Below are 144,179 nucleotides of genomic sequence, written 5' to 3' on the forward strand. Positions count from 1 at the left end.
GGGATCTCATTTATATTTTGTAAGTCTCATATATAACTAGATACAGCGGCTGAAAGGTGATATTTTGTTAGTGTCATATATAACGAGAAACAGCGGCGAAAAGGTGAACTTTTTCTTAGTAAAATCTTCTAATTCCCCAGCTTTATTTTTTAATTTCATTATTTATGGCTATTCATTCCATATTTATAATAATTTTTTAACTCATTTCCATACCACCAAAAAGTAGAATAAATGGAGAATTTTCAAAATTATTGTCAGCCAAGGTCAAAAACTTGGATCTTTGTTCGGGGTCCCAACCTTTACAAAATAAAACTAAAATATCTTTTAGCCCACCTTATGCAAGGCAAAAACCCCTACCGACTGGACTTCGAAGAAGACTTCGAGAAGTCGAAAGGTCTTATGTAAATCGACAAAATCAACATTCCTCTTCCTCATCTATTTCGATCCATGCCCTTTCTTCAGCCTCACAACATGCACTGGGGATGCCATAGTCTCACTGGCTGTCAATGGTATCCGTATAAAAAAAAAGAATAAAGAAAAACGAACATTATCTGCATATTTAAAATACAATATTTTTATTTTGGCGCCCAACTTACATAAAGAAAGTATTATTCAGATCTAGTAAATTTCTTCATATATGTCCCGAATCATCTATCCTCACGTCTTCAAAGCCATCACCGACTTCTTCTTTTTTCAGCTTCCTGTCGAAGAGCTGCAGAATTTCTTCGAGTGATTTCCCCTTGGTCTCCGGCACCAGGAAGATGGTGAAAAAGGTGCCGAAGATGGCCACTGCCGAGAATCCCCAGAAGATGCCCTCATTCCCCACGGCATTCTCGGCGGAATTGTAAAACTGGGTCTGCACGAACTGGGTGACCCACATCCAAATTGATAAGATGGTGATAGCTATTCCGTGAGCCTGGAAGAATATGTTAGAAAGAAATGTTAACAGAAGTTAAAATAATAGGTAAAATCCTTGGATTCATTGGTCATGAGTTCGAAATCCAAATTTGTATAACCTAACCTAACCATTTTATAAAAAAACCTACTAAAATGATTATAAGCGGAAGATGATTCTTGTGCATTGACGGAGGACTTGAGCCCATGACACAACACCTGGATGAGAACCACACACCTTTAAAACAGAATTCTTGCCTGAACAGACTATGCAATAATTACAATAGCATATTATCCAAGGTTGATATTTTCAGTTGCGAACTTACCATAAGAGGTCCATAAAATAATATTTCTCTGATGGTTTGTGAATAATGTTAATGTCTCTATTGTTTATATCTCTACTATGATTTGATTTATATCTACAACCTCTTTCCATGACTATAAATGTATTGTTCTCTAAATTTTTCATTTTATATAATCTTTTGTTTTGTATAAATTTTTTAATTCATATTCATTTCTTACAAATTTATTATGCTGTCTCAGTAGAAGTAAAGTCACAAGGAGGAAATCCATAATTGGTTTTATTTTGGCCATATAATACTTATGTACAAACTGATTAAATATAAACTGTCGATTTCCCGAAAATTAATAAATAAATAAATAGATTTTAAAGTAAATTTGTAAGTTGCTCACCTGAACCATAAAGACTTCATTTGCAATCACAAATGGCACGGGACCCACCCCGGTCGCATCCATGAATATGCCAATCGACAAGGCGGTTACTGGGATCCAACCCACAGAGCTCATGTCGTATCCGCGGACCTTAAAGTAGAAGTAGGTGCCCAGGGTGAACATGCCAAGACCCAGAACAGCTGAAGAGGCAATGAAGAGCACCTGGTCAAACAAGTGTTGAGATTAATAGTTGGTATATGAAAAAATTGGTTCCACGACGAACTAGGTCATGAAAGTGAAGAAAAATAACAAACAATCAATTAATCCTAGACATAGCTGCTGCAGCAACCCAGCATACGTCATAATATTTATTATGAAATTAATTTATTAAAATTATAAATGTTAAATTAAGTTACCTGCAAACTTCAGTTAACCTAACCTAACATACCCTTATTTAACTTAACCTAACGAAAAATATTTTTTTTTAAATTTAATTTATTTAATATCAACGGTATAAATATACCATAAACAATGATAACATGTCACAGTTAAAATCGTAGAAATATTTAAAAAAAAGAATTACAAATATATTATGTGGCATTTGATTGTGAAATGACATTAGAGAGTAAGTAAGTAAGTAAACAAGAGATAAAAGTACATAAGTTTCTATAGTGCAAATAAGGTAGAATTAGATTAAATTAATATTGATTGAAAAGATTTGATAGCATAGCCCTCTTGTACCTACCTTGCGTGCAGTTAAATAGATCTGCCACATCTGCGTATCTATTACTAACTTCATGCAACCTAGGTACAAGCGAGTGTTTGGAATACTCAGTCCTGATATTGTTGCATTTAAACATAATTTTAGAACGAGTAGCTCTCGTGGGTATATGAAATTCAATGAGGTTAATTAAATCAGGACTGTCTATACTACCATTTACAATTTTGAACATAAATATTAAGTCGGGTATAATTAAAAGATAAAGACAAAAGGCTGCGATTTTTGCTTTGAATACACAAAGTTACTGACAAAATCTTCCAGATGGAATGAGAGAGGCTCTTCCGGATAGCTCTTACTCCACAAGCTCGATGGAAACTTGAGTGGTAATCGGCTGACGTGAGAAATACCCATCTCGTATATGGCCCTACTGAGGGACAGTCTGGGTTCTCACTGTCTTGTAAAATACTGATCCTCCATCAATATATGTTAAGGTAAGGTTTTAAAAATTCGGCGATGTATAAATGCGGTGCTTTGCAGACCAAAAACTATGTGGTCAATGAATGCCCGCTCGATTAAGCGGGATTGATGAGGTCACTAGACTGGCTCGCAGATCTAGATGTCCCCTTGACTCCTCGCGATCATAAGAAAGAAGCAAAACTGACAAAATTACCAGGATACCAAAGAAAAAGAGCATAGAGATTATCTTCGGTACCTCGACCAGGATTTAAAACAATGTAAGATCTGAAAACTAAAATTTATTTTAATACAGTTATCGATCGACCCCTAAAATATGATTATGAAAGCTTTTCATACCTTTCTTCCAAGTCGTTCCACCAGCAATATTGACATAAATGCTCCGGCCAGTTGCAAAGAACCAAATACTATTGAGGCACTGCTTGGAGACAGGGTGCTACCAGCAGCCAAGAAGATTTCACTAACGAAGGAGACAACTGCGAAGATTCCCACGTAACCCTGGACCGTCATCAGGATGAAGCACATTGCAAAGGCCTTCATAGTCACTTTAGAAGTCACTGGAACAACAAACGTCTACTTATTTCTAACATTGTAAGGTTTTGAAGCATCCAGAACGTTGATCTGCGGCCCTCAAAGCAACGCAGGATTGCGAGGAGTGGAGGAGCTTTTTTACCAGGTAAATTGCAATTAGAGTCATGATCTTCAGCAATGAAGAAACGACAGAATATGATAAGGTATTGACTAAAGAAAAAATACATACTAGATTTTATTACGAAACGGCAGACGAATATTTTTTGGTGAAATGCTTTTGGAAGAAACTTGTATTAATTGAAATACATTTATGTTTTTGAAAATTACGATACGCCAATCTGGACCTCACGGACACGTGTGTTAAGATTCAAGGAGATTATACGTATGGTTTATTTTGTGTCCTAGTCTATATGAATGCTTTATAAGTCACCGGAATATAATGATGTGCTAAAGCATTGAAAAGAGAAAAAAGTAAGAGTCTTCTAAGAAAATAGGAAAGAAGCGGTAATCGCTGGTAAGGGTTTTGAAAGGAACTTCGAAATTTTGGTCATTATTGAAGTAAATTTTATTCTTACGGGAAAAAATGCATACAACGGCAAAGAATATAATTTGACTTCGAGATTTTATTTCACAAAGTCCCGTAAAAAATATCATTAACAATCACGCAGCAGTATAAAAGGAAAGAATTATACAAATTTGTATATGCACCTAGATGTATATTCATTTGACGTAAAAACTAACTTACCAAAGAATTTCCAGTCAGGTACATTTTTCTTCGGCCGAATTGCTCCATATTTTTGGTAGCCATCTCCATGTCCATTGATAAGTTCTGCAAAACAAAAAAAGTGTAAGAAAACATTTGTGTGTCAGAAAGCGAATAATTTTCTGGTTCCAGGTACTCGTGCATTCACATTCTTTAGCCATTTATTGAAGAACTTCTATGTAAATTGACGACTTTATAAATCTGTGCAATATATTTTGAGGATGCATATTATGATGCATGGTAATAAGTTGAGCATTTAATCGATAGATGGCGCTAGTCAGAAAGCTTACTCCAGAGTCCGACAGATGTCGCTAGAGTGTAACAATTACTTGTGAGATGAGATTAACAGGGAACAAGCTTCTCCAGAGAATTACCAACCCTCGTTAATGAACAGTGTAGCTAAATCCAGACCTATTATTTGTAACGTAAATAAACACAATTATAAGTAGAACCTTTTACTTTTTAACAAAGAGTTCCCTATACTTAAATCTGCAAAGTAAGGCAGATATAACACATATTTAAAAGAGTCCGTTTCAATCTTCTCTTATGTTCTTCTGGTTTAGTTGTTCCGGATTACACACTAATTTTGAGTGAAAAGCACAAACAGTTTATCCTTTTTTATGATCACGTAGATTTAGTTGGGGTATCACAAATATCCGTAGTAATTCCATAGTTTTAGTTGTGGTCTCACCAATATCCTTTACAGAAGGTTCCTTGTCCTTAGAAGCCAGTTTGACTTCTTCTTTGAGGTTTGAGAGAATGCCCTCGGTCACAGGATCTTCCGTCGAAGTGTTTCTGAGCCAAGCGATGGCTTTGGCAGCTTCCTGGAAATCTCCCAAAAGAAAATACAATGTTAGTTTATCCCACAGCATCGGAAGTAAGGGACAATTCCAGCCAAAGCAATGTTCTCACCAGTGCAGTGTCGACAAGTGAATAAAATAGATTTTTTTCTGTTTTTACGGAAAGAAGTTGTCTTAGAGCAAAATCGTGTAAATCATTTTTAAATATTTGAATTTCACTTTGTTTTCTGCAAAGAATGAGTGTGCATCTTTGAAGCGGAAATTTAACCACTTCCCAACATCAGATCAAACTGAAACTTGGCAGATAAACTTATTATCAATGAAAATTTATTCTATCAAATTTTGATGGCAATCACTTACAAACACGCGGGCATACATTCATTTCTCTGAAATTCGATGATATTACAGCAGTCCATAGTGTACAAAAATCTTATAAAAACGAGCGGTTATGATTGAGCTACGAGACAATGTAGATAGATCTTAGAGGTTATATACGAGGGTGGTCTGAAAAGTTTCCAACCTCGACGCAAAGATGGCGGTACTCGTCAATAAAAGCTAGGAATATAGCTGTTCATCTTTTGACAATTACTCACCAAAGTTTCGGCCATTTTGGAGGCGCAGTTTTTAGATGACAGTCGTTAGAGTGAGTCGATGTGTATGTTTTTGAAAAGCAATACGCTTACGCGAATCAAAGATGAGTTGGACTCAGTGTATACGTATTTATCCTACAGACGTTGGTAGTATATAGAATTGAGAGCATAATAGAGAAGAAATTAGCTTCCAGGTCATCCTAGATGCTCGTTCATGATTCAATGAGTTTTTAGTTCAAATAAAGACATAGCGTTTCGTTGTGAAGAAAGAGTTATTAACTGGCAAACATAAAATAATTACCTCATATTTTCCCTTCTTCACCAAAAAAGTCGGCGTCTCTGGCATGAAGTACAGCCCAATGAAATACATAACTGGCAGTGAGAGATGGATCCAGAGTACCGTAGTGTAAGGCAGATATGACCCGATGATGAAGGAGAACAGGACTCCGGCGTTCAGAGACAGGATGGTAAGGGACCCCAATGCTCCCCGGACCCTGAGGCTGCCGATCTCCAAGGAGTACAGCGGAGCCAGGAGTATACTGCCTCCACCACCAGCTCCCGCGAATACTCTTGCAGCGTATAATACGTATACGGAACCAGCCGATAGTTTGAGGATCCAGCATATCTGGAAAAATATGTAAATTGAAAGATGTACAATTCAAGGTTATTAATTTATTAGTCTAGTCAACATAAGAGCACCTACTCAACACACTTCTAAAACTAATTTCATTCGATTCAATTTTGATCGCATCAAGACACACACAAATAATTTTTTCATGTCAAAAAATCAAATTGTTATCAAATGAATTGTAAGTAATTATTCTATGCAACTATTGCTTGTTATAAACTTGTATAAAAAATTGTAACCATTTCATGTACCCAGTGTAAATCTGTCCTCAGCCCATTGCTATTCATAATGGTCATGAATTACCTAACGAGTCAAGAAATGAACAGTATTCTCAAGACTATGCTTTTTGCAGATGATGTAGTACTGATAGAAGAAAATCATTGTGATCTACAAAATAGCCTGGAAAGGTGGAGAAAGATCCTGGAGGATAATGGACTAAAAATTAGCAGGAAAAAGACGGAATATTTGTATTTACCATTTGAAGACCCAAATGCTGTAACTCCTTCGATGCAATTGGATGGAGTAACATTAGCCAACTGTGACTCATTTAAGTATCTGGGCTCACTCATCCACAGAGACGGAGGATGTGCAGCGGATGTCAACCATAGGATAGGAGTGGGATGGATGAAATTTAGATCCGTAACAGGAATTTTGTGCGACACGAAAATGCCAATAAAACTTAAAGGAAAGACATACCAGACTATTGTTAGACCCGCGATAATGTATGGCTCCGAATGCTGGACTATGTACAACTCCTACTCTAGGCAACTCGAATCAGCAGAAATGCGAATGCTTAGATGGACGGCAGGAGTATCATTAAAAGATAAAATGAAAAGCTCACGCATTCGTGGTAGCCAGGGTGTCACTGACATAAACAGTAAGCTAGAGGAACGACAGTTAAGATGGTATGGGCACATAAGACGGAGACCACCAGACCACACAGTGAAGCAGGCAATGTCTATAGAGCTTCAAAGACAGTCATCCAGAGGTAGACCAAAGAACTCCTGGATGACCCAATGCTCCAAAATCCTACAAAGAAACGGCCTAGATGAAAGCGACACTCAGAACCGAAGAAGCTATAACCTGAGAACGAGAAGAGCCGACCCCAACAGCCTACCTAGGCAATGAGTTGGGATAGTGCTAGGAAGAAGAAGAAAGTGTAAAAGGAAATTTTTTTTTTAAAATCACCCCTTTTCTTTTGACTATAATACATCTATTTTAAAACTTAAAATATTTATTTATTTATTTACAAAGATAGGTAACACGTAATACACCTGTGTTAGGTACATAGTTAGCAATAAATAATAATTTATGATTAAATTACCTAAGGTAAATTAAAATTCATATGATTATGGAAAGCAAAATATGTATAAAGAAACATATTTTGCATAGAAATATAAAAATAAAATGTGTATTCACTACGAAGTCGTGATAAAGTGATTAAAAGGATTTCGTTTTATAACTAATACGGAATCTTTTAACATGTCAACAATATTCCCAAATTTATTGCCAAAATGATGTAGTCTATTTATAGGCGTATTATAATTTCAGATTCTAAGATTTGCGTTCATTCGTCAAGATTAAAAGACGACAAGATAAAAAAATGAGGAAATGAGAGTACACAAAAAGGGCTCGGCAGTAATAAGACGCACCCACCATTTTACATGGCTGTCGACTAAGACTCCCGAATCCAACGAGTTTGATAACAATGATAACATGTCCATAAGAAATGTGAGGAAGATTAAGATGAGAAGACGACAACATAACTTAATGTACTAATGTCCTCAAATAAAAAATAAGAAAATGAGAATACAGAAAACACGGCATGGCAGTAATAAGACGCGCCCACAATCTTACGTGGCTGTCGACTAAGACTCCCGAAGCCAGCGTGTTTGATAACATATCCTTGAGAAATGTGAGCAAGATTAAGATGTAAAGATGAAACAATAATAAGATAAGATAAGAAGATGAGAAGTTGAGAAGATGGGTGTAACGGACGTACTGCTCCAATATCAGCCGACGTCACCTCATATTAAAATCTGCCATTTGCCTTAACTTTGCCTGTCCTTTAATTGAATAAACTGCCCTCTATGTATGTGAAATTTGTAAAATTGCTATGTAAAATTGTTATGTAAAATGTAAAATTGTTACAATAAACGAAACGTCGGAGCTTGGCTAGAGGTATACGGGCAGAGAAGTATTGTGAGAGCTGGTACAATCATAATCATATTTTAATGCGGGCACGATTGTTAGAACCGTGCCAAAACGTAGTGGGAAGCCGTGCCGTGCGCCATGCGCCGTCATAGCGTCACAAATGACCGGTGGTACGCCGTCATTACGTCCCACGGGCACGGTTCTGAGGATCGTGCCCAAACAAACGAAGGCCGTGGTCACGTTCGGCCACGGCCCGAAACTACCGGCCGAGCGGCGGGGCGCCGCGATAGCGTCGCAAACACGGCTCACGGATTCCAGGAATCAAAGAGAAAGTGAGCCCGTGTGCGCGTCGTGCGCCCGCTGGCGGCTATAAAACGGGCAACAGGCCCTCAAAACGTCAGATCTCCAGAAACCACCACCAGCTCTACACCTCTCTCTCTGCTCTGCCCTCTACCTCGCTCCGACTTCTGACTCTGCTCGCCTTCTTTCACTCTGACCCCCGCCTCACCCTGGACCACGGACTGCCTACCCCTTCGGACCAGACTCGGAATCAGCTCAAGAACAAGCGACAAGCGAACGGATCAGCTCTACAGCGGCTTCAGAGACGGCCCCGTTCTACCCCTCCACGCCACTGAAGGAAGACGCCTCACGCCTCCACAGATTGGGATCACCGGCCCCTTACAGTCTTGTGTGTCACGATTACGTCTGATACAATGGGAAAACCCAATATCGATCAACAACTTGCGGTTTAGCAATAATCCGACCGCCAACATCTTCCAAGCCCGTCGAACAAGACGCCAGAAACTAGCGAGTTTGATGGCACGTCCATAAGAAATTAGAGGTAGATAAGAAGATGATTGTCAATGACTTACCGCATAGGGTATAGCAATAATCATCCCCGTCCACCACCTCCCAAGTCTGTCGACCAGGACGCCCGAAGCCAGGGAGCCAGCAAGCCCGCCCACGCAGAACAGCGAGGCTACAGCGGCCACTTGGGAGGCGGTGAGGGCGTCGCCCAGCGGGGAGCTCCTGCCCTGGAGCTGGTCCATCGAGGGGGATACCCAGCCGATAGCAGAGCCATAGCAGAAGACTCCCAAACTGACTGGAAGCATTTAGGTAAATGTACAGGGTTTTCCAATAAGAGGTGTTATTTTGAATAGCCTGCTATTTCGGTAGATGTTACTTTTGAAGCTGTCATTTTTTTTACATTTGACAAGTAGAAACTACGCTTTTAATAAAAATGGAACGATACACGCTTCAACAACGCATTGAAATTATTAATATTCACTTGAGTGAATCAAATGCAAATCATCTTGAGTGATGAGGCCCATTTCCACCTCGATGGCTTCGTCAACAATCAAAATTGTCGCATCTGGGGCTCGGAAAACCCAAGAGTTATTGTTGAATAGCCTCTCTTTCCTCAACGTGTGACTGTCTGGTGCGGTTTATGGTCCGGCGGAGTCCAGTGGTAACGCATTGGACTGCCATTCCGAAGGTCGCGGGTTCGAACCCGGCGTGCGCAAATAAATTTTATTTGATTAATTTGTGTTATTTCACAATTAATTAATTAAAATAATATATAGTATATTTGCGGCACGTTCCAGAGTGGAAGATACTACCAGTATCGCCCTGGTGTAAGACCACCATTCAGAATTGAAACGTTGCTCCAAATGGCTTTAGCCGTGTTTAGTGACTATATCTGAATAGCCAGGTACTTCCCCACCTTCCTCTTTCCCTTCCCCACTTACCTTCTGCCTCACAACATCCCCCAATTGGGGATGCCATAGTCTCACTGGCTCCAGACGGGAGCAGTTGGGACTCTTGTGAGGTATTCACTATAAAAAATATAAAAAAAAATTGGACCTTACTTTTTCGAAAATGAGGCTGGAGCAACAGTTACGGTGAATGGATTGCGCTATCGAGAGATGATTAGTATTTTTAATGGCCGGAATTGGATGGTATTAATCTGGACAACGTTTAATTTCAACAAGACGGCGCTACGTGCCACACAAGCAACGAAACCATTGATCTTTTAAGATTGAATATCAAAATAATACCTCTTATTGGTAAATCCTGTATTATGTAAATAAACTAGTGGGCTTGGGCAGACGTCGTCCTGCCACAGACCGACTTCTATGGAGACCGCATTTTATCTGTAGTCACTGTTGTCGTTGTCGATAATTTATGCATTTGACATAACACATAGAATACAAGCGCAAGTCACATCCATCGTAGATATTGTTTTGACGTTTCGTTTGAAATAGATAATTTCACACGACTTAAAAATTAATTACGAACCTTCTTTCATATAAAAAAACCTTTAAATCTCATTTTAAAAAAAAAAAAAAAAACTGAGGGGGGGGTGTAGAGATTTTTTTGTTTGTTTGTTTATACAGGGTGGGACAAAAGTAATCACCCGATGTTCTTTTGCTGTAATTATTTTTATGATAAACTTTGGTACCTACTGCTTGTGAAATTTGTTTATTTCATCCATTACCGATTCATGTCCTGTCGATTTGTATTCTACGTTTGTTTACTTCACAAATGTCAAAACCGAATTGAAATTTGGCGCCATTTGCAAAAGTTATAGCGTTTTCCGATAGAGTGATTACTTTTGCCCCACCCGGTATTTTTGGATGATAAAGATGAAAAAAATAATCGTTGAAAAAATTTAGACCACGACAAAAGCGCCACCTATCGGGTCCAAAACTATCCTATGTTTCAAGCTGGAAACAACCATACACATTCTCAAAATATTATTTAAATCGGTTCGGCGGTTTCGGAGATTAGCGTGTACGAACACAGTGACACGTGATTTTATATATTGATTAACTCCACCAAGAAGGTTTATGTTATCCTTGAAATAAGACGATACAAGTGTGTTGTGAGAGTGCCTAAAAAAAGTTTAATTTTTGTTTTTTTTTTGCATGATAGTACCTCTCCAAACTGCTATTTCCTTCGTACATGTGACTTACAAATAAGGAAATTTGCAGTCAAAAGAGCAAAATAAATTAGTGTATGAAATCAATACTTTTGACCATAATAATGAATTCGAGACTTATTTAACTCAGTTTCCTGTAATGATATATTATAGGAAACTGCGTAAATCACCAAATGTTATTTTGAGGACACTATTAATATTTCCCCTTTTCTCTCCAAGGCTCGCGGCTACCCGAAAAGTCTAAAATCAATCAATAGAATAGAAGTACTAATAAAGCTTTAGTTTTAATTCACAGATGGCAGTAGTGTGGAAGATTTTGAGTGCGCATGCGCGTTAAAATACAAATAACGAATAATTTCTCACAAAGCTGTCAAACACGAAAAACACACATAATTTGATACATATTTTGTGTGTTTTTTCCGCGGTTTGAGTGGTGTTTTTATGATTTAACCTAAAAAAACAGTCACAAAATTCAACTTGTGGCGTTTCAAAAGTATTTTAAGGTCGATTTCATTCACAATATGTTAAAATAACCATTAAAACTCAGCAGAATTACAAACTCCTTACCAATAATTGCAGCAATGTATTGATTTCGAACACTAGTTGAAACATCTTCTCTGTAGTATATTGCTCCAACCACTGCACCACTTGTTGATGGATGCATATTAACCAAACAAGTCACCTTTTAAAACACTTATAAATTGTAAAAATGTTATTTCAACATCACTTGACGTAATACACAAATATTATCATCATCTTAATTCATAAAACCGCATTTATCCGGCTGTTTTTTTCTACACTAAACTAAACAATACTGCTTTCATTGGTTTTTACTTTGCATGAGATCTTTTTCAGTATCTGTGGGTAAAAATATATTTGTAGAAGACCTTGACTTGTATTTATTGAACTGTTTGTGTACAGGAGAGATCATAAAAATAAACAAGTCACGTTTTATACTGATAACTGATGTTAAAATGTTTCATTTATCACGTAAAGCGTATGTAAAAATTTTCAACTGAGATTTATTGTATGTGATTTTAAATAGTTGGTTCAGTTTTACATTATGTTTTTAATGAATTTATGTTATTACGTTGTGGAGACGATTAACTTTCTTGGGTGGTGAATTCTTGAGACTGATGTCGATTTTAATTGAAGCATTTATTCAGCTGCTTTCGCAGGGCTGGCAAATTCCGATCCGCGGCCTGCAGGCTCATAAAAATACTCATTTCGTTGGGGGTTTGTCTGTGAGTGATCGTATAACTCTGGTTCCATAACTTGTGCTTGTGTCAAGAATTCAGACAGGCGATAGAGTGCAGTACTTATCATAATATTTTGATAGAAAAAGATTTTAATTATCGTCATTTTCAAAATTGGAACTGTCAAGAATTCAGACAGGCGATCAAGTACCTTACTTAGTTAATTATATTTTAACAGAAAATTTTCTTAAGGCGATGCACTACGTAGTAATGCAAAATCATGTGTTTTTGGTTTGAAAATTTGGTCGCCTAGAAATTTTTCAAGAGTAGAATAGAGTAGAATACATCTTGGCCTTTGAAATAATCGAGTATTTTTTAGTCTTTTTATAAGCCCAGAAGAAAAATTATGTAAAGGTCTATGAAAACTGCTTTAAAGTTCAAAATCTCCTACTTACGAACCTATTTTCGGGTATGATTTTATTGTATAATGTGGCAAATTAAGTTATTTATAAAATGACCGAAAAAAAAAATTTATGTCTGAACATCCACAAAATAAAATAAAAGGCACTTTTTGGCCATGTTTTTTTTCTTGCATAAATCAAAACAGGCGGATGGTGTTAAGCGGGAATTTAAACCTTATCGCCATCTACGTAAGGGTTGTTATTGATAGCGGCTCAATTTAAAATATTACATGACGTAGTGCATCGCCTTAATTGTTATTTTCAAAATTGTAACTGTCATTAGTATATTTTCGTAATTTTTTTTGTTTTGGTTTGATCGTTGTTCTGCAGGTGATAGATATTACAAAATATTATTGTTTTAAAAAAATCCGTGAATTACAATAAATTTCTGTAGAGCTAAGATAATATTTTTCCTTTCAATAGATCTACACGAATAATTGACATGCTTGACCGTAGAATTCTTTTGTTTTTTTGATGCGAAAAGTAACAATGTTCGCAAAATGACTATACATTTCACCAATATGCAATCTGATCAAATAATACTGTGTTACTAGACACGTGAAAATCATGGAGTATTATAATTGTAGGATTTCTGAAGCTGAAAGTTTATACGAAGAACACGTCAGAACGAGGACAATTGCTTCAGAATGATAAGGAAAAAATATTCGTAATATTTTATAATTTAGATTTAAGTGTTGGAAACTCTTTGTTAAAAAGTACAAGGTTCTACTTACAATTGTGTTTATTTACCTTACAAATAGTAGGTCTGGATTTAGCTACACTGTTCATTACCCGAGGGTTGGTAATTCTCTGGTTCGAGAAGCTTGTTCCCTGTCAATCTCATCTCACAAGTACCTGTTACACTCTAGCGACATCTGTCCGACTTTGGAGTAAGCTTTATGACTAGCGCCATCTATCGCTTAAATACTCAACTTTATTACCATACATCACATGTATACCATTGATTTGTTTATATTATTTAATTAATTAATACGAAAATTGACGAGCTGCATGCAATAACAACTAATGATGAAGATAGTGAAGATAAAAAAGCGATGGGAGCAAAACAGCTTATGCGTGTTTAAGTTGTGATTGCCTCTAATTCTTTTTACGTCTTACTTATAAATAATGTCTATTAAAAATCTAAAGTTACTATAACTGTACGACAAAAGATTAGTTTGATTATAATTTTTCGTTTTTAAAATAATGAGTTACCTTATTGACAGCCCTGCATTGATTTCATTGCAATTGATTTAATTTAAATCACCCGAACTAAAACTATCTTCACTGCAAGAATAAAGTCAATACCAATTCGTTTATAAACGCCCTTATACCCCACATAAACAGCTTAGTTAACTGTTTTAGGAAGCTTTGTAGATGGACGCACAGATGGAGCCAGTGGCCAGTAGTCGCCAGGGCCAGTGGGAAGGCTCTCAGAGAATCTCACTGGCCCAGATTCCAATTAGCCAGCTTATATTTAGGTCGAATATCGAGTCACCATTATAATACGTGGAGTATTAATAAATCCCTGATTAATATAAAAGAACCATTTCATTATTAAACTCTTTCCAAGACGAGTTGGAGACCTGTTTGTGCGAACACAAACAGGACTCCAACAAACTAGTTTGCAGAAGTATCAGATATCTTTAATAGCACTGAAAGAACTTATTTTTTGAAAATAGTTTAGTATTAGTTTTCATTTTGTTTTCTAGATGTAAAATTCAGTTATCATATTAACACGGAGAAAATTAGTGTTGCTAATTTATTAAGATAATCTCTTCAAATAATTGGCAATCCGGTTAAAAGCGGGATTACACGCCTTTAACGAATGAATTAATACGTTTCCCTATAAACTTTTAGTAAACCTATTAATTCATTCGTTAAAGACCTGCGATCCCGTTTTTAAACGGATTACCAATTATTTGAAAAGATTCTTACTAAACCAGCAATACTAATTTTTCTCTGTCCACAGTATAATTGTTTTTTAAACCTTTTTTTTTGCTAAAAATTGTTTTATTTTGAATTTAAAAGTACTCGTACCGTAAATAAATTGCCTTCATTCAATTCTCACTGACATCGCAATCAGATTCAAGTAAAATAAAAAAAATATATTTATTTTCTTTGGCGGCCCATTCTGAAATGTAAATATTCTAAGCGGCCTTCAGATGTTTGACCAGCCCTGCTCTAGCGTAGACCATGTGCTAAGACGGTTATTTTTTGTAACCAAGCTTTTTTGCTAGGCAACAACGGACAGTTTATCAAAGATATTAGATAACGCATACCAAAAAAAGAAGAAAAAACTTAAATCTTTGGTTCTATTTATTCTTCAAGGCGTTATTTAAAAGTTATGCTTTAAAATGATAACAGTTTTTTCACCATAATATTTTTAAAATATATTTTTTTTGAAAACTGTATAAAAATAACAAATTTCATCGGAGACGAAAATTTCGATTAGGTTTTTTAACCCATATAATATTACAAAACACTGGTTAACTCCTCAGGCCTCTGGCATATTCTGTCAGAAGGTCGGAGTATTTCCGAATTTGCAATAAAATCCAAATAAATGGAATATTTTCTGAACGTATCCGAAAATTAAAAACTGTTTTGAAAGGTGATGAAATAAGCTTTACAATTTTTTGTCAGAAATAAACAATAATTATTTTCGTAATATAAAAATTTTGGATGTTGAAATAAAAAAAAATACATAAATAACTTATGGATTAGTATATAAAGCATGGTGTTATATTTATCGCCATGACAAGAGAAACACAATGGTTTTTGTGAGAGGAGAAGCGAAGCTGGTGGTCAACAATAGAGTGCTGGGTAGGTAGGTACGTGTATGTATTATCTTACAATATTTTTTATAATATATATTTTTTATTATTTTTCGAATATTTTTCTGTTTTATAATTATTGAACTATTATACTTGTATTTCACTGGAGTTTTGTTTTCTGGAGTAAAATTAAAAGTTTAAAACTCGCTATATGCAAGTAATGCATCTGTGTAGGTACTGTGTTTGACACAATAGCTATAAAAATGCAACTGCGTTATTTAGAATTTTGGTGAATCTTCTGAAATTGAAACCAATCTGTGAAAAATGGGATGATAGTCACCCTACTCTCTTATTTGTCTAAGTAAGTGGCTGTTAAACCATAATGGACCTAATCAACTAAACCATTAGTAAATATGGAATCTGCCAACATAATAAAAGCGTAGTTAAATGGTGATTGAATAGGGTTGCCAGATGTCCGGTTTTGGACCGGACATTACGGATTTTTGAACGGCTGTCCGGTCTAGAAAATTTTGGAAAACCGGACAATAGAATGTCCGGTTTTTTGAAAATACGCACGAGATAATAAAAAAACAATAGGACAGTTCAACCATGAATATCTCGGAGTTAAATTTTTTAACTCATTACCAGAAAAAAATAGAAACATGAATGCAAATATAAACGAATTCAAAAGCCACCTTAAAAAGTATTCCGAACAGTTGAACTGAATCATATCAAATATAAACCAATATAACAACACCCCCATACACACAAGCCCTGCTTATTCATGGGGGTACATCAAATACTTATATTATATTATGTAATTAATAACTGTACTATATTGTGTAATGTAATTCGTGTATCTTGTTTTACTAATAAAAAAAATATATAAAAAAATAAGAATTTAAAGAGCAAAAGCCGTGAGCCATTCTGGCGGGTGGTAGCAAGACTTGCTCAAATCTGTTGAAGATGGTACAATATGTGTGCAGTGTTCCCGTCTCTAATGCCTTCGTACAAACAGTTTTAGTGTAGTGGGTAATCAGAGATGTGCTTTATTTCAAATAAATCCATTTAAAATGGAAATGCAAAATGCAAAATGGGTATTTTGCATTTTGCATTTTAAATGCTTTTCTAAAAACCATTTTGCATTTTGCATTTTAAATGCTTTTCTCAATGCATTTTCCATTTTAAATGCTTTTTTGCAACATTCTTCCTGTTATCTCCACTCATCTTTTTATCATAGGCCCCGTATGTCAATTACGTCAAAAGTACGTCAATTCTCAAAGAAAATCTCCTGCCATCCCTGATCATATGATTTACGGTGAAAAAACTGCTAATGACAGTAGAGGAGTAGCCAACTTATTTTCTGAGTATTTTGGATCTGTATTTTCGAATGCTCAACCTGCACATACAAGCAATGCCAGTCTTTGCTCTAATTCAAATAGCATAATCAACTCAATCGAGATCAATGAAGACATCACATTCAAATACCTTAAGTCCATTGATATCAAAAAGGGACCAGGGGATGATCAACTTCCAGGGATCTTCATAAATTATTGTAGTAAACAATTGACACCCCCCATTTTTGTTATTTTCAAACTATCGCTATCCGAAGGAACATTTCCCGACAAATGGAAAACAGCCCTGATTACCCCAATATATAAAAATGGCAGTAAAAATGATGTCTCGAACTATCGACCTATATCCAAATTACCGATACTAAGTAAAGTATTGGAAAAAATTGTTTACGATCAATTATATTCTATTATCTCACCCTCACTCTTAAATAATCAACACGGCTTCATGAAAAATCGCTCAACAACTTCAAATCTTGCATTTTTTACAAATTTTCTTCATGCTCAAATGGATATGCGATGCCAGGTAGATGCCATTTATACGGATTATTCTAAAGCATTTGACCGTGTTAATCATTATATTCTTTTACAAAAGTTATTAGGTCTAGGAATTCACGGTGACCTCTATAGATGGATCGCATCATACGTCAATAATCGGCACCAAATCACGGTTGTCAATGGTTTTGCATCTTGCTTAACGGAAATCATCTCAGGTGTGCCCCAGGGATCGCATCTTGGACCACTCTTATTTAATATTTATATAAATGACATTTCCGTATGCTTTAAAAATAGTTACTTTGTTTTATACGCGGATGACATGAAAATTTATAAAGCTATACAGTGTTTATCCGATTGTATGGAATTGCAAAGCGATCTCGATAATGTGTGCGTATATTGTGAATCAAATTTATTGTCCTTAAACATATCTAAGTGTCACTCGATTACATTTACTAGAAATAAAAACAAAATCATCTATCCATACAACTTGAATAACAAACCTTTACAACCTATGTCTACGTGTAAAGATCTAGGTGTTTACTTAGATAGCAAATTAATTTTTGACAAGCACATTGAACACATTATTTCTAAATCCTACAGAATGCTAGGTTTCTTATTAAGAATATGCAAAGTTTTCAAAAGTGCTAAGACTCTGAAAATTTTGTTTTGTTCATTGGTCAGAAGTCCACTGGAGTATGCTTCCACAATATGGAATCCTCAATATAAGGTATACATAGATTTAGTAGAAAGTATACAGAATAAATTTTCGAAACATTTACTCAAGAAATACAACAATACTACAAATAATATGTTAACTTTACAAAAAAGACGCACATTGTCAGACCTGTTGTTTCTACATAATCTGCTAAATAATAAAATAGATAGTCCCGAATTACTATCCGTCATTGGTTTAAATGTTCCAACGAGGCGTACCAGGCACACTACACTATTTCATATTGAAGCCAACAATACCAATGCAGCAAACAACTCAGTAATTACTCGCGCAATCACAACATACACCCATTACGAAAAATTACTACATTTAGACATCTTTCATGATTCCTTTCTAACATACAAAACTAACTTATTAAATTTCTTAGCATGACAAATTTCAAAAATATTTTCACATCATTTTTCAAAACTCCTATGTATTAACAGTCAATTACAATTCGTGAGCTTATTATAATTCTTATTTTCAATTCATTTATTATTATCTATCCACACACTTCCTTCCTTTTATAACAATCTCAGGCGAAATTACGTAATGACATTTTATGGACATACGTAATAGGTACTACAACTATGTAATAACTAAAAAATTTCTAACTGTATCTTATTGTACTGTGTATGTCTTAACAAATAAATAAATAAATAAATAAAAAAATAAATAAATATCAGTCGGTCCTCAACCTCGCTATGAAAGATAATTTACGTCTGTCAAGTTGCTCCCTGGTAGAAGCCCTGGAAAATGAGTGATACCATTAAAAAAATACAGATTCAAATAGTGAACACGGGGCCACGATGCTGTAATATTAAATTTTAGATAGCAGTTTCTATTTTTTACGTTGCCAATATTAGTCCCGAGCAAATTTTTTACTCTACTGTTAGACACATGTTCATCAAATGCAATACTTGTCTTCCGAGTTCAGCACCAGTTGAATGTCTCTTTTCAAATGGAGGTATAATCATGAGACCTCATAGAAGAAAGATGAGTGATGATGTTTTTGAGAAGCTCGTACTTCTAAAATCTAATAATGGCTAAGGCTACATAATATAGAATATATATTGGTTTTCTCAAAGTTGTATTATATTATCTGTGGGTTTTTAGTGCGCCTGCTTGGAGTTTTTTGTGACAATCTATGGTCAAATAATGGGTGCGGACTAGAAAACGACATTTTATATTGTCTGATTGTCTCACTATCCTGTATTTCTTTATTGTTCACTGGTGGATGTCCCCTCACTAGAGAGTTACTACACAAATGATGCGAATTTTGAGGATGTGTGATAATAAAAACACATCCTCAAAATTCGCAGAACATCTCTTGGTGAATAATCATACCCCACTTAACAACAAGGGTCCTAAACCATTGCATATAGAAAAAAAGGGCATTAGATTAAATTTACTTGAACAATTAGAAATCAATAAACGAACGAATGACCCAAATTTAACACTAATTAATAAAGTACGGAAAATAATTTACTCACCACTTCTCAGTATTTTCACAAAACCCAAGCAGTATAATGCACCCAAATAATTCATAGCAATAAAGTCATTAGTAAATAATTAAGAACTCATTACCATTTACTGAGGGGAAAACATAGATTGGTTTAACCAACAATATATCATGTCATCGGTTTAAACAGTAATAAATCAATGTATGCACCTTCAAAATTTACATTTGAAATAGTATAAATACGTCGTCTCAATGTGGACTAACCACAGTTTGAAAATGGCCTTGTAAGCCGAAACAGCTGTCACAATAATAAAAAACTAAAACACTTGCAGAACTTAATAATAATATTATCAAATTTAATCTAAATTAAATTTATAAAAAAAAATTAAATGGAGTTCTACGAATTAAACACAAAAACAATAAAAAAAAAAAAAAACAATTGTTTTTTACACAGGACATATCAGTATGTATGATTTGTTATTCCACAAGTAGTTCTACATTGATGTCCATTATTAAATGACAAAGTTGTTTAAAAATTCATTAATAATTTTGAACCTGAGAAACCATTTTGCTTTTTAAATGCATTTTGAAAATAGGTATTTTGCATTTTGCATTTGAAATGCTTTTCTAAAAACCATTTTGCATTTTGCATTTTCAAATGGAAAAGTTTTGACCCATTTCCATTTTGCATTTCAAATGGTTTTGGGTACCCATTTTGCACATCTCTGTGGGTAATGTATGGACTGACGAAAGAAATCTACTAGGTGTGAATACCGTAAAAAGCTAATCATGTGTTTTCTTCAATTTAAATGTCAGTTGCACTGGATTTAAAGATACAATTTCAAACAATAAACGATTATTTAAAGCAGTATCATCTTGTGGCAAATATGTTGAAAAGTGATTTTATGCTTACCAATGGCAAAATAATAAATATAAGTTTTAATGATTCCCAAGTGTTTCATTGACACTGAGAAATTTTCTCTGTTTGTTTTGGCCAAAATCAAAGGGGTTTATGATTATCAAAGGACCCTTTGATTTTCGACAAATTGTAACAAAAAAATCAAGGGGGGACCCTTTGATAAACAAATGTTCGGTTTTTTATCTGAACCTTCTGGCAACCCTATGTGTGAAGGAAGTTTAGATAGATGTTACTTACTTATGACATGTGACTGGTATGGGTACCAACGCCAGGAAAACATTCATTGGATAATAACACCTCTGTCATAGGTGATAATCTACGTTTGGTGACTTAGCAGCGGTGCCCGGGTTCATGGGTGAGAATTGTTTAGGTCTTGGCGGCGGATGCGTCTGCGCACCTACTGTGTACTACCGCTCCAGCAGGACTTTCTCGACCCATCGCCTTGCACCACAGTGGGAGGGATGAATTCAAATATTATGCGAATATATTGGAGGTTATTTTAATGTATTTTATTATTACATGTTTACATAAAATGTGTAAGTATTACCTACTCAATGGGTCTCATGTGTATATTAAAATGTGGGTATATCATTGTACCTATTTAATAGGTCTCGTCAATTTATTAAAATGTAGGTATATCATTATACCTATTTAATAGGTCTCATGAATATATTAAAATGCAGGTATATCATTATATCTATTCCATAGGTGTCATGAATATATTAAAATGTAGGTATATCATTATACCTATTCAATAGGTGTCGTGAATATATTAATAATAATAATAATTTTTATTCCAGGATGTGGGGAGGTTAGTGCAATCCCATACGTCCCATATATTTATACATATTTTTTGTACAGTAGGTATGTGAAATTGAAAAATATATGACAGAGAATAAATTAACAACAAAGTAATTAACAACTATGCAGGGCGTGGTCTTGAGTGAGCTTGGGCCCAGCGCTCACTCAATAGTGGCGCTTGGTGCTAGTAGGGTGCAGTCACCAACGTGTTGGTGGAGGCCATTAGCCGCATCCTGGCTCCAGTGACCCGGAGTCTCATCAGGCCGGCAAATCCATTCAGTCCTAGTTCCGTGAACATTGTTGACGCGCTGCTGTATCTTCGGTATCCAAATATTATTCTACAGGCGTCATTATATAAGGCAATTGCGTCTCTGTATGAGGGAAGCGTTGCATGTGTTAGGGTAAACGGTGGTTTTACGGGGTGGTTTGATATCACAAAAGGTGTTAAACAAGGCTGCGTAATGTCACCGTGGTTATTCAATCTATACATGGATAATTGTATGCAAGAATTGAAAGAGGTGGGATTGGGCGCGAATTTGTTTAATTTGAAAGTATGTTGCCTGTTGTATGCTGATGATGCGGTGCTGATTGCTAATAGTATAGATGATCTACAGTCTCTCGTGTCTAGGATGAACGAAGTATGCATGAAGAATGAGTTAATGATGAATGTAAGTAAGTCTAAAGTAATGGTGTTTGAAAGAGAGAGTGCGAAAACAGTGTGCAATATAATTGTGAATGGGGAATACTTGGAGCAGGTGGATGAGTTTGTGTATTTAGGAAGTATGTTTACGAGAGATGGGAAGGTTGACAGAGATATTGAAAGAAGGGTAAATGCAGGTAATTCCGTTAATGGAGGACTAAACGCCGTAGGCGCTAACAAAAAATTGTCTAAAGAAGCGAAGTTAGCAGTCCACAACGGAGTGCTGGTACCTACCTTGATGTATGGAAGTGAGGCATGGAACTGGCAAAGAAAGGATGAAAGTAGATTAAATGCTGTTGAAATGAGATCCCTGAGGCGTATGTGTGATAAAACCATGTTTGATCGTGTGAGGAATGTGGAGATCCGCAAAGAGTGCAAGGCTGATGTAAGCGTAATGAGTAAGATTAAGAAAGGGACGCTTAGATGGTTTGGGCATGTAGAACGAATGAGCGAAGATAGGAGTGTAAGGAGGATATATGATGCAAATGTGAATGGTAGCAGTCGGGGACGCCCGAGGAAGACATGGCACGATCAAGTGAATCAGATACTCGAGTCGGGCCATGTCAAGAGTCAGAATAATAGAAGAGTATGTATGAGACGATGTATGAATGTGAATGAGGCAAGGAGTGTGTGCCAAGACCGAGTTGTTTGGCGGTCCGTCCTCTCTGCCTACCCCTGCGGGGAAACGGCGTGATGGTTAGTTAGTTAGTTAGTTAGTCATTATATTGAATTCGGAGTCGTTCCATCGAGCAAATTCGGTAGTGACACCATGTCTCACACGTATACAGGCCAGTACAGAATGCGTTGAACAGTATTTTTTTAACTGTATTGCTGCATTTGAAAAATCTGCGGGCAATCATATTAGACACTATGCTTAGGCTTCTCCTTTGTCGTTCGATATCGCCATCGTCCGATAGGTCTTGATTAATAATGTGCCCCAAGTATTTCACGTTCGAACATGTATTTATTTTTGCCTCGTTAAGGTATACGGGGAGCATCTTACTTGTATCTTGACTTTCCGTGGTGGAACGCAATCAATTCCGTCTTCTTCGGGTTGTACATCATATTATGCTGTTTTCCATATTCTTCTCAAGTGTTTAGGAGTAATCTTAATCCCTTGATCGACGGAGCTAGGAGGATCATGTCGTCCGCGTAGCTTATATGATTCATACATATACTGTTAACACGACAGCCCGCTCTGATATCCAGGCGACTTGATAACTCGTCCATGTATACATTAAATAGAATGGGGGACATACACCCTCCTTGCCTTACTCCTGACCGCAAATATATCGGCTGGGAGTATGTACTTGCCCACCGTACAACATTTTCCTGCTGGGAGTGCCATCGGGATAGTATGTTTATAAATAAGGTAGGTATATTCCTAGCTTTCAATTTATCCCATAATGTTTTATGACAGACCCTGTCAAAGGCTTTACTTAGGTCTAAGAATCACCCGTATACGGTAGCTTTTCGTTTCTTGTAGAATTCTATTATTTGCTTTGCAGTATATATTGCCATATTAGTGGATAATCTACATTTAAATCCCATCTGGTTATCTTTAGACATTAGTTTATCATGTATCTCATTTAATATTACCTTTTCAAATAATCTTGCAGTTATAGTTGCTAAAGATATTGGCCGGTAATTGCTGGAGTTAGTCATGTCAAGCTGTCCCGATTTCAGGATTGAAGTTATAATCGTCATTGCACCCGGTATATGGTTGTGTTTAAGTATTGCGTTGAACAGTATGTTTAATAGTTTGGGTATGTATCTACCTCCGTATTTTATGTGTTCAATACTTAGATTATCATGTCACGGAGACTTACCAGCCTTGGTGCCTGTTATGGCCTTCATTATACTACTTTCAGAGAGGTAAACGTTTTGTCCATCATATTCCATAATATCAGGGACAGACGGTACTTCATTTCCGGAAATATCTGCAAAGGTTCTTCTAAAAGTATTAGCAATTTCCTCCGTGTTTGTGGATCCATCAATTCTGCTGGCGATTCGATTTTTTGGTTTGATCAGGTTGTTGCTTTTCTTCCAGAATTGGGCAAACTGCTTTGCGTCAAGTGATTTTACGATATCATCCATTTTTGTTTGTTCAGAAGAGCTTTGGCAGTGTTTAAAAGCTATTTTGAACTCCTTCCTTTTTCGTTTTCTTTCATCCGCAATGGGAGCATGTAATGGTGTCCCATTCTTAATCCACTCCATCAACGCCGATCTGGAATTTTCGTAGTGTTCCTTAACTTGTTGATTCCACCCAGCAATGTCACGATGTGTTTTTGGATTGCTTTGATCGCTCTCCCGATGAAATACAGTATTGGCAGCCCTACTTAAGACTTCAACGATGTCTGTTTATATATTTTCCATGTTTTTTATATGGTCGCATCTGTCACACATAGAATCCAAATTACAAATGGATTCGGAGTGTCTTTGATAGATCACACTAAGTAATGCTTCTGCTACAGACGTATATTCACTGATTTTCTTATTATTATTCCTTCTCCATATTATGTTATTAGGCTGTTGTGGAATATTAAAAATAGTTGCAGGTAATTTTTCAGCAGCGATTACGCAAGATGTCGGCCTGTGATCGGACCAGTCGGTATCATAGTGTATTTTTATACTATCTATTTTGTTCTTAAACTATTAGTGCATATACAGTGATCGAGCCAGGAAGTGGTATTGTGTGCATCGCTTATATATGTATATGACCTGGCTATTCAGATCTAGTCACTAAACACGGCTAAAGCCATCTGAAGCAACGTTTCAATTCTGAATGGTGGTCTTACACCAGGGCGATACTGGTAGTATCTTCCAAACTTTTGCAGTTTATTGAAATTATCTTAATTTTGTTCTTTTCCATTGTATTTTTTTTCAATAAATTTTCGGGAAACAGTACCAGTCGGCCAAAATTCTTTGTATGAACAATTTGTAGGTTTTGAAATCCGTATTCGGTATAGTCAACTTGAAAGATCCAAAGTGCGTGGGATTTCGTTGTATTATTTTTTCTATTTGGATATTACTTCCTTTTATTTTACAATTGATAAAGTTTCGAATATTGTCCTCAGTTACACTATTGTCGAACCTCGACACATAGAGCGTTGTTTTTAACTCAGCTATTTTGAGGGAGTTCTCCATCACTGTTCCAGTTGCAATAATATTTCTCGATCTCCTTAGTTTTCTTGTAACGGTTTTATAACCATCCGTATTAAAATTAGTTGTCTCTGGTTTAAATGTATTTTTGTGAGATTATGTGCGTGCAACTTTGGCTGATTCATCCATACCCGGTTGATGTACCTGTGATGTCTGTAGTATGACTTGTTGCTGTTGTGTGAGAGAGCTAGACGCCGCTACTTTATTCCATGATTGAGGAGAGTGCATGACAGGTGGGGCAGCTAATGCGAGGGGCGCGGGCGGGATTATCACATTACTGCAGTGCGCATTGTTGTCCAAATGTAATTCATTAGTTGGCGACCGTGAGTTTGAGCGATTCTTATCTATCGCTACCGGTATGGTGACCTTCAATGTATTCAAGGACGGCGATGTGTTTACGTCTTGATTTGGAATAAGGTTAGGTATGTTTATTTATTTTCAGTTCATTCCTTAGAAGAGCCATTTCAGAGCGCAATACTTCCAGATCGCTTCGTTTGGACATTTTAATGCCATGATATCTTTTAGGAGACAAGTGACATCTACATGATCGAAATTGACAAGCGGTAGTTTGTGTAGATTCTGAGCCACAAATGTCGGTAGAGCTTCATCCTCTGTTTCCTTCAGTATTTTAATGATATCATATAAATTCTTAGACTTCCTACCTTCGCCTTTCCTCATAATCCTGTGTTCAACTGTTTCACTGCACAGAATGTCTTTCGCAGCCTCCACTTCGTCTTTTGAGAAATGATTGGAGCATATTTGAACCGCGGTTAGTTCGTCTACTAAGACATCGATTTTGTTTTGAAGAAACGTTAGAAGTTCATTAATAATTAATTTATCACTTTTTTTCGTAATATTCATATTGTTTTCATAAGCGGCGGCAGCGTATGCAATTCGATCCTGCGCACGAGCAGACTGAAATTGTAGGTATATCATTATATCTATTCAATAGGTGTCGTGAATATATTAAAATGTAGGTATATCATTATACCTGTTCGATAGGTCTCGTGAATATATTAAAATGTAGGTATATCATTGTACCTATTCGATAGGTGTCGTGAATATATTAAAATGTAGGTATATCATTATACCTATTCAATAGGTCTCATGAATATATTAAAATGTAGGTATATCAATATACCTATTCAATAGGTCTCATGAATATATTAAAATCTAGGTGTATCATTATACCTATTCAATAGGTCTCATGAATATATTAAAATGTAGGTATATCATTATACCTATTCAATAGTTGTCATGAATATATTAAAATGTAGGTATATCATTATACCTATTCAATAGGTCTCATGAATGTATTAAAATGTAGGTATATCATTATACCTATTCAATAGGTTTCATGAATATATAAAAGTCTAGGTGTATCATTATACCTATTCAATAGGTCTCATGAATATATTAAAATGTAGGTATATCATTATACCTATTCAACAGGTCACATGAATATATTAAAATGTAGGTATATCATTATACCTATTCAATAGGTTTCATGAATATATAAAAGTCTAGGTGTATCATTATACCTATTCAATAGGTCTCATGAATATATTAAAATGTAGGTATATCATTATACCTATTCAATAGTTGTCATGAATATATTAAAATGTAGGTATATCATTATACCTATTCAACAGGTCACATGAATATATTAAAATGTAGGTATACCACTATATAAATATTATACTATGTTAACTGTAATAAATTATATTAAATACGTCAACTAAACCGTTTGTAACATTTATGTTTTAATTTTTTTTTAATGTGAAACCGCACAAGAGTCCCAACTGCTCCCAAACTTCTGAAACGTCATACTCAATTGAAGTATGTCGTGAGGCTGAGGGTAGTGGGGAGGGGAAGGAGATGAGGAGAAGGAAGATGGTGGAAGTACCTGGCTATTCAGATTCCCACGATCAAAATAACGTTTCAATTCTGAATGGTATCTTCCACTCTTATTATACATGCAATGTATCCGGGGTTAAAGGGCACTGACATCGGGAGGCGATTCTACATGATAGTACAAGTAAAAATGGAACATAATTTTTGTCGAAATTCTAATATTTTAAGAAAATTTTCGGGTAAAAAATATGTATTTATGGAATTTTTATTTCTTCTTTGGAAATATATTTCATTTATTTTTCTTTTTTTACCTACCATCATCTAGAATCACGCTCCGAAGCTGGTGCGCTATATTGATGCAGTTCAGTTATTGTTATAAATTGTAGGGTCCTTTTAAATTAAACACTGTTATTTGAGAGACAATCTGAATCACTTTATTTACACCATGAATAGACATAATTATTAATTAATAATTACTAATACATTGAAACTGTCGACATCAACCGGCAGCAATACAGGACACTGTTTTTACCGACGTGACTTAACAGCAAGTAACTAGCAAAGGCGAGAACCTTTATTAATTAATATGACCTAAGCTTCACAGGTGGCACTAATGGTATATAATCAATTCAATTACTGCGATCAAAATAATACAGTTATGTATCATAAATAATATATATTTTTATACTATTCATATGTACAAGCCCGAAAAAGGCATTAATAAATAAGATTTGTATTTATGTTATGTATGTAGTTATGTAATTATGTATATAATTACATGATATATTATTATATAATTTTTACAAACACTACATAATTTTTTTTCTAACGTACTGTATTTTAAATGTAATAAATAATTATTATGATTAATTAAGACAAAAGTTCCAGAGTTATCTACAAATGACCTGACAACATTTGAAAACTTCTACTACCATCATTATAAGCGGAAGATGTTACTTTTAATTATTTTTATTCATTTTTTTGGAAAATCAACAGTATTTTTTTTTTTTACTTACATATGCCAATGTTATAGATTTCCGCATTGTTTTAAGAAAATAACGGAATTATAGATTATTTATTAATTGCTCCGTAAATAATTTATAATATTATTTACTGAGCAATGTAAAAAAATAATATAAAATTTAATAAAACAAATTCAATTCTTAACATAATTATACAAAGAACAAGAGAAAAGTTACTCATAAAATTACTCCAGAAAAACACTATTTTATTGATTTTTGTGTTTATTCAGCTCGCAATTGAAAATTTCTATTTTGATATAGTAATTGTGATTATTGCATAGACTGTTAAAGAAATTTGCAGTTTATTTTGCATTAATCCAATTTAAATAGGGTAGAAGAGCGTGTGGAGCGCGCAGGTATGTTACAACGGATATTATTTACCAACTTCGGGCAATGAATATTATTGTTGACTAATAGGTATATACAGGGATAATGCATTAATGTGATGCCTTCGTACAGTGAATTAATTAATTTTAATGTATCTGCATAGTTTTTAAATGACTTATAACAAATATGTTTATTATTTTTGTTTTGAATTCCTGCGATTTTGCTAATGTGAAATTTATAAAATGGAGACCAAACACCTGATGCAAACTCCACGTAAGTGGGTTAAGTAAATTTGCTAATATTGATGCTTTAAAAAAATGTGTTTATTTAAAACTGCCCAAGAGTCCCAACAGCTTTCAACCGTATAGTGCCAGTGAGACTATGGAATCCCCAATAGTGGTATATTGTTAGGCTGAAGGTAGTGGGGATGGGAAGGAGATGAGGAAGAGGAAGGTGGGAAAGTACCTAAACACGGTCAAAGCTATTTCAAGCAACGTTTTAATTCTGAATTGTGGTCTTACACCAGGGCGATACTGAGAACATCTTTCACTCTGGAACGTGCCGCAAATATACTATATGTTATTTTAAATAAGTGCTTAGTGAAATACCACAAATTAATCACAATCATTTTACAAAAAAGTGTACATAGGTGAAGTAATAAGTCCCTACAAAAAAGAGTTGCTTTGGAAAGCAAAGCAACTAGCCAAAGAAAAAAATTATGAATTTGTTTGGATCAAAAATGGGAAAATAATGGTTCGTAAAGGTCATGATCAAAAAATTTTGTACGTAAATCATCTGGACGACCTCGATAAATTAATATAACAAATCACTTACTTGAACACACCAAACTGAAATACCTACTGAGAACATGGATAAGGAAACAATAACTACAAACAAACCAGATGAACTGCTAACTCTTAAAAACAATTTTAATATATTAAATAAAAATATACGAAGTATCAACAAAAACTTCGATGAACTTCAAATACTAATTAAGAATCTAAAAATTAATCTTGATATAATTATCCTCACTGAGTGCTGGATAAAGGATAAATATTCACCCTTACATATTAATAATTACACCTCATATGCAACCAATTTGAATTACACAAAAAATGATGGTGTGATAGTGTACATTAAAGATGACACTAAAACTGAAGTCAATGAAATAAAATTCCCAAATGCAAACTGTTTGAAAATCAAAGTGGGTGATGAAACCACTATATTAGCTCTGTATCGATCACCAGCTACAACTAATATTAATCAGTTTCTTGAAACGCTTTCTAATGAACTCAATCTTCTAAAAAACAAAAAAAATGTCTTCCTCATCGGAGATATAAATATTGACATACTAGAAAACGGTCATCCAAATAGAACTAATTATCTGCAAACACTGGCCGCCCACGGACTTGAAAGTTTGATAAATAAACCTACGCGTGTTACAAATGACAGCAAATCTTGCATCGACCACATATTCAGTAAGACTGTTAAACCAACCAACTCTATCATATTCACCTCTACTATAACCGACCACTATACAACAATTTTATCTATTACAAAAAAGAAAATACAAAGATCGCAGCCCTACCCAATTATCGTGCAGAAGACAGAAACCGTATGGAATGAAGTAAAACAACAATTACTAAATACAAACTGGATAAACCTACTGGAGAACCTTGATACAAATAGTGCCTGGAGTAAATTCATTGAATATATAACTCATACCATCATGTCAAATACCAAATCAATAGAAAAAAAGATTTCACATAAAAATCAACATCTTAAACCATGGATAACCCAAAGCGTTATAAATTGCATTAGAAAAAGAGATGAACTACACAGGAAAGTTAGTTTAAATCCTTGTGATATTTTTATACAACGATATTATAAAAGATACAGAAATATTTGCAAAAATGTTGTACGCAATGTCAAAGAAAATTATTATAAGAAAAAAATAGACGAATGTAACAATGACCCACGCAAATTATGGAAGATCATTAATGAAATTACAAGTGCAAAATCATCCCATAACAAAAGCATAGATGAACTAACAATTGAAAATACCCAAATCTCTTTCGAAAAACATCCGGACAAAATTCTCGAATACGTAAACGAATTTTTTACAAATATAGGGTCAAAATTGGCAAAGCAAATCAGACATCCAAAAACTAGCATTTTACCAGAAGAAAAGGAAAGTATGAACCAGATAGATAAATTAAAGTTAACTAATGTAACCAATACTGAAATCAGAAACGCAATTGTATCCCTCAATGTTAATAAATCATCGGGAAATGATATAATCTCAAATAAAACAATAAAACAACTCCAAAATGAACTGACCTTCCCTTTGACATACTTGGTCAATCTGTCTATATCTACAAATGTATTCCCCTCATGCCTTAAAAAAGCAACAGTTATACCTATACATAAAAGTGGTAACAAAAAGGATATATATAACTACCGACCCATAAGTCTCTTAAGCTCCTTTTCGAAAATCTTGGAAACTGTAATGAAGAAGCAAATTGTTCATTTTCTTGAACAAAACAAATTATTATCACCATCCCAATATGGTTTTAGGGAAAATCTAAGCACCAATGATGCCATAGAAAATCTAACAAGCATAGCCATAAAAAACATAGATGAAGGGAAAAAGTGTTTGGCTTTATTCATAGATCTTCAAAAAGCTTTTGACACAATAGATCATAAAATATTACTAACTAAGCTAAAAAAAATAGGAATGGCCGAAACAACAATGAACTTATTAGAGTCATATATAACAGGGCGAGAACAACAAGTACAAATTGGCAAACAAAAGAGCAAACTACTATCTTTAAACTATGGCGTCCCTCAAGGAAGTGTACTGGGACCGATCCTATTCATTATCTATATCAGTGCTCCGCAACCGGTGTGCCGTGGCACACTGGTGTGCCGTGAGCCGGACACAGGTGTGCCGCGGTCAAATTCAATGTATTCGACATTTTACAATATTTCATTATGTATTTAATACACAACAACAAAATATTTTTCATAATATTGTCTATTTTTCATTGTCTGCAGATTCTGTTAAAAGACGTATTCATAATTTATTAGAAACACTGATTAGAAAACTGTTATCGGCTGAAAAATTTTCACTTCAGATCAACGAAACAACCGATATTAAAAATAAAGCACAGTTGATAGCTATTGTACTTTTCGTTGACGAGGACTTTATTAAAGAACATTATTATTTTTTTAAGGAGGTTCCAGAGCGAACTACCGGTGAAGAATTTTTTAAAGTAACCGATGATTTCTTCAAAATTTATAATATTAAATGGAGCAATTTCATTGCTGTTTGCACGGATGGCGCTGCGGCAATGACGGGTAGTAAAAAGGGTTTTGTCTCTTGTGTAAAACAAAAAATCCAACGTTACAATTTACACACTGCTGCATACATCGAGAAGCATTGATGGTCAAAAATTTACCGGAGGAACTTTTGAACACGATGAATGACACATTAAAATCGTAAACTTAATTAAATCAAGAGCACTAAACTCGCGAATCTTTGGAATACTCTGCAGAAATGGGAGCCAAATACGAATCCTTATTGTTTTATACTGAAATTCGTTGGCTATCCCGAGGCAAAGTTTTGACTAGATTATTTGAGCTTCGTCACGAGGTGTGTGAGTTTCTTTTAAATCAAAATATGCCCAAACTATATCAGCACCTCGATGATAATTACTAGATAGCTAAACTTGCATAAATAGCTGATATATTCGAGCATTTGAATGAACTTAATAACGAACTTTGGCAGAAAGAGTTGCAAAAAGGATGTTTGGAAATGTACCAAAGGATCAACCATAGTACAATTGAAAACAAACAATTAACTGTGGATCTGGCCCAACAACATTTAAGTATGCTTCAGCAGAAATTTGGTCAGTATTTTTATTCCATTAATACGGAACAATACGATTGGATTCGAAATCCCTTTGCAACCAATGCAATAAATTCTACGAAAGCACTGCCTCTGCAAATTCGAGTGGAATTTACAGATTAAAATAATGACATGACATTAAAACTTCACTTCTCCGAAGATCAATTAGATGTTTTCTGGATTTACGTTAAAAAAGAATATCCTCACATTTCCGTCAAAGCATTCTTAACACTACTTCCATTTTCAACGACATATTTATGTGAGCAAAGTTTTTCAACGCTTGTATTAATTAAAAATGATAAGCGGTAATGCTTAAAAGGTCTTGACCAAGAACTTCGGGTTGCGCTGTCAAAAATCGAGCCTAATATAAAACTTTTGTGTTCATTGAAACAAGCGCAGGTTAATTTAACAATTAATCGGTCATTAATTTATTATTATTTTATAATAATTATTAAGATTGCGTAAAAATAAATATGTTATATTTATATGTATGTATGCATGTATGTATACATTGAAAATAAAAAAAAAAACAATAAATTATTGTAAAATTTGCGTATCGATTTAATATCTATATATTTTAGCTTTTGGTGTGCCGCGAAATTCTAGGAACAAATTTGGTGTGTCGTAGGTGAGAAAAGGTTGCGGAGCACTGATCTATATCAACGATTTAACTAACCTTACCATTAAAGGAAACATAATCAGTTTTGCTGATGATACTGTTTTATTATTTCAAGAAGAAAATTGGACGGATACATTTAATGAGGCTGAAAAGGGGCTTAGTGCACTTCAAAATTGGCTTAAAATCAACTCGCTTACCCTTAATATAAGCAAAACAAAATATATAACATTTTCAATAAACGCAAGGAGCCAACCAATAAAATCACTAGAACTAAAACTACACGAATGCCATGGAAATAATATACAATTTTACTGCCCCGTCATCGAAAAAACACAAAACATAAAATATCTTGGAGTAATAATCGACGAAAATCTTAGATGGGACCTACACATCAAAGGTATTACCGAAAAACTCACAAGCCTTATATATTTCTTTAAAAATCTAAGAAACGTATTAAATAAAAAGGATATGAAAAAGGTCTACTACGCATTATGTCATTCTCGAATTGAATATGGAATCATAGGATGGGGATCTGCTACACATACGTACCTACACAACCTGAATACGATTCAAAAAGGAATCATAAAGACCATATTGAAAGTACCAATTAGAACGCCTTCAATTGAAATATTCAATTCCTTTGACGTACCAAATGTACAGCAAATATATGCCAAAAATATATTATTGAAGCTCTTCAAAAATAACAAATCCTCTACTAGACTGTGTATGCATAACACTAGATCGAACAAAAATGATATAAAAAATATTCCAAGTTATAAAACCACATTCGGACAAAGAAACTATACATACTTTGCAACAAAACTCCATAACATCCTTCCCCAAGACATAAAACTAATAAAAAATCCTAATGAATACAAATCATTAATAAAAATATGGCTGAAAGAGGTCAATGAAAAAACCCTAATGAAAACACTAAAAACGATATAGAAGACACTTAAAACGACATAGAAGACACTAAAAACGACATAGAAGACAAATAAACCATATTTAAATAACTTTAGTCCGCCTCGGCACAGGACCCCCTAGTGAGGAGGACTAAGAAATACAATATTTTATACTTAATTTCACCATTATATTTTGTATGTAACAATTATTTTATATAGTCGCTAAAATAAAAAAAATAAAAAAAAAATAAAAATCAAATAAAATTTACTTGCGCACGCCGGGATTTGAACCAGTAACCTCCAGCTTGCTAGTCGAGAGCCTTACCCCTCGACCATGGAGGCCTTTGAAATGATGAAAACTAACAATTTAGCAGCTTTATTGTATTTGTAGGTTAATATTGTAGTTTACTGTCGATGGTTATTCCAAGATCACGAATATTGCAATGATGATATTTTTGTGCTTGGAGTTAGATCAGACGAAATAAACGCACGACGTCTGAGTGTGAACCAGACGCAATTGTCCACTCAGCAAGTAACCATCTAGCCATCTAAAAACATATGTTTATAACAATCCACCCACTTCCCCCTTCTGTCCTTCCTTCTTCAGGTTCTTATCAAAGTGCGGAAGGATCTCATCTAGTGACTTCCCTTTGGTCTCCGGCACCACGAAGAAGCAGAAGATGGACCCTGAGATGGCGATGATCGCAAATGCCCAGAAGATCCCGTCAGAGCCGATGGCGTCCTGCACAGAGGTGTAGAACTGGGCCACCACGAAGGCGGTCACCCACAACCAAAAGATGATGATGGTTGTTGCTATGCCACGAGCCTGAAAAAATAACATGAAGGCATAAGTCAGGAAGCTGATCCACCGGAATTAGATACCCGACAATTGACCCCCCGGACAGTTGATCCCTCAGCCAGTTGATCCCTCAGCCAGTTGATCCCTCAGCCAGTTGATCCCTGGGACGCTTAACCCCACGGAGGAAGGAAGAGAGTTCTTCCTCCGTGCTTAACCCCCAAAGGATTCTTCTATTGTACCTACTTTCTCCCTGGTAACGTATGCAGAGAGAATATACGGCCGTATAAAAAAGTACATAGATATATCTGCAGGCATCTTGAGGCGAAATCCAACAATAATTCCGTGTCCCCGTAGGAATAAACAGATAGGATATACCGCGGAATAACGATATACCTCCCTACGAATTATATTATTTATTTATTTTTATTTTATTTATTTATTCCTTTAGATTTACACACAGTAAAATATGATACAAGATATAATTAAAATATTTTTAGTGATTATAGATTATTGTACCTTATCAGGTCGAAATGATTGGTTCCTAACTAGGCAAATTGCCCGTTCCAAGGAACCAAAAATATGTGAAAGTAAGTGTGTGATTTGTCTATGTCTATAATATATCTCATTAATGTTTTAATTTGTGATTTTTAATCGTTACAATCTTATGATAGAGTCGAACTTGAGCTGTTGTGTATGTTTCAATTGTGTATGAGCAGTATGAGCAATAATTAGAATAATGGAAGATATATATTGTGTGATTACTGATTAGTCTATGTCTATTATTTATTTATTTATTATAATATTATTTATTATAATATTATTTATATAACCAAGTGTCCCCAAAAGGGAATGCGTAGAGAATAGTAGGCTGAATTATCAAAAGTCCAACAGCCTTACTAAAAAAGTGGTGTAAATATGCGAAGATCAGAATCGTCTTTACACGACATTAAATATACTTGTAAAGCATATTTCCACTCAAGACGCCTGCAGATATAGATATATCGACTTTGGTAAAACGGCCGTATATCCTCTTTATATACGTTGTAGGGAGGAAATGTCAATCCAGGGATCAAATGTCCCAGGGGTCAACTTTTTAGGGGGTCAACTGAATTAACATTGAAATATCATATTGGCACCTTGTCGAGCCCCCCTCCGGCGTTGGGGCCCTGTGAAAAAGTGCCATATTCTGTCTTAAAAGGAATTTATTTCCTATCGTGGCCTCCAGTATGGAGTTAATGTTACAAATAAGATAAAAATCGGTCCCTGGCCACTCCAAGGTTGAAACCCAAGGTTCAAAGCTCTGACCGAGTGTTACATATGTATTTGTATCCTATGCACCAGACGACTGGACAGTAGAGGCGCCCTCAATACAATGCAGCCTCGTATCTCTTCAGTGAATATTAGCACGATCGCGAAAAAATCTATGTTTACGATTTGTCACATGACTAAAGATTCTGTCCGGAATGAATAGGTGAAATATTTTCAGCATGTAATTTTATTTCGGTTCTACGATAACTCAATATATAATTCAACACACCTTTTAAAGGTGATGTAAAGTCATTTAACGTGCAACCTAGTAACAAATAATAATATAATAAACGAATTTAATATTTAATAAATTTTCTGGAAACTATAGAACATATTATATCGGGATGTTCTATATTAGCGCCATCCGAGTATACATTTAGGCATAATCAAGTTTTAAAAATAATTCAACATGTTTGGTAATTAAACATAACTTGATTGACTGCCGTAATATCGTACCATATTATGAATACGAACCAAATTCATTTTTAGAAAATGAATTTTTAAAATATATTACGATAAAACTATACTAACAGACCGAACGATTAGTCATAATAGACCCGATATAGTTTTACATGACAAAATTTAAAAAATAACTTATATCATTGATGTCGCTATTCCAAATTTCTGTAATATTCAAAAATCTATTTCTTGAAAATAAGAAAATACACAGATTTAGGAAATGAGATTAAAAGAATTTGGCATTCTCAGACTATAAAAATATTACCATTTATTATTTCGGCTACTGGCATTATACTTAGCTCTCTCATTAAAAATTAAGACGTATTAATTTAACAAAGAATTTATATATAAAAATGCGAAAATCAGTCATTTTAAATACATGTAGGATTACGAAAGATTTTTTAAATATTTATATTGAGGGATCAGTAGGATTTATAGGTCCAATTAGAAGTTCTACAGAGCCGAACCCTCTGATATGAAAATATCTGGAGTCGGTGAATTATTTTCCCATTTGATCTCTGGTGATTTGACGTGTTGTTCTTGTATTTAAAGCAGTTTTCATAGGCCTATACATTATTTTTTTCTGGGCTTATAAAAAGACTTAAAAAAATACTCGATTATTTCAAAGGACAAGATGTATTCTACTCGCCGTATTTAATATGTAAAAACACATGATTTTGCATTACTACGTATGGCATCGCCTTAAAAACAGTATGATTTGTTTAGTATAAATATCATAAACATTTCTGCAGTTATGAGTATTGTGGAAATCTGGCGTTTTGCGATGTTCTTATTATTGATTTACTACTCGTGATAAGAGCATCCGAGACTCAAACCAATTGGTGTAAGTGTTCTTGTGCACGACGCACAATGCATTGTCCCTTGGACAAAAATACAAAAATCGACATTCGAATTTATGAATTTTAATTTTGCTATTGTAAATATGATGAGTCATAACTGCCATGACATTAATCTTAATTACTTTGATGATGCCATTGGCTAGTTATACGCCCTCAACTTAGGGATTACCGACAGCGATGCTCTAATCACATTATCAGTTGCATTTTCGCACTTGAGTAAGACGCATCGGTTATACAAAAATACCACATTTTTATTGTCAAACCACAATGGAATCTACTGGCACAGGTACGTACAATGTAACTATTTTAAAATTATTTAATTTCTTTCTTTAGTTGTTCTGTATTGTGTCCTCAAAGTTGTCACATAAATTTCACGCCTGATTAATGCGTTACTCAACTTTGAAGGCATTTTAAAAAATAACACCAAATATCACCTCGTGGTTTTTACGATTTATTAATGGTCAACTAATAAATTTTCATGTCCCAGAAAATTGGCTGCGTCTGTCCGCGACTAAGGATTTTATGATTTTTTTTTCAGACGGAGGTAATTCTATCAAAAATTTCGAGCTCGCAGAAGTGTTCTTTGAAAGCGAAAAATCCGATAGACAACTGGCTGTTTTTCAGAAAATATGTTCGCTTATGAATTTTATTGACGTCGATGATGAAAATCGGGACAAGATAAGGACTTTCAGCAGACTTTTAGGTTTAAAATTCAACAATTTGCTAAACGACGTTTCACGCAATCGAGAGAAATTTGCACGCAATGAGACGTGGCTAAACCAACAAATACAGTTACCATTGGATTTAAAAGGTCTACAAGATATAACCAATCAGCCTAGACCAAGTCGTACCCGCGGAAGACCCCTCAAGCCATTCGAGGAAGCTTCGCTCAAGACCAAAAAAGGCGCGTATCGGAGCTGGTGTCTGGAAGAACATCAGACGAGCTGCAGTTTGCTGCGGATGTGGCTAGGGGTATACCAGAAAAGGATGGGACGTCTTCACTAACTTTTCATCAAGCACTAGCCCTGTATCTCGATCTAGATCTATCAGAAAGTAAATACAAAGTGTTAAGAGCTGCAGTAAGGAGGTTAGAAAAAATCGACTATCTCATACCCGTAAATGCTCGAGAGAGAGCTCCAACACAGACCTGATCAGAATATTGCTGTTGACTTCTGAACCTCTCTTATCATCCAAAAGGAATATAACTACAAATAAAGGCGTGAACATGGATGGAGAGGTTCAGAAGTATATTAAACAAGTAGACGAACCTTCCGCCACATCCAGTCTAAACCTACATCTAGATTTAGAATTTAGTAGCGACCAAGAATCTTCGGATTCAGATAAGTTTAAGATCCCATACATGAACTTATATCACACTTACCAATTATGTAATTTTTTTTCTACTTTCTCTCTGCAATGTACTTACTACAACATAATATAATACATGTAACTATCGTATTATTAATTACTCAATAACTACAATAATGTACTGTACACTCCTCTGCTAACCACAAGCTAATGCTTCCTTGGAAGAGTAGTATAAAAATATTTTAACATAGAAAACCAATGTAAATCGTATTTTATATGTAATAACTTTATTTTATGTAAAAAAATTATAAATAAAGAAATATATCAAAGTTTACAAAAATACTAATATTAATATTTATGAAATGTGTTAAATTGTGTATAAATATGTATATTTTTAATATGCGCGAACTAACTATGATGCTAATGACTCAGATTTAGAAAACGGCATTTTTTTTTTATTCTACGCGTAACCGGTTTTATGATTTTTGTCCTCTCCCCCATACACTTCAATGCACTGTGCGACGGGTTCATCGACCTTTCTGGTAAATAAAAGAAGAAAAAAATGTTGGAAGAACGATAACATAATTTTAATATGAGTTTAGTATTATTTTTCACGTGATACCGTTGGCATCGCGTCTGGTTCGGACCCAGGTGTCGCGGGATCAATAATGGCGCCTGTAATCTGTAATAATTTGTTTTTTTATAAAACAAATTATTAATATATAAATTAATTATTTCAAAATTAACCTCACACAGGATGCCCTAAGGAAAATAATTTTCCTCGGGGCCTATGTCATCTTCGGGATGCTGTGTGGAGGTCTTTTTTTACTTTCTTAGTTGTTAGTTGTGTAAATTACATTGAAGTCAAATCTGGGGTTGGAAATCGCGTGGCAGCCATCTTGTATGATAGACTTTTAAAATGATTTTTTTAAAATTAACCTCACAAAGGAGGCCCTGAGGAAATTCCCTTATAGGGCCTAAGTCATTGTTGGGAAGTAAAAGCTTCACATATGCACTCATAGAGGGCAGTGCATAGAGCTTGCGTTGAAGTCTGTAAGATAGCAGCTAGTGGCCAGTAGTCGCCAGGGCCAGTGAGAATGCTCCCAGACAAACTTAGGGGGTATTTCACTATGTCGGGCTAAATATCTGACTAGCTAGCCGTTGGCTGGCTTTAAAGATCAGAATAACTTCGTTATTCAACGGCGACCGTTTCACCATTGTTGCCGAGCTTCCGGATAGATAACACTCGAAATAGTCTGGCAACATCGCAAAATGTTTGCAGTTACCCAATCTACTACAACGGCTGTCATGTTTTGCCGCAATGTCTATGGAATGCTAGCCTCAACGCCAATTGACAAGTTTACCGCCACAGTCCGCACACCGCAAAGTGTGCATTTTTTTGGTTATGTTATGTTGATTATCAGGTCATTTTAGATAGATTCGTGTCGAATTAATACATTGTTTCTTATTTTGAACACAATCAAATAATTCAGGATGGATCATCCAAGCATTCAAATTCATTCGAGCTTTTAAAACTCGCGGCCTTCGCATCGCCGCCCTTTCAGCTGCTTCTGTAAATCAAAAACCTCGGTATCCATAATAATTCGCAACAAAATTCGACTCACTTCTCCGCTGTCAAACTCGGAATGTTTTGACGCCATCTTTGATTCGAGGAATAGCGCCTAACGTGAGGTTCGAGCACTGATTAGTCAAATCGAACTTTAACCCGAGCGTTAGCGTTATTCAGATATAGTGAACACGAAAAAATTACTAATCCGCGGATTAGTGCTTAGTCAGAACATAATCAGAGATAGTGAAATACCCCCTTAGTGTTTCAGATCCCATTTAACCAGCTTCTAGTTAGGTCGACTATCGAGTCACCATTAATCTCCTTCCACGACGAGTTGGACAACTGTTTGTGGGAACACAACTCAACTTTTGGGATGCTATGTGGAGGGTTGTTTTAAGAAAAGGAAGGAGAGGAAGTTCTGGGAAGGTAAAAGGTATGAGGGTTGGGTAGGAATCTAGGTATTAGTGTATCGAGGAGTGTCGGAGATATGAATATATCCCGGCCACTGCGGCGCAAGGCGATGGGTCGAGATACTAGTTGGAGGGGTGAAATGTTCTTCCCAAACCATCCTTTCTCGATCTGACACCCCACGCAGCTAGCGGGCAGGCGCATCCTGGACACACCTCACCCGGGCATCCCTGCTGAATCATCAAACCTAGCGAACCTCCCACCCAAACCCGCCTCCCGAATTGAAAATGAAATAATAAATTACTTTTATTGCTACTTGACTAGTTGGGAGCGGCTCGCGTGCGTTGTGCGGAGTTTCAGGACTATCAAGACGAAGTTATGAACTTCCAAAGAAAAAAACGCTGGTCGTTATATATTTTGAACAGACAGATTGAGAATCAGCTGACCTGAACCATGAAGACCTCGTTAGTGATGACGAAGGGAACAGGTCCAGCTCCCAGGGAGTAGATGGCCACTCCAACAGAGAGAGCCAGCACTGGTATCCAGCCCACGCCGGACACGTCGTAGTCCAAGTTCTTGAAGTGGAAGTAGGTACCCAGCGTGGCCATAGCCATGGAGACGAAGGTGGCTGAGGTGATGAACAGGATCTGAAAGTAAAATAAGGAAAGATTCTTTTCATCGTTATAGTATTGACTGTCATTTCAAAACATTGAAGCGATTCTTCAAAAAGCTGTACAGTTACAATTGGCAGCCAGCTCACCGGTTAGAAAAGATTATCTCCTCATGTACGCGCCTCTACCCACTTTAAAAGAGGAAGAAAAAAATCCTTGGTAATGTTACAATACGATAATTTATTTCACTGGGCAATAATTGATGGCATGTAGCGAGGCCGACAAAGGCCGTAGACATGCATTGCCATAGACATTCAAATTAATTATCATATGATATTGGTATCATTTCGACGAGCTCTTAGATTTAGGAGGCAAACCACGTGAAAATATTTTTGGCACCAGGATTGAATAAATTATGACATCAGTCATGCACTAACCACTGAAGAGCACACATTGAATTATTAACCAGACAGGCAGAAAATTAAGGCTCGCTAAAGTAAGGAAAAAGTTTGCAGCGCTGTCCGTTGTTAGACGTTTCTGCGCAGGATCTGAATGTTCGCTTGGCGTAATGACGCTAAAATTGAGTGAGATGGGTAAATTATAACACATTTGTAAAAGTGTCTAACCAAATAGTGTAACACAATATTTAATTTTGGAAACAAGCCAGAACTTTTGTTTACATGATTTGGGATACGCGGTAAAGTTTTATATGCAGCCAGAAATTTGCGCGCCATTGTAAAAGGACTAGTAATTTAGATTTTGCGAGTTGCCTGAATACTGCCAGATTCATTTATTGACAGATCACCGAAAGTGGGACGGTCAAGTCGCCTCTCGCGCTCCACGCATGTTGGCTTTTTTCCCATTCCCCGATTGGCTCGTCTATTAATTTGGAAGTCTATGGTATAAGTCTTGGCGTGTGAAAGATTTTGAAGAATCAGGTAATTAAGTCAGTGCCATCGAGCAATGACAGTTTTCAAATGGAGGCAATTGTTGCTTATACTTGTTGTTACAGCTGATTTGTTTGTTGTTTTACCGCAAACATTTTAAATAAATAAACAGGGTGATTAGACTATTTTAAACCGTAATGTTTACTTAGCCAGGCCTGTACTCTAGTCGGCCTTTATTGTAACCACCTATGCTTAAGGTTATGGATGTATGATTTCTAGAGATTTTGGTACCTTTAAAGGTGTCTAATCACTCATTTACACCCATCATAGATCATACCGATTAAGCCGATAAGTCAAAATTACTTCCGATGAGACCTACCACCTTTAAAATCTACCAGTTATTAGTTATAATTATACATTTTAAAGCAAAATATTGCCTGTTGAAAGATGGATCAATGATTCTCACTATGAACTCCACCAACTCTAATCTAATAATCGAAATAGAAGATGTTTCGATAGCTCTTGGAAACTGATTTTGACTGCGATGTTAATTTGGTGGAAGAAGGATATTTAGGAATGGAAAGAAAAGAATGGTCCGGCTAGGAGGATGCCACCAGATTATTGAAATAGGCCTACCTATGTGCCAGCTGTGATGTAGGTATATCATGTGCACTAAAACTCCCTGCCAATTTGGATTGCTTCTTTTGCGCGTTTCCCAAGAGAATAAGTACGAAGGACCCCATTAGCTGCCCATTATCTGAGAAGAAAATAAATTAACATTCAGCTTCTCACCTTCCTTCCCAACCTCTCCACCAAAAGAATAGACCCGTACGACCCCAGCAACTGTAGTGCGCCCACCACGATAGCGGCATTACCAGGAGACAGGGAACTTCCAGCATCCTTGAAGATGACCGCGGCGAAATTGTTGATGGCGAACATCCCGATGTAGCCTTGGATAGTAATCAGCACGAAGCAGACGCCGAAAGCTCTCAAGGTGACGCGAGAAGTGACTGGAATCAGAATAATTATGGTCTTTGAGCATTTCGAAGAATTCTCGCAATTAATAATTTCTTTAGTAAAGTTAAAGCTAGTGTTTTTGTACAAATAAAAAGGCGTCATATGCGCCTATCAATTTTTACCTCCTATGGGTTTACAGTGTCAGTGTCGGTGGGTGACATCGTAATATTCGTAATCACAGATACCTGTGGTTCGTGGTTTGAATATTTTTAGTTACACCTGATCGGTTTAACTACTATAAAATTCTTGGAAGATGGAAGAGGGGTTGTGCCTTATATGTAAACAGTATGCTGAATTGTGGCATCACAATGCATAAAGCATTGTAAGAAGATTTAGGCCAAGAGATCAACGCCGTCTTTACACCTAACTCTTGATCTTTTTTATTTTAGGTTTCGGGAGTCAAAACTGTCCCTAAATGTTTGAAAGGTTGGCTGTAAAAACATTGTTGAAAGACGTTGTAGGTATGTAACCTAATCAAATATTTGAATAAAACTGCCAAAAATCTGACCGAAAAACTTCCAAGGCGTCATTTCTGGAGTTTTCACTGGCAATCCTCCTTGTTCAGCGCCATCGACTCTGGGCTCTATAATGCAAAAAGGCAGTATTAATTTCTACTGCTAAGTGCGACATGTTTTACATGACTTTCAGAACAACAGGTGCATATCAAAATTACAATCTCTAAAGATTTTCAAAGGATTTGAAATGTTGACATCAAATTAATTTTATATCAAAATTGGGGTCATAACACATGACTTGGTGATACGGATACAAACCATTAAATAGGTTGTAGTTTTGATTTATTACAAGGTTATTTGAAAGATTACTTTCAACTTAGGAAATATCTTTGGCTGAGAAATTCATTGAAAGACCGTGCGAACAGCATAGAGGTCAAGACAAGAATTTCCAACGATAGGAAAATTGTGCAAGAAAAGGTTTTTTATTATTATGTTGGAGAATTTAGAAATTTAAGGGCTAGGTGGAAGAAGCAGGTTGGGAAAAACCTCGGCATTCAGATTTTATCACTAAGCTTAATGAAGTATGAGGGAGCAGGTATGACTACTATCCCTGGCTCAATCTTTTGACATTCTTCTGTGAATGGACTATCTACGGGTCAGAAGTGCTGCACATTTCTTCAGACTAATTCATGAATGGTTTGAAAGCTCGAAAGCATGAAAAGCATTCATATCTATGTTCCCGATTGTTATCTCCGTCACCGACAGCATAGACAGTTCTGATTGACCCAGCCGGAATGACCAATGCCAATGCTCATGAGAACAATATTGGCTGTTGGTCAGAATCGATTCGAATATCGACAGATTTAGCATTAATGTAGCTGCCTTTATAAAAGCAAGCAGTGCTGCTACTAGTATAGTTAACTTGATACCCACCGTTTATATGTATGTATTGAACTGAATTGAATTGGAGTAGGCAAATAAATAGTATATTTTACCGATATCCTTCAGCGTTGTCTCTTCAGTGGATGTTTTGGAGGCCAGAAGGTCTTCCTGCTTCAGGTTCGACAAAACTCCCAGAGTGACCGGGTCTTCTGCAGAGATATTCCTCAGCCAGGCTATAGCTTCTGCTGCTTCCTGAATATTAACATAATGTTATGAGATTGTTCAAATATAGTTAGTTTAAAGAATTCCTAAAATGCTGATAGTTTTACCAATTTCACGCCTTGGATTTGCAATGGAATTATTTATTGATCAATTTCACAAATTCTGTTATAAGTTAGTTCACTGTAATTTAATTATGTTGAATAAAAATTCTTTAAAGTTCACCATCTATAATAAAAAACTCCACTTTCGAGGTAACCATTTATTGAATTTGTTGACAGCCTCCGTGATGGAGGGGTAAGGCGCTCAACTGGCATCATCATTGGTAAGTTAGTTCTGTACCTGGAAAGAATCTAAAGCCTGCATTGGCGGCCTCGCGTGATATTATACGGGTCATAGAATCCTAGTTTTGCCAGAATCTCTATTATGATAATAAACAAATTATGGGTACCATTCACCAATGTCCAAAATTTCAAGACTTGTCAACTCAAGTCAGGACCTTGGATTATTTTGGTGTAAGCCTTAATGATTCTTGTCAGTCATTACGCAAGTAGTATTTTGTATTGATGGGTAGAAGTCGTGAACTCCATCAAAACCTTGTTCCTGTCTTGACTTGATTGATCTTTATTGTTTTTGTGCCTTATTTTTGTCATAGCTGTAATTTTTAATTTTTAATTTTCCGATATTCTAACATTTCTCTTTGCATTAACTTCGTGTAATATGTAATGTGTTGTAATTGGACATGGTCCGTTGGTAAATAAATGAATAAACCGTTAAGAAGCTTATAAGCCATCAGCAGTAATTTATTTATTTCTAAATTCACTCCCGGCTGGGCTTTTACATGTTATTTTTTTTACAAAGAACATCTAAATAAACACAAATCAAAAAACAAAATCAAAAAGAAAATAGAAGACATAATAAAACAACCTCTTAAACAAAAACAATGTCAAAACGAAATAAAGTGCAAACTTGACACTCCACCATGCAAGATGGGAAAATATAATACTAAGAAAATTACTTAAAACTTTGGTAAGATAAAATAATAGTTATAGTTAAAATTAATAGTTAAAATTATATTATATTTGTTATTCTTCTTCTGAAATAAATTGGGTAATGACTTGTTGAATATATCAACAACATCCTTAGGTATAGTCACTACCCAAATTTTGTATACGGCGAACGGGAGTATAGAATTGACATTCTGTGTTGGAGTTATCACAATAGAACGGTAGATAATGCCTCGATGTTGGTTTGCGAGGTATATGTAAAAAAAATCAAGTATAATAGTTCAGGGCTGTCAATTATTGAATTTATGATTTTATATAAACATTTTAGGTTATTAAATATTCCACGTTCAGATAATTTTAATAAATTGAGTTGACATAGTAGTGTAGCGTCGAGAAAAATCTACATTAAATAATTAATAATAAACCGCTCGACCTACTTAGTACCTACTCCCGAATTATGTACCTGCATCGCATCGTAAACAAAGTATGCAGGGACCTACTTATCTACTCGCGACAATACTATCGCGCACTCAGTCTGGGACATTACGAAAACTCGTCAGAAGGTTCGAGTCTTCCGCCTATGCATTATTGCCACGCTATCGAAGGTTCCCGAAACACACAGTCTGTGCGAGTGCCTAGAATTTAGTTGCCATCCATGTACCTACTGCTACCGTCGGCCGTGTAGTATAAATATGCCCGACGCAGCGAGTCAGTCAGTTATCTATCAGCCGTCAGTTTACGAGGCTCAACGAGTGATCACCCGCGCTCTTCTTACTAGCGCGAAGGACGTATACCCGGCTTCGCCCGTACCATCATGGACTCTATCGGGACATCATCTTAGCGCCTTGTCCAGATCGCCGTTCCTGGCAAGCACTACTCGGATTACAAGCGCCCTGGTTCCAGCGTCTCTGACCAGCGCTTCTTCCACGCCATCATGACCATCACGAGGACACGCAGCATCCTCACTGGTCACACCGTTCCCGTTCAACCGCCTACAAGGTCCGCCGCACCTTCGGCCGTCTCGTCAGCACTGGAGTGCCTGAAGACCTACGTTCTTCGCCAGTGCCTGACCTTCATCGAGTCCCGGTCACCAGCGCCCGGCGTGGACTCACCGACCCGCGCTTGACCTGCCATCACAGCCAGCATCCGGTGTATTCTTCTGTCCAGCGTCAACTCTCGTTACGGCTACACTGACTCATCAATAAACACAGTGAACTTCACGACACGCTTTTTATTTTCGTGCCTTCACCTGATCCCCAAAGTAGATAATCATAGTTGACGCATTCCCTTGTAATACCTATTCTGAAATTAATAAATCTTAAGAATTTTTTTAAAATTCTTTCTATCGTGAGTGAATGACTAGCGTAACTAGGTGCCCACACTGTCGAGTTGTACTCAATTTGACTCCTACATATACAAATTTGTAAAGGTTTGAATATTTTTAAATTGGCTGCAAATTCTTATAACAAACCCAACCATTTCAAAGCTTTATTTGATATAATTTCAATATGGTTTGTAAAATTCAGTTTTTGGTCAAAGTTTACACCTAAATCATTTAATCGGTAACAGCGGTTAGAATTACATCATTGATGGAGTAATCTTAAATAATTCGATTTTTTATTCTATAAAATCTCATACTTAGACATTTGTTTATATTTAGTTGTAGATAGTTCTCTTAGCACCAAACAAATAGTTTAAACAAGTTATTTGATAATGTTTGTATATTTTCATATCGTCTGCAAACATTGAAACTTTGACATCGTTGAATATAGTGTTCACAAATATTAAAAATAAAATTGGTCCCAAATGCGATATCCCTCCTGGAATTCTCGAAATATATGCTGTTGGAAACAGCCAGGGGTAAAAAACGTAGGGGTCTAGGAGTGGAAGGACAATGGAAAAAAATAATATGAAATTTTAATACATATTGATAAAGCGTAGTGAATATTATAAAAGTGCCAATGTATGTAATTAATTTGCTGGTACTCACCAATTCTGAAATCGGTAGTAAAAAAATGTTTAATTTAAGATTATTTATCTAATTATTTACAAATATAAATAAATCATATTTTTTTTCTTAAAAAAATATTTTCCTAATCAAATGTTTTTTAATTACTAACTCCAATGTTAGTCCAATGTTTATCAGACAAGTTAAAAAGTAAACAATGATAGCTTGAGTACCTATACGTTCATTTTATAGAACACGCAAATCCACTCAAAAAAAATAAAACTTTTCCTTTTAAAATATCGTTTTAACCTCGTTATTTTTATCTCCTGTAACAGAAGCTAATTGAAACTTCACTTGAATATGTTTGTGTTGATTCATTGAATTGTTTTCTTTCAATATTTACGATATCCACAGAATTTGACATTTTAAATGAATCCATTCTAATTACATCACCAAAAATAATTTCGCGAACTAATATTCAAGATGGCTACATTGAGATCAAATGGAAACTTTCGATTGACATTTTTTGTCATCTCCCTCCAATAACTTAATAATCTTAGGTCGCAGATTCTCTATCTCACCGCGGTCATGTCCGAAACCAGCTTTAAAATAAATTTTGTATGATACTAATTATACGTCAGACATGATAGTGTTTACCTCTTTTGTCTGTATGGCAAAGAGAAAGAAGGGATATAGTTCGGGGACAAAATTTAAAGTGACCCACGGTTGGTATATATAAGAACTTTGGACACTATATGGTACTGGAACCAGCTATTACTGTACGAATCTGCACGAATATTTTAAACTAAATTAATAATCGGGTATTTTGTTAAATCCATTTTTTTAAATTAATAATAATTGCAGCATATTTGGGGAGGTTATTGACCAAATGACCCACATAGAAGAGCCGCCACTGATAATAGGTAACATTGCAAACATGTGAATGCGGTCCGAGTAGAAAAAATGTTGGGAATGACTGCTTTGGAGTGAACCAATTATTCATATAATCTTATGCTACCATCTTAAAACGAGAAAAACGACATATTTTTTTTAAATAATAATTATTCAAGCCAAGAAAAACTCCATTCTGAATTTCGATCTCCCTTATCATATCACCAAAGAGATTACAGATCTCTCTCATTATGCAATCATTACGATAGTTACAAGCACTTTAGATTATCATCCCGATTCTAATTTCACATCTGAAGTTGATGGCTCGCCCATATTATTATAGAAAGTAAATATTAAAGATCTTTTTATCAAAGCACTCAATCAAAAACATGAAAATCAACTTATATAGGTATAATAATTATTGTAGGTTCCACTTGTGTGAATCATTGAATGGAGAGTAGTTCTATTTAAGTAGATATATTGTGAAACATTGTTGCTAAGCCTACAATATAAACTATAACATATAGGAATACAAATTATAACTGACTACCTTTAAGCATTTCTGAAAACTTATGTTTTTTTAATTTTTTAAATGAATTCTTTCAAAATACCTTGGCAGACGACTTTCGCATTCATTCTCATCGACATAAATACTTTCTGAAACCAGAATCTTAATTGCATTAACTATGGTAAGATCAAAGATATTAGAAGAACGAGATATGCTATGTTGGCCGCCGGACCGTAGCCGGAGTACTACCTAATTAGGGTACTTTGAACGGTATCGGGACGTGTACGCACAGAAATCTGTTCTATGTATTAGTGCGGATACCTTAGCGCAAGCGAAGGTGTGCAGTAGTATTGGTGAACAAAACCGGCGACACTCGGCAAAACAATTCCACTCAGTACGAACTGCGCATAGCACATCTCGTTCTTCTAATATCTTTGGGTAAGATTGTCTTCTTTTCTGGAAAGATTTCAGACGGTCAAAGTAACTTAGGTAATGTAAGTAAGTAAAGTGAAGTAAAATAAAACCAAGGACGAAATAATAAAATTAATCCCTATTTCGTCAAATTTAATTTTCAAATTTATAAAATAAAACAATGATAATTCTATCGGATGGCGAAACAGCTGTCACGCGCAGTGATAATTTATAAGTTAACAGAACAGTTTTTAAATTAACCTTTTTTTAATAATTAAATTTTAATATCATTAAACATTTAAAAAAAACTTTAAATAAAAGTGTAGTTCCACAAATTAAACTCGATAATAATTTTAACCGGTTTTTGGTTTTACAGGTGGAATCAAAAATGAATCTTGAGAAAGATGTTACCTAAATTGATGGGAAAAGATGAATATTTAGTTGTGGCAGTATACTAAAGAAGAGAAAATAAAAAGAAAAACAAAATATATGGAAAGTAAATTATCTACCATTTCAAATGATGGATTTAGTAAACGACTCGAATATTTCTATTATGAGAGAGGAACTCAAGAAAAATACTTACGTTATATTTCTTCTGTTTCACCAAGAATGTCGGAGTCTCCGGCATGAAGAAGAATCCAACTGCATACGCCACAGGGATGACGAGATTAATCCAAAGGAATGGATAGTAAGGAACCCAGGCTCCGATCGCAAAGTCCACAAGGATCCCAGCATTGATGGTCAGGACTGCGAGAGATCCCAGGGCTCCTCGTATCCTGGGACTTCCGATCTCGGAGCAGTACAGGGGGGCTATAAGAAGACTGCCTCCTCCACCGATGCCCACCAGAACCCTGGCTGCCAGGAGACCACCTACAGTTGGTACACTGACACCCGTATTCAGAGTCGATCCTTTAGTTCAAGAAACCTTCCTTTCCTTTAAAAAACACCGTTTTATATTCAGAGACACGCCTAAAGTCGGTGTGACGTCACTTAGTAAGGAAGCTACCTTTCTCAAGATTTCAAAAAATTTTGTATTCAGAGACGTCACTATGGAAGTCTCTACGACACTGCGCACGCGCATACTTGCTTACTTTGACTTTTAGCTGTCAAAACTCGAGGTTGGTGGGTAGGGTACCTTTGCCTTGCTAAGTCGGTGATTTGTTCCCAGTTGTTGCGGTTGTTGCTGTTGAAAACATAAAACAATGGAGATGCAGATTATGGAAATGGAGATCATGGAAATGGATAACGAGTTTTTGGATTACATCGTTGATCCATACAATACACGTGACGACGTTGGCACGGACAATATGGGCAGCGTGCGGCGTTATTTACGCGATTTTGAAAATCCCGTGGAGTTTTACAGTGACCGGCAATTTAAGGATCGTTATCGGTTGGAGAAAACAACTGTAATGCATATATTAATTCCTCTATTATTTCCGAATTACGCTTTAGTTAATAATAGAGGCTTGCCCATACCTCCTGTTATTCAGGTAGCTATCGCGCTGCGATTCTACGCTACTGGTAATTATCAGGTAAATGCGTCTTTTTTACTAGATATCTATTGTCAAATTATGTTCTACTTTTGTGAAACGAAAATATTACATTTTGTGATGCTGAAACTTGTTATTTACATTATGTCTGTACTGATTTGAAATCGACAAAGAATGAAAGAATGCATATATTATTTAATGAAAACATGATGTCAACCTAAAATTAACCAGATGCCCTTAGATGTACAAAATATCTAGATGGAGTGTTCATCTTGTATTATTTTCAATGTTCATTAACTACCTACATATTTTTATATGATTCCAGATTGTTGCGGGAGATCTACACAAACTGAGCCAACCAACCTCCAGCAGAGTAGTGCAAAAGATTTCCTCCAGATTGGCGCAACGGATAACTGAATTTATTCATTTTCCTCAACGGCCCCAGGACTACGCTGAAAATCGGAAACTCTTCTATTCAAGAGCCCAATTTCCAGGAGTCGTCGGATGTATTGACTGTACACACATTGCCATCAAGAGCCCAAGCCGAACAATAGGGGAATCTTTTCGCAACAGGAAAGGATGGTTCTCCTTGAATGTGCAAGCTGTGTCAGGTCCACGTTTGGAATTTTTGGACATAGTTGCCAGGTGGCCTGGTTCTACCCACGATTCCAGGATATTTCAAAACAGCGCGTGCCGCCTAAAGTTTGAGGAGAAAAGGATTACAGGCATTCTTCTCGGGGACAGCGGATATGGCCAGACAAATTATATGTTCACACCAGTATTAAATCCTGCAAATGAAGGGCAAGAAAAATATAATAAGGCGCAAATTTCCACACGGAATGTAGTCGAAAGATTATTTGGTGTATGGAAGAGGAGATTTCCTTGTCTGAGGAGGAAATTAGAAAATAAACTAAGTAATACTACAAACATTATCGTTGCGTGTGCCATTTTGCATAATTTATGTATATCGTCAAACGACCAGCATTTTGGGCGGTTTGAGGGTATAAATATACCTGTCAATTCGGTGGTGCAGTCTGCTTCAGGCAGAACGATAAGAGATGCATTTATCCAAAGACATTTTACGTGATGTGTAATGAACTGTGAAAGGACACCATATATGTAATGAATAGTGACGTCAGTAATTGTGCCGTGTAATGAACTGTGAAAGGACACCATATCTAATGTATAATAATTGTGCTGTGTAATTAACTGTGAAAGGACACCATATATAATGTATAGTAATTGTGCTGTGTATTGAACTGTGAAAGGACACCATATCTAATGTTATGACTAATGAAGTCATATTTTTTAATGCATAGTAATTGTGCTGTGTAATGTCATGCTGTGAAAGGACACCTTATCTAATGTAATGAGTAGTGAAGTCATATTTTTTATAATATGTTATAATTATGCTGTGTATTGAATTATGAAAGAGCACAAGGGTTTATCTTAAATATATACCTATGTATGTATTAATAATGTCCATTATCAAAAAAATTGAAACAGAATGGAAAATAAATAAAACATTTATTGGAGATTAATATATTTTTTATTCATATTTATTTATTGGCGAGCTCTTTTTCCAATTCTGCCTTCGCTCTTCTTATTTGTAGTTCTATAAGTTCGTTCTGCAGACGAGCTCCTTTCGACTGCTCCCGAGCAGTCTCGATCTGCTCCCGGGCAATCTGCTGGGCAGTCTCCCTCTGCTCCCGGGCAGTCTCGATCTGCTCCCGGGCAATCTCCTGGGCAGTCTCCCTCTGCTTCCGGGCAGTCTCCTTCTGCTCCCGGGCAGTCTCTCTCTGCTCCCGGGCAGTCTCCATCCTTACTACGTGCATTTCTTCATCGTACTTTGTTAGATTGGTGCTTCTGAGGCAACGCACTTGGCCCTCGTCCCGAACCACCTGCCCACTAGATGGTATCAAGTCTGAAACAACACAAAATTACAAGCTGATTAGTGAAACAACACAAAATTGCAAGCTGATTAGTCATCAATGTAAATAACAGGTTTATTTGTGTAAATAACACTCTGTGCCCCATGACATAGTGCACAGTCGGGAAACACGCCAAACACGCGCCCAACATATTTATTTATTTACACAGTAAAGTAAGTAAGTGTAAAGTAAATATAAAGTGCAAACTATAAATTACAAGTAAAAATTAAAATTTAAAGTAAGAAAAAAAACAGTAAAAATGTAGAAATATAAATTATCTCTAAAAGGTACCCACAAAGATTTAAATATAAAAAGTAAGAAATCCTGGATTATGTCATCCGATTTGATAAATTTTTCAAGTACCTATGATTTCTAGTACATTAAATAGTTTTGGAGTGCAGTACTGGTAGGCATATTATGTTTACATGATGTATTATCGTGGTACCTACTAGCAAACAAATTAAGTTTAATGCATCTTTTGTATGAGGCCAGATTACCGACGAAGTGATCGATATTAGCATATTCATTGCATGTACACGGATGACATTTGTCATCAACAGCTCGGCTGTGGAACGATTTGCTGGCCTCTGTTTTTCCTCCCTCCTACAACATTGGTCTCTTCAAGACCCATTTTCACTCCTTCCTCAAAAACATTCCCCACACAGCATCTTCAACAGGGCCCCTCTTTCTTTATGGTGGAAAACGAGAGGTTAAAGTAAAGCTCTCCGAACTCCGAGCATTATTTGAACCTTTGTACGAAAATGCAAGTAATCACAGCAAATAGAGAGGTAAATATAGTCACCTTTCTTGGCTATAATGCGACGTGTCTTCGTCTTGAGCTGGGGCGTTGAACTTTCCTCCGGTGTTTTTGTTATATCTGAAAATTAAAAACACTTTTGCAATATTTCTATCTCGAAAATTATTTAAGATTTAGCATGACAACTGATAAAATTATGTAATAAGTTCCTACAGAGAAATGCGAACACTACCATCTAACAACAAATCACATTTTGAATTGATAAGAATCAATTATATTATCAAAAATTGACTTACCAAACACCGGCACTTCCGTCGACTGGTCAGTCCATGGCATGCTGAATAAAGCAGACGTGCTGGTGCTGGGCACAGCGGTATCTGAAACTTAAACAATACTTTATAAGAAATAAGGTCAAAGTTAAATAAACAAGTAGCCAAAATATTTCACATAACTTTCTTAAACTAACCGCGATCGCTGTCGTTGCTAAAGCTCAGTTCAACGTTGGTGGCCAAGTCCAGCACGCTGTCAACGGGATGATGCTCATCAGAGACAGTTGGCGACAGCCTGCCCCCTCCCGTCTTCATCCTGCTCCTCTTTTCCTCGCAGAGCTCCATCTTCCTTTTTGACTTAATGTTGTCCCAGCATTTCTTAAGCTGCGCTTGGGTCCGCTAAGAAGGAATTCAATAATACAGTATTATAATAGTATTACGGAATCGGAACAATAGAAGAGTATGTATATGAATGAAAAAAGAGTATCCCTGTGGGGAAACGGCGTGATGGCTAGTTAGTATTTCAATTACAAAAGATACAAACCTTTTGATTGCCGGCGATTGAGTTGAAATCATCTGTCAACTTGGCCCACGCATTTTTCTTCTCGCCAAGTTGCAGATGATTAGTCGAAATGCTGGCAACGGCAGGATATGTGTTTATTAAATCTAATAAACATTGCCTTTCACTCGGCGTGATTATAATACGAGAATTCATTGTTTAAAAAGGAAACTTTCGAGACACTCAACTGAAGATGTAACAGAGACTTTTGACAGGCCGATGTTATTTACTTATTTACGACAGACGCTTGAACTAAATCCATAGACAACAGCATAGATAAACACACAGATTGTCCCAAAACGGGGCATGTTGTTTCCGTAGAAGCAGGACATCGACAAGTTTCGGATGACGTCACACCTTTCTTTCGGCGTAGACAAAAGGTCTCTACCTGAGGAAAGGAAGCTCAAAGTGTGGACTCTGTATAGAAGCGTTAAAGGTAAGGACGGTTCTTACCTTTGCTTAGGTAAGGCTGACACTTGACTTAGACAACTTTAAGGATCGACTCTGAATACGAGTGTGAGTTTCAAAATCCAGCAAAGCTGTAAACAAAATAAAGGATTTCTTTAAATGAACAAAGCTTACGAGCAAAGGTGCATTTGCATCATTTAAACTCCAATAGGGGTTTTAATATCGAAAATTACGTAATGCACACAGTAAAAGTACAGTGACTGCTTAACTTATAGCATAAGGCAAAGCTAAATAGCCCTTATTTACAGTGAAAGGCACACGACTAATGGCTTGTTGCTAATCTCTTAACTTACAATTGTGTAATAAACGCTATTTATCCTTAGACTGTATAAATAATCCCTTTACTTACAATGCAAAGCACAAGGAACAAATAACGTATTAAATTGATGTGTAAGACACGCTGTATAATATCTTTAAAATTTAAAAATAACTCCATTACTTACAATGCAACGCACAAGATAAAAATAACCTCGTTAATTACAGTGTAGGCACGCTATATTATGTCATTAGATTGTATAAATAACCCATTTATTAAAATGCAAAGCGCAAGATACAGATAACTTCTTTGGTTACATTATAAGGCACATTGATCACCCTTGCTTACAATCTGAGGCACACGGCTTAAGTAAACACATTTCACGATGCGAGGCGCACGGCCCAACTAACCTCTTTACTTGCTGTAATAACTCTTGCTTACAGTCTAAGGCAAATTTCAAAGAATCCATTTTACTTACAGTATAAGGCACGGCTATGAGCAGCCCGGCCCACCGCCGGCCCAGCCTGTCAGCCAGCAGACCAAAGACGGGCGTGCCGACCAGCGCGCCGATGCACAGCACGGAGGCGACCCAAGCCGACTCGGAGTCGGTCAGGGGGGCTCCCAGGGGAGAGTCGGGCGCCTGCAGGTAAAGCAGGGAAGGAGACACCCAACCCACCGCGCAGCCATAGCACAGGGTGCTGATGCTTGCTGGAATGGACAGAAAACATCCTATTAGTCTTTCAAATACTTATAGTGACGTATTGAAGCCATCCCTTAGCAAAACAAGGGGCATCCTACTAGACCTTTCAATCCTGGATTATCACACCAAATGTAGAATCCGCAATGTCTGGGTAGTAATAGTATTAAGGCACAATGATAATCAAACGAATGAAGACTAGGTACTATGCGTCAATACGAAAAGTAACCCCATCAAAGCCCATTTTCTAATGAGAATCGGGAATTCGCGCTTGTTTCCGCTGAAAATTTTCCGTTCCCTTTCACCTTTTGTAGAATAGGTACTCCCCGTTTTATAGTTTCTATGGCCTCAAAGTGGGAACTTTAAATCACATTCTTTTGTTGATCCTCTTTATACAAATAATATCTTTTCTACCAAGCCTTATCTAAGTTTGCCCACCCTCACCCTTTTATGGATAACTATTGAAAACATGAAGTACAGAGTAGCAGATAAGTAGCAGATATTTTATAACAAAGAAACTATAAAAAATTACCCAGCATTTTAATTATTATAGCATTATTATTATGTTTGCAAACTCGGCGATCTGGACAAATCGGCAATCGCCGAGCACAATTGAAAGCGGCCATTACTTTAGATTGGTGCCTGAAATACTGGAAAGACCCAAAGGTTAATAAAAAATAAATGACGAGAGGAATTGTGCTTGTTTAGTGTTGAAACAGATTTGTGATTATTCCAATTCCCAGTTCCCATTCAAATTGTATATTCCTTTCCTAAAATTCTTACCTCAGAATAAACGAGAATTGAAAATGTAATTTTTTATGATTTGTATTTTCATTGTCGTTGAGAGTGCAAGCTATTTCGCTTTAAATATCAATAATATCGTGAAAAGTCAATTAAAAAGTGCAAAAATTATCCTCAAGTTAAATAGTTTCACGTGGTGAATGTAAACAGAGTTTTAGATTTTATTATTCTTTTCTATTATTTCTTAAACAAATTTTACTTCTTTAATAATTTTCCACTAAATTATTATATTTACGCCTTGACGGCTTTTACATTGTTGTAGGTAAGTTGTTCAGGAATACAACATTAAGGACGGGTTGTTTCGGAGAATTTGAACAATTCATCAAATTTCAACGTTCATTTCCGGGTACTGTGAAAGTCCTATTCAAGTTCTGTTATTATATCATCACAGGCTAGTTGCATGACAACACTGAAATAATAACAGAACTTGAAAAAATCTTTCACAGAACTGGGAAATTAACTTTGGAATTTGAAGAATTGTTCAAATTCTCCGAAACAACCCGTCCTTAGTGTGTAGTACATAACATAATAAACTGAGTATGAATAATATAAGCAGGTAAAATACAAGATATCATATCAGATAGCTCTGTTTTACAAAGGAGTTCAATAATTATATTTAATAACAAGAGCACAAAATACGTAAATTAATCATTATCTAATACGTATATGTCGTATATATCACATGTTTGTAAAACCTCATATAGGCGTATAATACAAATAGATAAATAATATTGAAAATAGTGTTACATAAATTCTACTTGTAAAAAAGGCTTAAATCCATGCCTAGAAACATAACATAAAACAGCTAAACCCTTACGCATTTATTTTATAAAGCCTCTTTCATTTCGGGTGATAAATATCAAATTACGCGGCCTAATTGAAATAAAAAACGCCTTTTTAATACTTATTTGCAAGGAAATTTAAAAAAATAGTTAAATAGTTTCACGTGGTGAATATTAACAGAGTTCGTGTTGTGAAAATCTAACATTAATGGTGATTATAAAAGGTGTAAACCTAGAAATTATAAGTGACCCACGGAAACTTCAAGAAACCAGCAGGACTCTAAAAGAAACAAACATTATCAACAGGCAAAGGCTTCCTTGTGATGATAACACGATCAATTGATGTTTTATTTTCATTTAAATAAGTCCATTTTAAATACCAATCTGGTATCACACTATGACAGTATATATATATTTAAATAACCTTAGAACTTTTTGTACATCTATCTTCCCAATTGTTAAAAATGTCGAATAACAAATCTTGTACTGTATATTTTGTCTGAGAATATGTATTTTTAACAACGTATAAGTTGGCCTCTCAGAAGCTGGGCGTACTGTACAGGGCCCACAGATACTTTAATAGTACACAACTGCTGACCCTGTACAAATCGCAAGTGCGCCCTACTGTCGAATTTGGCAGCCATCTCTGGTCCGGAGCCCCTAAATACCTGAAAAAACCCTTGACTCTGTGCAGTAACGGGCGGTCCGTTTGATAGATTCCCTAATCTTAACAAACGGACTGCAATCTTTAGAGCACAGGGGTTAGGTAGGTATGCTGTCCTTGTTCTATCGGTATTACAATGGAAGATGCTCTGAGGAACTAGCGTCATTGATCCCTTCGGCACCGGTGCGTAGTCGGGATACACGCCAAACGCGCGCCCAACATTTGTACACGGTTGACATTTGTCACATGAGAACGGGTCGCTTCTACGATTCGTTCTTAAGTTCAACAGCTCGGCTGTGGAACGAACTGCCGGCCTCTGTGTTTCCTCCCTCCTACAACATGGGACTCTTCAAGACCCATGTTCACTCCTTCCTCTCCACAATAAGACCCTCCACACAGCATCCCCAAAGATGACATAGACCCTGAGGGAAATTATTTTCTTCAGGGCCTCCTGTGTGGAGTTAATATAAAAAAAAAATATATCAAATAATTAATCAATTTGCAGTATAATAGTATTACAGAGTATAATAAATAATGTTAACTAAAATAATTCATACAATTAGTTTTCACTGCCTTTGATTTTTTAATGTTCCTCTTCTATAGAAGCTGGCGCTTGTGTCTAGAAGAGTGGTGAGCATCAAGATGAAGAATATTTAGTGTTTGTAATTATGAATATTAAAAATTATAATTAATTAAAAAGATAGTTTCATCATTTTGGTATTTTTACATTGAACTTCTCTTTAATTGCTTTTAGTAGGTGTTTATCGTTTTCTATTGTTCTGATATTTTCGGGTAGGCTGTTGAAGTATTTTTCCCTAGATATATGTAATGATGTTGAACAAAAGTGGTGTTACATTTTTGTGTTGGAAATATATGTTTTTGACGAGTACGACTTTCAGTTAAAAAGCTGTGATTTTGTTTTTCTTTTATTATGTTTTTTTGGGACAAGATCATTACATTTAATACTTTAAATTCTTCAAAAATTAAGTGTGTTGGTTTTTTCAATATTATTTTTATAATTAAACGTTGTACAATTTCAACAGGGTTTTGTATGCAGCTCCCCAGCTGATTACAGCGTATTGGAGATTTGATTGAATTAAGATTAAATTAATTATATATATATAAAGAGAGATTGACAAATTATCGTCTACTTACTTTTTAAAATATTTATTCACAAAAAAATAATATGACTTAATTTACAGAAAATATAGTAATTATTTCATCTAATTTTTAACATAAGATATACAACCATGATAAATCTACGATTGTGTGTATGGGTGATGTGTCATTTTGTTCGTTATTTTTTAAGTAATATTCCAAAGTATTCATTTTATGTTTTCGGTGTGTTTTTTAACGTGAAATTTAAAATCTCTGTTGTTATTTATATTCCGGATACTTTCTTGTAGGAAATACTATATACAGATAAAAAGAGAGAGATTGACAAATTATCGTCTACTTTCCAATAATATATAAACAGATAAAGAGAGATTGACAAATTATGGTCTACTTACCAATAATAGCAGCAATACATTGATTTTTGATGCTTGTTTTAGGAGGTTCTTCAAAAAAAGTTTCACTAGTGCTAACTTCCATTATGTTATTTTCAAAACCTTTAGTATTAATAATCTAACAAGAGTTAATATTGTATAGTTGAAAGATTAAAAAAAACCTTTATTTCAGGGTTTATCTTATTTATAAATTATTTTTGAGGAAAATTTATCACTATATTGACAACTGACAACGAACAAACTAATAATGCTTTGTATTGTGTGTACACTGCTTGGGGCAGTTGTTGGTCTGTTGAATGTTTGTAACCAAATCAGAGATTAATAATATAAATAGACAGAGCCGAACTCAGTATCAACGATTTGAAATTTCAGATGTGCGAACTTGGGTCAAAAAAAAAATTGTTAACAATTTGAAAATAGTATTAAATTAATGTTCGACAATACAATAAACAATTTGAAGGATTTCAAAAGCTTGCGGAAAAAACTTTTTATTAACGTTTAAAATTTTTATTTTAAACGAAAACTTTTATTAAAAATAATAATTTCATTTTTAATTATGTCTTTAACTCCGGTTCAGTGAAATCCAAAACATGGATTTGCTTTGATTTTAAGTTTAATTTTCAAAATTGGAACTGATTTTTGGAACAATCCAGACAAGTTGGTATTAGAAATATATTTTTAAATCATAATGTCGCATCACAAAGTATCTGCTTCAAATGAAAAAAATAATAATTGAAATGTGTATTTCTTTTGTTTAAATTTTTGAAATATGTTGTAGTTTTTCAAGATTAATAATAGTTTTCATTCGATAGGTAAAATTCTGAACGTCTCTAAAATTGACAATGTTTGTTTTTGAAGGGCAATGATCCTGAGTCAATTTTTCTTGTAAATACTTTCAGGGTCACAAATTCTACAAATATAATATTCCCTGATTTTTGACACTAGTTTGTAATAAAACTTATCAAATATATGTATTTTTTTATTAACGTCTTGAAGGCTTTTACATGTACAAAATGTTATGGGTAAGTTGAGCAGGGGTACAATAATAGGTACATAACATAAAAGGTAGATAACACAGAATAGTGCATAACATATATTGTCTAACATATAGTACATAACATATAGTACATAACAAATAGTACATAACATATAGTACATAACAAATAGTACATAACATATAGTACATAACGTATAGTACGTAACACACAATAAACTGATTATGAACAATATAAACAGGTACAATACAAGTTTAGTTATCATAGAAAGTTCTGTTGTACAAAGGAGTTCAATAACTGTATTTAATAATAAGATTACAAAATAAGTACTATGGTACTATGAAAGTTCTACAGAACAATAGGTAAGTAAGTTTGTTGATACGTGAAGAAAAGTGAGTATTACTGGTGTATTAACGATGTATTACTGATTTTTAAGGGCCTGCAATCCCGTTTTTAACTGGATTACAAATAATTTTGAGAGATTCTTAACAAATTAGCAGTATTCAATACTCATCTTTCTCTGTGTGTATTTCTCTAAATTAAACCAAAACTTTCCGCCCTGGAAAATTGGGTCACAATACACCTCTGCAACAATCACAGAAGATTATAAAAAGGGGGTATGTACATTATACATACCTACGTACTACTTCATGAGAACATTGTTCTTTCCAACGTGACATACTTATCTTTGCAGGCTGCTAACAGAGGAACTAACTGATTAACCACTATAAAGTTGAGTGTATCAATATGAATCGGCAATTTATTAATTAGTTTTGTACGGTGAGACTATAGATGTCGCTAAAACTATATTTTATAACTGCAGTCATTTTGACACCTATTTTTGTAAATCGGTAATAATAATTAATTGAAGTTATTAAAAAGTTCTTAGAATGGCCGATAGATGAGAATTTTTTTTTTTTAAAATAATTTCTTAACATAGATATTTCATTTATTCGATGACAATAACATAAAATGATGGAATGCAATTAGTGGCAATAGCTCAATTGGTACAGATGCCAGTTGCGACTCTTAACTTTTATATTTTATGTGTCTATATTAATTTAATATTCAAACGATAATCTTTTGCCGTTTCCCCGCAGGGGTAGGCAGAGAGGACGGACCGCCAAACACCTCGGTCTTGGCACACACTTCTTGCCTCATTCACATTCATACATCGTCTCATACATACTCTTCTATTATTACCTACCGCACAAGAGTCCCAACTGCTCCCAACCATCTGGAGCCAGTAAGACTATGCCACCCCGAATTGAGGTATGTCGTAAGGTAGTATGGAGGGTAAGGATATGGGTAAAAATAAATTGGGGGAGGTCCTGGCCATTCAGATCTGGTCACAAAACACTGAAATCATTTAACGCAACCTTGGTGGTCTTACACCAGGGCGATACTGAGAGTATATTCCACTCTGAAACGTGCCGAAAATATATTATATATATTTAATATTATATTTATATATTTATTCTGGCTAAGTCCTCCATCACAACACAAGCAACATTTTCGGCTTTCTGTGGTGGTAGTAGGAGATTTTCAAACATTGTTGGGTTATTCGTAACCCGGGAATGTTTGTCTTTCTTTTTAAAAAAAAAAAAAAAAAAAATTTAATGAATAAATTGTGAAAAAACATAAACCAATTAAAATTTACTTGCGCACGCCGCGATTTGAACCCGTAACCTTCGAATTGCTGGTCTAGAGACTAACCCCTCGACCACGGAGGCCGTCAAAATTTGTTCATTGGTTTGGTTTGTCTAATAAAATTTGTTCATTGGTTTGGTTTGTCTGATAAAATTTGTTAATTGGTTTGGTTTCTCTATTAAAATTTGTTAATTGGTTTCGTTTTATGTGGCAATTACAGTTTACACGATAAAAAATCAATCATTTTTCGAAGAAAACTTCTTCTAACTGCTTTTCACTTTGTGATGGCATTATTTATTTTTTATTAAAACACAAATAACTTTGTTTACATCACTTTATTTCGATACAAAATCTCAACATGTTTAATGAACCAAGTTCACTTCATCGGGAGCAGTATACTTGTGCTCCTGATGAAGTGAACTTGGTTCATGAAACATGTTGAGATTTTGTATCGAAATAAAGTGATGTAAACAAAGTTATTTGTGTTTTAATAAAAAAAAATCATCGGTAATTTTTTTTTGTCTATATTCGCGTCCCAAAAGTAGTACTAAAATCTTCTTTCGAAAACAGTATTTTATTTAGCCATACATTCATTCGGAATTGAATGGCAAGCGGGAATATTTGAATTGAATGATTTTATTTTGTCGAGTCCCAAAACATACCTGATATTATACTAAGTCCAACACGTCTCCCGATGGACCATGACCCGAGACTTGTAGGAATATTATACTAAATAGTCCCAGACATCGCACGACAAAGGACCAGACTAAATTTACAATGCGATAAGACCCCAGCATCGTAAATCCACTCTGATATCATTAAAAACCACGTGCGAGAAAATCTTTATTAAGTCTGAGGTAAAAAAGTCGTCGTACGTATATTTATTAGTGTGATATTTGAGTTCGGCAAATAGCGTGACTTTAAAATATCAAATGTACGTACGGTTTTAGTTAATAGTTAGGTTACTTCTGCTACTTTGACTTAACCATGAAATGCAAAAACAAAAAATCCTTCACAAAAACTGACATGGTCTGCAGAACAAGGTATTCTTTCAATGGGGCGATATAGGATCTAGGCTACTCCTTCAGATCTCCTTCAACAGAAGCAATCTTTCCAACAAGTCTTCCAGAATTTGAACAATTCATCAAATTTCAAACTTTATTTTCAGTTATTGTTCTGTGCAAGTTTAATTCAAATTCTGTTATTACATCATCGTGGGCAGGTTGTTTCACCGAACTCAAATAATAACATTGAAAAGAACATTCACAGAACTTTAAAATTAACTTTAATAGTGTTACTGCCTTACTTTGCCTTACTTTGCAGATTTAAGTGTTGGGAACTCTTTGTTTAAAAGTAAAAGGTTCTACTTATAATTGTGTTTATTTACGTTACAAATAAAAGGTGTGGATTTTGCTACACTTCATTACCCGAGGGTTGACAATTATCTGGTTTGAGAAGCTGGTTCCCTGCCAATCTCATCTCACAAGTAATTGTTACACTCTAGCGACATCTGTCGGATTCTGGAGTAAGCTTTATGACTAGCGCCATCTATAGCTTAAATACTCAACTTATTACCATACATCACAAATAGCAATTTGATGAAGTATTCAAATTTTTTCACAAATCGTTCTTAGTCCGTTTCAGCTTTTGAACAAATTTTGATCTGCGGAAGAGGGCAACTATCATGTTGTTAAGCTTGACAAATTATTATAATTTGAAAGAAAGCTGTAACGCACTTTATCTATTAGGTGAGTTGCGATGTGTGTTTTTATGTATCAGGTTGTTTATTATTTCACTGATTGCCAATTTAGTCCATTTAACATTTTAGCTACTTTTGAAAATTTTTTTCGTCGAAGTATTCTCATTGCCCTATTTTCAAGAAATCGCAACTTATTTGAGTGAGTTTTGTTTGGGTAAATACATTTTACTGAATTACTCTGCTTTACTTTACAAACAAATTAAATTTAATGTAAAAAAATACCCAATAGTTCACTTCAGGGTTAATTACAAGTTTACTAGTTTTGTCTAGCGTCACTTAAGATGGAAAATTTTCAAAATATAACACAGTAAATCATTCCTTTGTTCGCCACAAATACAGGTGTCAGATTCTTCAACAATCTGCCGAGATATGTCCGAAATTATTTATTGGACTTCTATTAAAAACACAGCGCGACGAGGAAAGTAGGACCCACGGACATATTTATTTTAGAGAGATTAAAATGTTAGTTTGGTGACACATGATGTTTAAATCTTCGCGTTGTCTGAATGAACTTGACGTATTAATTTAATAAGAGTAGGTGTGTTAATAAAATAAAATATTCACGTGTGGTAAAAATCACATGGATAGAAATTCAAGTATCTGGGTATTAGGTAGGATGCGAACAACATAAGCAAAAATGCGACAGCAGGAGTACCTAAAATTACAATACCTAAAACTTTAATTAATTTATTGAAGAAGAAACAGGAAAATAATAAGGTAACGGTCCCAACTGAGAATCAAATCAATTTTAAATTTTTTTTTTTTATCAAAGATATATGTTTTACCTCGTCTGTTGGTATCGAATATAGAAGTCATTTTTGTCAATCTCATATTTCAAATTCCAAATTAATATTGAATTGCAATTGATTTTTCCGATGTTTTTGGTAGCTATCTCTTTTTTTAATGATTACAAAGTTTGAAAGAATTAGTTTTTGAGATAAAATTGAGACCGTTACCTTTTTTTTATTTTTTTCTGTGTCTTGTTCTGTTTCACGTTATGTTTAGATTTATTACTATTATCTTCTTCTTCAATGATATATTACATTGATGAAGACAACCTTCAAAAGTTATTAAAAGAAAATATATTCTAATAAAAATTAAATTTGTCATTTTTATATTTTTAATAATTTTTTTTAAATTTATTTTTTATTTAAAATTTTTGGACATATTCATTGATTATATAGGTACTTACAAAACTGAAGTTTTTTTCTTTTATAATTCAACGTAATACTAGAAGTCAGGATTTATTTCAGTGCAGAAATTCTGGGACTAACTACCATATGTAATCCTCTTTGCCCAGATACTAATGGAGGGAAATAATTATGCAAAGTCAGTGGACATCTTCAATTTATCTTTAAACAAATATAAAATATTGTTAATAAAGCAATTAAGTTATGTACAATAAATAATGTATATTTCTTAATATTCTCATGTAAAAGCCCCGAAAAAGGGCGTTAATAACTGTGTTTTTAATAAGACAATTTTTCATCTGAGGGAAAAATCAAACATGGGATTCCTTTTTTCCTCGTTGCTCGTCGTTTTAATAATAATATCATATTGTTCAACAACTAAATTGAAATCGCAAGTCGATTTTTGATGTCATAGTTGAAAGTTGAAACTCCAAAGGTGAAAAAATAACTGATAAAAGGGAATCCTTCGTTCAATAACCTACTTACAATACTATTTCATTTCAAGGCCGCTATGAGAACTTTTTATGGGAATCCATTTTTCTGCTGTTTTTTTAAAGATAATTTTTTTATTGATACAATAGTATTATGTATTTTAAAACATTAATATTATAATTAATTTTATGCATATACGAATGTACGGTGTACATACCTACTTTATATTTTGCTTTATTTACAATATTAGGTGTTATTATTTGGATTTCATGTTTATTTATTGGACAATTTGTATAGCGCCGCTTTTGTGAGATACAATTGATGCAGGTATTACAAAAAATACAAATATTACAAAAATTAAGTGAAGTTAAGTTAATCAAAATGAAGTACTTGAACAGGTGACACGAAGATAGAAGATGGAGACTCTGCAGCAAGAATCCCAGGTGGTGAAGAAACTATACCAGCTGCTGCAGCGAAACAGTCCACCAACAGTGCCAGCACGAGGTTCGTCATCCGTCCAGGTATATTTCTGCTGCTAATAAAGCGCTGACAAAATATCCTCTCACAGATACCAGACCTTGGCAGCACCGCTGTCACGTTCGACGAAGATAGGAGATGGAGACGAAGGATGGAGAGATATGAACCATGCAGATGGCTACCGATGCCGTCGATTTGCTGAATTATCCCCAGCATTTCACATTGAAATGACCGACTCTATAAGAAAATGCGAAGAAGGATAGTAAAATAATTGAAATTTCTATGTAGACACACACAAATAACGTAGAAATGCAAGTAGGTATGTATGTATTATAAGAACTAAGGTCTAGGTCAATTTGTTAAACGCCCTTTTCTTATATTTTTAAGATTATTTTAACACATTACTGTATTTTTCATATTCTATTAAAATATTGTGTGAGTTATGTTGAGTTTTTTTTAATTTAACTTAGCTTGGTTATTGTTGATTGGTCCAAAGCATTGGGTTCCAATTCACGCACAATTCTCTCCTAGTTAAAAATGTCCTCCATTATCGCGCATAGTATATTAAAACATTGTCCTGAGATTGCTGAATGATTCCTCATTCGCTTTATTGGTTTTTGTCATCTATTCAAATGACTAACAACTTATCGTATTCACTTAATTCTATTCTTCTAAAACATTACTAAACACGTCATAACCGAAAACATAATCTATGATGTCTTTTTACATGGTTAAGGCGATGCACTACATTGTGTAATGTTTTGAATCGAGCCACTATCAATAACACCTTACGTAGATGGCGATAAGGCTTAAATTCCCGCTTCACACCATCCACCTGTTTTGATTTATGCAAGAAAAAAACATGGCTAAAAAAAGCCTTTTATTTTATTTTTGTGGATGTTCAGGCACAAATATTTAAATGTTTTTTAATCATTTTATAAATAACTTAAATTGCCACATTATAAAATAAAACCATGACCGAAAATGGGTTCGTAAGTAGTAGATTTTGAACGTTAAAGCAGTTTTCATAGGCTTATACACTATTTTTTTCTGGGCTTATAAAAAGACTCGATTATTTCAAAGGCAAAGATCTATTCTACTCGCAGTATTTAATTAAAGCATCTGAAACATTTCTAGGCGACCAAATTTTCAAACCAAAAACACATGATTTTAAAATAATACGTAGCGCATCGCCTCAAAGCAATGACATATGACAGAATTTTACATGAGGAAGATAATGTCGAGTCATAGCCAAGGATTTAATTTAGTTAGTGAGTTACACCATATTTATAAAAAAATTAACGAGTTAAAAATTAAGGTTTTTACTGCAATACATATATCGTCTTCGACAACGAGTATATCTACCGAGTTTCAAAATCTCCATAAAGTTAATTCGCTCGATGTGTTGTCGGGAAGTGGGTTAATTTTCGCTACCAAGATTTGCAGTCATTCATGAACGAAAACAAAAGTGAAATTAAAAAACAGATGTACGCAGAGGCGGATTTGCCCTTAGGCCTATGTAGGCCCGGGCCTAGGGCGGCCAGATATTAGGGGCGGCCAATCGTGACAAAAAAGTCACAGATGATAACAAGAAATTACTTCCTAAGTAACTAAATATTCTACGTACGAAATAGCGATATGCAAGAGCGTGTTCACACACAGCACACAGCGCGCCCCCACGCCCCGCAGCCGCCCTCGCCACACCTTACCTTAAGTTGATTTTTATTTAAAAAAGGTGCTGATTTCTTTTATTTGTTTGGAGACTTAATAATAACTTTTTATCCAGCCCGTATCTGGCAACTCTAATTGTAACTGTGAAACACTTATATATTATTGTATGAGAATAAACCTGAAACTAGTTAGATAAATTAAACCTAAAACTGTTTTAAATGTTTTATTCAAATCCTTGAAACCTTAGAAAGTATTACATACTAGCAGCTATTATAGTTAACTAAATTTCTGAATCGATTTCGATAAAAGTTGTCAATAAAGTAAATTCATTATGTAGTCTATAGTCTATATCGGGGGTCTCCAAACAACGGCCCGCCAATGTCATCAATCCGGCCTGCGACAATTGACAATTATACAGTAATTGAACTAGCGAATTTAGCAACCGTATTTTTTACATTAATTCCACACAGGAGGCTTTGAGGAAAATATTTTCCCTCACGACCTCTGTCATCTTAGGTGATGCTGTGTGGAGGGTCTTTTTAAGGAAGGGAAGGATAGGAAGTTCTGAAAAGGAAAATGTATGAGGGGTGGGTAGGAATCTGGGGATTAGTGTGTCCAGGAGTGACATACGTATGAATACATCCCTCCAACTGCGGTGCAAGGCGATGGGTCAAGATAGTCCGGCTGGAAAGGTCAAAAGGCCTCCCTCACCCAGTCTCTCTCGATTCAGCCCGCCACGCAGCAGGTGGGCAGACGTATCCGCCGCCAAGACCTGGACAAATCTCACCCCATGAACCATGAATGATAATGGCAGGAAAATTAAAACGGTTTTGACCCTAGGACCTTACTGAAAAGTTTGGATACTCCTGGTCAATATGATGGGTACTGAGAAAGGGGCGGCTACATGGTCTGGGGCCTAGGGCGGCTAAGACTGCAAATCCGCCTCTGGATGTACGTATTTCAAAAATATATTAAAAGCTCGTTCGTGAAAAGACAAACAAAAATCATTTAGACTTGCACCAAACAAAAATTAAAGCCTTGCCTTGACAATTAATAATTAATCTTAAAATTGAAATATGAGATCCATAAATATGACGGAAAATAATCAGGTTTCAGTAGCTCACAGCTCAGAGGGTTTTGGTAAGATAGAGGTCCTGGGTTTGATACCCAGTTGCGAATGTTACATTTCAATTTGATGTTTTATGTTTCGTTCAGATTTATTAATATTAAATTCTTCTTCTTCAATGATTTAATAAGATTACATTTATATTCATAACCTTCAAAAGTTATTCCAAGAAATCGGATCCTAATATTTTTAGGAAATGTTGAGTGGAGCAAATTCAAGGAATTAATAATTGACTGACATGAGACTTACAACAAGATGTTTTTTCGTAATTTATTAAAGATATTCGAAAATAGTCGCTATTTCTAAGACAAAATAAATCGTTCGTAGTATTGTAGTACCTATTTACCAAGAAGGTTGTAAATGTCTCCAAGGACTTGGATACAAATGAAAAAACTCTGAACGAAACGTTAAAAACGGCATAGACAACTAATAAAACAGAAAATAATAACTTTAGTCCGCCTCAGCACAAATCGTCCAAGTGAGGAGGACTAAGAAATACAACTAACTATACATATATTTAACATCATATTTTGTATGTACAATGTTTAAATAGTCTTATAATAAAAAAAAATAAAAGAAAAAAAATTTCATACCAAAATTAAAACTAGGTTACCCTTCTCGCAAAATTCAGCCAATGGAAAATGCAACAATTTTCAGAAACTGCGCCGACCACGTGTATCTGAACTGTCAAAAAGTGCGCTAAATCTGTCACGCTGACAGTTCGGCGTCACACATCATCCGTTATCTGCGAAAACAGAGTTACTATACTACGGAACTTTTCGAACAGCACCCCAGTACGAGTACGAGTGTCTTCGATCGACCACCATTGCAAAAAAATATTGCAATATGTTTCAAAAAAATAATAAAAAATTGGCAGTTGCTCCAAACAAAGTTTAGAAAAATTGAAACCGAACCTTAAGAGGATGCTAAAAACTCATTAAAAATCTTATTATTTTTTTTTTGATACCAATAATTAATTGTTTATCGAATAAATTTTCGTGTTTTTAAGAAGATATTTTACATTTTTTTATCGCAAAATGGATTCCAAAAATGAGTTGCAGCCAAGTGCCAAAAACCAATATATAGCAGCTATTGTCAGTAAGTATAATAATTATTCTATTGATTACTCTGTGACTTTGCCCTTCATACTGTAATATATTTTATTTAATCGATAATCCTATGTATGTCAGTTTCATTGCCAGGATATGTCATTATTGATGGTCGTATATACTTACTGAATCGATTCTTTACAATTCTAATGTGGAAATATCGAAACTTGCAAAGCTTTTCACGTTACGCTGTAGGCAGACTGATAAAACCTATGCGCAAGCCAAATACTAAGTTTGGTGATCGCGCTTTCGGAGTATCTGGGCCGAAGGCTTGGAATAAACTCCCTCCGGAACTAAGATCCATAACAAGCCCAACAGAATTCAGGTCTAAACTAAAAACTTACCTTTTTAAGCTGTCGTACCCTTAAATTAAATATACCATTCCTAAGAGATATTCCAGTTATATTCAATTTTCCAATTATGTCCTAAATCCTGTACTAAATTTCGCTAATAAACAATTAGATAATGTTAATTAAGTGTTAATCTCAAGTGACCTACCAGGTAAGTATTGTACTGTATATTATCTCCATAAATAGTTAAGTAATAACATTGGTCATTGTAGAAATGTATTATAAGTTTGTACAGCGCCCTTGAGGTGATTTTTCAACGTTGCACATTTGAAAATCAAATATATATAGTTTGATAAAATCATGTCTCTGAACAAGCGAAGCTTTCATGTGCTATGCCCTTTTTATGTGTTCAATAATTGTTCGCAAGGGTGTTAAGCAAGGATCTGTAATGGGACCTTGACTATTCAACCATTCATAGATTAGGAAATTATTTAAAATTATTCGGAAGTAATTTCAAAGATTTTCTTAACGCATTATTATTATTTGCGAGTAGATACTTATAAGTTTCTCGTGGAGATTTGTTACAGTAAAAATTAATATTGTTAAATAGATTATTGATTCTCATAATGTTCTTAAAACTACACTAGAATTCGCAAACTCAAAACTTTACTTCAAACCATTAATAAACCCTAGCAATTCCGGGCTTACTTTAGCTATCTATTTAAAAATCTTCCATCAATTTAAATAAACAATAATGTCTGTGACGGATACCGGGCAGACGGTTGCGGATTGATTTTTATACAAATCTATAATTTTGCCTGGGCAACACCGGGGACTTCAGCTAGTACCGAAATAAAATCTACCTATCTTACTTTCTATGTTTTTCATTCTAACAGGTTATAACATATAAAACTTAATATAACTATAACTTATAATATAGTTATAACTTAACATATCAAAGACAAAATTCACAACATACAGTATAAATAGCACGGGACAGCCAAAAAACAATACAAACACCATAAAAATACACGAATGTTTAAACACCAACATCTGCGATTGCCCTCCTCTAGAAAAAACAGAACAAATAAAGTATCTAGGAATCGTAATTGACCATAACCTTAGATGGATACCTCACATCAAACATATCACAAATAAACTTCTCAAAACAATCCACATTTTCCTTAACATAAGAAACATATATAAAATAAAACAATTGAAAACAATATATTTTGCACTCTGCCAATCAATAATAGAATATGGAATTATTGCTTGGGGAGGAGCAACAAACTCGGCTATCAATTACATAGAAAACGGACAGAAAACGATCTTAAAGGTAATACTAAAAAAACATAGACTGACCGATACAGACCAAATATTCAACAGCTGTGACGTACTAGATATACGCCAATTATACGTTAAAACACTACTAAACTACATTTTTAACAAAAAAAATAAATTTCAACATACACAAAATAACACTAACAGACCAGTTAGACAAGCGTACAAAGAAAACATTAAAACTCCAACAGTAAATTCAACATTTGGACAAAGACACTACCAATACCATGCTATAAAAGCTTTCAACAGTCTAAAAATTGAAATTAAAATTGAGGAAAATAAAAATAAATTCACACACAAAATTACAAAATGGATTAAACAACAAAAAAGACAATATTACCAAAATGTCATAGCATAAAATAAAAATAAAACCTACGCGTAACACACAAAACCAACATAAACACACATCACTCACAAACACACAAGATTATTTTCATTGTATTATTTTTTTAATTTTAAATGTATTATTATGTATTTTTATTCTTAATTTTAAATTTATTATTTTCTTTTCAAATTTACTATCTTCTCTTTAAATGTAATATGTAGATAAGATTTTCATATTATAAAATGAAGGCCTCAGCACGGGCAAGCCACCCAGTGAGGCCTACATTACTGGAAAACATAAATTGTAACAAAATAATGTACCAAATAAAATAAAAAAAATAAAAAATACCTTCATGCTAATACTAGGATAGGTAAGCTGACGGTTGGCTTATATAAAATGGGTTGAACAACTTAATATAACCTAATGGGTAAATTAGTTTATTCACCGACCGTGTTTTGAACTTTAGAAATTTATTCCATGTCAAGGTATGACCTCATTAGAACAGATTAAACAAATGTATAAATGTATTATGCGTCATAAAATATTAATTTAATTTCGTTTCCAGAATTCACCCGATATCTAAATTCAATAAATTAATATTAATTATACGCATTGTTATCAACATTAACAACAACATAACGCCCACTTTTAAAAGCACTAAAAACACAATAAATATAAAATGATTATTCTTACAGTAATAACATTCTTGATGCTAGCGGTGGGAAATGGGAATCCTCCTTACTTATAGTGATATTTTTTTGTTATAATGACGTGTTCCGCTTCCTCCTTCTTTAGCCAACGTTTCGGATAGCGTTATAGTGTCCTTCATCAGGTCAGATATTGTGTAGAGTGTAGATTGTGGCGAATGGTGAGTTTATGTATATAGATTAATGGTGACCGGATAACTCATCAAAATGCAATTTAACATACTTATAGGTATGCTATAAAGTTATAAAATCTTGTCTCTGAACAATCGAAGCTTTCGTGTGTAAGACAATGCGATTTTTTAAAAAGTGTTAAATAATTGTTCGCAAGGGTGTCAAGCAAGGATCTGTAATCGGACCTTGACTATTCAATTATTCATAGATTAGGAAATTATACGAAATAACTGGAAGTAATTTCAAACCACACCTCCCTCTTACACACCTATAAAAAGTGCTATAAAGTTATGAAAAGTGATGAAACAAAAACTTTTTTGTTTCAACACTTTTCATGACTTTATTTCACCTTTTGTAGGTGTGTTTATTTGTCATTTTGAGGAGTTATCATGGAACCAATATTAAAGCCTATTTCATCACTTTTCTAAAGAAGTTTTTAGTTTTCGGACACGTTCAAAAATATCGTTTTATTTGGATTTTATTGTAAAGCGGAAATACTACGACCGTCTGACAGAACGTTGTTGAGGACTGAAGATTTAATAAGTGGAAATCTTTTTTTCTGTTATTTTAGGTTGATGTTTAAATACGAAACATAATTTTTATAATTATTGGGCAATTTCTCATTTGTTGGTAGATTACGATAAAAAAAGCGCATTTTCACATCGCAACATTCATTTTGATGAAACTAGTGAACTTTCAACTTTACCGCGCGATATCGGAAACATGTAAATAGGAACAAGTTGATACATATTGAAGAAAATACATTAATTGCACTTCTAAAGGGCGTCCAGAGAAAGCTTTTATTTAAAATTATTTAAATAATAATGTTAAATCACCACTTGCAAATACTAATTACGTATTTATGAATACATACATTAACAGCCTCTCTAAGTAGTAAAAATAAAGTCGCTATCCGCATCTGTCTTTGCATGAGTTCTTCGCCATCATTTTATTTTATATTATAGAAACAAACAGTACATGATTTACAGAGATGAAACAATATACAGGAATAAGATACTTCATGTGGGGTACCTCCATAGATGACCGTATTTGTATTACGATATTAATTTTTTTGATTTTATTATTATTATTGAAAAGTTGGTAAATATGATTATTATGATCACTAATAACGTTTGATGATTAGTCTTATCAATGACCTACACGGAGGCCAGAATTATGTGTTTATTCACGGTGTCCGGAATCTCGTAGTGGCAAGCGGCTAACTAGTGAATCATTTGGATCGTTTTCGAGTAAATCTAGTCTGAAGGTTGAACTTTTTTGGTCAAATTTGAAAAAAATCTGTTGTCAAGAGGTTAATATCGCAGCCGTTTAATGTATTTTACAATTTTTTGACCTGGTTCCAAATCTGTCGTATTGCAGCTGTTTAATGTATTTTACAATGCGTCTAGGTAGACCTGGTTCCAAAATCTGTAGTTAAGAGGTTAATATCGCAGCTGTTTAATTTATTTAACAATTCGCTGAGCCAGACCTGATTCCGAAAGATTTTGAACTCATCAGCTGCTGATAAAAAGGAAAAAAGTTTTTTGGGTTCGCCATGACTGTATCCTCGCTTTTTACGATAGTCCTCTCAAATTTAAGTGGGAATTCTGCCGCACCAGCCTTGACAAGCTGCAGAATAGTTCCTTTTTTAGACGCCGAGGAGTTAGCAATCACATTCACAAATTTTATGTAAATGATTGAATACATCCATTTCATCGAAATTTACGTAAATTGCGTGAGTTTAAAAGAATGGGCTATTATATTCATCGATTGAAAATCAATTTAAATTACCCAGGAAAAAGATTTTATTTTTTGTGACTATCTTCCTGGAGGAGTTTTAGTCTAAAGACGGACGTAGTACATACATAATTAAATGTAAGGTTATAAAATAGTAAATACTTAAACTACAGTAATTTGATAAAGGTTTTCTGAAAGATTTTGAAATTCGAGATTTGAAAATATAAATAGGGAGAGAGAAAAAGACATTATGGAAGATTAAAATATTTTATTTTATTTATTTTTTAACCTTTTCAACGAATCCCCAGCGTTCCATTTGGATATATTTTCCTCCAGCCACGCCAAATTTTGAAATAAATAAAACATAATCAATAAGCACAAAATAAAATAGACGATGGGGTATGGAGGTTCGCGAGCATAAAAAACAACTAATTGCACACGACGCCGTCCCAATTTGAACAGCGAACTTCTTTGTATTCGTTCAAAATCCAACAGGAAATCTCAAGCCAAAAACTAAAGCCTTTTTTTACCGATGAAAGGTTATACTCTCTAATATCTCAGCGTGCATGTCGGCATTTTGAAGTTATCGCCTACGGAGCGCTTGTAACCGACTTATGCCCGTGATATCTCACATCGGACAATGATCCGATATGCATGACCCATACTTCGAACGCCAATGCTTGCTCCGTCTATATACCTCATTGGCTAGGCTTGACATTCCGACCATTAAAGATTAAAATCAACTGATATACCGGGCCTAGATTATGTAGTTCAGAATTTCCCAAACTTTTTTGCCCCGTAGACCACTTGCCAAATTTTTTCCGTAGACTCCCTGCCTGCCAAATATTGAATTTTCCTAAAACTATTAACGCCCCATGTGATGATCATTTATTTTTTTCGTAAAAAGATTCCCTACCCTTGCCTGCCCTACAACTGGGTGGCGGTATAGTTCCTCTGTTTTTGCATTGTGCGCCCTTGTGAGGTATTACACCAAATGAAAATGAAGCAGGATAAGCAACGGGAATTTCTTTCTGTAGCTATCCCTACAGAACTGCCCCAAAGTTCTTTGTTAGTACTTATTCCGATCAGTTCTTCCTGTCATATGATATCCGATTCTTCAACATTCCATTTCCACAGTCAAAATGTCCTCAAACTTAGTTATGAAGTCTGTGTGAAGTACATCTAAATGTTGAACGTCATTAATACCCTGGTTTTTCAAAAACAAGTTGGGGAATTAGGAAAATTCGCGGCTTCCAATGTGCAATGTTTTGGTTAAATATATTAATTCTAACGAGAAAAGGAACGTAGACTCTATTTATATACCTCAATAAACAACTTTACGATATATAAACATACATATATCAAATAAGTAATTTCTCAGTCTATTATATTTGTTAGGTCTATTTTGTCATTTACGGAACTCCTAAATATTGAGTTGAGATAAATGGGGGTCCGCTCGTATGTACCCCCATTTGAATCTCGTAGACCCCCAAATTTTTTTCTCTCTGACAAGGACCCCCAGCAAGCCGATATCGACCCTGGGGGTCCATATAGACCACTTTGGGAACCTCTGATGTAGATTCATCAAGTTTCCCGCTTGTACTACGAGTTTCTGATAACCGTATATACATAATAATAAAATAAACACGACCTATGCCAATTAAATGACGGTCGATAGCAAGATTAATAACACTGTCTCGGCTGTGCAGAACGTGTAGCTATTTAATTAATTAGCTAATTAACCATAACATCGTTTTACCACAGGAGTATGCAGATAGAATGGAGCACCAAACAAATCGGTCTTGGAACACATTCCTTGCTTCACATACATTCATTAATTTTCTCAAACTGTTATTCTGACTCATGATATTGCCCAACTCTTCGGGCGTCCCCGATTTCTTAAGAATTACCCATTTTAAAACTTAGAAAACGTAAGAATTTATTTTGTATTTTTTCAATAGCTTGTACATGAATATTGTAATGTGGGTTCCAGACAGGAGAATTGCAATCAAATTGACTTCTAACGAAGGCTAAATGTTACCTGGCTATTATAGACTTATTAGAGACATTGTATTTTCTCGGTAGGGAAAAAAAATTGTTACTTAAAAACCCTACTAAAATTGCATGTTTTGGAGAACAATATTCTTCCATACATACCTACTACTTACATGTCTGTTTGTGTTGTGTTGGGATCGGGGGAGAAATTCAGCTACGCCTTAGTATAGGGAATTCCTCCGCATTCTCCTGTGCAGACATGGGAAATCACAGAAAACCATATTCAAAAGGAAATGGACGTCTGTCAACTTCAAACACTTGGTGGTCTTCAGTAACATCGGTATATGATGTCCAGCATTCTGAGGTGTGCGTGTGTGTGTCTGTTTTTATGTTTATATATACTTATGGGAAGATACAGAATAAACATACATATAGACAAAAATTATATAATATTATATAAATGGGAAGGAAGTCGGGAGATTAGGAAATACCTTCTGCTCGTTATTTATTCGTCCGCATCTGAATCTGAGTCAGACCAGGTATGGTGTGGTCCATCAGGATATGTTTAGGTAGTCTGTGTGTGTACCTAAAGGTAAAGTCGCTCGGGGAATTGTATTGTCCGATGTCTCGTATGAGTTTAGTTATCGTTTAGTCTGAGTGATTTGTAAAAACGTTCAGTCAGTCTGTGTGTGAATTCGTACAAAGTTGGTATTTGCTCTCGGTCGTGTAGTATCTTCATGTTGATTCCGAGTCTCGTGTTGTATGTAATTTTAATAATAATAATAATGTTTATTGCAACTGGACAGAGCGGTGTGTATAATGCTCTGCCTGCCATAAAAGTTTACATTTAAGTTAATACATAAAAAAAATTAATAAATTAATGAACACTTTAGGACTTTATGGTGGCTTGAGTGAAATTCTCCATCTCTGGTGTAGAGGCGCTCCCTGCCACTGGGCAACGGCCTGGACAAGAGTGTTGTCCGATCTCTGGTAGCGCTGACTCGTCCCGGCTATTCTGTGGCGCATCAAAGCAGCGAACCCATGCACCCTTCCTTCGGTGAACATCTGTGAGGCGCTGCATCGCCGGGGGAGGCCAAATAGGGCTCTGTATGCGTGGTTGTACTGTACTCGGAGTGTGTTCATGACGCCTTGTGTGTATGTCGTCCATAGCTCGCTAGTGTAGATGATAGCTCATACAGTATGTTTGGAAAAGTTGCTTCTTCACCGGAGGACTGCACTTGTTGAATCTTCTGGCAAGCATTAGATAATGCAAAGATTTTGAAGCTTTTGTAGTTTCGTGTGGTCCGAGTGTGAAATGCTGCTCCATACAGGAATCGCCTATGACAGATCCGGGCGAATAAGCGAGTAGTAGATGAGGAGTTTGGTTCTGGGAAGTAGCGGGCTTCGTATGTTGAAAAGATCGCCTTTCGCATGCGCGCGTGCATCTTGGCTTTTTTTTTTTTTTTTTTTTTATGTGACACCTCACAAGAGTGCAGTGTACAGACAGGGGAACTATGTCACCACCCAGTTGGACGGCGTTGTGAGGCGGAATAAGGTAGGGGCTGTAGGAAGGGATTTGTTAATGCGGGCCTTGAAGAGGCTCGGATTATAGACGGGAGGAAAAACAGATGCCGGTAGCTCGTTCCACATACGAGCCGACTTACACAAAAACGAGTCGTAAAAACGGCCCGTTCTCATGAAGCCAACGTCAACCGTGAACGGGTGTTCAGTTCTTGTCCGTCGAGTTTCGCGCACGTGCACCGGTGCATCAGGAATCAATGCTGCTAGCTCCTTGGAGCAGGCTCCATTGAAATACCTGTAGAACAGACACAGCATGCCTACATTGCGTCTATGCATTAGAGAAGGCAATCGGTCTGTTAACAACGGATTGTCAATCAGACGGATCGCTCTCCTTTGCACAGATTCAAGCAGGTTTATTAAGTATTTTGGGGCACCAACCCAAAGGTGGCTCCCAAATTCAATAGTTGGGAGGACTTGAGACTTGTACAGGGTCAGCAGCTGGTCACTGTTGAAGAATCTCCTAGCCCTGTACAAGAGCCTCTCCAAGCCCCAACTTTTTGGAGGCCTGATTTACTCGGGCTTCTATGGATCCCCGATACTTGAGCTGGTTTGATATAGTAACTCCAAGCATTTCAATGGAGTCTTTATTGGGGAGAGTGCTCCCATCAAATTGCACCAGACAGTCATTGATCTCCCTCTTTGCCGAAATCAGACACGCTTGGGTTTTTGAGACGTTGAAACTGACCAAGTTGGCCTTACCCCAGGCACGAACCATCTCGAGGTGGTGGTCAATTTTACGCTTCAAAACTTCCCGAGCTGTTCGGACATCATAGGTGGAAGGGGGCCTGTCAAAAAGATAACCCTCGTGAACGGTGCTGTCATCAGCGTAGCGGTGAATTGGTGCACATTCAACGAGATCGTTGATGTGCAATAAAAACAGCGTCGGAGACAGCACAGATCCTTGTGGCACCCCCGCATTGATTTGGTGCGGTAAGGAAGAAGAGTCGTCAACCACGGTTTGAATTGTTCTTCCCCTCAGAAAGTCCGCAATCCAACTATGCAGGGTTGGGTGGATCCCATACGATGGTAACTTTCCGAGAAGCGCCCGGTGCCAGACTCTGTCAAAGGCTTTGGAGATATCTGAGATGTCTATATGGTGAGATGTCTTTCCATTCAATGACATGTCGATTTCGATTTTTGAAGTCAGTTGTTAAATTATAAGGAAATGTAGAGTTTGACCTCATCTGCATTGATTGATAAGTTCCATCTGTCGTCTCGGGGGATGTCGTGTGTGAATAAGTCTATAATAGCCAGGTAAAATTTTAAACACGCATTTGAGGTAAAAATTGTGAGGCGCAAGGACGGCGAGACAATTACAAGCCTATACTTTGTGTTAAAACGTCATTGATAAAAGCGACTTTTAAGTTCATCGACAAAAAAATGCATTCTCTTTGTGAATATTTTCACTTTTCACTAACGTTATTTTTTGTGTATTTAGTAATCAGATTTGAATAGTTTAATACTTCCCAAACTGCTTCCTTCTCATCTATACCCCATCTCTACTTCCTTCAACCTCCAAACATACCCAATATTGGGTACGCCTATTGATTTGGTCCATGGGTACGCCATTTTTCCACTGAAAAAAAAACACAAATTAACTATCAAGACCTAGTTATGGATTTATAAAACATTTCCGTAATGAGTGCAACATTTTTGAGGACAAGAAAATTCATAGCATCAAAACAAGTGTTAAAGAGTACAGTCATCATAGGGTAAATTAAATATAAGTGGTAATACTGTCTCCTTCTGAGGGAAGATTCTAGGGATAAAAAAATGTCCTTAACCTTAGCGCATTCCAGTTCTCTCGGATGGCAGCAGTATAATTGTCCTTAACCTTAAAATAAACGACTTTTTCGTTAACTGCGATTAAAGTTCTCTCGAATGACAGCGGAAAAATCGTTAATTTTAAGGATTTAGAGAATTCCTTATCCTTGAGTAGAACCTGAATTGCTCATCTGGATGCTTCCAATTGAATTCAGTTTTATTAGTAGATTTTCACCTCCGACGTAGTAAATGGTATCAAATATTTATGACATGCGTTTTAAATGTTTGTCTTCTTTTCTAGTAAACATCATCGTCTTCTGCCACGGCTGCTCCATTGGCTGGGTGTCCCCATCCTTGGCCCTTTTGTCTGGGCCCGACTCTCCCCTGGACGAACCACTTACTCCCAACCAGTCTGCGCTGGTGGGTTCACTCATCTGCGTTGGAGCCATCCCCTTCACACCGCTGTTTGGATGGTTAGCTGATCGATATGGCAGAAAGACTGCTGCTATTGCTACTGCATTTCCTTACCTGGTAAGTCTTGAAACTGTCACATCAAACTACGTATTGAAAGTTTGGTCAAGTCCCGACACTGGAAGGAATGGGAGAGGGTACCCGGAATGAGACAGTCCAAAGTACTCATAAACAGAACAAACTAGGAAGTATTCGATATGGACAGAAACTCACTAAGGGAACTGATAGGACTACCCAAAGATATTAGAAGAACGAGATATGCTATGTTGGCCGCCGGACCGTAGCCGGAGTACTACCTAATTATGGTACTTTGAACGGTATCGGGACGTGTACGCACAGAAATCTGTTCTATGTATTAGTGCGGATACCTTAGCGCAAGCGAAGGTGTGCAGTAGTATTGGTGAACAAAACCGGCGACACTCGGCAAAACAATTCCACTCAGTACGAACTGCGCATAGCACATCTCGTTCTTCTAATATCTTTGGGACTACCTATGAGACTTTGACTTCTCAGGAGAAACATGCAACTGTTGTGAATTTCTTGGGCCTCTCCTCTTCCTTGTGTACATAAACGAACATCCAATAATTGCTGGCACAGAATTTTCAATGTTTGCTGACGACACTGCTATGTTATTTGAATGTACTGGAGATGTTGACGAGTTTAATAAATATGTTAACGAGACTTGTCAATCGATAGCAAACTGGCTGTTATCACAAAATCTGTCGCTTAACACAAACGAAACTGAACTTCTAAAATTTGGTCCAGTATAAGCTACACCTATAAACATAAATGTTAACTTTAATAACAATCATATCGAACCTTCCCAAACTTGTTCAGTGCTGGGAATACAACTAGATGCAAATATAAACTGGAAAGAACATATATCTAAAGTTGTTATAAAAATCAGTAGCTTTTCTTTTGTTCTAGGCACCCTTAAAAATATCTTAAACATCGAGTCAGTAATCACAGCATACTATGGATATTTATACTCAATGATAAAATACGGAATAGTTTTTTGGGGAAACTCGTTTACTGAGCCAAAGATGTTTTTATCATCCAAAAGAGGTGCCTACGAAAAATTACAAACTCTGATCACCAGGATTCATGTAGACCAATTTTTAAAAATCTTATTCTTCTGACAGTGACGGACATATATATAATGGTGTTATGCCTGTTAGTACGATCATCTCCAGAAAAGTTCACACAAAAAAACTCAACACAAAACACGCTACAAGGTTCACAGAAAACCTATTAATCCCAAAGCAAGCAAAACTATTTTTCAAAAAGGACCACACTACATGGCCATTAAAGTATATAACAACCTTCCACGTAGCATCAAACAAATAACCGACATACTTAAATTTAAATCAACACTAAAAAGATTTCTTTTAAACAAATGTCACTACAACTTAAATGAATACCTTACATAAATTAAATACCTCTATTTCTTAATTTTTTATTTACATACATTTGTTAACATGTAATTGTTGGGTTATGTAATATAATGTGTATTTGTTGGGTTAGCTGGAAGAAATAGGATGTAACCTATAAGCTATACCCTTTGTACTCTTTTTGTGCAATAATTTTTTTAACTACCTACGAGACTTTGCCTTCTCAGGAGAAACATGCAACTGTTGTGAACTGTTGTCGGTCTTAATAAATTAAACAAAATTCGTGGTTATAAGCAAGGTTATTGTTTTATTTCATTAATGCGTCAAAAACAAAAAAACTGCTTTTTCAAAAATATTACATTTTCTATACCTGAAACTAATTTATATTCTGTATTTGAAATGTGTTTGAATCTCTTACGGTTTATCTTGAGAACTAAAGTCATATTTCGTGATTTTTCAAGGGTATGAGCTTTTTCGTTTTCAAGAAAGCGTTATTTCCCAGAACAGAATACCTTATCCTGTGATTTTATCATATCTGGTCAGGTCAAAATAACGAAAGCTTATTTCAAAAATAAATCGTCTTTGCTTCTAGGCTTGCTGGTTGTTGAAGCTCCTTTGGCGCACTGCCATAGGCCTCATGGTGGCCAGATTCCTCGGGGGTGTTGCTGCATCAGGTCTCTTTATGCTTTCCCCACTGTACGCCTCCGAAGTAGGAAGCATCCACACCAGAGGGGCCCTCAGTTCTCTTATGGTGTTCACCGTCAACATCGGCATCGTGTTCATGTACGTTCTGGGAGCGTATGCCAGCTATACCACGGTGCTTGCTGTGATGATTCCTTTGCCTGTAATCTTTGTGCTTCTCATGTTGAGGATGCCAGAAACACCCTTGTTCCTGGTGAAGAAGAATAGATTTGATGTAAGTGCTGATGTTAAATGCATTATTGATTAACATATATAACTAACATTAATAGGCCAGTTAGACAAGCGTACACAAAAAACATTTTAAAAAAACTCCGATTGTAAACACAAGCTTTGGACAAAGACACCGCAAATACCAGATAATAAAAGCATTCACCTATCTTTCACTTGATACAAAAAGTGAGGGGAACAACAAAACACTTCACATGTAAAAATTAAAATAAAGGATTAAAAAACAAATAGTTGATATAACTTTTTTTGTATAGTAAAATAAATAATATATACACGTAATTGGCCTACGAAAGCATTATATACAACAATATTATGGTCAATTGTTTACAATAATTTGAACAATTCATAAAATTTCAAAGATAATATTAAAATTCTGTGCAAAGTTCTGTTCAAGTTCTGTTTTTATTCCACTGTGGGCAATTTGATTGAATGCATGATTTTTTTTTTGATTTTGTGGATCCTTTCGCAATCCTCTAACTAGATAGGGCTTATAACAATAACCTTTCATGTGTATAGCTAACTAGTATTGCTGCTCATATGGTCTTATTACTATTACCATTTGATGGTTGTATTTACAAGACTGCTTTTACGTTACATTGTGTTTTACGAGGAAAAATCTAAACTGGATAAAACAACCTCATGAATGAAACATTCACATAACTTGAATATTAACTTTAAAACAACTTGCCCTGAGCAATCTAAGCATATCATTTTCAACAATGTTGCAGAGCACACGTCCGTTCTTTTCCTGTACATTGGTCACTATAGTAAAGAAACGTCTATGAAAAGGATTTGTAGTGCGGAGGTTAATGATATAATAAGTCGAAGACATCGCACGATCAACTGAACCAAAGTTGACTGTCCTAAAACAGAAATTCCTCCTAGTTGGACACTCAAAACATTTTACAAATATACAATATGTATATCCTGTACAAAATAAATAAATACTTGAATCGGACCATGTCGATAGACAGCATAACAAAAGGGAATGCAATGTGAATGAAGCAAGGAGTGTGTGCTAAAACCGAGTTGTTCGGCGCACAGTGGGCTGAAAATCGCCTTTCATAGACATAGAGACTTGAATTTTCAAGGGTATTTTTTTGGCTAGAAATGGATTCTGCTGATCATTACTATGCTATAAAATTTCGTATGAAGCAATTGCGTGTACAAATGAGGTTATCTCAGGAATCATAAGGTTTACCATTACATCCTTACACACAGGTATACTACTATTTATTTGTATTTTTTGACATACTTCGTATTGTGGCGCAACTGGCGATTTTTTTTTAAATTCTCAAAAGTTAAAAAAAAACTTTTTTATGTTGATGATTCATTTTAATGCTTAACTGCTTTACATATGAGTATGCTTTGTCTAGTTTACAATATTTTATTTACACTGTAAGCCTATAATATACCCAGATATAATAGTAGTATATCTCTCCTCCTTCATTTGTACACACAATTGCTTCATACGAAATTTAATAGCATAGTGATGATCAGCAGAATCCATTTCTAGCCAAAAAAAATACCCTTGAAAATTCAAGTCTCTATGTCTATGAAAGGCGATTTTCAGCCCACTGTGCGGCGGCCGGTATTTCTGCGACCCCTGCTAGGAAACGGCGCGATGGTTAGCTAGTCAGCTGGTTAATCCTATATTTTGTATGAAAGAAATCGTCGCATTAATTATGTCAGATCATAAATTAATTTCAACGTTGTTTAATAACAAGTCAAATATTCATGTAAAACGTCACAGCCATTTCATTATCAATGTTATAAATATGTAATCACAACTTTATTTATTTATCTTGTACCTTTTCAGTGTTCTATTTATATCGTATGTATGGTGATAACCGATAACATTGCATTTGAATTTTATAATTTTATAATAACGCTTTATATAGGGTTTTCCAATGAGAGGTGTTATTTTGAATAGCCCGCTATTTCATTAGATGTTACTTTTGAAGCTGTCATTTGTTGACATTTGACAAGTAGAAACTACGCCATTAATAAAAATGGAACGATAAACGCTTCAACAACGCATTGAAATTATTAAAATTCACTTGAGTGAATCAAATGCAAATCATCTTGAGTGATGAGGCCCATTTCCACCTCGGTGGCTTCGTCAACAAGCAAAATTGTCGCATCTGGGGCTCGGAAAACCCAAGAGTTATTGTTGGAAAGCCTCTCTATCCTCAACGTGTGACTGTTTGGTACGGTTTATGGTCCGGCGGAGTCATTGGACCTTAATTTTTCGAAAATGAGGCTGGAGCAACATTTACGGTGAATAGATTGCGCTATTGAGAGATGATTAATGATTTTTTATGGCTGGAATTGGATGGTATTGATCTGGACAACGTTTACTTTCAACAAGACGGCGCTACGTGCCACACAAGCAACGAAACCATTGATCTTTTACGATTGAATATCAAAATAACACCTCTTATTGGAAAACCCTTAATTTAAAGACAGAAGTACTAAAATGTACACCTCTATGAAACCAAAGGTTTCCAGCGCAATTTGAAAAAAAAATATTATATTTGAATTCATTATTTTTATATGAAATCATAAAAAGTGAGGTGACAAGTATTTTTAGTTACAAAAAATAAAGTGAGCAATTTAAAAAAATCGTTCGTATTTCGTCACCTTTCAAAACAGTTATTATTTTTCGGATTCGATTAGAAACAATTTTTTTTTCATATTTATATAAAAATTAGCATTATTTGCAAACATAATTTTTACTTAACTTAAATATAAAAACACAAATAAAACATCAATATTTGAGGTGGACATACTTTTTTAATTTCTTTTTTAAAAATTAATAAATTTTTAATCTCAATAATTTGATTCGATATTTTGTTGTAAAATTGTACGGCCTGGTAGTTGGTACATCAGAAATTTCTAAGTGCTTGATTTCTTCCTTGTGAGAAATATAATTTGCTTTGCATTTCTCGGCCCGTGTTAATTGAAAAAAAAATCATCGGACAGCAAAATGACATCTACGTTTTTTTTTAAAACTTCGAATATATATATATCTCTTGTTAAAATCCTTAGTATACGTGCTGATACACCATGTGTAAGTAAAAAATATAACTAAAAAGAAGTTTAATATTATTTTATTTTCTTAAAGGAAGCTGCCAAAGCTCTCTCTTGGCTGAGGGAATTGCCAGTAGATTGTGGAATGATTGAAAAAGAGCTGGACAGCCTGAAGAGCGAAGTAGAACTTGCCAAGAACACAGCTGTCGATTCTCACTTCATAGTAAACAGTAAGCATTGCCAAAAAATACAAAAAAAATTCCAACCGGTTTTTTCAAAAACTCTCTGAGCTGTGCGTTATGAATTTGCATAGATTTTTCTGTCTCTCATTTCTAGATCAACCCAACGCCCTTTCCACCATGAGTTACGGGGCTTTAAAATATCAGATATCAAATCGTGAACGTATAATTCAAGATTTCGCAAATTGTAAGTTGAATTATATTGAGACCGTGAGGACTCGATTTGTGTGGCCTTGCTTGCATGCATAAAATTTCTCTCTGTAATTATAATTTAAGGGAATAAGAAAAGAAATGAAACTGTTCAAAGGAAAACTTTTTTCGAACAACGAATTTTAACGTAGGCCTAATTTCGGATCCTTTATGTACGCTCTCTATTTTTTCAGATGATATGGGAAACGCCACTTCTGGTTTGGAAAACGTCCCGTCATGGAAAATTTTCAGTAAGTTTTACTATTTTATTTACAAATTCTAACTAAGTCTTCTCTGAGTTAGTCGATGGAGAACCGATGCGCAGGGAATCAAGCTAGTTTCTGCGAGCATGCTGTATTGCAATACCTAGAGAGCATGCCTAGAACAACGAATCAGAAATGGCAATCGATAGGTTAGGAATTCGGATGTTTTTTTTTGGAAATCTTACTAAATATTTTAATTAAGTTTAATTATGTTTTCTTATCGACCCGAGTAGGATTGTCCTTACTGTTAACCGACAAAACCGATGCACGTATCTATGATGAAATGGAGAACTATGTATTCGGTTTTTATAAATAAGTCAAACCCTTTTCACGAGATCTGACGATGACGAGGGATTCGCGCACCACTGAAAAAAGGGATGGCTGTGCGTAAGCAGATGTCATGAAGGATCAATAAAATACTTGGAATGAATGTGCGTCGCCTGCAGACTATCTGATATATTTATTAGCAAATCACTAAAGTTAGACCCCATCGCCGCATTGTGTTAGTTTGTTCCCCACACCTTTTAGTTCTCTTTTGTATATTACACGATTCCGTTTCTTCACGCCAATAATTTGAATTAATTAAGTATTCAGTTACGCATTAAAATGTTCACAATCCATTACACCTCTTTTACAGTAAGTTCAGCACCTACCAGGCGTGCCTTTGCTGTAATCTGCACCCTCCTCACAATCCAGTGCTTCATGGGTCTCTTTGCAGTCATCACCTACTCCAACGACATTTTCGCAAGGGCTGGCAGCAGTCTGTCGCCATCCACTTCCAGTATCATAGTCGGACTGCTTCAATTCTTTGGATCTGTGGTGGCGTCTTCCTTGATCGAAAGGCTGGGGAGAAAGGTAAATACAATTTATGTATTTCTTCTACATCACTTTTATCCATATTTATATTATGTTTCATAAATACTTGTATAACTTTCGTAAGATTTTGTATAACTTTCTTTACATTAGCTCCACACATTATAATACATTAGGGCCTGTATCATCTATGGGAACGCTGTGTGAAGGTTATTTTTAGGTAAAGGAAGGGGAGGAAGTTCTGGGAAGGAAAAAGGTATCTGGAATCTGGAGGTTAATGTGCCCAGGAGTGTTGTACTTTTGTATCCATCCCTCCCAACAGCGGAAGAGGTTTCTTAAATATTTGTTTTCCACAACAACTTAACTAGATATGGATTTAAACTCATCAAGAGGGACAGGAGGATTATTAGTAGGAAACTTTCACCTCACCCACACCTGACAAAAGCAGAATTGCGGCTGTTGGGAGTGGAATATACAAATAGCCGTAGGAAATGTAAAAAGGTTAAGAAAATACTGAAAAGAAATTGGAATATAATTGTCGAGGAAATAAGGTGAAATAGCGGAAATATCACAATGGGTCCTATGCCATGGTCTCATTCGTGGCACTATTAGAATTCTGAACCATATACCGAAATTTCATGTCTTGATGGAAGCTTTTGCAAAAAAAACATATTTTCATGCCCCACAAGATTTGTCATCGTCCGTATTTTGAAATCAATATCTTATATTTTTTTTAACGTGAAATACCTGCTGATTTATCAAAATCTTTTCACAATACACATGTAACATTAATGAACACAACTGAAAAGTGAATAATTTGTGAAATAATAATATAATTTACAGATCCTGCTAATATGACTCTTCAAACTTTCAAGGCCAATGTTGAAAATGTCAAGAGCTTTAGCAGCACCGTACCTCTTGTCATGCCACGTTGGGCCATCACATCCATTCTGAATAATAACAGGCGACCCTGTACGAACCATTTTTGGTGTTGCAGGAGGTATGGGCTGTCACTTAAATAGTTTGTTTTGTTTTTAATGCCGGTGCTCTTCCCATTCCTCTAAGACTAAACATTTAACCTTACGTTTTATTGGTACAGGTCCTTCTAACGTCCTCGTGCCTCGCCGTGTCCCTTTCCATGGCAGCCATGGGCACGTACTTCTTCCTCAGCGAGTCTGGCACGGACGTATCTTCCATCAGTTGGATTCCCATCTTGGCCTTGTCCGTGGCTGTCTTCACCTTCGCTATGGGAGCTGGCCCGATCCCCTACTGCCTGACTTCTGAAGTTTTCATGATTCAGGTATGTGTTCAATCAAAGGATCAAATCATATTTTGACTCACCGAACACACGGTCATCGGATGCCCTCCCCGTTCGTGATGACTTGTGCTACTACTTTGTAAAAGGTAAAGTTTACTTAGCTACAGCTTTGACTTCATAATTTGATGGTCGCGCCTCCAGGCCTGTACTCTAGTCAGCCTTGGCAATTTGGCGAATGACGCGTCCAAAGTATATTATGACACATTGTAAGTGAACTGTTGACATCCCGTTTATTTAAGATCACAAAATATTTGACGTTAATTTTGATTTTTTCATCTTCCAGACTAGAGGATTAGCCACCAGCATCCTGTTGACTTGGGTATGGGTCGTTTCCTTCATCATAGCCCAATTCTTCGGTTCTGCAGTCATCATCGTCGGCAGCGGCTCCGTCTTCTGGTTCTTCGCCATGGCTGGATTTTGTGGCATCATCACAACCGTATTCTTCCTTCCAGAGACGAAAGGCAGAACTATGAACGAGATTCTAGAATACTTCGAAAACGACAAGTCCAGAAATATCACTGGAAAATCGTCAGAAACCGGGGAATTGCTGTGAGGAATTATTGAACTGCGATTAAAAATGTAAGAGCATCAGTGAGGTTGTGTTGAAATTAAATTATGTAGAAATACATATTGTTGAGTGGTGGTAAAAAAAATGCTGTAAAATTTTGAAATTGGGAGTATTTTTAGGGCAGCGTAATGTTTGCGTTACTTAAAGGGAGTAGAAAAACTATGTGATATTTCATAATATTACTTAGTCGTTTTTTATAGTTGGAGTGATCGCACGTATTTTTTGCTGCGTCGTGTAATTGAAAAGAGTAAAATTATCGTATTGAATCTAAGGTGGAGTTAAGACTTTGATATACAATGGCACTTGTACGGTGGTCATTTAAAAAAATAATCGTACTTAACTTTCCTACATACGATCGAGCTGAAACTCGGCAGATAGACTCGTTGTCAATAAAAATGCGTTTTGTCAACTTAGTGGTAATCACAAATACACAAGCGGACATAACATATGCACTTCTCTGAAATTGGATGACATTACGAGAGTTAGTATGCGAAACGAATGTCGGTCCTACCCAATCCTATCCACAAAGAGTAGAAGATACTCTCAGTATCGTTTAGCCTCACAACTACATTTAGCCTCACAACATACCCCAATTGGGGATGACATAGTCACATTGGCTCCAAACGGTTGGGAGCAGTTGTGACTCTTGTGCGGTATTCACATTAATGAAAAAATCTCGATTTGGCGCAGTTGTTAGCGAGGTTGGCTCCAGTTCTTGGGGAGGACGGTTCAATCCTCAGTCACACCAAAAAAAATTGAAATTAGCTACTAACCGGCCCAAGAGATGGCGCAACTAGGTAAACAATTGAAAATATATGTATTATAGTTGGTGTATAAGAAGTTATGAAGTTGTTTTTATGATAGTGTAAGAAATGATTGTCGAAGGACCTTGGATGATTGAGCAATGACCACTGCACATAAGACAATATTTGTTGTATGGATAAAGGAAGGACTCACCATTAGGAAAGGGCACTCGCTTCTTCCTGTCTTTTCTCCTCACAACAATGTCACTTAACACGAAGCGGCTTGCACGATATTGGCGTGACCGATAATGTCATAAGGTAAGGGAGATGAGATCTCGCGCGGATGCGGTTTTACTGTGAGCGGTTCGGGTTATTGCAATATACTGATTACCAAAGGGCACATAAAATGAGCAGGAATGGAAAGGAAGGTAGGACAAAGGACAATAATATTATCTCAGTACAGTGGTCGCAGGTATGTGTGTATGATATGTATGTATAAGTTAATGTCTATATACCAATAGTTTAAAAAACTTTGTTTTTACGAGGCTGATTTTGATTTACTGCCCATGTTCAAATCAGAGAATATATTAAATAGTCATTACGTATAGAACAACATAACGAAATAAGAAAAAACAATGTACAGTTTAGACACTCCAAGTGCGTGACTGGCTCATAATCGTTGTTCAATCATCAAATCTTTGAAATTAAAGCTTATTATGCAATTATAAGTGATGTATTAGCATTTTTTTTTTTTTTTTTTTTATAATATTTAATTTTTATTTAATATTAAATTTACAATTACATGTTATTACATTACATTAAGATTATTTTCTTTTTATTACAGTACATCGTGATACACCTTTTTTTAGAGCAAATGCTCGTGTTAAAAAGGCGGAGAAACGCGTGTAAATAGTAATTTAACATATTTTTTCAGAGAGTGTAATGATAATGAAAAGAATTTTTATTTTTTAATATAACAAAATAAAAATTTTATATGTAACAAAATTTTATCAAATAGAAAAGAGAAAAGGATGTAAAAGAAAGAAAGAGATAAGAATAAGAAATAAGAGAAAAGGATTTCAATATAATAATAATTGAGAGATTATATTGTCTTTTTAAGTATAAACGATTTTAATGTGCTATTGATATAGTGCTTTTATTGAGCTTTTGAATTTTTTATAATTCATTTCCAATCTTAAGTTAAGAGGTAATTGGTTAAACCATTTGACACCAAAATATTTATAAAATTGTTGGGCTGTGGTGGTGTTACAGCGCGGGATAGTTATAGAGCCAAGAATACTTTGTCTATTGCTGTTCGAAAAAGTTATTAAGTTGTCAATGTTGAAACAATCTTTATGTATTTGAAAAAGAGTTATTTTTTTATAAATAATATGAAGTGAAGGGACTTTAAATTCTTGAAATAATCTAATTGTGGGGTAATCATACGGTTTTTTCAAAATTATTTTTACTAATATTCTTTGGATGATTTCTAAAGGTAAGAGAGAAGTTTTGAATGCTCCACCCCAACCAACAATTCCGTATTGTAATACTGATTGAATTAGTGAAAAATATATGGTTCTTAATAATTTAAAATTTAGTATGTTTCGTATTCTAAGAAAAATGTACAATAATTTTCTTAATCTTTCTACTATTGCATTGATTTGTAATTTCCACTTTATGTTACTATCTATAATTACACCTAGATATTTTACATTAGTTTTAACAGTAAGTACAGAGCAGTCAGGTTTACATAAATTTGAAATTCTATTACAATTACATGAGTGTATACTTATCTTTAAATTATCAGGGAATGAATTTTTATTAATGGTGAAAGGTATTATAAAAGTTTTTTCAGTATTAAGTGTTAACAAATTATTATCGAACCATTTTTTTAGTATGTTTATATCTAACTCTGCTGTTCTTTGGGTTTCATTCCAAGTTAATCCCTCAGTTAAAATTGCTGTGTCGTCAGCGTATGAAATAAGTTTAGACATAATTGAGAGATTAAAAATATCGTTGACATAAATGATGAAAAGAATTGGACCTAGAACAGTTCCCTGCGGGATGCCAAAATGTGTGGTCTGCGAATCACTCAGAGAGCCATTTAACTTTACAAATTGCTCTCTATTAAAAAGGTAATTTTCAATCCACGTTAAAGCATTGTTAGTTATACCAATTTTCGCTAGTTTCGAGATAAGATTAGAGTGTGATATACTATCAAATGCTTTTCTTAAGTCGACAAATGTTCCAATGCATTTTTTTTTATTATCTAAAGATTTATAAATTTCAGATGTTAAGTCAACGATAGCATCTTGAGTGCTCATATTTTCTCTAAAACCATATTGATGTGCATTTAAAATATTATTTTCTTTAACAAATTTAAATATTTGTTTTTTTACAATTTTTTCAAATATTTTGGCAATGTTTGAGGTGAGAGAAATTGGCCTATAGTTACTACTTAGATTGGGGTCCCCAGAGCATGTACCCGAAGGATTTCAAACAGCGATTCCTGCGCATATTTGGAGTAAAAAATGTGGACAGGTCATTTTATAGTCCGATGCGGTCCCAACGGATCACGTGATACGCGCTTTGTCTTTTCTGCCTCGGTGCAGCTGGAACGAAACGGATTGCATATCACGTGACCCGCTAGGCTTTTCCCAGTGGCGACGTGTGATGGAAAAACATTTTTTTTTTATTTGTTAAAAAATATCATCGAACCACAAAAGGACGTCTACATTATTAACTCCAACTATGCTCCGTAAACGCTGGTTAAAATCGTGCTGACAACATACTGTACATACCTAATAGATCAAATGTTTTGTTAATTAGATAATAAGGTATTTATTGTTTACAAAATATTTATGTTTGAAAGTAGTGATGATTGCATTGTGAAGAAAGGTGGAATGATGGAGTGAAACTTAATATATTAAAATATGTCGGTATGCTGCCTATCTAAATATAATATATGTTCAAATATAATATTATTGTTATTGATTAAACGATAAATTTTAAGTCACTCTTGTTTTATTATAAATTTACTGTCTTTTTTTTATTTTCGCGAACAAATGATTCTAGTCGTAGGTACTTACGAGGATAATTTCTTCTAGTATTTTGATAATGTATTTCAAAATGAGAGCCGGATACAATTGTCATGCCAAGGGCCTTTCAAGGAGTTCAGCAAAGAAGCAAAATGAGTGTAAGTCAATCGCAGTCGGGAACGGAATCCGAGATCTAGATTGAAAATGTATTTACTACTGGGCAAAATCTTAAGATTTTAAATATACTAGGAATGGAACTGAAAGTATTACTAAATACAACTCACAACTTGGGTATTTTCAGGTGAATTGTTATTTCTTCGGTGGTAGGTTTGAACTGACTTGTGACCAAAATAGGATCCCCCTGGGTCGGGCTTTTTCGAGGCTAGGCTAGGACGAGTTTTTTCTTGATCGCTGTGTTTTGCCGCTAGGGGTGCAAGGTGCAAAAATTGAATACAACAGTTATATTCCAATCAATTCATCTCACCTGAACCATTATGCACAAATGCATAGTTTTACATATTAGCTCTTATCTTTCGTTGAAGTGCATTTTATTGATGGGATTCCACCCATTTTGTCAGTCTTTACGTATGTGATTTTTTCTCCTCAATACGATCTTTGATATCTTCGGGGATTCCGTGACGACTTGTGTCATTGTGGTCTCGGGGCCTCGTTTATACAAGATTTTATTGACTTTATCAGGTTAAATGTGGGGGTATTAAGCTAGCTTCGTCGGGGGTGGATGTAGATGATGTGGTATTAGTATTAAATAGATTGGTGAGGTTTGAAGGACCAGTGGATTCGAGCCACCTGCTAGCTTTAGATCAGAGGTTCTCAAAGTGGTCTATATGGACCTCCAGGGGTCCATATCGGCATGCTAGGGGTATGTCAGCGAGAAAAAAATTTGGGGGTCCACGAGATTTAAATAGGGGTACATACGAGCGGAGCCCCATTAACCTCAAGTCAACATTTAGGAGTTCCGTTAGTGACACAATAGACCTAACACAAATAAAATAGACTGAGAAATTACTTATTTTATATTTGTATTTTTATATTTCATAAAGTTGTTAATTGAGGTATATAAATAGAGTCTACGTTCCTTTTCTCGTCAGAATTTATATATTCAAGCAAAACATTGCACATTGGAAGCCGCGAATTTTCCTAGTTCCCTAACTTGTGTCCCTAATTTTTGAAAAACTTCCAGGGTAATAATGACATTCAACATTTAAATGCTCTTCACAAAGACTTCAAAACTAAGTTTGAGGACATTTTGACTATGGAAATGCAACTTTGAATAATCGGATATCACGTGACAAGAAGAACTGACCGGAATATACACTGACAAAGAACTTAAGGCGGCTTAACCAGCGGACGAGAATTCAAATTTGGTTAAAAGACGGTCTCGCGATCGGACGTTTTTTTAGACCGAGACAGAAATACCGAATTCATTCCGCTGCGAGCCGTACACTCGCGCGGCTGACGAAAACTACAGCATGGTTCCGATGAAATAACAATTATTGTTGAATTCTCGGTTGTAGCTTTCTTCCTTATAAGAAGTTACATACATAATATTTGTAAATTATACGTCGGAGTGCGTAAACATAAATAAATACAAATGCAGTTTGTTGACATGGTAGATATAAAATATGTAGGTTTATGAATATACATTTTTAAAAAATTTCAAATTTTTGTTTCATTTGTTTTTTTTTAAATATTTTACATGAGTTTTCCAAAGGTGAGTAAAAATCTTTTGTTTTACTTATTTATTCGTTTGTCAGAAAGGTATTACAAAAAGTAACAAAAAAATATTAAATATGTTGAATTATACCAATGTGAATTGGACAATAAAATAGAAATTATGAACAATAAAATGATTTGAATCGCACATCACGAATCAAAATTTATTTGGTTCGTGGCACTTTTTGACCACCAATCACAAACAGTTTCACGTACTTTGGCATAATTTTTAACATTTATACATGAAACATCGATGACAGACATAAACTCCTGATAGTCCATAGTTGATTCTTTTCCCTGGAAATTAAACAACACAAAATTATCGTCAAATGTTATAAAAATATGTGCTTATTCTGACTGATTCTTTCGAACGACCCTGTAGCATATAAGTACGTACAATGTACACGGATAATTAAATATCACTAACCTTGTTTTTTTGAAAATATATCTCCTACGTACGTTTTTGATTTCGTAATTTGTGTTTTCTAATAAAACTTTTGTTCCAATGATATTTTCCTCCCCATTTTTAAGCGAGGAATTTCTTTAAAATGTTATTAACTAGACCGGCGTGGACTACACGTCCGCTTGCCGCCCGGTCGCGGCGGAGAATGACAAAATTTTGTCTTCTGCCGAGTTAATAAAAATGTACAAACGCGAATCGAAATTAATTACTATTATATACTTTAAGAATATATTTATTGGTCTTAAATTATTTCTAATGTTTCAATAGTGTCTTGGTAAATTATTTTTTGTAAAAAAATCTAAACTATACCAATTTGTACGACCATAAATAAATAGTCAAATTGAGGGATTTTCATCACAAAACGCGTGTTCGGATTTATTTATTAGAAATTTTATTTGAAATAAAAACAAAATTTTTATACATACTTATGATAGATAATTTATTGATTGTTTATACTGTATTATTATATGATTTGAAATATTTGTTGTATAATACACTTCACCTTTGAAAATGCAACAAATCTGCGCAACGTCCAACGGTAACACTTTATTATGATATGAAAATAATATTATTTTTCAAAATTTAACATCTTACTTTACTAGATAACATAACGATCTTTCAAAATCAATTTATGTTTTTTTTCTAGAAAAGTGTCCATACGTCTAAAACTGGCTTCAAAAATGCCAAATTTCAGGTCAAGTCTCCCTATTTTGCCTTAAGGGGCAGTTCTGTAGGGCTAGCTACGGAAAGAAATTCCCGTTGCTTATCCTGCTTCATTTTCATTTGGTGTAATAACTCACAGAGGCGCTCCTGTCTGCACAATGTAAAGACAGAGCAACTATACCGCCACCCGGTTGTTGGGCAGGCAAGGCAAGGGAATATTTTTACTAAAAAAATAAATGATTTTCACATGGGACGTTAATAGTTATAGGAAAATTCAATATTTGGCAGGCAGGGGTCTACGAAAAAAAAGTTTGGGAGCCTCTGCTTTAGTCGGACAGAATTACGGTCGGATGATAGTTCTTTTAATACTCTTAAGGAGTGTAGGTGACTTGTGTCTTTAAGTATGACTTTATCAATTACATCTGGATTACCGGAGGCGGGATACGGAGTGGGGACTATCGTTTACTGCTATTTGGTTTGCAAGATAATATTTTGCTAGGGTGTGCTTTCTATGGAAATCAGACACGCTTGGGTTTTTGAGACGTTGTGACTGGTCAGGTTGGCCTTACCCCAGGCATAAACCTTCTCGAGGTGGTGGTCAACTTTTGTCTCAAAACTTCCAAGGCTGTTCGAACATCATAAGTGAAAGGGAACTTAATCCCTGTGAACGGCGCACAGTGGCCAATTTTGATGATTTGGCGCGACATCGCTCTCGGCGTTCGACTATTTGGCACCATTGATGTTTTTTTAAGTATTAATAAGAAATACCACTTATTTTTTGTAAATTCTTATAAGTTGAAATGTTGATAATAATTTTAATGCTTTTATAAAAAGTAGCGTGTAACTTGGGCGCTAAGTTTGTATTTTATGAAAATTAAGTACAATAATTTCTTAAAAATGCAATTACTGGAGTGGCTGGCTTAAGTTGGTGGTGATTTTTTTTCCGTGAACAAAAAAGACACAGCAATAATATCCTATTAAAATTAGCGTGAAGACTAGTGAAGATTTTTATTCCTACTCCATTAAAGGAAAAAAAAATGGAAAAAAGCTAAACTTTGAACCAAGGAAACAGTTATAATTTATGAAAAAAAAAATTTTTTTCAGTTACTTAAATAAAGTACGTATCTTAAAGAATATCTCAAGTGATTTTTAAAAGTACTTTTTTGTATAATAAGTTCACAAACAACCCGATTTCGAACGCCTTTAAACTCGCCTAGATACAGCAGCATAGTTGCGCGCCCGAATATCAGTGTACCCCTGTTCTGCGACTAATTACATAATAATTGAGTTTCAGATGTTAATTTAAATTGACAGTGAATAATTTTGAATAACTTTAATTTTATTCTAACGGTACGAAGAACTAAATATTACACACAGTTGATCTTTCTTTGACATATCGGAGTCAAATATTGGATTCTGAAAAAAAATTGACAAAAATTAAATAAAATCATTTCTTAAAAATGCAATTACTGGAGTGGCTGGCTAAAATTGGTGGTGATTTTTTTTGTCCGTGTACAAAAAAGATACAGCAATAATATCCTATTAAAATTAGCGTGAAGACTCCTGAAGATTTTTATTCCTACTCCATTAAAGGCAAAACTTTTGTAAAAAAAAATTGGAAAAAAAGGTAAACTTTGAACCAAGGCAACAGTTATAATTTATGAAAAAAAAAAATTTTTCAGTTATTTAAATAAAGTAAGTATCTTAAAAAATATCTCAAGTGATATTTAAAAGTACTTTTTTGTATAATAAGTTCACAAACAACCCGATTTCGAACGCCTTTAAACTCGCCTAGATACAGCAGCATAGTTGCGCGCCCGAATATCAGTGTACCCCTGTTCTGCGACTAATTACATAATAATTGAGTTTCAGATGTTAATTTAAATTGACAGTGAATAATTTTGAATAACTTTAATTTTATTCTAACGGTACGAAGAACTAAATATTACACACAGTTGATCTTTCTTTGACATATCGGAGTCAAATATAGAATTCTGAAAAAAAAATGACGAAAATTAAATACAATCATTTCTTAAAAATGCAATTACTGGAGTGGCTGGCTAAAATTGGTGGTGATTTTTTTTGTCCGTGTACAAAAAAGATACAGCAATAATATCCTATTAAAATTAGCGTGAAGACTCCTGAAGATTTTTATTCCTACTCCATTAAAGGCAAAACTTTGGTAAAAAAAATTGGAAAAAAAGGTAAACTTTGAACCAAGGCAACAGTTATAATTTATGAAAAAAATATTTTTTTTCAGTTATTTAAATAAAGCACGTATCTTAAAAAATATCTCAAGAATTTTTTTTAAATACTTTTTTGTAAAACAAGTACACAAACAACCTGATTTCGCACGCCTTCTAACTCGCCTAGATACAGCAGCATAGTTGCGCGCCCGAATATCAGTGTACCCCTGTTCTGCGACTAATTACATAATAATTGAGTTTCAGATGTTAATTTAAATTGACAGTGAATAATTTTGAATAACTTAAATTTTATTATAACGGTACGAAGAACTAAATATTACATACAGTTGATCTTTCTTTGACATATCGGAGTCAAATATAGGATTCTGAAAAAAAATTAACGAAAATTAAGTACAATCATTTCTTAAAAATGCAATTACTGGAGTGGCTGGCTAAAATTGGTAGTGATTTTTTTTGTCCGTGTACAAAAAAGACACAGCAATAATATCCTATTAAAATTAGCGTGAAGACTTGTGAAGATTTTTATTCCTACTCCATTAAAGGCAAAACTTTGGTAAAAAGAATTGGAAAAAAGGGTAAACTTTGAACCAAGGCAACAGTTATAATTTATGAAAAAAATATTTTTTTTCAGTTATTTAAATAAAGCACGTATCTTAAAGAATATGTCAAGTAATTTTTAAAAATACTTTTTTTGTGAAACAAGTACACAAACAACCTGATTCCGCACGCCTTCAAACTCGCCTAGATACAGCAGCATAGTTGCGCGCCCGAACATCTCACTTCTATGCGTAATTACCGAGTAAGTAAGCTTCGGATGTTATTTTCAATGGTTTCTTTAATGTCAGTGATTAACTGAGAACACATTGGTAAAAAAAAAACCATTTCGGGAACATGCCGATCTGGGGTCAATGTCGCGCCAACGCTCAAATTTAAGCCACTGTGCGGCGCTGTCGTCAGCGTAGCAATGAATTAGTCCACATTCAAAGATATCATTGATGTGCAGCAAAAACAGTGTCGGTGACAGCACAAATCCTTGTGTCACCCGCGCATTGATTTGGTGTGAAGAGGAAGAAGAGCAGTCAACTTGGTCGTAAATTGTTCTCCTCTTGAGAAAGTCTGAATCCAACTATGCAGGGTTGAATGGATCCCATTTGAAGGTAACTTCCCGACAAGGGCCCGGTGCCAGCCCCTTTCAAAGGTTTTAGAGATATCCAAGTTTCTCTGAAACACTCAAAGTACCGCCCCCAAATATACGTCACATAGGTACCCGAACAGATCGCGCCACACGATCAGTTTTGTTGAAATCCATAGCCGATCGCCTAAGATGTTATTTTTCACGAGATGATATTGAAGGTTACACCCACCCTGTCCCACCCCGGTATAGGTGACTTATGGTCACCCCTTCGGAGCTCTCGCATGAATCTAATTTTTTTGAATAAACGGCTCTACAAAGTACAAAATGAAGCTAGACCTTCAATGTCCCCGCATACGGTGTTAGGAAGCGGTAATGCGAGCGCTTACAGGTACTAGTCTAAGAACAACACAGAACAATAAACATCAAACAATCAGGTAAAAAGTGTCAGGCTAACAGTTGGTGGAGGGAACCCACACTCCAGTACCTGTAAACACAAAGAAGAAATAAGTGACATAATAGAGTGACGGGGGAGTTTCGCCGAACCACGACTGGCAGTCCTGTTGAGAGATTGGTGGTGGTTGGGGCGACTGGCGCAGGTCAGGACTTCCACACCCCTTAGCCAACCACCCGGTGGAGCCCTGAAGATAAGTATGGGAAAAAGAGGGATAAACCCTAAAGAACCTAGGGGAAAGAAGCGTCAGGAGGTCGGAGGCAGGGTGGAGGTTACCCCAACCCGCACAGTCGCCCCTCTGACCACCAACGCTCCTCAGGGGTGGCGCAGGTGATTGGCGGAGTCCCCCGGTAAAAAAAGGAAATAAAAGAAGCTCCAGCAAGGTATGCGGGGACGAGGCCCGTTGTCCAACCCCTATTGGGGAGAAGTAAACAATACAAGACAAACAACGGAGTTCAGTTCTAGCCTGTAAACTCGTTGCCGTTACTGAAAAAAGAAGAAAAAAAATACATATAAAAGAAGAGAAAAGAAAAGAGAAAAGGAAAACAATAAACAATCCAAAAGTGCCAAAAAAAACAAAGTTGAAAGTGTAAAAATAAAATCTGCATAGTCTGTAAAGAGGACAGCATGTGAAGTATAAGATAACAAAAAAGTAAAACATAAGAAAAGAAAACTGAAAATAAGAAGAAAAATAAGAGACAAGTTATTTAAAAGAAATGTAAACGAAAGAAAAATCATCTGCAGCAACTGGTACAGTAAGGAAAGAAAAATAATAAAAATAAGAAGAACAGAATAGCATAAACAATAATCGGAGATTTGTAAAAGAATTAGTCATGGAGCAGGAGCAATACACCAGGGGTTCTCAGTTATCACGCTAGTCAGCGACTCTAAGCTCAGACCATCTCTCAACCCAGATCCTAGTAAACTTCCTCAGACATTCGAAATTAACTCTGTTAGAAACAAGATCGGTGTTCCACACCGGTCTAATGGGGACATTCAGACCGTCTATCATTTCGTCTCTGGCATCCTTCAAGATCTCACAGTGCCACAGAATGTGCTCGGCCGACTGGTAAGTATTGCCACAAGCGCAATTGGGATGGGTAGACAGGGCAAGGCTGTGAAGCCTCCCCCTGAATTCCCCATGTCCTGAGAGGAGCTGCGTCATGTGATGGTCCAGTTTGAGGAAGGCCCCTTCCATTCTGAGTTTAACTGATGGGAAGAAGGAAAAGGTCCATCTTCCCATGCTCGACCTATCCCAACGGACCTGCCACTCTTTAAGCGAAAGGTCCCTCATCGTCCGAAGCAGTCCAGGGAGAGTTCCCGGTCCACCTGGTGTCAGAACGACACCAAGATGGGTTGCCGGGGATCCTCTGGAAAGTCTCTGCTTGGTTAAGACTTCCCTAATCTCCAGATCGATTGGCAAAATGCCGGCCAAAACTGGCAAAGCGTCCGAAGCAACAGTACGGTATGCGCCAGATAGTGCCAGCAAAGAAGTTCGCTGGCCCCTAGTAAGAGCGAGGAGTATAAGGCAGTTATCCAGGCGGTGCTCCCAAACAGAGGCAGCATACGAAACTTGCGCAACGTATACGCCCCTGTACAGAGCACGTAGTGCCGGACTGCGTAGTCCCCATTCAGCGGTGGAGAGTCTCCTCAGCTTTAGGAACAGCGCCTGAGCCTTGCTTGAAACATCTTTAACATGAGCCAGAAATGAGGACGATCGATCGAGTGTTACACCTAGGTACTTGACCGTGTCTGCAAATTTGATGTTGGTGTCTCCCATCCGGATGGTAGGGTTTCTTTTTCTACTGAGAGAGCCCTTCATCAGGAGACCCTTTGTCTTGTGGGGAGCGAAGGTCATCTTATTCCTCTCTCCCCATTTAAGGAGGGTATTCAAACCATCACCAGCCTTTTCTTCAATTTCCTTTCTGCTGTTCCCCGAGACAAGATACATTTTATCATCCGCGTAGTCGATCATGATACATCCTTCAGGCAAGGGTAACCTAGAGGAGTCGTCAAAGTCAATATTCCAAAATTCAGGTCCCAGAACGGAGCCCTGGGGACAGCCCATATTTACTTCGCGTTCTATAGTAAAATCACCATGGGATATCGAGACAGTTCGTCCCGATAGGTAGTTGTCAACCGATTTAAACAGGCGTTTTGGACAATTCCTACTTTTAACCTTTGTGCGTATCATGTCCCACCACGCGAAGTCGAAGGCACCAGTTATATCTAAGAAGATTGCTACAACATACCTCTTTGTGCAGACCTTCACCCAGTTAAGCGCAAACGAAATGGCGTGCACAGTGGATTTACCCGGGACGAAACCAAATTGAAGTTCACTGGGCGGTGATAGTGTACTGCGAAGACGCTGCCGAATAAACGAGATGATATATGAGCAATTTGTTATTAACCACCTTTACCAATACCTTTCAGAGAATATAGAAGTGGCTATGGGGCGGTAGTTGGAAGAATCGGAGCCGTCCCCCATCTTAGGGATTATGTAGACCAGAGGTTCCCAAAGTGGTCTATATGGACCCCCAGGGGTCGATATTGGCTTGCTGGGGGTCTATGTCAGCGAAAAAAAAAATTGGGTGCCCACGAGATTCAAATGGGGGTACATACTAACACAATTAACACAGTTTACGTAATACTAATAATAGACTGCGAAATTACTTATCTCATATATTTGTATTTTTATATTTCGTAAAGTTGTTTATTGAGGTATATAAATAAAATTATACGTTCCTTTTCTCGTCAGTATTAATATATTCAAGCAAAACAATGCACATCCAGATTCCCAACTTGTTTTTGAAAAATGTCCAGGGTAATAATGACGTTCAACATTTAAATGTACTATACACAGACTTCAAAACTAAGTTTGAGGACATTTTGACTGTGGAAGTGGAGTGTTGAAGAGTCGAATATCATATGACAAGAAGAACTGATCGGAATAAGCGCTAACAAAAGGGGCAGTTCTGTAGGGCCAGCTACAAAAAGAAATTCCCGTTGCTTATCCTGCTCCATTTTCATTTGGTGTAATACCTCACAAGGGCGCCCCTGTCTGCACAATGCAAAAACAGTGAAACTATACCGCCACCCAGTTGTAGGACAGGCAAGGGAAGGGAATCTTCTTTCGAAAAAGAGAAATGATTATCACATGGGACGTTAATAGTTTCAGGAAAATTCAATATTCGGCAGGCAGGGGGTCTACGGAAAAAAAAAACAATATTTGGCAAGCGGTCTACGGGTTAAAAACGTTTGGGAACCTCTGATGTAAACGATTGCCCTTTCCAAAGATCTGGAATCTTTTTATTTTTGAGTGCAAGTTTGAATACTTTGAGAGCGCTGAAGTTAATTGTACAGAACATCTATTCCGTCGGGCCCGCTGGCTTTGTCGACTTTGAACTCATTCAAGACCCGGAGAACCTACTTGTCCCGGACATTTGGTTCCTTCATTTGGAAACCGTAGTATGTAATGTAAGGGGGAGTCTCTTCGTTACCAAATAGTTGAGTTTTCCGCGAAAATTTACCTAACTTGGTTTTTTCGCGGGCCTAATTAGACAACCTGCTTCATAATGTATTATGAGCAGAGATGTGCAAAATGGGTACCCAAAACCATTTGAAATGCAAAATGGAAATGGGTCAAAACTTTTCCATTTGAAAATGCAAAATGGTTTTTAGAAAAGCATTTCAAATGCAAAATGCAAAATACCTATTTTCAAAATGCATTGAAAATGCAAAATGGTTTCTCAGGTCAAACAATTTAAATAATTATAGAATTTTTAAACAGTTTTGTCATTTAATAATGGACATTAATGTAGAACAAACATATAAAATGATGGTAAATCAAAAAATACCACGACTACGGATTATGAATCACAAAAAATTTGCGCGGGACAAATGTTGCCAACATAAAAACATAGAAACTGCTATCTAACATTTAATATTACAGCGTCATGGCCCCATGTTCAGTATTTGAATCAGTATTTTTTGTAATGGTATCACTCAATTGCCAGGGCTCCTACCAGGGAGCAACTTGACAAATGTAAATTAGCTCTCATAGCGAGGTTGAGGACCGACTGATATTTGGGGCTTATGAAAAAAAGATGAGTGGAGATAGTAGGAAGAATGTTGCAAAAAAGCATTTAAAATGGAAATGCATTGAGAAAAGCATTTAAAATGCAAAATAGTTTTTAGAAAAGCATTTAAAATGCAAAATGGAAAATACCCATTTTGCATTTTGCATTTCCATTTGAAATGGATTTATTTGAAATAAAGTACATCTCTGATTATGAGAGGGCCTTGGTGTGCGACTAGCATGAAAAGATTGTGTATCACTGATATAGATGGATGCCTCCCGCAGAAAATTTTTCAATAAACATGATTGATTAGAGCAGTAATTCCCAATTAGTGGTATGCTTAAAGGGGTCTGCGCACGCAAACATTAAAATCGTAATACCGTAATTACCTTATTTTCATTATTATTATGCCATTAACAAGGATTAAAATTTTAAATTTATAAATGTCGAAAAACTAATATAATTTTTTATATATCATGTTGGCTACGCAAGTTTGGACTTTTACTCGAAGGTTTACTCAGGGAAAAGTAATTGGACCTAGGTAATTGGGACTGGATTAGAGTGACAGTATATTTGGTAAAATTATTAGAGATTATACGTATTGTTTGATTTGAAAATGTTAGCATTTTGAATAATGTGCTATAAAAATACGTTCAATTATTTCAACGCCATCTTTTTGATTCTAGCAAGTATTCAAATATTGTCTGGAATAATTGTGTTGAACGTGGGCGAATCAGAGTAAACTTATAAAATTGATATTAACGTTGGTGAACAAGAGCAAAAGCTGCGGTCAGAAATCAAGTAGTAACTTATCTCAGAGAGAGAGCGGAAAGTATATATTTTTTGGATATTTCTTGCACTGGCAACATTTAACTTTATCTGCTTTTTTTGGCGCAATTGTTGATTGACTCCGAACTCCGAGAGTGGTTCATTTATTTTGACCAATGTTGACGATGTTGACAAGTCTTAAGTCGCGAAATCTGCTGCGCAGGCCAGTTGTTATTTTACAATAAAATGTGGTCACGTTAACAATCTGATATTAAAACCAACTTAAAAACGAGTTAGACATCTGCAATGAACATCAAACGTGGACGATTCTCCGCCAGTGACACCTAAAGAGTTAGCCAATGTTATTCCTTTTATCGTTCAGATGGATGTTATTCTCGGCATTGTCTCCAATGTTGATTTGGCAAAGTAGGAAGAAGTGTTGTATTGAATTGTAACTCAATGTAGGTATGTTATTTATTTATTTATCATTTGCACAACTGTAAAGCCGATATCATGTTCCAAATTAACATCTAAAATGTACTCTATTTACGCAATGTTGTCAATAATAAATTATAGATATTGTTTTAATGTTATTCCTTTTATATTTCAGTTATGTCTGCTATTCCCGACGCTTTCTCCGATGTTGATTTGGCGATGCAGGAGTAAGCTTCATATTGAGTTTGCAAGCCGATATTATATCAAAATAACATCTAAATTCACACTACGCCGTCAAGTATCTGAATTGAATCAACATTCTGCACCAACTGTGAGTGTCTCACACGATATGGGTTAGTAGGTTGTTAATCTGTGGACATTTTTGTTAATAAGTTTATGTTTCACAGGTAAATGTGCCCTTGAACAAATAATCAAAGAAAGATTGGTACTGGAGCCTTAAGAATTCATAAAAACAGTGAGTTAATCTATTTCCTATCAAAATATTCATTATTTCAGATAATCCGTGCTTGATTCACCGCTGGTTGCGTTTTCATAACTTGATAATCCATAATCTACCCCTAAAAGTGCGCCGGTTAAGGGAATAATTACCAAAATACATTTCTTCGTTATTATAGTTTTATTTTAAAATGTTCAGTTCACGTATAATATCCATTGAATCCTTGTATGTTGTTTTCATAATTCTTTATGCATCAGCCACACAGACACATATGAATATATAGACTAGAAATTAAAGGTGAGGGGTAAAATCAACTTTTGAAGAACGAAGGGGGTAAAGCTGACTGTGATTCGTCAATAAATCAATCTGACAGTATATAGGCATCTCGCATTATAATATCACCATTTAGTTCTTAAAAGTAAAATCTGCTTTTGAATGAATAGACATTTTTACATGGGAGCGCAAATTACTCGCCACGTTATGAACAAATTTGCGAAGTCCAAATTCGGCAAAAAAAAATTTCTTCTATTTTCAGAGTCGAATATTTTGTTTACGTATTTAGTTAAGACACTTTTATAAGTGTTCATAATTTACTTCCCAGTAACAACGATGCGCACACTTGAGAATCGCTACATTCGACCAATGTTGGCTCGATGTGATAGTATATGTTTCTACAACTGATTCATATTATACGACGTGAATAAGCTTAAAATGATGCTTACATATGGAATGTAATACGACAATTGGGTTTATTCTCTTTTTCACATCTATTTTTACAAGTTTTCATATCACAAGCCACTATTTTGCCGTGTTATTTCATAAAATGCCTCGACCATAGCTCGACGCTAGTTGGAACAAGAATGATGACGTCACATTCTCAAGATTCACGGGAAGCCATACGCGAGCCCAGCCGGCTCCAATGGAACCGGTATGGGGAGTGGGGAATAATACGCTTTTAATCACTTAGGGCAGGTCTACTAATATTCATATGTCTATGATCAGCCACAACAATTATACTTTATTTAGGTAAATCTGTGGACATTTATTCACAATTTTGTATGTTTCACAGGTACTTCACCGAGCTTGACCAAAGAACAGATCAACTGAGAGGATGGCTCCAGAGCCATTTCTTTCACTTCTAGAAGAAATTCATAGAAAAACAGTGAGTTCTTTTATTTCCAATCACAACATTAATTGTTGTTCTCTACCAATTTTATAATAATCAACTCATATACGTGTACAACTTCTGGCAAACAGGTTTGTGATATGACACATGCTGTATTGTATTGTGTCTAAGATGAACAAAATTTAGTTTTTTGTGAAGATGATGAAAGCCAGTAATAACATTTTTAACTGCTTATTGTCTTTGGGGGCGAAAGGAAAGATTTGGAGGAAGGAAAGTCTTGGAGACGAGTGTTTTTTGCCACTGAACACAGCCAGGCCCCCGCCAGTTTGTTAGCCAGCCGGAGTTTACCTACCGGTCCCCTGCACAGGCACACACGCCACAAAACTACCTTTCTCAAGACAATCCACGCAAACAGCTACACGATGGCCCCACCAAAGCTTGACGACCAGAAGTCAAACCCCCTTTCAAAAGGGATCATTTCCCCATCGTTGTCTCCCCGGGAGCCTACCAAGTGAAAGACAGGGATTGTAATCTACACAATCCAAAGACAGCAGAAGCCCCAGGATCCGCAGCCCTTAAACCCAAGGACCAACCAGGCGATCCTGATTCCCCCACCAATGCTTGACTCACCTGTGATGCCCCAGCCGATAGCTGGAATCTTACCAGCCCCCCGCCACGTCCAATTGGACCCAGTATCCGCCTACCAAGCCCCCCTCAGTCCCCAGATGACAGCATCCCAGGACGAAGGTTGTGTGAGGCCGTCCATGTAGAGGCCTTTGTCACCACCATCGTCCAGTGCAGTTAACGCTTCAGCGGATTACCACTGATAAGTGAAGGAGGCGGTGCGCTACAAGCCTATCACGCCAATAACACTAATTCAAATTTTTCTTCCTCCACAGGTTCAAGCACAGCAAAGAAGAACCTGGTTCCCCTAGTAATGATGACTCTGGCAAACATGATGCACGCACCGATCACCTCTGCGGTGCAGACTCACCTGGGGACCGAAAAGCACTTCACCTTACGTACAATCGCGGTAGAACCATGGAAGACCAACGCACCCATTCCTTCGCTCGGACCCTTAGAATCAAGAAGGCAGTCATTAAAGAACTGCCCACATCGCAGAAGATCTGGACGCTCAAGGCTTCCCCACTATCAAGGTCGTCAGGGTGACAACGCAATCGGCAGAATACCACCTGTATCGAACTTCGATAAAGAAGTCAACATGGGCCAGCTGCGCACGGTGGAAAAGTACCTGTGCCACTGCAGAATCTGCATACGAGCAAACACATGCAGCACGGGATCTGGAGTTACACGGCGAGGTGTGTGAAACGCCTCATCGGAATGCCCCAGGGATGAACCCGAGCCTACAGTGAGTTCTTTTTATTTAATTTCATAAAATTAATTGGACCTTATTATGCATAAACCATCCAACTCTCAATGATGTAATTTGTTTTAAGAGGATCAAAATTTAGTTTCTTGTGTAGTTGATGAAAATCAGTAAAAACAATTTTTAATCATTTATTGTCTTTGGGTGTGACACTATCAAAGGGATAAGTGTTTGCGTTTTGACATAAATAGATAGTCTATACTACTATGTACAGTACAAAATGTAACTTCCCTGTACTTTGTGCCATATCATATACCTAACAAAAAATATAAAATTCATCTCCTCAAAAACAACGACACCAATAAACGTTGTGTACGAGAATGTGTTATAAATAACATTAATTAAATTTATACTTTTTTTTTTCTTATTGACCTGCCCATGCCAATATTTGAATCAGCGACTCTGATTCACAGTGGAATCAATTGCTTGTCTTTATTCACAACTGCTTTTTAAATTTCTTTTTTATTATACAGAACATTCATTCCAGTTACAGTACAATTTTTCATCATATCAGCATTTAGCTAAGTGACTCTTCAATAATTGTTTTAGGTCATTTAGAGAACAGTCACTTACATCCAAATTATTTGCTAGTTCGTACAACAGCACCACTCCCCTCGTCATGCTATGCTTTGCCAGGACGTCGGTTTTGCCTTTTGGCACTCTGAATAGGTCATGGTATCGACTTCCGCTGTAGTGGTCTGTTACATATAAATCATAGCATCCCGAGAGGAATGGGCTATCGATAAAATTGTTCCAAATTTTGAAAGACACAATAGCTAGACTTGCTTTTCCGCCTAGTTTCCAGACTCACAGAATTAGTTTTTTCAAGTAAGTCGATATGGTGCATGAACCTAGGATAGGTTCCATGCGTCCGCATATAGACATACCTGAGGATTTTCTTCTGGATTTGCTCTATCATATCAATGTACTTCTAGTGGTACGGTGCCCAAACATCGCTTGCATACTCCAGCTTGCTTCTCAGTATGCCATCGAACAATGCTAACATACGTAGCATCTTGGTTATTGAACTGCTTGCATGTCCTAATAACGAACCCAAGAAGTTTGTAGCAAGACTGAGTGAGCTGCGATATATGGTCAGAGAATTTCAGTTCGGGATCAAAGACGACACCTAGATCCTTTACGGAATTTACACGTAATAGTCTTTCGCCCTTTATCTTATAATCGTAAAGTACAGTAAGTAAGTTCTGTAGCAATCAATCTGCTTCTATAACTACACTAACTAACTGGGGTAGGCAGAGAGAATAGATCGCCCCACAACTCTGTCTCAGCGCACACTTCTTGCTTTATTCACATTCATTAAATAATGTAATCTTCTGTTATCCTGACTTTTGAATCTCAAGTATGTATTTGATTCACTTACTCGTGCCATGTCTTCTTCGGACATTCCACACTTCTTCTACTATTAACATTCGCATCATATTTATATCTCCTTATACTCCTTTCTTCAGTCATCCGCTCTACATGCCCAAACTATCTAAGCGTATAGTAGTAAGTGTGTATGACATGAATGACTTGTTTAGCATCGCGCACCATAACTACACTTCATGCATTGTCTCTCAAGTTACTCTTGCAGCAAATCTGTGAACCTTTATTCATAAGTTTGTATGTTTCACAGATCCACGGAGCGCTTGAACAAAGAAAAGACCAACTAGAAAGATTGCTACAAAACTTACAAGAATTCAAAAAAACAGTGAGTTAATTTTTGTTCAATGTTTTACCTTACCCAGGAGGCCCCAAGGAAAATAAATAGTTTCCCTTTTTGAGGAAAGAAAGGAGTGAACCTGGGTTTTGCATAGACCCATGTTGTAGGAGGGAGGAAACACAGAGACTGGCAAATCATTCCATTTTTTTAAATTTTTTTTTTTTAAATTATTTTTCTGGTACATACATTGGTATAATTTTACAATAAAGGAAACACTTTTTTTCTTTTACATAAACAGTTAAAAATTAAAATAAAACTTATTTAACAAAAATAACCAAAAAAAGTATAAAAAAATAAGTACTGAGAACAACTAAAAACTTTAAATCCATACAAGCCATTAAACTGTTATACATATCTCTAGTTAGAAGCATAATTGAAAACAACTCAGTAGTTTGGTTAACTACCCTCTTACAAAATTCACATTAATAACATTGAGCGAATACAAAAAAAAATTTCTACATTTTATAAATTTTTAATTAAATATCCCACTAGAAGACTCACAATATCTTTTCTTATTAAATACTCTATAAATACACACATTGGAAGACAGACGTAAAATAAACGACTTAACTTTTTTATTCAAGATTCTAAACTCTAAATTTGACTTTTGCGAACTTCTGCAACTCATAAACTTACGAAAACCTACAATAACAACACAACAAAATACACTATTCCACTGCAACACACAAAAGCGCAATTACATTGCGAACTCCCCAATACAACGGTTTTACACTATGGGAAATCAATACTTAGGTGATGTCGATATATTTAATATTAACTTTGCAAATTTTGTGGATTACGTAAAAGACTTATTTCAACACTATTCCTTAATGGAAGTTATATTTTTGTAAACCAGTCAAATCGTTGTATTTTTTAACTTACGTTCTTGTTATTTTTAATTTTGTTTCTTGCATATATTATTTTTGAATGTAATTTTATTTCTTTCTCATGTTTCAAAACTGTCTGTCATTAAAATTGTACCACCTACATGTAAAAGCCCTCTGGGCGTTAAATAAATCAACCCATTCTCATATGACAAATGTTGGGCGCATGTTTGGAATGTTTCCCGACTGCACCGGTGCCGATGCGATCAATAACACTAGTTCCTCAAAACATCGTCCATTGAAATACCGATAGAACAAGGAGGGCATTAACTGTGTTCTAAAGATTGCAATCAGTTTGTTAAGATAGGAAAATTTAATTTTTTTTTAATTTTTTTTTTATATTATCTCCACACAGGAGGCCCTGAAGAAAATAATTTCCCTCAGGGCCTATGTCATCTTTGGGGATGCTGTGTGGAGGGTCTTTTTGTGAAGAGGAAGGAGTGAACATGGGTCTTGAAGAGTCCCATGTTGTAGGAGGGAGGAAACACAGAGGCCGGCAGTTCGTTCCACAGCCGAGCTGTTGAACTTAAGAACGAATCGTAGAAGCGACCCGTTCTCATGTGACAAATGTCAACCGTGTACAAATGTTGGGCGCGCGTTTGGCGTGTATCCCGACTACGCACCGGTGCCGAAGGGATCAATGACGCTAGTTCCTCAGAGCATCTTCCATTGTAATACCGATAGAACAAAGACAGCATACCTACCTGACGCCTGTGCTCTAAAGATTGCAGTCTGTTTGTTAAGATTGGGGAATCTATCAAACGGACCGCCCGTTTCTGCACAGAGTCAAGGGTTTTTTTCAGGTATTTAGGGGCTCCGGACCAGAGATGGCTGCCAAATTCGACAGTAGGGCGCACTTGCGATTTGTACAGGGTCAGCATTTGTATACTATTAAAGTATCTGCGGGCCCTGTACAGTACGCACAGCTTCTGAGAGGCCAACTTTACTCTGGCTTCGATGGAGCCCCCCGTACCTGAGCTGGTCACTTATAGTTACACCAAGCATATCAATGGAAGGCCTGTTCGGAAGATTGCTTCCGTTGAAGGAGACTAGATTATCATTTGGATCCCTTTTAGACGTAATCAGACAGGATTGGGTCTTTGAAACATTAAATTCGACGAGATTATTTTTACCCCAGGAGGAAATACTCTCGAGATAACCGTCCATTCTCTGCTTCAAAGCCCTATTTATCGGAACGGACCACCCTTTTCTGCACATTGAGAGATCCCAGTGACGATATCATTATCCCTATTTGTTATTATTATTTGCTTGAGGCCAAATAGGTTAAATAAAGTTTTCAGTTATTTACAAAAAGATTTCAACCAAAAATAACTAGAATATTGTTTGATTTATTCCAGGTGTTACTCTTCGACAGCGTATTGTTGAACCTCCCCTGGCCGGCACAAGACATTTCCTCAGGAATGCTGACGGGTGCCGTGAGCGGTCAACTCGCGGTGCAGAGTAGACACGAGGCCGGTGTCGCAGGTTTGGCATATCTCATAAAATCAAGACTTGGACACTGGAGCGGTGCAATTTATGGCAGTATCATCACCCTGCTGGATTAGATCTTATTGTGTTCTCTGAATATTTATATGTACTGATATAGTTGTGTTGTGGTCATGTCTGCGTGCCTTATATTATTGTTTAACGAGCAGACAGCATTCTGTTGATACGCTCATATCTAGTGTTCACAATATATCTGCAGAAATAAGTGTGTTGTGGTCATGTCTGCGTGCCTTATATTATTATTTAATGAGCAGACAGCATTCTGTTGATGCGCTCATATCTAGTTTCCACAATATATCTTCAGAAATAAGTGTGTTGTGGTCATGTCTGCGTGCCTTATAAATATATTATTATTCACTGAGCAGGCAGCATTCTGCTGATGATCCTGTATTTAGTTTCACAGTAAATTGAATGGTATTTAAGTTTGTCTATCAGTGGCTGTCTCTATAGACAGATGTTGCATGTATATTGCCTGAAGTTTCTAAACTTGCCGCATTGTTGAAAAAGTTCTCCTTAGTTTTCGGATATATTTGAAAATGTTCCATTTATTTGGATTTTAATGTAAAGCTTGACAACTCTGACCTTCTGAGAGAACATTCCAGAGGCCTGGTAGGGTTAAAAAGGTTCAACTCTTTTGAAAACAGTTGCTTTTTCAAGATGATACTTTGTAGACCAATCAATTTTAGCAATAAAATCTAACAATACTCCTTTTGGCAGAACTTTCTCCTTCGTAATGTCATATTAAGAGCTAAATCAAACGCCCCATTAAATCTGAAACAGTCTTTAATTTTTTTTTGAGTTGTCGTATTATATCAAGTCGACATAAGTTACTAATTGCAACACATTATTTATGTGTGCTTGGGAAAATAAATAAAAAAAAATTAAGTTAATTTAATTTTCATTAAATTTTGCCGAAAAATTACTTTTAACAATCACATCCTGAAAGCCAAGATGCTTTTGAATTCACTGTTATTTTTACTTTATTTTCAAATGGCCTTCAGTTACTATCGATAAAATCCAATATATTGATTATGACTTCTATTCAACTGCTGCAAAACTTGTAAACACTGTTTTTCGAGCACATGTGCGCTCCACTTTTTACTACCATGTTTGGCATTTGCGCACGTGTATGAACCCCAGTACCGTCCATTCTGGAGTTTTTTTTTGTGATATTAAACCCTAACTAGCTGTTTTGCCCGTTGCAGTCAACTAATTGGTTAGAGTACTAAGCGGATTGATGTTTGAATGTGGATGAAGCAAGGAGTGTGCGACTACACTTAGTCTTTTACCTGTTGCAGGCAACTAATACCTACTTTTATTATTTTCACGGTTAGGGCGCGGCGAAGGCACAAAAAAGACAATACGCTTTCATATTGAATCGACACTATAAAATGTCTTTATGAGACCTTCTAATTTATCCAAAACTTTTTCGTTGATATTTCGTGCGTCTGAATTTTTAGGAGAAAGTATTGCCCTATCACTGAATAAATTTGCATCGGCTACAGAATGTGACTCTCCGTAAATTACAACTACATCCTGACAAATGGTACTCGCTGGCCTACCTAATTCCAACAACCATTCGGCAAATGCAGTCTGGTCACTTGCAGCACGCATATTAATATTAAGATGTACCGTCTTAAATAAGCTTCAAAGCCTACTTCTTTTCATGGACAATGCCACAATTTTCCCGCGGAAAGCTCTACGATAAACAGTCAAAACTTGTCTAAAGTCTCCGCCCAAAACCACAACTTAACCTCCGAACGTCAGTTCATTATTCATTACATCCCTTATGTCACATTCGATCATTTCAAAAGCAATTATTTACTTATAAATTCTTGTCCGGCTGGGCCTTTACATGTTATTTTCTTATTTTTTTACAAAGAACAACAAAATAAAAAAGAAAAAAAACAAAATCAAAAAGAAAATATAAGACATAATAAAATACAACCTCTTAAACAAAAACAATGTCAAAACGAAATAAAGTGGAAACTACACACTCCACCATGCAAGATGGAAATATATAATACTAGGAAAATTACAAAACTTTGGTAAGATAAAATAATAGTTAAATTATATTATATTTGTTATTCTTCTTTCTGAAATAAATTGGGTAATGACTTGTTTATATTTGGTGAATGATGTGTTGAATATATCAACAACATCTTTATAGTCATTACCCAAATTTAGTATACGGCGAACGGGGGTATAGAATTGAGATTCTGTGTTGGAGTTATCACAATAGAACGGTAGATAATGCCTCGATGTTGGTTTGCCAGGTATATGTAAAGAAATCAAGTATAATAGTTCAAATTATTGAATTTATGATTTTATTATTGGCGCCATTGGAGCTTCGTCCCATATTATTAAATCTGCATTTTTTATAATAATTTTATTCTTCTTTGAAATCTGACACGCCACCGAACTATTTAAATTTAAAGGTAAATTAAATGCAGTGTGACATGTTCTGCCCACGGGAATTAAAAGTTTGGAAATACCTGTCCAAAAAACGCTTAAAACGCGCTGTGATTGAAAGAATGCAGTTCTATACAAATAAGTCTTCCCTGTGCCTCCAAAACCATCGAAAGAGTATTATAGTATCCAAAAGAGCTTGAAGAATCAAACACTTCTCGTTGTTAGGTGTTCCAACGATAACTGCATCTCCGCTGCTAGGTTTTCTTCATTTACATCGCACCCGGGGAAGAACAATCGCACAACTCAAAATTCAACTTTTTTTCAGGAGAGCAGTTTGAATATTTCGGTTTAGTGTATTAAATCAGTTTATTAACAAATCAAAAAAATTCTTTTATGAAATTTGGAAAATCATTATGCAATTCATTACATATCTGAGTTTTTAAAAGTTCTCCCATTTAGTAGAAAGTATTTAAGACAAATTTCGATTTTGTGCCAATATTAGTGCGGAAATCTTTTTAAATTTCCATTCTTTTAAAGTTTTGTAAACCTCTCCAGAATTTGGTTTTTATTTATTACTAGAGATGTTCCGACTAGTCGGTAAAGCCGACTATCCGGCCACTATTGTAGTCGTCGATTAGTCGGCGACTAATCGGCAAAGAGCGCCGACTATCCGGCTTCTTACGTTGTATGTATTTCTCAATAATATGAATGCGGGTAAACTACATGAAATAAAAACCTTGATTATATATATATATTTTTTTTTATAATCAGTCTTATACATTGAAAAATGTAAAGCAACCTTTCCTTTGGTAATCAGTTTTTAAAATTACTTGCTTGTAAAGAAAACATAATTATGACATTTATTGAACAAAATTAGTACCTATCCTAATTAACATGGTGACGGGTTCCTTCAAGGAAGGTGTTGCCTCCAACAGTGGTGATGCCTCCGAGAGTGATGGGGCCTCCAAGATCAGCGGTACCTCAACGCTCTCGAAAGACTGCCAGCTGCTGCAGCCAGCAACAGGAGGTGCAACTCCCAGGTGGCCTGTTAACAAAACAGGATTGATGAGTTGAAGGATCATCATCAGTCGTGCTTAGGTGGGCTGCTGGCGCCGGTGGTCCACCTCCAGCCCCAGCCGCATGCTGTCTCAAGGCGGAGTTCTTCGATTTTGTTTTGGATCTAAAATCTTGCCATGTCTGAAAACAATTTTGAAAAATATTCATTATTGACAATACATATAAAAGTAATGTAGAAATACACTTTATAACATCTTAAAATATTCAAGCTAGGGATCACAAATGAGAATAGTAGAAGATTTCGGGGACGGGGATTTGGGAAGACATGGCACAATCAAGAGAATCAGATACTTGAGTCGGGTCATGTCATGAGTCAGAATAACAGAAGATTATATGTGAGACGATGTATGAATGTGAATAAGACACGGAGTGTGTGCCAAGACCGAGTTATTTGGCGGTCCATCCTCTGAGAAAACAGCGTGATGGATAGTTAGTTAAAATAGTCATATTCTTAGATTTTGAAACGATCGACATGAGGTTGCGTGAATTTTAACAACCAAATTAGGTTAAAATGAAACGCCATATGAACATCATATTCGTTTTGTTGAATAAATTAACGGAGCATTCGAGCAACAAGAATACATTTTAAACGTACGATATACATAAATAATGGAAATTAATAAATATGTACTAACCTTTCTCCAATGTTTGGAATCTTTGTTTGCCCCAGCGAGAGCATTCAGCTTCTCGGCGATCTCTGTCCACTTTCTTCTGGATTCCCTGACGATGAAAATAGATGAAAATTTGCCAGACATCAACTCTGCGTCTGCACCAACCAGCTCTATTAAAAGATTTTTCTTGCATTTCGATATGTATCCACCACCGCCATTCATTTCAGAAAAAGTGCGGTAGCAAATAAAAACGTTGACAGAACGACGCTGCAACTTCAAACACATCAGAAACATAGACAATATTCACAGGGTTGCCAACACCCAAAGATAATGTATTATTGATAGAGCCAACCTCAAAATAAGTAAATAATGTGATCATAATATTCGTCTAATAAAAAACTTACTTATTCCTTATCTCGTTTAGTGCCTGGATATTTGGGGGAAATTTTACCCACTCATTGAAGATCTCTGGTTTATTGAGGGCGTTTACTACCTCCTCTAGTGCATGTGAAATTGAGGGTTGCGAAATTGCAACATTCACGTTACACCCCACGTCAATTGAAAACCACCCGTGGCAAAAAAATTTAATGCTGCCAACACCTGTCAAACAACCAACAGATTAATTAGCAAGTTAATTTTCATGTGAAAACTGTCATTTTTTTTAAATTTTTGTACTCACTTTAGTTTCGACATCTAGAGCTGAAGAACGGGATGGGGGTGTCATGAACGGGGACACAGCGAGTATTAGCCGACGTACTAAGCCTTTGTTAAGCCTAAAATTCCTGACGAAGGTTTCGTCAGTTAAGTTGGCGAAAGAATCGACCCTCTGGCGATACCTCAGCTTCCTCTATGTTGTGTATTGCAGTCAACACCGCCGGTAAATCAGCCATTATATTACCTATAACTCGGTATCTATGTCAGGTAATGATTTTAGCAAAACAATCTTATCAGACCCGAGTGGTTAAAACAACTTTGCAGAACTAAACGAATCCGATACCAACTTCGAAAAGCGCGCGGGAAATGATATATATATTTTTTTTTTGTATAAGGCCGGACCAGGATGCAATGAGATTTTGACAGTTTTGCCGATCTCTACTGCTTCGACCCATTCGTTGTTTAAGTCGAATGAATTTTGACGTATGGCGTGTAGTATGTACTTTCGGTGAGACTAAAGAATAACAAACTCTACCAGTGTATGTACTTTCGGCGGAAATTGCGAACGATTGAGACTGGGGAATAGATACCCAGGCCTCCCCGTTCGCCAATGCTTCCGTATACCTGCTAATACCTTTTTAACCCTTAGAAGACTAGCAGATTTTGCATGAATTGCCCGCCTGAAACGGCTAGATTTTCGTAAATTACATTTTATACTCACTCCAGGTTTGAAATATTATTTAGCTGTACCTAAAGATTTTACAATGTTTTTATTTATTTTACGGTATTCTTTAATATTGTAAAATTAGTTTGGTTCACTTAATATTATATTTTTACTGGGTTATTTTGTGTTAGATGGAATGTAAATAAAAAATATTACCTTCAAATGACAAAATCCCGGAATGGAACAATCACAGATTGTGTATTTATTGTCAAGTCGTAAAAATTCCTTTTTTCAAACAAAAAATGAACCTTTGGCAATCAAGTTATTAAATTTTACGATGAGTTTTATCTACACAGTAATTATAATAAATGTTTTCGTACAATGCAGAAAAATATCACGTATACACTTGCGCAAGGCCACTTGTCGGCATTAGAAAGGGTGACCACAAGATTGTACAGCGCGACGGGCTCTTTTAATTATTAAAACTTTTCTACAGTGTGATATATATACGAAAACATGTAGTGGGGCACAAGGCAACTTGACAACAGTAACACCAATAACGTGTCTGAACTCGACGTTTAGGATTTAGCGACGAATTTTTGCATACGTGACACTCCCGATAAACTGATTTTCTCTTAGAATTTGAAGATGGTGGAACGTCCGAAGGAAAATGTCTGGCAGTTAGCCTTAGCGGATAATCGCCTACTCGATTTACCTTTTTTACTGACCCAGGAGCATGGTGTTTAGTTCATCTAAGCGTTCAAAATCTCCAATTTCACTATCTCCATTTTGTTCTGAAGTTTCCTTTAAGCTCTCCAAATGTTCAGGAATATAATCTTCATCATCACTCATCGAAAAATCAGAATCGCAATCTATCACAAAGTTTTCAATGACGTCTTCATTCATTTTAAGGATTAGAAATCAAATTTAAATAGTTACAACAAACACTCAAATATACAAAACAATAAAATGATCTTAAATTCACAAATAATACGCACAATATAATAATAAATACGAACGAAACACTTCATAAAAGAAAATATTAACACAGAAACACTCCAAGAGTAATAAAAAAACGGACACCCTAATATAACAATAAACAGTGTCCAGCAGAACGGCCAGAAACGCGACACTCACACGGCGAAAGGACAACTAAGACTGTATGCGTGCGCTGAAGATAAGAATCAAGTGAAGAGGGATACAACGTACTTAAAAGTTCTGTTAAAAAAAAACCATACGTAAAAAGGAGAATATGTTAAAAGGATGTGGTAGAAAATAAACAACTCAATGCAAAACATTTTTAACCTCGAAGTTTTACTGTTAAATTTACTAAATATTTAGCGATGAACATGACAAATGCTCAAAACTACACTTGTAGTGAGCCGTTCTCTAGGAGAACTTTTCTTCCACTACGATTGTAGTTGGCCGTCTCCTTGGGGTTAATGCAAGAAGGAACAAGTACCTTAGAGAATGCATGATCTTTCTTTGTTGTGAATCTTTCCACCTCGATAATGCTTCTGGGTCGTATTTGTCTTCCGATATAACTTCTTTATTTAATGGAAATATCCCTCCCTTTTTAAATCATTTATTATTATTTGTGTTGATACGCCGGCCCAGACATCGCCTAATATTCTGCTAAATTCACTTTTTCCATGCTTAGTGCCGACGTTTAATTTTTGCCATAGGGTTAGATGTCTGTCCCAATCAACTTTCAACGATTTAAATACCGACAAATCGAGAGGCTGCAAAAGATGACTAGAATGAGCGGGTAATTTCAAAATAGTGATTCCATTTTTGCGGGCTGTTTCTACTAATGACAACTGAATATGTGTTTAATGTCCATCGTAAATCAAAAGAATTGGCCTTTCTGCGCCAATATGTTTCAAAAAAGTCGAAGTAAAGTATTTTTCAAATACATTCGCCTCCATCCAGCCGTTCTTCGTTGCAGCATAGGCTGTATCAATATATGCCTTTTCTGAAGTCCACTCGGTCCAGATGTTTTTTCCACGATATATAATAAGTGGTGGAATTTTGTCACCGTGTGCATTGCACGCAAACAAAGCTGTTGTATTTTCTCTCCCACAAGAAGCTGTAGTTCGAATTTTCGAATACTGGCGTACCCTTTTTTACCAACAATTTTGGTCTGGTTAGGGTCACTGGAAAAATTGGTTTCATCAAGATTCCATATTTGTTTTGGCTTATCTGTTAGGTGGAGATCATTTACAATTTGATCCAAAGTGTTAAAATAATGTTGTATGATAAATGGATCACAAGCAAGTTTTCTGGCATATTCGACTGCTTGCGGTTTTTTAATAGAGAGTTGATGTCTTCTACAGAAGCCTGAAAACCAATCATGCCCCGGAATATTATCTTTAAAGGGGGTTTCCACTTTATTGGCTTCCATATAATTTGACACTAATACAATCGTTTCTTTCTTTGAAAGGCCGAAACCATATTTTTCCATCACATGTAGGTTGGACGCCAGTTCCTTCTCCACCTCCTGCGCCAGAACAGTACGTCGACCTTTTTTTATTTTTGAATACCCCTCTCTTACCATTTGCTCGATCCATTATTGTCATCCGTGGCACATTGTACTTTTTGGAGGCTTGATAGCCACTTAAAGTACCATTACGTACATCTTCTATCGCTTTCTGCAATGTCTCTTCTGTATAAAGAGGATCATTTGTTTTTCTCTTGTAATTACGCACCATTTTGTATAAGTTATACGTAGAGATGGCAAAATTTAGCATTAATTTTCAGATTTTTTAGCATTAACAATTGGAAATTTAGCGTTTGTATTTAGCGTTTGTTAGCGTATAGCATTTTGAGGCATAATTTAGCGTTTTGTAGCAAAATAGAAAAAAATGTATTTCCTGAATGTTTTTAGCGCATATTTTAAGTATTTTTGGTAAAATATATGTTTAACCTTCACAGCGCGAGCTGATGTTAGAGATGATTTTTATTCACTTATTTCCGCTGATAAATATCGATTTTTTGAAATTCTCACATATTATATTAATACCCGGTATTTTCGGGAAAATCGCGCCTATTTCGCTAAATAGAATAATTTAGCTGAAATACGGCCAAAATCACGTTTTTCGCGTTAATTCGCGAAATAGAAATCACTGGAAACACTTTTAAATGCCTTGAAACGCAAAGAAAACTTATAAATGCCCTATTTTCGAACCATAAATATTTTTTCGCGTTTTTAGTTAAAACTAAATTTTGCCATCTCTAGTTATACGTAGAAGATAGTTGAACCTGTAAACAATAACAAATTAATAGTTTTTTTTTTTTTATTTCAACAAATGAACTTGACAATATTAAACAGGCAACCTAATGTTTGTTTGCTTAAAGAGTTATATTTTTTTATAGAAGGGCAAGTAGACAACAATTCAAAAAAATTTAATAGCAATCGTATGAAATTTTAATCGCAATCGTATGAAAAGTGTTGGAAATAATTTCATAACGCCAGAGCTCACTATCCTATAACCATCCCGAGTATGCGCACATCATATTTCCAAAGTTTCATCGCAATCGGATGAACGGTATGGCCGCGCATAGGGTATGAACAAACAAACAAACAAACGAATATTAATTTTTATATTACAGATGTATTATACTTTACTTACTTATGTAAGTAAATAAATAAATAATGAAAGAATATGCTTCAATGCACAATTGAAAAAAATACCATTTATGGTTGTCGATATCTGGAAACGGGGTAATTGCGCCTACTAGACGCATTTGCCTCAAAAAAATAGTCGCATTTACCCCGGGTCACTACTAATAAATCGTATTTTTTCAGTTGTCGTATCTCCAAAATACGGTTTCTTTAAAATAATTATTTTAATTGAAAACAGTATTACTTTTTCTTAACTCACCGTAAATTCAAACTCCACACTCCAGTGATCACAGAGATATTCAAGAATATAGAAGACCACAAAATGCGACACGTCACTCGTTTTTCAGTCACTTTTTTAAAATAGCGAATTACTTCCAACCTGTCGCCAAAAGCGTTGCCTGCAGACTTCTGAGTTATGACATAATACACAAGAAAACCGCTAGATGGCAATAATTACACTTATTGTAAACAATAAACGAAGCAGGATGGATATACGCAATAGCCCCGTAGACGGATTTACCCCGGCTGACCTTAATTAAATATTTCAATTTGAGGTTTTAGTCATAAAGTTATCCAAAAAATAATATGAATACAGAATTCATGAGCACAAAACACATCTTAAATGTGTACCAAGTCTGCGACAGAATCTTTTTCTGGTTTAAATATTCATTTGAGTCGCTAATATTGTTTCAAATAATGAAATATTTCAATTTGAGGTTTTAGTCAATAAGTTAAACCAAAAATAATGTGTATAGCACAGAAACAGGAAATACTAGGATATATAACCACAAAACACATTCAAATGCAGAGATGTGCAAAATGGGTACCCAAAACCATTTGAAATGCAAAATGGAAATGGGTCAAAACTTTTCCATTTGAAAATGCAAAATGGTTTTTAGAAAAGCATTTCGAATGCAAAATGCAAAATACCTATTTTCAAAATGCATTGAAAATGCAAAATGGTTTCTCAGGTCAAACAATTAAAATAATTATAGAATTTTCAAACAATTTTGTCATTTAATAATGGACATCAATGTAGAACAAACATATTACATGATGGTAAATCCAAAAACACCACAACTACAGATTATGAAACCACAAAAAAATTGCGCGGGACTAATGTTGCCAACGTAAAAACATAGAAACTGCTATCTAACATTTAATATTACAGCGTCATGGCCCCATGTTCAGTATTTGAATCAGTATTTTTTGTAATGATATCACTCAATTGCCAGGGCTCCTACCAGGGAGCAACTTGACAAATGTAAATTATCTCTCATAGCGAGGTTGAGGACCGACTGATATTTGGGGCTTATGAAAAAAGATGAGTGGAGATAGTAGGAAGAATGTTGACATTTAAAATGGAAAATGCATTGAGAAAAGCATTTAAAATGCAAAATGGTTTTTAGAAAAGCATTTAAAATGTAAAATGGCAAATACCCATTTTGCATTTTGCATTTCCATTTGAAATGGATTTATTTGAAATAAAGCACATCTCTGTTCAAATGTATACCAAGACAATATAGAACACAGAACAAGAAATACAAGAATATTTAACCTTCCAGCGGGCGCGCTGTCGTAAAATTTACGACAGACGCGCCTTATCGCTTCCCCCTCTCTTACCACTTAGTCGTCAGCATCAAGCTTCGAGCTATGCTATAGTCAAATCAAATCAAATGTCAAACATTTACCGCAAGATATAAATGTTTTTCTCAAAGTAAATTACGGTCGGGCAGTTGAACCGATAACAAAAGAAGAAAACAGAAGCTTTCCAAAACGCGGTGTTTGTCGGTTATGTGCACTGGATAAGAAAAGATCCTCAGCATCAATGAAGTGTTGCCGTTGCCAGTCCTTTACATGCAAGAACCATTCTTCAGTTGATGTGGTTTGTAACAATTGTAAGGATGGGAATATTGATTCTGACTAAATAGGTCGATAACATATTTTGTTTTGAAATATTAACATGTTTAGAGTGTTGCTTCGTTTTTTTTTTAAGAAAGTCAAATAATTACTGCCTATTATCATTTTTCATATCCTTAAAAAAATTCCCTAACATTTGTTTAATAAAACACCACTTACATGGGGAAAACTCGATGACGTAAAATTTACGACAAGCGCCCGCTGAAGGGAAATTTCTCAACGCGCCCGCTGGAAGGTTAATAACAAAATTTATTTATTTATATATATAATTAGTACATTTATTTATAACAATTACAGGTAATAAAGCCTAAGACGTTATAATTGTACCATTTATGCAGTGTATATGCAATGCCAAAAATCTCGTAAATGCGCTATAGGACACAAAAAATAAATCTAATTTCTTATCTACCGCATTCAAAAAGCACGTAGCTCTCCCCACAGGTGAGTTCAGTAATAAATTAGTGCGGCTTGCTCTACTATATAGAAGATTGTGATGACGTCCTCGAGAGTGAGACTCTGGTACAAAAAAATTTAATTGGGCCAGTATCTCATTATTAGATAAGTGACCGTTTATTAGTTGGAAAAAATATTTAAGCAAAGCAATACCTCTACGTGTCTCTAGGGAGTGGTAATTGGTCATGCCTAATATATAAATCGATGGGTAAAGCCAAGGGTAACGTCCATAGAGCCGCGAGAATAAAAACCTTAAAAATTTTTTATGGACTCTTTCAATGCGTAAAGTGTATGTTAATTCATGTGGAGCCCAGATGATCGAGTTTGATTCAAGTACACTTAGGACTAGTGTGTTATATAATAACGTCAGTGTTTTTGTGTTACGAAACGGATATGAGTTTCTAATTACGAAGCCGAGAAGCCTGTATCCTCTGCTTATTAAATCATCGATGTGTTGGTGAAAGGTTAGTTTGCTGTCGTAAATAACTCCTAGATCTTTGATTTGATTTAGGTGTTGGAGAATAATTTCATTGATTGTATATTCAAATACATGCGGTTTCTTTGATCTTGTATAGGAGACGATATTGCACTTGGGTGTACTGAAGTTCAAGCCATTTATTTTGGCCCAGTTTGAGACGCAGTCAATGTCACGTTGAAGGAGAATACAGTCAAGATGGTTTTTTATTGAACGATATAGTTTCAAGTCATCTGCAAATAGTAAATACAGCGAATGTGTGATGACTGAACCAATATCGTTGATAAAAATCAGAAACAGAAGTGGTCCAAGGATAGACCCCTGAGGAACTCCAGAAAAAACTGTGAATTCCAAAGAACTGGAACCCTTATAATAAACAAACTGTCTACGATTTCGAAAATATGAAGCAAAAAAACAGAGTAGTCTTTTGGAAAAACCAAATGAAGCTAGCTTATTTAGAAGAATGTCGATGTCAACCTTGTCGAATGCTTTTTCCAGGTCGAAATAAGCAACATCCACCTGTCCCCGATTGTCGAGAGTTTGTGATAAGAAATCTGAGATGCATAAGAGGTTTGATGTTACTGACATCTGGGGTCTAAAACCATATTGACGGTCATCAAGAATTGGATTAACGTGATTAAGTATATATTTATGTAGAATTTTCTCGAATATTTTCATGATGGAACATAGAACGGCAACTGGTCGATAATTCCGGATATCGGGTTTATCTCCCTTCTTGTAGATAGGGGTTATTTTAGTTAATCTCCAGATGTCTGGGAGAATCCCGTTTTTTAGGCAAACATTGAAGAGATGACATAATGGTGGTATTAAAAGGTCGGAACAACCCTTTAGTATAAATGTTGGAATATTGTCAGGACCGATGGAGTGAGGTTTCTTTAAATTTGAGAGTGCCTCCTTAACATCTTTTTCTGAAATACTGACCAGGTCGAATGAGGGCCCAATCTGTACAGTGTGAAGGGTAGAGTCAATATTGAGAGTTGGTTGGACATTTTTGTAAACAGATGAAAAAAAGGTCGCAAAACTATTTGCGATTTTATCATCAGTAGTCAATTCCTCTCCGTCAAGAATCATAGACTTAAATGAGTTGTTGGATTTTTTTAGATCCTTAATGTACTTCCAAAACTGTTTGGGATCGATAGATAATTTTTCTTCCATTGAAGTTAAATGATTTTTAAAAGCTTCACTGATTTCATGTTTTACGATGGAGCGATAGGCTGAAAAACTAGCATAGTCCAAGTTGTGACGTGTTTTTTTCCATCGCTTATGAAAAATATGTTTAATTTTAATATTTGAAATAATACTATTGGTGTACCACTTAGGATATACTCTGTGTGCCGTAGTGCGAGGTGTGGAAATGGGTATACACTTGTCGAATATATTGTAAATTGAATTGTAAAAATTTGTACATAATGCATTTATATCTGTTGAACTTTGGCAGACCGGTTGCCATGAGCATTCAGAAAGCAATTCATATAATAAGTGGAAATTTCCTTTGTTGAATCTCCATGCGTTTATGGTTCTAGCTCCATGATAGGAGGGAACTTCTATTGGACTTGGGTTTAGACATGAATTTGCAACACCTGAGTGAGTTTCACTAATACTTATAGACAAAGCAGGGTGGTGCTTGTCCTCGTTTGTAATAGGGTCATGACATTTCTCAACACACTTTATAAGATCCTTGGCATTACATAAAACTACGTCCAGAGTGTTATTATAATCATTACATATCAAGTTATATTCTTGCAAACCGTAGAAACATTTAAAATAGTTAAACATGTTCACAGTATTGGAGTTACAGGAAGGGAGGTTCAAATCACCTAATATTAAGATATTTTTGTCACTGAGAAGATTATAATTACTTTCTATTTTTTCGAACATGTTGTAGTATAACGAAGTTGAAGAACGAGGTGGCACATATATCACACATACGAAAACAGTTGAAGATTTCAAGGATAGCTTCACCCACAGGGATTCAGTGTCGGGGAGGTCCATTGAAGAAATCCTCTCAGCATGGGTTACAGAATCAGCACGAACAGCCAGGACGACACCCCCCGCTCGTGTGAGGCGGTCACGACGAAAGACAACATAATTTTCTGGAAATAGCTCTGAATTATGCACACTTGGTTTCAGCCACGATTCAGTGATTGCTATTAAATCTAAGCTATCTCGAGCAAATAGGTTGTTTTTAAATAATGCCAATTTCGTATTTAGCCCTCGAACGTTTTGGTAATAGATAGAGAGGTTAGAATTACTTCTCACTCTTAGAGTGTTTCGTTTTATCATTGGTTGCAACGTTTCTCCGAAAAAACCACTCATTGAATGCAACATGATTTGGCCATATGTTCGGGTCCATAAAAAATGAAAGCTTCGATTCCGGGACTCCAATCCGGAAAGAGGCGTAGTCAGCTTTGGCTGTCAATTTGACAACATCGTAAACAATTTCTTTGTTTATATTGAGAAGGAAATTTACAATATCCTCGACCGTAGTGTTGACATCGAATTGCCAGGCATGAATATACTTGCGCCTTTCAACGGCTATGAGGCCTTTATGCTCAGTCGCGGTACCATGAAGTACTGGTCGTCTTTTTTTCCTATGCGTGACTCGGCGCCAATTGGGGTTAGCCGAAGTGGAGGTATAGGCTTCTGTTTCCGATTTGGATTCTGCTGTATCGGTTTCTGCAGTCTTCGATGTTATAGTATCGGTAGGTTGGGCAACGGGAGTTGACATCTTCTTCGGTTTAGATGGGCCGAACATCGGAACCGATGGATCTGGAACAGATGATGCCATTGAAGCATATGTTGTAGCAGGTTGAGGGTCTACTTCCGATTTGCCCTTTTTTGTAGCAGATCTCGTGGTAATCTTACGAGCGTTGGGGCAGCCGACTAAGGCAGCTTGGGTTGTGGCAGGCGGTGGGCTAGCCGCTCTGTTTGTCTGTACGTCGCTGGGCCCCGTTGGGAGCTGCGGGGCGGAGGGGGGCGAGCGTAGTAAAGTAGTGACCGCTAGTGCGGCGGCGGCAGGCGCGGCGGGCAAGACGCGCGGGTCCGGGGGGATCGGACCTGCGGCGTTCGACGAAGAGACACTGCATGTACATGTACACATTTTAACACTACCGACATACGTTGTCAGTAAATTTTTAAGGGAATTCTGTTCCCTTTCAAAAAACAACATTTTGTCACTCAAACTTTCAATCGTTTTCGTTAGTAGGTGAAGCCCAATCAAAATTTCGTTACTGTCACCCATTTCGGTTAATTATCAAGCGCTGATAATAGGAAACAGAAACAAAATTTTAGCGCGACAAAAAGACGTGCGTTCCGGGCGATATAGAATAATCGATTTCGAAGGTGTTTAAATTACGACATTAAAGAAGGTGTTGAAAGACATTCATTAGGACGTTGAGTAATTAACCGCCCTACCTTTGGGTTATTATTCAAAATGTAGGTAAAAAAACATCGGGTTTTTTTTCATTAGATTTCGCAATAACAATACTTGTTTTCAACATACCAGACATTACTTTTAGACAACAGACTCATTTATGACCCTTTTTATATCCTTTTGTAAGTCCGAGGTTCTCAACATAAGATGTCACCGAATATTTTTTGTAATAATATTCTATTGAATATTTTGTATTGAATATAATATGTCAATCAACATAATCTCGATACATTCTGCATATGAGGCAGCCAGCGATTGTTGGTGGGCGGTCAAAATGAACATAACACCTTTTCTTAGGCCATTTTTTCACTACACTTTCAAAGTGAACTGCTGATTATGGAGAGGTTTATGACTTATGATGTTTTACCAATTCCTTCTTCATATGAGCCAATCACAAAAAAGAGTAGGAGTTTACTGATAGCCATGGACCTCACTACTACGAGGATATTTATTCATAATAAAACCATATATTTTAGTACTCTTTATTTATTTTATTACTCTAAAAGATTTTTTTGTGTGATAAATTTTGAAAGGAATCAAAGCCCCACATCACAGTCAGGACAGTAATACCTTGTCTCCTTCCTCACTTTTTTCCCACTTTCATTTAGTTTGGAGCAGCAAATAGCGCAACGTCTTGCAGCATTCAGTTTGCCTGCGGTAGGGGGAATTGCATAAATAAAATGTCTTTCAGTTAGACGTAAGTTGTTTGGGTTGCTTGATGGTCTTCCCCCTTTGGATGAAAAATCTGCTGCATGGTAATTTTCTAAATATTGAAAGATTACCTTTTCTCTAAATGTAGAGTTATTTGAAACACCACCTTTTTTTTGTACAACACAAATGCATTCCAGAGTGCTTGCTCCAGAAAATGGAAAAATATTTTTTTGTAATATTTTTTCCCCTGTTTTCTGGTGACAGGGCGAATCACCAAATGCTGGTCAACCCAATCTACTCCACCCATCGTAAAATTGTATTCGTTTGCCATAGTTGGGCGTTGTTTACCCGATTCAGTTTGCATCAGTGGAGAGAAAAAACACATCTTTTTTATCTCTCCACGTCATCATCATGATTTTCCCCTTTCTGTAGGCTTTGGTGTATCCACGAGCAACCTTCTTAGGAAAAAAAATATTTTGGGTATTACTTTTCGTCTGAATCTTAGTGTTCCATATGTGTCCGTTTTTTTGTAACTAATAACTCCGCTAATTCTGGTGACGAGTAAAAATTTTCTGTTGTCAGGCAGTACCCCTTATTGAGCAATGGTCTCATTAGTGACATAACGACTTGGGAGGAGACTTTTTTTTTTTTTTTTTTACAATATTACCGCACAAGAGTCCCAACTGCTCCCGTCTGGAGCCAGTGAGACTATGGCATCCCCAATTGGGGTATGTTGTGAGGCTGAGGGTATTGGGGAGGGGAGGGAGATGGGGAAGAGGAAGGTGGGGAAGTACCTGGCTATTCAGATCTGGTCACCAAACACGGCTAAAGCCATTTCAAGCAACGTTTCAATTCTGAATGGTGGTCTTACACCAGGGCGATACTGAGAGTATCTTCCACTCTGAAACGTGCCGCAAATATACTATATATTATTTTAAATTAATTAATTGTGAAATAACACAAATTAATCAAATAAAATTTATTTGCGCACGCCGGGTTCGAACCCGCGACCTTCGGATCTGTAGTCAAAAGCGTATACCACTAGACCACGCCGGCCGTCGAAGATGTTTGTAGCTCTGGTCAAAAAGGGTATTTTTTCCTGTATAAATAATTGTGGACTATATTTATCCTGAGGTGGACTCACACAACATATGTGTCTTCACGCCGAATCTCCATCTTTTGAGTGGCATGTACTGTATCCATCCTAAACGTCCTTTGTATAACATCTAACTTTCGTCTATGGTCACATTTTTCTCGGGGATATATCTTTGTTGAATTTTTTTTGCAAATATTGATACACAGGCCATATTTTGTTCAGTTTGGGATTGGGGTGGGTCGATTCGTTGTATTCAGCATTATTGCTAAAATGAAAAAAAATCTTTAGCAATAAAAACCGCCTGTATGAAAGGGTACGTGCAAAAAATAGAGCCTCAAATATCGGACTTTTGGACCTGTACATCTTTTCTTCTGGTTTCTTTACCAAACTTTGCACTAAAATGATTGCAAAAAATATTCTCATTTCGCTGATTGTTGTTGGATGCCACGAACTTACAAGGCTTCGACAAGCCTTGTAAGTTCGTGGCACCCATCCGTCCGTGGAAGGTGAAGTAGAATTGCTAAATTGCTCAGCAAATTTGTTTGATCCACTATCAGTTGCATCAGTTCTTCATCAAAAAAGTAGGTGAATAATTCATATTCATCTTTACAATTATTGAGTGCTTCAGGAAAGCCAGATGTCGATCTAAATTCAAATGGTGGTTGCAAAACATCTCTTTCAGAGTCTTGTAGGAACGTCTTCTACTTTGCTTTCATGTTCATCTTGTGATGTAGAAAAATCCTCACTTATGGTGGTCTCACTTCCGGAGGAGCTAATATTTTTATATTCACTCTCACTTGACATATTGGAACACAAAAAAATCAGTTTATGATAACACAAAGTACATAAACGGTATAAAAGTCACTAATAAATAGACATACATTCACATGAAGTTCACTTAAAAACACGTAACGTAATAATATTGTTATAAAAACTGCGCCACTTGCGTTGAGAACCACTGACTAGCGACGTAACTTGTATGGGAGTGACGAAAACTCACCCGTTTGCTTCGGCTGACTTCGAAATCCTAAACGGGATGACACAGGAACAAACTTGACGCGCCCGAACGTATCACGAACGTTTTGTGGGTTTCGGTAAAGCTTTTTTGTACCTGAGCGTACGTGATACGGCTTGTTGCGTTTGGGTGATACTTTGACGGACGTATTACGTACTTTCGTATGCATAGGGCGGTTAATTAAAAAAAAAATAAACTATAATTATGACAAATAAAATAATTAAGACAAACATTTTTTTCGATATTTGGAATATTTTAAATGACGTAGGATGGCCATTTTTCTCATTAAGTGTGGTCCGTTGTATGGTCGTGAGTCTTTCCCACATCATTTTTTATTAACCCTTTTGCTGCCCGAATGTAAACACAGATAGATACTCTCACGCCAAGGGTTTTTAGAATTTTTTATATTGCCTCATTATTTATTATCCTCAGCACTTAGAGATTGTAAATCATTACCAAAACAAAAAAAACTTGTTTACGTTACACTCTTGAAAAGTCTAAGCAAGATATCTTTATGAATTGATGCATTATTTGACGAATAAAAACTATCTATGAAACATCAACAAACTTCGACCCGCCGCCATTATCAAATCAGTAATCTCACCAACACATACAGACATACTATAGTAATATCAGTACTCACGTCTCTGTAGTGGGACCACTGCGACGGCTCACCATTTCACACGATTCACTTGTGATAATATTATTGTTTAAGCTTCATTATTTATTCAACTTTTATTTACAGTTTCTTATCGTATTATTTATGTTAATAGTTTTTATTCGAATGGTAGACTTTAAAACAGGGATGAATACACAATGCCACATTACACTGGGAACACATATATCGAGCCATTTTTCTGCGGCTTTGTTTAAGTTTTGTATTCGCACAAACATGGCAGGCTCTGTATGGCTTGGATTGTTTTGATGTTGCCGGTATTGGCTCAGGCATATGGTTTACAACTTCTTTTGAAAGCAGACGTAATGGTGTGTCATGATGAGACGAATGAGGAGTTGAGTCGATTTGATTTTTTTTGTGGTGTTTTGCGATTAATTGTCTTATCACACATAACTGATAATCGGGGAAGCTCATACCTGAATTTTTTATGCTATTGTGTACAATAAAAGAATTTAACAGATATAAATCAATAATATGGAAAAAAAGCTTTTTATACCACTTAATGGACTTTCGCAAGCAACTTACTCCAGTTAACATCATGTCTGCCTTATCCACTAAACCCATATGCTTATTGTAATCCTGAATGCAATTGGGTTTGCATATTGTTTGTCCCGTTCTGAAATTTGTTTTTCCCGTTGGGGAAATAGTGTGGTCGTGTAAAGAGCTGAGCATGTATATTTCCCTCTTATCATGCCATTTTAGAGCCATCAATGGCCCGCAGCTCTTTGTTACCATTTCCCCCTTCTTCAGTTTGTCAAATTTTGGCATGTATTTCCTATTTTTTCGCACCGTTCCGCAAGCATTGGTTTTATTTTCATGCAGGTATTTAAATAGTGTAGGACTGGTATACCAGTTATCAACATAAAGTTTGTGTCCCTTATCTAGATAATCTCTAAGTAGAGTTGTCACAACAGCTCCCGAGGCGCCTATACATTGATTATCAGTGACGTCGGTTCCATCACCACAATAAACAATGAAATCTAAAACATAACCCGTCAGTACATCACACAAAACAAACATTTTTATCCCAAACCGGTGGCGTTTGGAAGGAATAAATTGTTTAAATTTTAATCGTCCTTTAAAAACAACCATGCTCTCGTCGATGCAAAGATTTTCAAAGGGAGTAAAAGTTTCTTTAAATATCTTACGAGTCGGATTAACGAGTAATCTTATTTTGTGCAATTTGTCGCCAGGAATTTGTGTATCGTGGTCAGAAATATGTAACATGCTCAGTAATATTTGATACCTATTTCTGGGCATCGTTTTACCAAAAATGGCACTCGTAAGAAGAGGATCTGTCGACCAATGCTCTTCTATTGAATGATGTTTATTTCGTGTCATCAGCATTGATATGGCAAAAAATACATACATCTCACTAATTGAAGTATCAACCCATTTACGAAGCCTTGATTGTTCAGACACAACTTTTTTCTGTATTGTTGCTGCGTAATATTTATTAGTTTGAGATACAATATCAGTCATAATATTTGTATTTAAAAAATGCTCAAAAAAATTCACTTCCTCGGAATTTTCCGACAAAAGAGGAGAAGAGTTTACGCCAGAAGGGAAATCATCGAAGTCGTGAATAATCGGAACAAAATGATCCGATGTCCAAGTGTTCATGTCAAAACCAGTCTGACTTGATGTGCTGGGTTCGTCCAAGAGTTGATCATTAGATTCAACAATATTTTCAGCGTGTACTCCTTCATTTATACTGCTTACTTCACTGGCGGAATCACACTCACTGTCACTAAATTCACAGTCAGAGTCAAGATCGAGACAATATTCTCTTATTTGGTCATCAGACAAGTCACGTCGAGCCATGATGGAGGGTTACACAAAATAAAATATTAGGAAAAATGACAAATTAACACAATAATTAGTTTCCAAACACAGATAATTAAAATAAAATTTATATTAATATTTTTCACTCGAAAGGCGGATATAACAACTTATTTCATTTAAAATAAGAAAACATGTTGATTAACACAAATGTTATTTGCACTAAAAATATTACTAGTTAATAAAAACAATTTGTTAAAATAATAACGTTAGAACCATGATTCGTTGCAGATTCTAAGTATTCGCGAACCGTCGAGATAAGAAGGAACCACGTGAAGCACTAACACAGCTACGCGCGCGCGGGGAATTCAAACACTGGCAGGGGAAATATTGTAGTCTCCAGTTTGACGAGGTCTTTTATTATATAAACAAAATCATTTGTCACATCTGTGTAGAGATGTCGCTAGATAAAAGTTCAAATTATTTTTTAAGCCCGAGTTTTGCGCCATCTATACAGAAAGTTCCGAGATATCGCAAGTTGAAATTAAAATCATGTATGTTTGCGCGTGGCAGCGAGAGCTCGGAATCTTGAATCAAACATAGATGCGCACGGCAGCCTCCGGGTTAATATCTGCACACCAAGAATTAATAATGAAGGGCACTGTGAATTTAACAATTGAATCAACCAATTGTTTTTTATTAATATCTGCACACCAAGAATTAATAATGAAGGGCACTGTGAATTTAACAATTGAATCAACCAATTGTTTTTTATTAATATCTGCACACCAAGAATTAATAATGAAGGGCACTGTGAATTTAACAATTGAATCAACCAATTGTTTTTTATTAATATCTGCACACCAAGAATTAATAATGAAGGGCACTGTGAATTTAACAATTGAATCAACCAATTGTTTTTTTATTAATATCTGCACACCAAGAATTAATAATGAAGGGCACTGTGAATTTAACCATTGAATCAACCAATTGTTTTTTTATTAATATCTGCACACCAAGAATTAATAATGAAGGGCACTGTGAATTTAACAATTGAATCAACCAATTGTTTTTTATTAATATCTGCACACCAAGAATTAATAATGAAGGGCACTGTGAATTTAACAATTGAATCAACCAATTGTTTTTTATGTGTCCCACAATTAATCCAATCAAAACACACATATTTGGTAATAGTTTCCTTAATTAAGGGGACAAGATGCAAATTTTCGCAATTATGATTAAGTATATACTCAATAACATAATAAATTTAATGTGGAAGAGGTGGATTGAGCATAAATAAAATCAGCAACATTAGACAGAAGAATGGTAGAATCATCGGCTTCACAATTTGTACCAGGTGAGCGTGGAAACACTAAATTACAAATCATCAATCAAGTGATTTATATGCCGACGTAAACAAGGTGGCGGATGGATTTCGGACCCCACGACTTCGAATAGATTCGAAAAAAATTTCTAACGGATCTTGGTTTAGGTAGCGACATTTCAAAAAATTAAATCCTTTATTTTCCAGATACTTCCACATTTTACTAATGCCATGGATAGAAAAAATCCAGTTATTTAATACAGGAGCTAAAGTCTGAAAACTGATGTCTGAAAACAAAATGATCTTAGTGGTCAAAGGAGAGGAAGAAAAGATAACAAGTAACATAGAACAGATGTTTATCTTCGAAATCTTCCACGATCTTTTTGGCAGAACGAACCACACCGCTGGTACCCAGTAAAGGCCCCAGTACACATTCGGCCAACGCGTGCGGCGAATGCGACCGGCAGATTTTCGTGATACCGTTCACACATTCGCGTGTTCATTCGGCGTTGGTCGCTAGATGAAGATGGACGTTAGGGCGACTGCGGCCGCTGCGATATACTTGTACAGCGCTTTCAATTTTTTTTTACTTGTGCACCAGAGAAGAGTGATTAAAAAAAGATGGCGCAAAAGAAGATGGTGGATGCTGAGTATTCATCGAAACAGAACAAGGTAAATCAAATTTTGTTTTAATTGTTAGTATCCTATTTTGAATGTGTGTACTTCTAGAGTATTCTGCCACCCCTTTGTGAAAATATAGGCGTGACGGTATTTATTTTTATTATATAGAATTTAAAAAAAACATTTTTTTAGGGAGACCATGAACAACCAACTTGCCGAGCTTCTAGCAGAGCCATCTGGAGAGTTTGAAAACTTCGTACGATTGTCACCTACTGACTTTGAATACCTCGTACAAAAAATTTCCCCGATCGTTTCAAAACAGGACACAAAATGGAGGGAAGCTATACCAGTAAAAATACGGCTAGCAGTGACTTTAAGATTCCTAGCTACCGGGGACAGTTACAGAAGTCTGCACTATCTGTTTAAAATGTCAAGCCCAGCCATCTCACGCATAGTGATTGAAGTCTGTTTAGCACTCAATGAAGTGTTAAAAGATATGATTAAGGTAGGTAAAAAAAGGTTTTATTTTTAATCAATTATTTATTTCAAGATAATACTTAGCTTATTTGTGTTGACAAATATTTGACTCAAATAGGTTTCAATTAATTTGTTTTTTTTATGCATCTCTATATGCTCGATAAAGAATATTTTGTGATGGAGTTGCGTCAGTTTCTGAAGAATTGTACCCTTCGCACGTGTAACTGTGATCATCAGTCATAGTATGTTGAGAGACTTCTGGTATACTTATTACAACAGGAGATTCTTGCTGTTCTTGTGACGGTGGATGGGTTGGGTTGGGTGAAGATTGTGACGTGTATATTTGTGCTGGGGCTAAAACTTCATTGGAAATTATTTGAACTCGTCGAGGTAGAAGTTGATTAGGAACATAATATGTAGATGGTGGTGTACTTGCTGAAAATGGTCTGTTTTGAGGGGAAGAAGGCGGAGGAGGCGAGCATGACCATTCAGATCGGTATAAATTTTGAGAAGATGGTGGACGAATGACATATGAATTTTGAGAAGAGGGCGGACGAATGAAGTATGAATTTTTAGGAATCATTTGTGATTTTCGACGTCTGTTTAACAACATGTTATCTATATCTAACATGATTTCTTCTCTTTCAATCTCTGTATATTTCCTCAGTTTTGTTGCAAGAAGTTTTCCATATAATTCGCATGGATCATCTTCTCGTGTTGAAGAATCTTTACTAAGGACTTGATTTAAAGTGTTGAAAGCATTTGACATCTCTCTGCTAGCCTCTGCTAATTCTGGCAGATTTTTGCAACGTCGCTTTGTAGCTGGAACTTTTCCTGGATTACTGTTACTCCCAGCTACGGAGTTGTTTCCTTGACTATCATCTTGTTCATCTAGTGTATCTTCTACAGAATATGTCGATGATGAGGCCTGTAAAAAAATAACTTGTTAAAAACATGTTGAAATTTTTTTAATAAATTTTTTAACTCGTTAAAAACTTTTTTTTCAGATGCCTGAAACTGCAGACGAATGGGTTAACAAGTCAGAAGGATTTACTTTCCCCCATTGCCTTGGGGCTATAGATGGCAAACACATAACTATACAATCACCGGCAAAGAGTGCGTCTGACTATATTAACTATAAAGGCAGCTTCAGCATTGTTCTACTAGCTCTAGTTGATAGTAATTATTGTTTTTTGTTTGCCGATGTAGGATGTAAAGGTCGGATAAGTGATGGCGGCGTATTTAATCAGAGTGTTTTATGTCAAAAACTATCTTCTGGCACTATGAATTTACCACCTCCGAGCCCACTTCCGGATGGCGACAATGATATTCCGTTGGTATTTTTAGGAGATGGAGCATTTGCGCTTAGTAGCCACATAATGAAACCTTTTGCAGGCCACCATGCCCAAGGATCCCCGGAAAGAATATTTAATCAGCAATTGTCTCATTCTCGTGTAAAAGTAGAAAATACTTTCGGCATCCTATCCAACAGGTTTCGAATTTTAAAAAAAGCTATAGCTCTGGAAACCCCTTTACGAGCCTCTATTATTTCAATGTCTTGTCTACTTTTACATAACTTCTTGAGATACAGTAGTTCATCTCGGAATATTTATACACCCCCAGGTTCATTTGATACTTTCATTAACGGAGAACTTGTACGACCAGGTTCATGGAGAAATGAAAATAGAGATAGTGCTTTGTTGCCATTACAAAATGTGCCACGTAGACCTACCCAAACAGCAACCCAGATACGGTTGGATTTTATGAATTATTTTTGTAGAAACAGTATAGAAAATAATTAAAATTTGTCAAAATAAATATGTTGTTTTACTTACACTGTTACCCTCTGTGTTAATAATGCTGGAACATTCATAAACGTCATTTAAAAAATTGTCCATTGCTTCATAAAACGGCCAAATTGGGTTGTAATATTCCTCTTCACCCATGCCGGATTTAATGGACTGGATTTTCTTCCTACGATGAATTCTGTACGTTGCCATTAACGACTCCTTCTTTTTTTTTAATTCACTTACAGGGATATTCATACTGTCTGCAATTCTACTCCAAGCATCATTAACCTGAAATAAAAAAAGTAGTTAGGAACTACTAGCTCTAGTTGATAGTAAAAACGAAAAAAGTAGCTAGGAACGGTATACCTATAGACAAATTAATATCGCAACTAAACATGTATTATTTTATGTAGTGAGGCAAGTTACTTACTCTGTTTTTATTTTTGTGTTGCTGGTGTTTGGGGTTCCATATAATGGATTCATTATGATAATAATCAATGAACCTAAACAGTTCATCGTTACTCCATGGCGCCATATTCGCGACACGACACTACAGTCTACTAAATATACCAAACCACACACGTCCACTCCGGCCGACGCGCAACTATGAACTGAACGTTCGGCCAATGTGTGAACGCTCTTTGCCGCTCGCGCCAAATTCCTTTGATTCGTGCACGAAAAACCGACACTCATCGGCTCGCCGGCGAGCGTTGGCCGCAAACGCGAAATTCACACAAAATGGCCCAGTACACATTCGGCCAACGCGTTGGCCGCACGCGTTGGCCGAATGTGTACTGGGGCCTTAATGCTACGTCCAAATGCTTGCGACAAGCAGCTTGTCGCAAGCTCAGGCAAGCTCTGGCAAGCGAATGGCTGGCATCCCCACACTTGCAAGCGCGCCAGTATATTCGCAGAGCCCAAAGATGGCGGACGTCGAAGCAGCTGCATCAGCTGTCATTTTTGCGCTAACGTATTTTTATTATAAAGCGAAACAAAATGAAAAAAAACGGAAAATTCGAAAGAGAAGAAGATGGTGGATGATTAAAATTCACAGAAATCGTACCAGGTAATTCATTTATATTCTAATATTTTGTTTATTTGTGTGTTTTGTGTTCGTAGATGCTATTTTTTTTTTTGTTTTGTTTCAGAGAACTAATTGAAGAACGGTTTAATGAACTTCTTTGTGAGCCGTCTGGGGAGTTTGATAACTTCTGTCGCATGACCTCGGCTGATTTTGAATTCTTGCTGAACAAAATTTCACCTGCGATTTCAAAGCAAGATACCAATTTCAGGGAAGCTATACCAGCGAAATATCGTCTTGCGATAACTTTAAGATTTCTGGCATCTGGCGACAGTTATAAAAGCCTTCATTATTTATTTAAAGTATCGAGCCAAAGCATATCTACAATCGTACGAGAAGTTTGCAAGGCTATTATTGCAGTTCTAAAGGACGAAATAAAGGTAAAGGAAAACAATAATAATATTTTTTATGATATTTTTTATTTCTTTTTTGTTAGTACAAATTACAATTACAAATTACAATCACAAATTACAATTACAAATTACAATCACAAATTACAATTACAAATTACAATCACAAATTACAATTACAAATTACAATCACAAATTACAATTACAAATTACAATTACAAAAAAGTTTACTGATTAGTGTCATTAGACACTAATGAACAATTAAAATTTTAATGACACTAACAATTTACTGATTCGTGTCATTAGAAGATTCGAAATCTTCATACGCTTTCAATAAATCTGCGTTTGCAATGTACTCTCGAGGGGGCTGAAGTATTTCTGCCGATATTATTTCTATTGGACGGGTAGAATTGCAGTCGTTTTGGGGTTGACGATTGGATGAATGCAGATTGAAAGTATCGGGTTGTATCGGGTACTGGTTAAATGGAAAAAAATTTTTGGTTCTTCGAGGTTTTGGGTTCAATAAGCTCATAGAGGGCTCGTAAGAAGTTTGGGAGGATGAAGGGCGTTTTGGAATTGGTGTGCTCAAGGGTTCGTAATGGGAAGATTGAGATGATGAAGGTCGGCTGGGAAAATGGACGCTGGATGCCGATGGAGGTCTATAAAAATTTGAATATTGAGGAGATATTGAGGTTTCTCTTATGAATTCACTTTGCTGAAGTCTTTCCACAAACAATCCATCAATTTTTAACATAAAAAGTTTCCTTTCATTGTTAGAAAGCTCCCGCAGCTCCCGCAGCTAATAACTTTCCGTAGAGGTCACATTCATCGTCTTTGGGAGGCGGTGGCTTATTTAAAATGTTTGTCAATTGTCCTAAAGCTGTGGTCATTTGTCGCTCAGCAAAGTCAGGAGCACGGCGCGGGCGAGGGGGTTTCGGCGTAGAAACAGGTGTGGCCGAAGAAGTCGATGGCAGCGGGTGATTGTTGTCTTCTCCTAATAAGTCCCCATCCATCTCTTCGGATTCGATTTCTATCTCGTCGATTTCCGGTCGTGATTGCTGAACCGTGAAATATAAACCGACAGTATTAAATTGTTATTTGTTACAGATTAATTGTTTTATTAATTACTGATATACCTAATATGTTATAATTTCAGATGCCCTCAACAGCGGAAGGTTGGCTGGCAATAGAAGAAGGATACAGGAGCAAGTTTCCACATTGCGTGGGTTCGTTGGACGGCAAACATATAGTTATTGAAAGTCCATTTTATAGTGGTACTGAGTATTTCAACTACAAGAAAACGTTTAGCATTGTTCTTATGGCATTAGTCGATAGCAAATACAAATTTACATTTGCGGACATAGGAAGTCAAGGGAGAATTAGTGACGGTGGTGTTTTTAAGAATTCATTATTGTGGCAAAGAATTTGTAGAAACGAAACTAATTTCCCCACATCTTGCCCACTTCCTGGATCAAATAATGACGTGCCTTACGTCTTTTTAGCCGACGGTGCTTTTGCCCTAAGCACTCATATAATGAAGCCATACCCTGGAAATCATGAAATAGGTTCACCAAAAAGGAAATTTAACCAATGCTTATCTAGGTCTCGGGTTGTCGTGGAAAATACATTTGGGGTTTTAACTTCAGTTTTCAGAATTTTCCGACGACCAATTAATTTGCAACCAGATACTGTGTCGGAAATCACGATGACTTGTGTACTCCTACATAATTTTCTCAGAAAAAGTGAAAGTTCTTCAGCAAGATATACTCCCCCAGGTACGTTTGATGCACATGATGAAAATGGCAATCTTATGAGACTTGGTTCATGGCGAAGAAACCAGGATGAATATAATGCAATACAAAACATGCCAAACATACCCCGAAGGTCGCCGTTGAACGCCATTCAAATTAGGGAAGAATTTACTTCATATTTTTGTAGGAGCACTACCTGAAGAGCGATTCTATATCTTTAGTGGGATCGTAACGAGATAACGGACGCGATCTCCTTTCAGATTTGTGTGATTTTCTATAGCGGTTATTTGATTTTTCTATGGGCCGATGTCAGGTTTTAGCTGTGAGCTGTGGCGGCTCATGACTTTTTTGTGTGCTAGTTTTTTTGTATGAAAAATTTTATGAATTTTTAGTTTGGCCGTGTGTCACACGGATTTCCTGAAAAATCTTCATACAAAAAACCGATTTTCGAAAAGAATAAAAGAAAATTCGCCTACGACAACTTCAATAATGCCGTTTTTTAATATTAGCACTCTAGCACACCCAAAAGTCACGAGCCGCCACTGTATGTGAGCTGTCACATATTTTAGCTTAGATCGTTCTAAACACTAATTCCTATTAATAACAGCCATAGAAAATCACACAAATCTGACAGGAGATCACATCCGTTATCTCACAAAAGATATAGAATCGCTCTTCAGGACGTGATTTATAAAATTACATTTTACCAATATAATTTTATACAATGTCATGTCATGTCAATAAAATTAAACCTAAAAATAAACCATTAAAGTAATATGAAGTTTTTTTACTCACCGTTTCGGTATTTATTGTATTTCTACAGGTATATATAGGCAATAAAAAAAGTTCCATCGTCTTGTACGCGAACCAAATGGGATCATATATGTCTTCAACGCCTGAAAGGAAAAAAAATGATATTTCTCTTACAAATTTACTCAAATAAATTGAAACAAAAATAAGGTAAAGAGGCATAAAAATAATTATCCATACCAGCGCCAGATCGTATGGAATCTTGCTTCTTTTTTAGATGTTTCCTAAAAGTTGTCATCAAAATCTCTTTCTTTGATTTTATTTCCTTTACGGGCTTATTCACAGTTCGGCTCAAACGAGTCCACGCATCAGACACTTTTTTTTTATCTTTATGATCCACATCGTTTGGGTTCCAAATGCACGACTCCCCTTGGTAACATTCCAAGAAAAATAATGTCGTGTCATTTGTCCAGGTATTCATGTTTGGAATTTTTATTTGTATAAAAAGTTCGGAACGAAAAGCACGTCAAGTTCGGAACGAAAAGCACGTCTACCTTCCGCCAGTCCGTAAGTTGTACTAACGTGTGGATTAGAAGTGAGTCGTTCGCGAACGAGTCGGCTCAGTGAACCGGATCTTTTTGCGGATCCGTAAGATCCGGTTCCCAAATTAGCCGCTCACTCGTTCTCGGATCAGTAGTGACTCACTCGTTCGTGTGAGTCGGTTCACTCGTTCGCGAATGGTGAGCCGGTTCACTTGATCGCGAACGATGAGCCGGTTCACTTGTTCGCGAACGATGAGCCGGTTCAATCGTTCGCGAATGGTGAGCCGGTTCACTTGTTGGCGAATGATGAGCCGGTTCACTCGTTCGAGGACGGTGAGCCGGTTCACTTGATTTTTATGAGGAAATTTTTGAAATGGAATCCCGTAGAAATTTTTTTGCGGGGAATTATGTTTCACAGAAATTCTGTAACAACCCCCCCCCCCCCCATGGATTTCAAATATCTTGTGGGGAGTATGTATTTTAACAAAATGTTTGTGGGGAATTATGTTTCATAGAAATTCCGTAGCCACCCCCCCCCCACGGATTTCAAATATCTTGCGGGGAGTACGTAGTTTGAAAACTTTTGTGGGGAATTATGTTTTTCAGAAAATCTCTAACAACCCCCCCCCCACGGATTTCAAATATCTTGCGGGGAGTACGTAGTTTGAAAACTTTTGTGGGGAATTATGTTTTTCAGAAAATCTCTAACAACCCCCCCCCCCATGGATTTCAAATATTTCGTTAGGAGTATGTATCTTGAATTTTTTTGTGGGGAATTGTGTTTTATAGAAATTCTGTAACAACCCCCCCCCCCCCCCCATGGATTTCGAATAATGAAAGGAGGAATCACGCTCACGCAGAATATTTGTGGGGAATATGTGGGCAGAATTACTGCAACTGAAAAACGGCGACATTGACCCGCTCAATTGAGCCGGTTCACTGAAGCGGATCTTTCAAGTGAACGGGAACTAGTGAACCGGCTCCCTCAACTGAACCGCTTCGCCCATCTCTAGTGTGGATGCCACGCCAGCGTTTGCCGCAAGCGCTTGCCGCTTGGGCCAAAATATCCGACCTCGATCGGATCGGCGGCAAGCTCTCGCAAGCTCTTGCAAGCCTACGCAAGCCAAGCCACACGCGCGGCACCAGACGCTGGGGCTTGTGGACGCTTGCAGAGGCTTGCCACGTATTTGGACGCGGCTTAAGATGTTAATCAAGCTCTGAAATAAACATATTTATCGGGTAAACCAAAGTTCGTGAACTAAACATATCATATTATTCCTTTTCAAGTAATATAGAACAGATTTATACCTTTGTAATCCTTCATGATCGTTTTTGAAGGATTTACATCTTGCATTACGTAATTGTGGTCTTTGAAGACATCACACCGTCGCACAATGGGGCCGATGACCCCGAAAGTTGGCATCAAATCAGTGGTTGCAATGACATCAAATCTTTTTCGATTTTTAGTTCCGTATAGACATGTTGATAAAAAAAGTGAAAAAAATGTTCGAAAAGTCACGCATACTTAGTACAAAAATATAAAATTGAATAATATAAGATAAATTAAATCAGTCAAAATGCTCACTTTATTTCTCGTGCTATTTATTGACAGTTACACACATAATAAATCGTCTTCATCATCTTGTGACAATATACTATCGTCATCACTACTTGATTCAACTATCGAATCATTCCTGGTAGTCATATTAGGGTCTGGTGTCTTTAGCATTTTCAGTACTTCTTTTGGAATTGTCTTCATTGTCCGGCTGCTGAACTTGTATTAAACGCTCAGCAGTGTGATCCAGCAATTGTTGCAATTTCACTTCCGCTGAAGATTCCGTGACCGTTATGAATTCACTTAATGGGTAACATTTTTTCTTAGCTCCTTGTACAATTTTGTATGAAGGAAATACCTTTTTATCCTTTTATCTTATTAAATTGTATTGGTAGCGACTAAGTTTGGCATCTACAATCAAGTCGAATGCTTCATCACCACTCAATACCTTTTTGTTTTGAGTTTTATCGGTAAAAGCTTTTCTGTACTTATTTGCTCTGGTCGGCCTACTTAACGTGACGTCTTTGACTACAATCAATGCTGCTGCTTTACCTGCCAACCGAAAACTCATGTGGGTAGCAAAGGCTAACTCAGTACTAGATGTTTTAGATCACAATAGTATAGTTTTATGACGTTTCGTACGCTCAGACAACATATTTTATTTTTATTTTTTTATTGTTCTTTATTCAGTAAAGTTTATGCATTACAGTAAACGGGTAAATTTTTGGCCACCACACTAGGCACATGCCCGTGTTGTAGTGGTCAATTTTATGTTAAGTATAATAATACAAATTAAAAATAAGTTGAATGAAAACAAAATAATATAAAAATAAAATAAAATAATTTATACATCTAAAACAAGTATGAAGTATAAAGGAATTAAAAATAATGCAAATGACAGTGTGGGTCGACCTCTTTTCGTTTTTACTATTTCTGGTAAAGGTTTATAATTCTTAAATATAACGAGGCTTTCGAGCTATTCTTTATTATTTAATAAAAAGAAGACATGGATTCTATGACACTTCAACCATTTGGTTTTCAATTTAGAACAGAATGCAGCTATTTCATTAAAAAGTTCTTTTTGATTAAAGAGTTGACAATGAGCAAGTTCTAAGAGGTGTTTTTTCAGGAATTTTACTTTTTCATCAAATTTCTTAACGCCAGAATTCTTCATAATCATGTATAATTTGAATCTCGTAAGAACCACGCCAGAAATTGCATCTAAAACAAAACACATTGATTATTAGACTACAACTGTTTTTTTTTATGAAAACTGATAGTCCTCACTTTCAAGTACTATAATTTAAAAAAATGTGCATACTAGCAACTACTTATAATTTAATCTTGTAGCTAAGATACTAAACTATATAAAAACAATTAAAATATGACAGGATCTCGTGGAACTCTAAACTATATACCACTATGTTTAATATATTTACAAGAAAATATTTCATTCAAATAGGT

General features: G+C 35.9%; 5 protein-coding genes and 2 long non-coding RNA genes across 9 annotated transcripts; 2 read left to right on the top strand and 5 right to left on the bottom strand.

Annotated features, from left to right (window-relative positions):
* Positions 1-593: 593 nt before the first annotated feature.
* LOC149410347 (facilitated trehalose transporter Tret1-like) lies at positions 594-12,282 on the bottom strand. The gene is made up of 9 exons (XM_089648829.1): positions 12,259-12,282; positions 11,736-11,861; positions 9,100-9,329; positions 5,747-6,070; positions 4,747-4,879; positions 4,038-4,121; positions 3,101-3,318; positions 1,588-1,788; positions 594-916 (listed from the first exon to the last, which is right to left on the bottom strand). Exons 2-9 carry the CDS (start codon positions 11,830-11,832, stop codon positions 632-634), a joined length of 1,572 nt encoding a protein of 523 aa, XP_089504955.1. The 5' UTR covers positions 11,833-11,861; positions 12,259-12,282; the 3' UTR covers positions 594-631.
* A 22,122-nt stretch (positions 12,283-34,404) lies between these two features.
* LOC149410348 (facilitated trehalose transporter Tret1-like) lies at positions 34,405-64,792 on the bottom strand. Its single transcript, XM_089648995.1, has 8 exons — positions 64,762-64,792; positions 55,595-55,828; positions 49,974-50,260; positions 44,520-44,658; positions 43,578-43,652; positions 42,845-43,062; positions 41,001-41,201; positions 34,405-34,668 (listed from the first exon to the last, which is right to left on the bottom strand). Exons 1-8 carry the CDS (start codon positions 64,790-64,792, stop codon positions 34,405-34,407), a joined length of 1,449 nt encoding a protein of 482 aa, XP_089505121.1.
* On the bottom strand, positions 52,424-54,885 carry LOC149410349 (uncharacterized). 2 transcript variants are annotated; one of them, XM_089648831.1, is made up of 5 exons: positions 54,382-54,885; positions 54,035-54,236; positions 53,865-53,945; positions 53,614-53,688; positions 52,424-52,804 (listed from the first exon to the last, which is right to left on the bottom strand). In XM_089648831.1, exons 1-5 carry the CDS (start codon positions 54,550-54,552, stop codon positions 52,440-52,442), a joined length of 894 nt encoding a protein of 297 aa, XP_089504957.1. In that variant the 5' UTR covers positions 54,553-54,885; the 3' UTR covers positions 52,424-52,439. The 2 variants fall into 2 exon arrangements, with proteins under 2 accessions (XP_089504957.1, XP_089504956.1); XM_089648830.1 differs by having other exon boundaries at positions 53,865-53,951.
* A 4,890-nt stretch (positions 64,793-69,682) lies between the features above and the next one.
* On the top strand, positions 69,683-90,355 carry LOC149410350 (facilitated trehalose transporter Tret1-like). Of its 2 annotated transcripts, XM_089648566.1 has the most exons (9): positions 69,683-69,970; positions 80,194-80,423; positions 82,347-82,670; positions 85,812-85,947; positions 86,054-86,143; positions 86,340-86,396; positions 87,046-87,263; positions 88,321-88,521; positions 88,823-90,355. In XM_089648566.1, exons 1-9 carry the CDS (start codon positions 69,910-69,912, stop codon positions 89,090-89,092), a joined length of 1,587 nt encoding a protein of 528 aa, XP_089504692.1. In that variant the 5' UTR covers positions 69,683-69,909; the 3' UTR covers positions 89,093-90,355. The 2 variants fall into 2 exon arrangements, with proteins under 2 accessions (XP_089504692.1, XP_089504693.1); XM_089648567.1 differs by lacking the exon at positions 86,054-86,143.
* Positions 90,356-104,586: 14,231 nt separating this feature from the next.
* LOC149410351 (uncharacterized) lies at positions 104,587-106,416 on the top strand. The gene is made up of 3 exons (XR_016305027.1): positions 104,587-104,853; positions 104,999-105,298; positions 106,350-106,416. It is a non-coding gene; the product is annotated as an uncharacterized LOC149410351 (long non-coding RNA).
* A 28,521-nt stretch (positions 106,417-134,937) lies between these two features.
* Positions 134,938-137,221, bottom strand: LOC149410352 (uncharacterized). Its single transcript, XM_089648996.1, has 3 exons — positions 137,117-137,221; positions 136,732-136,974; positions 134,938-135,824 (listed from the first exon to the last, which is right to left on the bottom strand). Exons 1-3 carry the CDS (start codon positions 137,219-137,221, stop codon positions 135,036-135,038), a joined length of 1,137 nt encoding a protein of 378 aa, XP_089505122.1. The 3' UTR covers positions 134,938-135,035.
* A 1,401-nt stretch (positions 137,222-138,622) lies between these two features.
* LOC149410353 (uncharacterized) lies at positions 138,623-141,170 on the bottom strand. The gene is made up of 3 exons (XR_016305039.1): positions 140,859-141,170; positions 140,664-140,764; positions 138,623-139,175 (listed from the first exon to the last, which is right to left on the bottom strand). It is a non-coding gene; the product is annotated as an uncharacterized LOC149410353 (long non-coding RNA).
* Positions 141,171-144,179: the final 3,009 nt, after the last annotated feature.

Source organism: Hesperophylax consimilis, chromosome 28 (genome assembly GCF_061612785.1).
Source record: "Hesperophylax consimilis isolate HC1 chromosome 28, BYU_Hcon_1.0, whole genome shotgun sequence".
In the NCBI taxonomy this organism is placed as follows: Eukaryota; Metazoa; Arthropoda; class Insecta; order Trichoptera; family Limnephilidae; genus Hesperophylax; species Hesperophylax consimilis.

Excerpts from the sequence above, each read along its gene's own strand:
- LOC149410347 (XM_089648829.1), bottom strand. The coding sequence starts at position 11,832 with ATGCATCCATCAACAAGTGGTGCAGTGGTTGGAGCAATATACTACAGA. Across the intron at positions 4,122-4,746 it reads ACCTTCTGTAAAGGATATTG|AACTTATCAATGGACATGGA; the intron begins GTGAGACCACAA and ends TTTGTTTTGCAG. Across the intron at positions 1,789-3,100 it reads TGGAACGACTTGGAAGAAAG|GTGCTCTTCATTGCCTCTTC; the intron begins GTATGAAAAGCT and ends TTGTTTGACCAG.
- LOC149410349 (XM_089648830.1), bottom strand. The coding sequence starts at position 54,552 with ATGAATTCTCGTATTATAATCACGCCGAGTGAAAGGCAATGTTTATTA. Across the intron at positions 53,952-54,034 it reads TAGCAACGACAGCGATCGCG|TTTCAGATACCGCTGTGCCC; the intron begins GTTAGTTTAAGA and ends GTATTGTTTAAG. Across the intron at positions 53,689-53,864 it reads GACGGAAGTGCCGGTGTTTG|ATATAACAAAAACACCGGAG; the intron begins GTAAGTCAATTT and ends TTTAATTTTCAG.
- LOC149410348 (XM_089648995.1), bottom strand. The coding sequence starts at position 64,792 with ATGACTTCTATATTCGATACCAACAGACGAG. Across the intron at positions 55,829-64,761 it reads ATTCGATACCAACAGACGAG|CAAGCATCAGCACCCTGTGC; the intron begins GTAAAACATATA and ends TGTCCATTCCAG. Across the intron at positions 44,659-49,973 it reads TGAAACAGAAGAAATATAAC|GAAGCAGCAGAAGCTATAGC; the intron begins GTAAGTATTTTT and ends GTTAATATTCAG.
- LOC149410350 (XM_089648566.1), top strand. The coding sequence starts at position 69,910 with ATGGATTCCAAAAATGAGTTGCAGCCAAGTGCCAAAAACCAATATATA. Across the intron at positions 85,948-86,053 it reads TTCTCACTTCATAGTAAACA|ATCAACCCAACGCCCTTTCC; the intron begins GTAAGCATTGCC and ends TCTCATTTCTAG. Across the intron at positions 88,522-88,822 it reads CTGAAGTTTTCATGATTCAG|ACTAGAGGATTAGCCACCAG; the intron begins GTATGTGTTCAA and ends TTCATCTTCCAG.
- LOC149410352 (XM_089648996.1), bottom strand. The coding sequence starts at position 137,221 with ATGGCGCCATGGAGTAACGATGAACTGTTTAGGTTCATTGATTATTAT. Across the intron at positions 136,975-137,116 it reads AACACAAAAATAAAAACAGA|GTTAATGATGCTTGGAGTAG; the intron begins GTAAGTAACTTG and ends TTTTTATTTCAG. Across the intron at positions 135,825-136,731 it reads TTAACACAGAGGGTAACAGT|GCCTCATCATCGACATATTC; the intron begins GTAAGTAAAACA and ends ATTTTTTTACAG.